Source organism: Denticeps clupeoides, chromosome 4 (genome assembly GCF_900700375.1).
Source record: "Denticeps clupeoides chromosome 4, fDenClu1.1, whole genome shotgun sequence".
Lineage (NCBI taxonomy): Eukaryota > Metazoa > Chordata > Actinopteri > Clupeiformes > Denticipitidae > Denticeps > Denticeps clupeoides.
The window spans coordinates 26,659,411-26,777,545 of NC_041710.1; the positions used below are offsets into that span (position 1 = coordinate 26,659,411).

Here is a 118,135-nt window from a genome sequence, read left to right on the forward strand (position 1 = left end):
CTTTGTATTATTAAAAAAAAAGAAAAGAATGTGTCATTTTGGTAGTTTCTGGCCAGAGGAACTGGGGACTGTAAAGCCGCCTCTTATCTTTCCATCAGTAGGTTGTGTGCTGACAAGTTTATTGGCCCGTCTCAACCTTGAATGCGCTAAAATCACCACTCAAGAAGCTCTGGACAAGGGGGGTAGCCATGAGGAGAGAGATGTGCGGGCACTCTAGTTGCACGGATAAAGCACAGAAGGGTGAAATGGAAGTGGGAGGTGGGGGGGACGAGGGTGCAGACATGGGATCTAAAGCTTTTGGCTGATTCAGGATGAAAACTTTCATTTTGGCAACATTTTGTGATACTCTAGCACTCTACTTGATTAAAATGGCAACCAGTGCACTCTAAGCTAAACTTTCTGGTAAGGAAACAGGAAGTGGAAAAATAATTCTGGATCCGAACAGTCTGAGGTGAGACACCATGAGACACCGGGGGGAGAGGAAGATGGGCTCGCGTCGTGCTGCAAAACACACCGACCCTGGTTACCCAGTCTGGTCACACCGCCCCGCAAATTACTGTGCTTATTATCCCTGGGTGCTCTACTGCAGCCCTAAATCACAGAGAATTATATGACCACGGCTTGCAGCCTTGGCTCTGATGCCCACCCCCCCACTCGCAGATACAGGGAGAACCTCGAATTAGTGCAAATAGTCTGGAAAGACATTAACTGATGAACCCAAATCTTTGTCAAATTCATATGGGAAAAACCACAAAAGGCAAGAGAAACACAATATTACAAATTACACCTATACATTTTACATTATACAGCATTTATCACACCTTACACCAACTGGTTCCTTAATCTGTCACCTATACAACAGAGAACAATCTACAGACTGTCTGTAATGTCGGGCATACTGAATCTATTTCAATGTCATGGTTGGACCTGGTGGGGTTCTCCGGATCCAGTTTGCTGTGAACCACCTTCCCCTGATTTCTAATTGTGTGCACCACTTCCCGCTTGTATATAACTGCCTAGTTTGTATCACGTCCTTGTCAAGCCATTGTATGTGGTGCGTCTTGTCCTCTTTTACTCTGGAGGGGGTGCTCCAGTTTCACAATTCAGACCGGAGTTTTGTGTTGTCTGTAGAATTCCTCATCACCCGGATTGTGTGCAACTGTTTTGAATGTATAAATGTTTGCCTTTTGTACCACGTTCTTGTCGGGTCCTTAACCTGTATGCTCTTGTTCTTTGTAAAATCTCGTTTGTGAAAGTCCAAAAATATGCTGCTAAAAATATTGATTTAAATTCATGGGTGTCACGTTGGCGCCATCGTGACAATGGGTGATTGTGGTATGTTTTGTGTCCCTGGGAGAAACAATTTGTATAAGATGAAAAATTTAATCATTGGATATTTTATGTTAAAATATGGTAAAGCTGACATGTTTGTAATAAATATACTAAACTTTGTTTATAATAAAATTTGTTTCATATGCTTGCAGTTCTTCCTTTGTTGTTTGACTTGCAGCTCTGATGCTGAGAGATTTAATATGTCCTTAGTTAAAATGTTTAATATTCACTTTTATTTTCCTAGTCTGCAGTTTCTATGGCTGCTCATTTTGATTGATTGAAATTCTCTCTGCCCAGTGTCTCAGCACGTGTTGAGCGCACACAATTATTCTGCAGTGAGCAAACGCCACCACCTTGCCCTTCATTTTAGAGAGAGCTGATGGAAGAGCTACTGATATGAATCTCTGCAGAACCGTAGGCTACTCCACAACACCGACACTGTGCACATTAATTGATTTGAAAGGATTACACTGGTGTGCTGGCAGAAAGACAGAAACGGTGTTTTTCTGACTTTGCTCATCATGCATGGTCTGTATTAGCTGTAGGCTAAGTAGGTAGAACAATGAGTGACTTTAGAGAAAACAATGGCATCTTTTTAAAAAGAGAGAGGGATTATTAAAACTGACAGTCCAAGATAACAATGCTCGTGAATGCAGTTATGGAAGAATACCACAAAGAAATGGTTTAGCATCATGACCAAGAGAAACAGATCTGTAACATACCGATTATGCACCCAATTGTGTGTGTAAAAATGCATGTGCACACACACACACACACACACATACAGATTGTTCACAGTAGACAGCTCCACAAGATTCTAAATCTCCACAAATTTTACAGACACCAGTTACGGCAAATAATAATTAGTGTGAAAATGCATTTCAATCAGAACCCTTTTTGTCAACAAACCATTGAGCCAAGGAGTCCTAGGGCACACTTCAACACATCTGAGAGTGGCGCAAAGACACTGCTCCTCAAATTAATGAAGGAAGCCTGCAGGTAAAAAAAAAAAAAGAGCTCTCCTACACATTTTGGATCTCGTGTGTGGAGTGCAGCAGGAGCGTTGGAGCCCCAGAAAGGGGTGTTCAGCTGGTGTATAACTCTAGACCCACAGATAGAGCAAAGGTTTTCTGGGAGAAATCACTGTCTTCAGGGGTTTGTTTCAAATGGGAATTACAAAAACATAACACTGGTTTAAACTGTGCATTTCAGTGTGATCCATCATACAATTCTTCAAATTGCAATTTTCATTGGATTTCAATAGGTACTGTAACCACAAATGGGGGCAGTGTTCATAGACAACAAAGTACAGACCAAGCCAGACAGTTTTCCTAACAGGGACACACTTGACAAGGCTATAAATAGGACCCACAGGGAATTAGATGTTTTTGCCCCTAAGCAGGTCAAATCCATACTCCAGGCTGGGACCTGTGGCCTTGCCTTGATCCAGCCATCGTGATTCATGCGAGCTGCTGCTAACAAGTGGGTTATCAGGCGCAGCAATATCGGCCTCAACTAGGCCACAGCACCAAGTATCAAGGCCATGGAAAAGTTGTAACAGACTCTGTATAGACTACATTGGGTCTTAGCAGCAGATCCACTTTGACGCTAATCATTGATTCCATGCCAGTCACAGTCTGATGTTCTGACTAAAAACAGCTCTACTTTCACACTGGAGGACAACTGTGGCCCAAATTGGTGGCAGTGGTGGACTAGAGGGTAAGGAATTGGACTCAATTAACAAACCACTAATGTGTCACTAAGGTCCCCTTGAGCAATGTACCGTCCCCGAGTGCTTTTCATGGCTGCCCACTGTTCACCAAGGGTGATGGGTCAAATGCATGTCACATGTCACAATGACAAAACCAACAAAACAATGAGATTTTTGGTTCATATGTAACTTCATGACAGTGTGAACAGCGCAAGTCACAGGGAATCCATTTTTACAAAAATCTATTTCGATTTAGGCCACTTCAGGAAAAACAGGATTGATCAGGTACGAACCAGAATTGATCTCTGCATCTGTGTGCCAAACATAGCGGAGCTTGTCACAATATTGTGTTCTTGTCTGCTTTAGTCTACCAAGGCTACCACATGTAAAACTCAGTGCCGGTGTTTCATCACTGTATGTGCACACATGTGCAGGATGGGTTCGGCAGACGGAACAGACCAGGTATGAACAGAAGTTAATTTACACTGATAAAAAGTCTGAGCACATGAATACACACTTCTGCCTCCATGTATCAATAAGGTGATGTATTTGTACTTTTGTTGAGCCCTTTGAGCAGGAGGTGGTTTTATTATTAGATTTTACAAACACAGAGAGCCAGTGCAGTTTCCAGCCAATCCATATCTGCACAATTTGCCTGTGTGGGAGAAGAATGGACGTCCTTGGTGGAGATTTTCTCAAGCATTCACTCAGACTTTCAGCTTAATTTATTTTTAAATGTACCAAAAAAAAAACAACAAAAAAAAAAAAACTGGCAATCGTTCTGTGAAGTGTGATTATTAGTGTGTAAAACTTTACAAATCCATTCTACATTCCAGTCTTGTCAGGCTACAGAATTTTTTTTGTTTTTTTTTGTATCTATAAAAATAAAGAAGAACGTCTGAGTGAATGCTGGAGAAAATCTTCACCAAGGACGTCCGTTCTTCTCCCACACAGGCAAGAGGGGTAGAAATTGTGCAGATATTGATTGGCTGGACGCTCCTCACCGCACTGGTTCTGTGGGCTACACCACAGAGCACTGGGCATGCAGCTCAGTGCCTGAGTGCTGGGCGAGGGATTCGGTGTGTGTCTGTGTGTAGACCTGGCATACATTCAGGGAGGGAATCCTGCAGCAGCGACCTCCCGCCATGTCTTTGTTTTAAAAAGAGCAGCAGACGGGAGAAACTGGAACAGAATGGACAGCAGCTGAGGACATAAAAAATGAAATTTTATTTTGGGATGTGGCTGCAACAAAGGTGCTTTAAAACAACGGGATTGAGATTGAAGAGCAAGCGAGGGAAATGTTTCATCCCTTGTATTTCTCAGCTGGAGAAAAAAAAGACTGTCACAGTTTTTCATGTTGTGTACAATAAGAAAGAATATCTTTGTAGCCACGGAACAAGCTTTAAAGATCAGTGTGTGCATTTATATGGAGGTGTGTACTTTTTAGTTACCTGGGCATGGAGTAATGAATTGTTGTGTGTGTGTGTGTGTGTGTGCAAGTCTGAGGTTCCCACGTGGCAATGAAGCCGAGATCATTTCCATTCTGTGCCAGCAGTGATAGGAAGAGGGGAGGTCAGCAGCATTGGGTTTCTGCCTTCCCTGATGGCTGCAGTATTCTTCTCATGATTCCCCATGATTCCTTAGTGGGAACACTTGAGTGGGTTGGAGCTATATTTGTTTTTTAAATTTACATTTAGAGCATTTATCAGACACCCTTATCCAGAACGACTTACAATCAGTAGTTACAGGGACAGTCCCACCCTGGAGCAACTTAGGGTTAAGTGTCTTGCTCAGGGACACAATGGTAGTAAGTGGGGTTTGAACCTGGGTCTTCTGGTTCATAGTCGAGTGTGTTACCCACTAGGCTACTACCACTCTTTTTGGCGGCCTGTCTTTATTTTAGTTTTAGTCTAGTCTTTGTCAACTATTCTAATCAGTCGACTAAAACACTGAACATTTTAGTCTTATTTTAGTCACTGAAAATGAGTAATTTTTAGTAAATTTTTAGTAAAATTAATAAATTTTAGTAATGCAATTCTATTTAACCCAGTCAATATAGTACAAGTGGCTAGTAGAACAGACAAAAACAGACAAACCCACTTCATAATAATAAAAAAGGTAATCTTTTTATTATATTATTGTTACCTTATAGACTCAACAATGCACTACATCCATTCCAGACCTGGAAGACGCTGTGATTTGTTCTTCAACCACACATTCTGCTTTCTTTTCCACTTCTTTGTAAAACACTACAAATCAAATTAATTCCACGATTGCATATAATGGCATCTATTCGACCAGATGGAGATACAGGAAACAGAAATACTGCATAAAAAAAGCTACGCAATTACACAAGAGGGAATAATGTTAGGAGACATTTTAGCCTAGTTTTTACGTTGTAAACCATATTCAGTGTTTTTGTATTCACTTGTTTTATTCATCAACAATAATAAATGAAATATTTTGTTATAGTTATTGACCAGCATTTATGTTACGTCTCATCTCATTTCAGTCATGTCAAAAAGGTTCATTGACGAAGATATAAATTTTGTTGATGAAAACACCAGTTGGAGCTGGACAGCAACTGGAACAACAGTAACTGGTTTCGTGGGGAATGATCTTGGGTGGAAACCTGTTTGGAGAACTCAAGCTACCCTAATACTAGTGCCCACAGTTCAACACACCCACTGCAGATGCACTGCCAAGCCTACACTGGGCACTTATTACTATTGTGGAAAGAAAATAAAATCGCATTGATCAAAAGAAAGAAAGTGGTCTTTCAGGGAAATAAGAGCTCTGTGTCAAATGGGATCATCAAGATGGGCAGAAGGGGGTGTTTTTATCCATGGAAGAAATAAAAAAAAAATGAATGCATGGAATCTGTAGAAATACAGCACTATTGTTGTTGACGGAGCTGCAATTGTTGGTTGCACAAAGTGGAAATTAATTTGGGCTTTCAGTGCTAGTCAGGGCTCAAACCAAAAATGTGTTGTGAGCGATATTGGGTGTCTGTGGCTCACTAAAAGGAGCTAGAGCAAGCGGAGGAGCGTGATTCTGGGCCTGGGAAGAATGGGCTCCATGGAGAGATGCCGTGCGCCCTGGGAGAAAGACAGTTCCACCTGGAGCAGGCGTACTGGAATAAGGCTGGTTGGAGAATTTGGCGGCGGGTCACTGGTTGATGTATTCTGGTTGATGTACCCAGTATGTAAGACAGGGTGAAGTGGAACCGGGTGAAGAACAATTGTGGCTGGCACGGATTTAAGCGTCGTGCCTCCTGCAAACAGGCCAGTTTGTTGTGGTCGGTCTGTACAAGTAACGGGTGAGCCACACCCTCGAGCAAGTGTTGCCACTCCTCCAGTGCCAGCTTAAAGGCTAGTAGCTCCTAGTTGCCATCGGGAGAAGAAGGCACATGGGTGGAGTTTACTGTCTGTGGGGGACCTCTGTGAAAGAACTGCTCCGACGCTGGAGGCATTGACTTCCACTGTACAGGGCAGCTGTGGATCAGGGTGTGTGAGAACAGGTACAGAGGTGAACAGGTAATTTAGTTTGTAATGGCCTGTTGGGCCTAGGAGGTCCAGACGAGGTGCGAGACTTTTGAGGAGGGCAGTCAGAGGATGGCTGTAGTTGTGAATGAAATGACGGTAGAAATTGGTGAAGCTGAAGAATTGTTGGAGCTGGCAGATGGTGGTAGATAAAGGCCAGTCGGTCACGGCTGAGACCTTGGTTGCCTTGAGGGTTGAGGAGGAATCCTGAGGAGTAAGTTGTGAAAAGGTGTGGGCGGTGCTTTTCTCTAGCTTGACAAAGAGCTGGTTTTGCAGGAGAAGATGGAGGATGGTGAGGACATGAGTTACGTGGGTTTGTAAATCTGGGGAAAAGATCCGGATGTCAGGTAGACAAAAACAAAGTGGACCAGGAGGACCATCTTAGGATGTCGTTTGCCAGGGCCTGGAATGCTGCGGGACTGTTGGGGAGGCCGAATGGCATAATCACCCATAGGTTCCATATGTGGATGAGGTTGTATGCATTACGCAGATCAAGTTTGGTGAAGATTGCGGCCGAGTTTGGCTCGAAGGCTGAGTTGAGTAACAGGAGGGGGTACCGTTTTTTTTTTATGAGGCCGTTGAAGCACTAGTAGTCAATGCAGGGTCTCAGACCCTGACGTTTCTTCCCCACAAAGGAAAAGCCATTTTCGTGGCAGTGCAGCTGATGTGTCCCTGGGAGCGGAGGGAAGCTACAGCAAGTGAAGGAGCGGCAATGCTTGGCCTGGGTGGAGTGGTCTCTGTGGCGAGACGCCATGCGCCCTGGGAGGCAGGCGAGACCAAAGTCACCGTGGAGTCACCGCAGGCGTACTGCAATATGGCTAGTTAGAGAATTCAGGAGCGGCATGGGTCGTTCACCTCAGCGGATTGCATGTCAGAGGGCAGGATGTTCTCATGGTCGGCAACATTTGAGGCTGAGAAGGCAGACGTGTGTAATCCGGGAAGAAGAGTTGTGGGTGATGCGGATGAAGAATCAAGGGCAAGGTAGGTAGTTATGAAGGCTAGCAGCACTGTTGGGAACCAAACAATGAGCAGGAGCCATGGGGCCGGGGTTGGCTCATGTCTGGGTTGGCTCATCCCCTGGGTTGGCTGTGTGCTCTCTGGTGGTTGAGCAGAACGCTGTCAGCCATGACAAATCCCCAACAGTAACGTTGTTCCTGGATGAACAGCAGCACATTCTTTTCAGACCATCATTTAAGGATAATATAATTCTAAATGATAATATATGCTTGAAACGGGTATAAGGAGAATTTTTTTTTGCAGTGTATATGTACGACCTTGTTGGGTGAGTTTGGTTAGTATATACATGTTGATGCTTTATGAGAGATTAATAGTGTGCAATTCCTGTGCAATCCAGAGAAATGTACACACTTTACAGTATTTCCATGCTTCCATGAATAACACACACAGACAACAGTTGCAAACAGAATGGCAGATCAAGCTTTTAAAAGTTAATTTTTTCTACTAGAGTTTAGAAGCTTTTGATTTTTCTCAGTTAGTAATTCTGTGTTCAAGTTTCCTTTCGAACATCAACGGTTCCTTCACAGACACTGATTACTTTTGTGTATTGTACTGAAGCATATAAAAAATGGAGCAGACTGAAAAAGCAGATTTTTTGGCTAGTGACAGAAGGTGGACGGTAAAAACAAACTATTGAGGCCCAAGTAAAGACAGCAATGAGCACAATGAGACAAAAGTACTTTGGAGTTATTCAATGGGCAGGGGCAACTCAGTATGCTGTTTTTGTGAAAATTATTTTTCGGAAAAATGGCAAAAAAGTGTGAAAGGCTTCCAAGTAAAACAAGAAAGAAAGAGCAAAAAGGACTCTGGGGGTAGAATAACCCCTGTTGAGCCATTGAATGCTAAATGAAAATAGAGCAAGAAAATAAAGCTTAATTGAACCAGGGCAGTTTCATTACCTACTGTCAATTACTCCCGCAAAATGTAAAGTCCATTATGGACTCGGGATATAAAAGCTTGGACACAAAATGTAGCTTTTAGCCAGTAAGTCTTTATACATAGGGACAATCATTATGGAGGATACTTTTCTTTTTATTCCGCTAATTTGCATCTTGTAGGGTGAATACTAATATGTAGTGTTTACATATGTAATCATATGTAGTATGTTTTCCCAAGAGCAATTAAAAACTGACTATTAACATGACATTCAGCAACACTTCTATTTAGTGAGCATCAAAAGACTACATCACAGCGAGGAATGGAAAAATTTAATATGTTTTTAAATGATTGCTTTTAGGGCTTTATATTATTTTTTAGCACTCAATTATTTGCTTCAATATATCTTTGAACATACTTCTTATTTCAGTACAGAATTTTGAATGGGCTACACGTATTCAGGCACCTCTGTTTGAACAGGATATTAGGCTTCTGTGCCATTTTGTTGTAAAAGGTCGGAATGAACTCACCCTGCTGGTCAATTGATTGATCTTTTAATGGCCTGCTAAAAGCCCAGAGTGGACATTGGTTGCAAAATTGGTATGAAAACCTGACATTTATTTCATTTAAGAATTTTCATTTTGGTCACATACCCAATTCAAAGACAATTTGTGAAAGTGCATTTTCAAGGCATGTGAAGTTGTGCATTTTCAATAGAAAAAAAAAAATGCGGCGGCGGATTTCTGATTTTGCTTAATTAAATAATAACATAAAATATAGAGTGCCATCTGAGGTATGAATGCTATGATCTAATGGTATAGTAACCTATAGGGTACCTTGTACACATCAATTAAATTTCCTTGTTCTTCTTGTATAAAACTACTTCCCCTTATTCTAAACCACCTTAAAAAAAGGTAAAAATGGATGAGCCATGTATATATCTGTGGACAGTGTTAATTAAGTTCTCTGGGCACTTACATGCATAAAGTGAAAGTGTGTGAGTGTGACATTTGAAATGTGAATTTGAAAAATGAGCACTTCACTGACCTTTCAGACTCTAAAATGGCGCCTTCTACAAACAGCTTGTGTCTGAGTAGAAGCCCACGGCTGATGGAGCAAATAACCAGTTTTTAAAGATCAGACAGCATGTACATTGCAGTTTCCTTTCCAATCAGAGAGGAAGTGTGGTGGTGGTAGCAGGGCTGGAGGTTGGAGGGGAAGTGGAAACACCCTTCTCTGGCACCTGTGGTGACCTGCTCAATGAGGCCTTCACATAATTTGTGTCTCTTTGTGTTTCCATTTTGCTTTCAATCTGAGCTCCGTCAAGGCAAACGTTTGGAAATCGGCCCATGTTGCTCCGGAGAGGATAGCAGTGGAGAGAACAAGAACAAGAATCCAATCTCAGAGAGTGACCTGAGGGCAGGCTGGGGAGGAGAGAGACTTGGCAGTGAAACAGCGCTGCATAAGTCGGGCGTTGTAGAGCAACGCTGGTGTAATGGCAGGAGCTCTGATTGGCCCCATCCTACGTGAAGAAGAATTTCTGATCCAGACAAGGAGGATGTAAGTGCCCTCACACTCATGTCCCTAAGGAGGAGACTCACTGAACACACACACACACACACACTGTATTTAAATATTGGTAGCAACAGGTAACAATGGCAGAGTAATGGCAGAATAAAATTCATAATGGCAGAATAAAATCACCATGCAAACTAATGAATATGGACCACTGTATCGGACTGGGAAGTGTAATAGATGGTGGAGAGCTTGATAGACAGGAGCGCTGTGCTGATTGAGCTCGGAAATGTCGGCTTACCTCTCTTAGGAGCCAAGCAACTCAGAACCTCCCAACAAGGCTGCAGAGTTCAGGTTTGAACCTCATGGTGAGGTTCTCTGTGGCCTGCAGATGGATGTTTTCTGTGGGAGTTTGTTTAGACTGGAGGTCAGTTCATGCACAAATTACTAAAGTGTATCTGGATGTTACAATTTTGTAATGATGAATAATAATAATATCCTGGAATGGGGATGACAATATTGTACAAAAGACAAACGCATTGTGTAGCATTATAACAAATTGTATGTGTGACTTGCCCATTAGGGTCCAGATTCCACAATCACAATATTTCAGAAGAGAAAGCCAATCTTGACAATTTAACAGTGATGCCAGTACTGCAAAGCATGGGTGACTCTGCCGAGATCTGAAACAACCGTTTCCAAAAAGAAATTTCCAACGCAACCAAAGGGCATTTTTGCATATTTAATTAGTTTTCTGATTTAAAAGATTTCTGCATGTGTCTCATTGCAAAATCCCATTCATATGCAGACAGTGTTCAGTTCGCTCTCTGCATCTGTTTTGTCCGTATTTGTGCACAGGTCCACTGGAAACTGTGAGCCATTGAAAGGGAACTGTGTGGGTTTATTTTTGTAATTGAGGTAAATTTAATGGTGGTGAGTGCATGATGTTCTAATTGCTAATGGGTGTGACTCAACTCTAGCGGAAGGTTATGACAAAAGACATGAGAAAGAATATTTATAATCATTTAGGAAATACTTATTTTTCTTGAATCTGATTAACATACACATTCAAATCACAGTTCAATATTGTCATTAATATGGGAAGCGGGTTTCCATAAGCCTCTGATAACGTTCACGGGAGCCCTCCACAACACTTTCATTCATTCAGCTCTCACACATCCTGCATATATCTTTTATTCTGTGGCATCTCATTCAGGGTAAAGGAGGGCGTAGTGTTTTTGTTCTCTCTAATCAGAGACAGCCTTTTGGAGTGACAGTATCCATGGCACCAGGAGGAGCGCAGAGGGCACGGAGGTAGCTGTGGGTGGGGTGGGGACGGTTTTGGTGTATAGGCGGGAGTGTGTAGTTGGAGGGACTCGAAAACAAGGGCTTGTATGAGTCTGGTGCTCTTTCTGTGCTCATAATGAAAGGACGCTCCTGTCACCACCCCTCCTCTTCAAGATGGACTCGTTGGATGTGTGCAGAAAGCGGTGGGAACGCCGGAATGTGAATAGGGGGCCTTCGTCTTCGGTCGCACCCCTGTGTGGAGAAGGCTGCCAAAAAAACGGCTTTGGCCCCTGTCCATGCCTCCCTAATAGGGGAGAAACGAGCCGCAGGACAAGAGGGGAGAGCCATCAGCGGAGGCCCCGGGGGTAATTAGTTACCTCTTTACCTGGCAGGCCCATCCACAGCAGTGTGGAGGAGAATCCCACAATAGCTTCCCTTTCCCGCTCGCTCTTCTCCCCTCCAACGGGGCGAGGGTGGGGGTTCTGGTTCCCAAATGGAACAGTGGGACGGGCCAGCCAAATGCTTTCTCAAGACTGAATGGAGTCCTAATAGAGCAGGATTTATCTGCTCTGTGAACCATCTGCCAGGCCCCCATATGAGTAAGCTCTACCCCTGCAGCACTAGGCCACTGTTCTGCCACATTACGGGTGGGTTTAGTGAATCCCAGACCAACTTTTCTTGTTTTGCTAATGGTGGTTAAGGCCACTTGCAGGTCAGGAGAGCAGCCAGGGCTCATGATCTGGTGCGGTTGTAGAATTGCGCCCTCTATTGGAGGGACATGACTTTACAAGGGAGAAATAGAAATGGGAAATGGTGCTTCGCATTTTGCAGAATTGGTGTAGTTAGCCCAATTCACCCATGTGCTGCAACAGTGATGAAAAACTGATGATCCATGGTGATGGGCATGCAGGGACCTTTGGCCCCAAGTACCAAAGATTGGCATGCAAAGCAGCGGTTGCAGTTTTTTTGTCTGCAGAGTCAAATGATGTGATAATTTGTGCAGAGGAAATGTAATAGAAATGTGAAAGATCTGTGATGGAACATTTTTAGCCTCAGAATATTTGGTGCTGTCAGAACTTCAAGATGGATAATTATCAAAAAACGCCTCTTCAATCATATGCGCTTAATGTGCCAAATGAGAGACTAATTAATAAGAGAGGGTATGCTTCATGTCACCAGATTCACACTCAGAGATGATCAGAGAAGTGAGGTGGCTAAAACAGCATTACATTGCTGTTTGATCTCATTTCACAACCCTTACATCACAACTCTCCGCCCTTGATGCCCAAGGTTGTCTGGCATGAGGTCGGCCAGCACAAGGATGGTGCTTTTCCTCTAGTTTGCTTAACCATTTTGCTCACTGCACCATATTGCACTATGAAATCACAGTGACTGATGGTCTGCCGCCTTTTATGTTGTTTTTTCCCTGCTGCATAACGTCATGCATAACGTCGGTTTTCACTTTGGCATGTGAAGCACCTGCAGGGTCCAGGGTGAAACGCCTATTTTTTCTTATTGACCTCATAATACTAGTTTCAATATAATTTGTTGTTTTTTTGCTTGTGAATTATTAAATTATGTAGACATTTATGAACAGTTATAATGACCCCACAGTATTTCACTAATGTCTGTATGTCTTTTAGACAAATAATCCATTTTATCATGTTGTTGTGATTTGTTCTGCATAAGTAAAATAGTAAATTATAGTAAAACCGCATACATTACAGCACTTCAACCTGCAGGGTTTACTTGGGTAATTGAAATGCTGCATAAGAATGAAGAATAATAAAATGCATCAGCCCAGTCACAAGGCCCATCATTTCCCTGTGTGTTTGCAGTCTGCTGAACCCAATCTCAGTGCATGTTTTGCGTATAACAGCGAATAATTGTCAGGACCCTCGCTTACAATCATTGTTAAGAGATATTCCATTAAAATTATTCACCTGAATTAGAACATTATTTTAGAAACCAGACTGCATTCTTACTCTTTAGCACTCTATGCTGGACACCATTATTTGACGCAACCAACATGTCTTCTGGCAAAACTTCCCCAGATTTTATTAATTCATCAAAGAGCCTGTGCTGCTAAAGAAAAAAAAAACTCACCTGTAAATCTCACCTACAGTCAATTCCCCAAACTGCCTGGTACATCTCCGTTGTATTTACAGCCACCAAAAATGGCTCTAAGGCTTAATGATTAAAATAACAGCAACTCAGAGGTAGGACATGCAAACAGAGCTACTAGCTCTGCTGATATGGAAGATGAAAAAAATGTGCTCCAGATTAAGCAATGTTTGCTAAGCCAAAGGACTGAGACTGGCATCACCTGCATCTGCTGGTTTAGACATTATATTTGGACATAAAACGGCTGATTTAATCTGACTTTTCAACATAACACACCAAAAGAGAGTGCACCCTTGTGGCCCCAATAAAGAGGTTTTTGGGTTGAACTGATTCACGTCCAGCAGAGAATACGAGAGGGTACCAGGTCAGGAGGAGGATGAGCAATGGCTTGTCAGACTGGACCAATCATGCAGGGTATGATGTGATATGAAAGAAAAAGGTGCGCTGATGAGTGTGACTCCTGCAGATAGAGACAAGGATCAGCAGGCTATCTCTGGCTCATAACCGTGAACTTTTAGATATGAGTTCTTGACCGGTAGGGTATATGAATGGTGTCCCAGGTAAAGATACTGATGGCAGACTGCTGATTAGCAGATATTTCAGACATAGTGAAAGTCATGTCATGTACCACATTGCTCAAATCAGTCAAGTGTTAATAAGGAAGGTTGCACATAAAATACCAGGCCCTGTACATAGCACACATGAGGAGATACACAATGGCAACCTTTTTGGGAAGCCATTTTGACACTAGTATGTGGAATACTGTTTTGTAACAGCTAAACAGCCTTAATACTATGTAAACATATTGTGTGTGTGCATATACACATATACCAGTATATCAAATCCTTGTTTTTTCATCCCGTGTATGCTGTTGTGTATATATATATATATCACACCATCAAACAGTAAAATGTGTGCTCTTCTGCATCCAGAATATTTCACATCCCAAACTTCATTTAGTTCTCTCTCTTCACTTTGAATAGCGTTTGAAAAGGAGGTTTAAACCACAAGCACCTGAAACCATGAGCTGAATAAGTCATCAGAAAAACTGATCACTTGCTGTATAATGAAAGTTCTGGGTGGTGCTCGTCTCATTGTACATAAGGGAGTTTATGATACCTCATTACCAAAACAGATACATAGACTCCTGCAGGACCCAAGGGTGGTGTTGCATGAGTTTTAGACTTTCCAAATGCAAATGAATTAGCAGAACCAATTAAGAGATAAGGTGTAACACATACTGTCACACAATATACTGTGATTGTGTAAGCAGGCTTTTACCAGCTGTACTGTTTACTTAGTAATGTTTAATTTCCCATATGAATACAAAAAGCGTGTAATCGTATGTCTAAATCTAATTGGATGGGGGAATAGGCTCATGTTATCGCAGATTTGTTATTTCTGTTTGGAAATATATAAGCATTCGATAACCCTTGTTGTATGTTATTTTTAGGAAGGGGAAATAGCCTTTTCTATATAGGAATACAATATACATTTTTTCTGATTAACTGTTTATTAGTAGACACTTAAAATAATCTATTTAATTGGAAATGGGCATATCGGTGTACAGAAGCCCTTCACATACAACACTATGCAAACTCATAGCAGCTCAAAGAGGAATTATGGATGGTTTTGATAGAATAATATTCAATTTAATGAATTATTTACAGTCTAAATAACAAGCAAGGAAAAAGAAGGTTCTTGCTTCAACTATACCACTAAGAAGGAGCTGAGCTGGGTTCTTAAATACTGTATTCAGTATCAAATACTCTGCCTTGAAGAGTAAGGTGCAAACTTGCGAGCATCTAATCATAGAAATGCAATTTGCAATATGGCTAATCAATCGCCAAGGCCAGAGAGGTAGGGCTCCCTCTAGTGGCCCTTGGCCACAACAGTGCCCAAGAGAGCGGTGGCTACTCAAGTGAAGGACATCAGAGCCTCCATAGCAACAGTCCTACATGGCAACAAGTTCTTTGAATGCAAGGCTGCTGTTGCGCTGAATAAATGATACATCACTGCGGTGTACGTAAGAGCGAGGCCACAAAGGAAGGAAAAAACTGTTCTGAAATGTTTAGAAGTGGATTACAGTTGCGAATATTGCTCAGGCAGTGATGCATTAGCAAACACTGCAACGCTGCAATAACAGAAGTGTTGGTAGCTAATGAACAATCAAAGATGATATATGCAATTGTTTTGTTACTGTATAATTGGTATACATTAAGTGCAGCGTAATATTGTGATATTTGGAGTCTAACCACCCGAGCATTAACATTGCAGTCAAGCTCCCAGTTTCGGCAAAATCCACTTCCGCAAAATGGGAAATAGCTCAGGCAGAATAAGCGGCGAGGCAGAGGGGGAGGAAAAGCCCCACCAGCTGTGAAGGTCCAATTTCGGTCCAACAATGAGGCCTGTCTGCTTGATTTAGCCTGTCTGCACGTAGCCACGCCCCGCGTGCCGCGGGCATCAAAGTTTCTAGAGAGCAGAATGAGCTTGCGACTGAGCGATGTCAGGGGAAGCACCCCGGGGGCAAACGTCCCTGTCCTCAGTCTCTTCACGTTGATGGACAGGGGTCCGGCGTGCATTATCCAAGTCATTTGCTGAGGCAAGGTGAAAGAAACAAAACCGGGGTGTCACTCCCGCTGCGCCGCGACTGTGTGATAGGATTTTCGGGCACAGAGGTCCCGGATTCAGAAATCACTCTCACGATGATTGACACTTCTCACAGGGGACACACAACTGTATTCAGATGATTGGCATTTTGTGAGGAAAACAATCATTTGTGACTTTGTTTACCGGTCATGTGATACCACATTCTGCTCCGAGACGCAGCTTTTCACGTATTTATGTTACTGTTCTCCATTTCTGAAATGATAGTTTAACACCATGGTGGTTAGCGGCGTGGCCTCACACCTCCAAGTTTGTGTCGGACCATGTGTGTAGAGTCTGCATGCGCTCCCCGTTTTGGTTTCCTCTGGGTTCTTCGGTTTCCTCTCTTCACCCGAGGAATACACACTGGGTGGATTGGCGACTGAACTATTCATAAGTAAGTGTGTGTGTGTGTGTGTGTGTGTGTGTGTGTGTGTGATTCCCCATTGTCCAGACCTTTTTTGTTGGGGGTGCCAGGCAGGGGCAGAGTTTATAAGGGTTGTCCGGGAGGTGGAGGGTCGGTCTGAACGCTGCCACGACGTCGTTTTATTAAGATGCGTGTATCTTACTTATCCACTTATAAGTCAACATATGGAAGTCATTCAACACTACATATAGCTGACGACTGTTTACTCACCCCAAAAGGCTTCAGATTTTGAATCATTACTCTAACGGAACAAACTGACAACCAGTAACCCCTGTGGCCACACCCCTGCCAGTGTCCCGGGATGGGCTCTTCCATCAGTGGTTATGGAAAGTGAGTGAGATTTCTAAAAAGTCGTACCAACTTACGGTACCATTTGAACTGTGACAACCGTGGCTCTGTTGGAGAGAGCAGCATATCTGGATCTCCTTGAGTCAATTATCATGATGAAAAAGGTAGTAGCCTAGTGGGTAACACACTCGCCTACGAACCAGAAGACCCAGGTTCAAATCCCGCTTACTACCTTTGTGTCCCTGAGCAAGACACTTAACCCTGAGTGTCTCCAGGGGGGACTGTCCCTGTAACTACTGGTTGTAAGTAACTCTGGATACGGCCGTCTTATCAATGGAAGAAATGTAAATATGAGCAGCCCTTGAACAAACATAGCAATCCAGATAGGAGGAAAACAATTCAGCAGCAGCATGAATAATACAGTCGCTCGAGCACTAACACAAGTCAAAGGAAAAAAACTAACTATACTGCAGAATTAATTATGCTGCCATGTTCATTTATGGGCAACGGGCATACTGACAAAAAAAAGGCAATTTCAGCTCAAGGCTGGATGTAGGGATTTTGTGCACATAAAAAAAGAAGATATTAAGTGAAGTGATTGTCATTGTGAAACACTGCAGCACAGCACACGATGACACAACAAAATGTGTCCTCTGTTTTTGACCATCACTATTGTTGAGCAGTGGGCAGCCATGACAGGCTTTGCTTTTAATCTTTTATCATTCTGCTGAAGCAGCCTCTGTGCGGAGAGATGTTCACAAAAAAAAAAAATCAAATAATAAAATACAAGCTTATATAATATTTTCTTATGCCAAGTGTCAATCAACGACTCAAAGGAGCACACTGAGGAATGGACCGCTATGGTGGTGAAGGCATCACAGCGACCGAAGGTGTCTCCTGCCACTCAGCATAGCTATGAGGGAAAATGGGGGTGCAGCATCGTTTTCCCATCAGCAGCAGCTCGGCCCTCACAAGACCCCGTCTGCACTGCCGCCATGAAAACGCGGATTGAGATCAGTAGGGTGCTTGCACCCCACGCTGGGACATGCATATTGTGCACACGGAGCATCTGAAAGCGACATCCATGGGGAGCAAAGAAGACCTTTTCCACACATCAAAAATCAAACAAAAGTCTTAATGATTTAAAAGGTGGCACCAACGCAAAAAAAATAAAATAAAATAAATTGCACCACTTCTGCAAAAGGGAACATGACCCACTTTCCAACAAACCAGAATCAACAACAAACAGTCTAGCAGAAGCAGGAGAATTTTACCAAACTGTTTTTCTGGTGTGTGTGTGTATATATGCGACTTGTGATCGGTACGTTAAATCGCGTTCTGCACATGTATCCACATGTGAGATATGAGACGGGTCCGCGCTGGCGTCTCCCAGGAATAATAGAGATGTTGCACATCATAATGCATGCACATCATCTCAGATTCACGCCACCAAATAAAAATTCAACTGTCCTGTGTATAAATCAGTGCAGGCCCCAGTAATAGTTACTTCATCAAAGCATATCAGTACACTGGAAAATGCACAAGTGTGATCCTCACAGCTCACGATTCTCACTAAGCAGGTATTAAGAAGGGAAAATATGAACAGGCTGGAAATTTTATGAGTGGATGAAAACTGGACCCCCAACACACACACACACACACACACACACACGTCACATCGCTTCAGTTACTTGCTAGGTCGTGTTGGACCAAGTTCAAGTATAAAACTTAAAGAACGGCTGCTTTTAGGTTGGAAGGGTCGGCCATGAAGAAAAACGAAAACAGGAAGTCAGTTTAAAGTCTCTTATACTTTTATGGGGTAAGTCGCCAAAAAAAAAAAAAAAAAAAAGCATCCCAGCAGCATTTAACAAACGAGACTCGAGGCGAAGATAACCCCCCATTACACCCAATAAACACTAAAATACAGATTCAAACTAAGAACTAGAGGTAGCAGAATGTCCTTTTTTAAAACATATATAAAAAGTCCCGGATCAGGGCGGCATCTTCGCGGGTCCTAGTCTTCATACTCCGTGTACTTCTTGGCGGATCCCTGCACCCTGCTGGCCGGGTACTTCTGCCGGTTCAGGGCCATCTTGCGCAGGACCGCTTGCGGCAGGTCGACGCGGCATTTCTCCGCCAGCTCGACCAGGTAGATGAGGACGTCGCTCAGCTCCTGGGCGAGATGCTCCCTCTCGGCCTCGGTCCAGTCCGGCAGGCCCTCGGCGACGTCGCCGCGCCACTGGAACAGCTCGGACACCTCGCCGACCTCACCCACCATGGCCAGCAGCAGATTGCGGGGCTGGTGGAACTGGTTCCAGTCCCGCTCGTCGGTGAACTCGGCCTGCATCCGCCTGATGTCCTCGATGGTGGGCTGGGCACTGAACGCGAACCGCTGGCTCTCCGGGAGGCCGTTCTGACCAGCGGCTGAAGCGGGACTAGTAGGGGACGATGCGGCGACATTACCGTTCATCTTAGACACATCGCCATTGTGCATTGCCATCGTCTCTCTTTATCACAACTCGCAGAGAAAGACACGCGTGAAACTCCCGCCACGGCTCACTCATCAGGAAGTCCTGGATGACGACAGAAAACTCGACGGAAATGTACGCGTCTTGTGCTTTGCATTCTGGGACTTGTAGTTTTTTTTAACTGAAAACGGCGCTATTGTCAGATCGCCGTGAGTTTTGAAAACTACATTTCCCAGAAGACCATGGGTAGCCTTAATCATGGCTGCCGCCTCTGCAGGTTTTATCTGTAATGTCAATGTCCCCAAACCCGTAGTTATTAAACTGTTTTCTTTAAACCATGTAATCAAAAGAAGGCTTTCAACCTCAGTGACCCGCTGTCAGAGTCAGCCGCAAGTGAAAAAGAGAAGGTGAGTCGCAAATTCATGCAGCGTGTCGCATTCTGGCAGGTGTGACCCTGAATATGACAGGAGGCAGCGTTACTGTTAGAATTTACATTTTACATTTACAGAATTTATAAGACGCCCTTATTCAGAGCGACTTACAGTCAGTAGTTACAGGGACAGTCCCCCCTGGAGACACTCGGTGTTAAGTGTCTTGCTCAGGGACACAGTGGTAGTAAGTGGGATTTGAACCTGGGTCTTCAGGTTCATAGGCGATTGTTTTACCCACTAGGCTACTACCACACTGACAGAGAACATCAGACAAAACAGAATGACATCTTAGGGATACTTATGAAGTTGTTATTTCACGTAAGCACATATAACAAACTCAACTACATAGGATATGTAGTTGTACATAGGATAACTACATAGGATATGTAGTTGTACATAGGATAACTACATAGGATATGTAGTTGTACATAGGATAACTACATAGGATATGTAGTTGAGGATGGTAGTAGCCTAGTGGGTAACACACTCGCCTATGAACCAGAAGACTATCTTACTATCATTGTGTCCCTGAGCAAGACACTTAACCCTAAATTGCTCCAGGGGGGGACTGTAAATGGATACGATGAGATTATTAATACACATGAAAAGCAGCTGTTGTCCCTTTTGAATGCAGTTGCCCTCAGATGGTCGGAGTGGTCGGCCTGGAGGTTCATGCACAGATCAACTCGACATCGAAGCTGTTCTCCGGATCTCAAGTGAGCTTCTCGTCGCCACCCAATTCGCGCGTGTCATATTTCGATGCCTCTCTCCCTGGCACGTTACCGGTGGGTATTTTTTTCAATCACTTTCGCATGTCAACAAGACTTTCCGATCATGTCTGATCATTTTTTGTCCATGTCCTGTATTTTCATTTTCATTTACATTTGTAGCGTTTATCAGGCGCCCTTATCCAGGGCGACATACAATCAGTATTTACAGGGACAGTCCCCCCCTGGAGACACTTAGGGTTAAGTGTCTTGCTCAGGGACACAATGGTAGTAAGTGGGATTTGAACCTGGGCTTCTGGTTCATAGGGGAGTGTCTTACCCAATAGGTTACTATCACCCTCATCTTGTGTACAAGATGTATATAATGCATACATAGATCCTTAATTTAAGGGTGTTAGTAGCCTAGTGGGTAACACACTTGCCTATTAACCCGAAGACTACTACCATTGTGTCCCTGAGCAAGACACTTAACCCAGAGTGTCTCCAGGGGGGGGACTGTCCCTGTAAATACTGATTGTAAGTCACTCTGGATAAGGGCATCTGATAAATGCTGTAAATGTAAATGTTTTTCAACGTTTAAACTGTTAGTTGGAGCACACCGGCAAATCACTTCCATGTCGTCAGGTGCTGAACAGAAGATGTGTGGAGGCAGCGGTCATGACAGGCCTTGCCCTGAACTGCACTATTAACATGAAGTCACTGTTCGACAGGAAACACTACTTTTATGCTGACATGCCGGTAAGTTTTGCTGTTTGCAGCATATATGGCTTTCCCCCTTCGAGTGATTCCCTCACTCTTCGCTAAATTACATCAGTGTCTGCAGGCAATAATAAAATAGCAGTGACTTATTCTGCTGAACTGCCATAAATGTGACCGACTGCAGGCTGTCGATAACACAGGCATGGAAGGTTGGAGTTTATGAAAAAGCGCCAGGTATTAACTTGATTACTTAACATTAGAATGACAAGGCTGAGTTTAAATAATACACTGCACCTGCCTTATAAGTAATATATGTCTTTTCTTGCAATTATAAGCTGTTGGCTTGCAGCAACATAATAATTTACTTGGGCCTACTAAGCATTGCTTAATATTACAGTTTTAAATGTCTAAATGTACAATGAGCTACTTTATTATGAGCTCAGGCTTTTATTTGTATGGCTGGACCTCAGTTGTGGGACATAACTGGGGTAATGTGTGGGTCTTGAGGTTTTGAGTACTAGTCAGGTCAGTCAGGGTTGACACCCTTTGCATAACCCCTTACTCTTCTACAATCCCACATGGAAAAATATAACAGATAAATCACAGGTTTGTCAGCACGGCTCAGTGGAACGCTTCTGCTCCGTTATGGATGGATAAAAACATTCTTTTTCTTCGGAAGTGTGTGTGTGAGAGAGAGAAATCCCATCCGAGAGCTGAGGGATTACCTGGATGGACACTCCGTCCCCGCTGTGGATCTGCCGCGCGTGTTGCCCAGGATTGCATCACTAGTCAGCGGGGAGGCTGAGTTTAAGATGAGGGTTGAGTTGTACTACGGATAAGTGTTGCTGTGAGTGTATTGAATTAATAGAAACCGAGCGGTAGAAAGACTGTTTATTTCACTTCTTTTAAAAATGTAGATCTGGCACAAACAAACTAAGTGGACTCGAGTGTTTCCTGGAGCAGCCTGCGTTTTATCTGCAATTTAATCTGCTATTTTATCTGCAATTTTAAGGCATTTGGAGGAATGAAATATTTCATGTTATTGAACCACAGGTTGCATGCATTATTCACGTGTTCCGTCGTTCATGATTTAATTTTGCTCTCGTGTGCTCTGAATGATTTATATAGTCGCCTGACTTGCGTTTTCTTTACGTTTGAAACAATGTTCACATTTATAACATTGTAACAATCCATGTCATACGAGCACGACTCGAATAGAACCTACTAGGACAGCCTTGCGCTTACACTTTACGAAAGATATTAAATGGCGGTGGTGTGGGAGCGTACTTTGTGAGATTTTAAATGTCTTTGTCGGGAGTTGTTGAAGGGCTTGGATTTGAGAACAGAAGAACAAAGCCAGACTCCAGTCACTGACTGGAAGAGAGATTTTTTGGGGGAAATAAACTAGCGGGGTAGATTTGCAGGGGGAGGGCACACTATTTCCCAGATATCTGGGAGCTAAAGAAAGAAAGAAAGAGATCCAATGCTACTGACACTGAACCCTGCTTCGCGCTGGGGTCTGTTTTTGGGACCTAGACAACTCGGCACAGGCCTCAACATGGGCCCTGTGCTTCTGTATTGTAATGCTGGTCCTAACGGAGGCGAAGAATTTCTGAGTCCCCATTAGTACACCACACGCCCACGTAAGGTGCGGCGCGCCACCACATCCCGCATTCTGCATTGCAGTGGGTGAAGTACTGAACGGAACATGAGTGAACACCCCGCACGCGCCACGCCTTGAAGAACCCAGATAGTATGGCCCGTGATGACCTACCCATAGGGTTCATGGCCATATGCATCACAGCTGCTGACTGAAGGTACGCAAGGTGCACCTAAGGTGCTCTGTTCTCCCGGGGAGAACACTGTGTTGGGTGCATTTTTTACGATGTCATGGCCAGAGATCAGATTCGTTTTCTGCATCACATTTCTTGGTCAGGTACGACACACAGATGGTTAGTGCTAATTGTGTGTTTTTCCTTCCTTTTGTCCTTTTTCCCCCTCATTATTTTACCTCTTTGACATGCCAATAACCATGATTAATGTTTGGTCTCGTCTGCTTTCGGTTGCTACGGCAACACAGCGTGGCACTCACACCACTGGCCTCGGCTCCTCGCTGTTCTCCGGCTGAAGGGGATGAAATATTTATCTCGGCGCTTGCGCCACGTTGAACTCATTGCACGTAGAACCACGGTAGTCCAGACTGCGTGTTAATTATGACATGACCCCAGCTCCTTACAACATCTCCAGCAGGTAATTGGTTATTTCCTACCGCATCAATTATTTGTGACAGACCGGTATTTATTTCCTTCAGTCTGGGAGCTGTTGGATATTGAGGTTAGTGCAGGGTTAAGAATCACTGGGGTTTTTTTATTCAGAATTTAGGCCCAAGCCTAAGCATCCCATATGAATCCATATATATTTATATATTATATTATAGTTAATTTATATTCTATATTCAAAGGCTGGATACCAGATCACCCAGCAGAGGCTGCCCATTGCGGTGAGCGGCCTGCTGATCTATAGTCACCTGGGTGGCCCTAAGAGGAACCAGGTCATATCAAAGAGCATCCGCATTAAACAGATCCAGCTGGAGCAGGACAGCGGGAAGAGTCTCCACGACGAGCACCAGAGTCAGACACTTATAGACCTCAACCGAGCAGGTAGAGCCACTTTTTCATTTTTACATGCAGGCTTTATGTATGTGTGTGTCTCCAGGTTTTTATTATTCCCCTGCGTGAGTGTGTACCCTGTCTGGTTCATTTTTTGTGTTTGTGTGTGTGTGTGTGTGTGTGTGTGTAGGCGTGGGTCTGATGGAGCTGGTAATGGAGCCTGATATGAGCTGTGGAGAGGAGGCGGCTGCAGCTGTCAGGGAGCTGCAGCTCATCTTGCAGGCTCTGGGCACATGTCAGGGCAACATGTCGGGTAGGAGAATCCAGATCTTTCTCTCTCTTGTTCTGTTCCCTCCCTTCCTCCACCCATGCCGCCCACTGTCTGAATTTCTCCCCACGCTGTTCTCAGTCCCATTTCCTGCCTGAGCTGCTGGTAATGCCGGCTTTAGTGTTATAATGGAATAGGATTCAGACACGATTCAGAATATTTCCATTATTCTTACGTCCTCTACACATTCCCTTAGTAAACATTTTAATGTGGGCGATTTTCACTTTCTATGTAAGAGTTTGTTGTAGATATAGACCATGGGTTCTACGGGGGTTCTACTTCTATGGATTTATCAGATTAGGATTGTTGAATTGTTGATTGGAGTCCTGGGTGGGTTCGAGCTTTGGAAAGAATGAAGGACCTGGTTTATGAGCTGGAAAGTTAATGAGGGAGGAGGAAGAGGAGTTAAATGTGTGTTGAAGATCTGCATCTTTAGGAATTAATTCAGTTCTGCTTCTCAGTAAAATGTACAGCGGAAAATCCAAAAAGCTCTAGCTGGTCCACTCAAGGAAATTCACGGAGTTGTCATGAAGACAATTGATCTTTGAAATCTGGGCTGTGTGCTTAGGGTCGTTGTTCTCCTAAAAGAACTGTCGCTCCAGAGCGCTCTTGAGGAGGTTTTCTTCCAGGACGTCTCTGTACTTTGCTGAAGTCATCATTCCCTCTATCCTGACTAGTCTCCCAGTTCCCACATCATTTACATTCACGGCATTTAGCAGACACTGCTTAACCAGAATCAGTAGTTACAGGGACAGTCCCTCCGAGTGTCTTGCTCATGGACACAATGGTAGTAAGTGGGGTTTGAACCTGGGTCTTCTAGTTCATAGTCAAGTTTGTTGCCCACTCGGCTACTACCACCCGCTGCCACCACCGTGCTTCAAAGCAGAAGAAATGTTTCTGTAACCTTCCTCAGATTTTCGCCTTGAGACAAACCTGTCTCGGACAATTCCAGACAATTCCTTTGACCTCATGCTTGATTTGTCCTCTGATATGAACTGTCAACTCTGGGACCGTATATAGACAGGCGTGTGCTTTTCCAAACCAGGTCCAATCTACTGTTTATCTCACAGCCGTATTCCAATTTAGGTGCAGAAACATCTCGAGGATGCTCAGAAAAAACTGGAGGCACCTGAGCTCAGTTTTGAGCTTTTTTCTTTTTTTTTTTTTTAATACATTTGCCAGAACAACAATTAAACATTTTTCTCATTATCATTATGTGGTGGTGTGTGTAGGGAAACTGTGAGGGGAAAAAATGAATTCAATCCATTTTGGAATAAGGCTGTAACATAACAAAATGAATGCAGCTCAGGGTGCACTGTTGCTGTTTCACTGTTGTCACCCATGTCCACCTGAGGACAATTTGCATTTAAACAACTCCTCTGTTTTTAATCAGCCTCGTTCCACCTTAGAACCCTCTCAGGTTTCCTCATTGTTCTGGCCTGGTTTGACATTTTTCCCTTTTCCTGTCTTTCTTTTTCGTGTTTGTTCCCACAGAGGGCCAGTTGCGGGTGGATGCTAACGTGTCCGTGCACCGCCCTGGGGAGCCGCTGGGCGTGAGGACTGAAGTGAAGAACATCAACAGCATCCGTCATTTAGCCAGGGCTATAGGTGAGAGCGCCCTCCAGTGGTGAACGCCTGTAACTGTCATGGGCCAGATCTCCATATTGTCATTCCGACACACGCATGCACGTTTATCAAGAGGTGACGAACGCGCTGGAGCGGAGAGTCCTAATCCACAGGAATTTGGGAATTTTTGTTGTGTGTTCACCGTGAAAAGCGGAAATGACTTTTTTTTCACACCTGGATAACTGTTGTTGTTGGGATGTGTAGGAACAAACAGCGAGACTGAGGGCAAAACAAGTCCCAAATGCTTCTGTAACTTCCACACGTTCTAACTTTATTACAAAAAAATATGTAGGAACATTGGACATTGGCCTCCACATGCCTGCTGAGAATTTCAATGACTGAAGTGTAAATATGCGTGTGTAGATAGGAAAACTCTAGAACATACCCCTGAAAATTCAAATGCATGCTAGTGCCATATGGATTATTCAAAAGGAACATTCAAAAGTGTAGTGTCATTTAGAAATGTCCCTAAGTTCTGATAGAAAACAATCATTTTTTCCATTAAAATAACTTGAAATAACACTCCTGTCCACACACTGGCCATGTTGTAATGGTGGTAATGAATGGAATATCTGCATAAATGTAGAGCAACAATTAGTCTTGAGTTACAATCGAATGCTGTGGTCACTAATTCAAGTGTGTCACTTTGAAAGGTTGGTTTTGCAGCTCAAACCTGTTCATTTAGTTTTATTTCTTTCTCCTTCATAAAAATACAAGGACTAAATGACCCTGAACTTGAATGGTAGTGTATTATGGAACCTCTTTGTTTCTTAGTACCGCCCCTCCAGCTACATGCACAGCATTTAACTTTATTTAGCAGGATTAAGGGAACTTCTGGTTGCGGTAGAGGTGGTGGGTGACCAATGCACTGCTAATAGGGCAGTGATATAAGGCTTAGTGAAAAGTAAGTCTTTTTGCCCTAACTGCACCGCAAGTTGACCCGCAACACAGTCTCACACACACACACACACACACTCATTGTCTCTTTTGCTATCTACCATGGTCTCCCAGCTCTGTCATTAAGCTGCTCTGCTCATCACGTTGAGATGGCTGCCTGCTGGAGCAGGGCCCGTGGCTGCTGTAATTGTACATGCGCTGCCAGTCACGCTGGGAGACGCAGATAAGAGACGCCACACAATGAGGCATCCCCAGCACTATCTGTCTCTTCCTGTTTTAATATTCTGACAGAGATACGTGCGAGGGAGAGGAGTAGCCTGAAGATGCTTCTACTTTTTTTTCGCATACAAACACACACACACACACACACACTCATGTATAGTCCCTGAAGGTAAACTTAACTTTCTGTGCCTTTCAACTCTAAAAGGGCAGACTTTCCCACAGTGCTGCAGCTTTTTGAGTGGGCACTGAGGGAGTCTGTTCAGAAGAGACGACTGTCATCTGACATAAGCCCTAAGAACCGCCGGAGGAGCCGCAGATCTCTTCTAAATTCGCTCCGCGGCGTCTGCTACATCCCGGCTTCCTTGATGAACTTTCGAGGTCGATAACTTTCAGGGCCGTGATTAGTGCAGTTCTCCGTGTCCTCGCGTTGCATGAACGGGAAAAGTTCCCGTACAGCAGTAGTAGTAATTGTGAGCCGCTGTCGGAGTGTCGAATGGAGCCCCTTAAAACTAAATCAAGGGTATATGAGGATAATAAAGGGGTTATTGAAGACAGATCTGCTTGATCGATTGTACATAAGGTCTTTTCTGTGCTGTCCCTGTTCTAAAAGCACTGGTTAAAAATAGATGAGATATTTCCCATTAATAAAATATTCCATTTTGGAAACGTTTCAGCTTCATAAGTAGTGCCGCATCTTGCAGCGCATATTCAAATATTAATGATCAGTCAAAAAGTAAAACCATTTCCAAAGCCTTTGGCTGAGATGTGAGCACCATGCTAGGCACATGGAGATGTGTGCTGTTCCTTGGGAAGGAGCAGACGCTGGTTGGTTTTCAGGAAGTGAATATCAGTTGTGTGTGTGTGTGTGTGTTTTTCTACCTCTGTGTGTGCGAGCTCTGACGCATGTACTCTGCTGATTAGACCATGAGATCCAGCGACAGATGGAGCTGCTGGAGCAGGGTGGAGTCGTGCAGAATGAGACCAGAGCTTTCGATCAGAAAACTGGGTAAGGAAGCCCCAGAGGCATCCGGGAGATGCTGCGTTACACCGAAACACAAACACAAGTTGAGTTGCGTGTTTAATCCCTGTCTACACTACCTGCAGCCCCTGTCATTTCATCTTTTAAAGGAATTTTAAATATGCACTGGTGGGGTGGGGGTTGGATGAACATGACATGAAAAGCTGAGAGCAGATATCTGGTAGCAACATAACGGTTACGATATATTTACATTTACATTTTTACGCCATTTATCAAGACACCTTTTATCCAGAGCGACTTACAATCCGCCTGGAGACACTCAGGGTTAAGTGTCTTGCTCAGGGACACAATGGTAGTAAGTGGGATTTGAACCTGTGACATTGTTGTATTTTGGTTCGGTTTTAGGCTGATACCTCCACATCTTCACACCTCTGCTCACCTTGAAAACTGGATGGTTTGATATGAAATGTCTTGCATTTGATGTTGTTAACTCACACTGGATATAAAAATGTGTTGTTTTTCCCACTTTTTATGTGAATTGTAACCCTGACTGATACGGGTAAACAGCGAGATCCCTTTGATGCTTTATAGGCTCTCTGTAAACCGTGGGTTTTGCTGCAGCAAGTAACTGAGTAAACGTGAGGAAAATCCTACTAGGACAGCTGAACTTTAGTTGGGGTTCATCAGAGTCTCTTTAGCTGATGGCAGGTGTGAAGCCAAAAGTTCAGCATTAAGTAATAGTTTTAGGGTGTACACACTTATGAAAACAGCTTACATGAATATTTTTTTAATATTTTTCCCCAAAAATAGGTTATAGTTTACAACAAAGTTTTGAAATGATTCAATGTCTAATTTTAACAGGGATCTGTACACTTTTTATATCCACTGTATCTAATTGTAACAAAACTGTAGCCTCTGATCTCTCTTTTCATGTTCATCTTTTGATATTTATGCACAAATTAGATTGTTTAAAATACAGCAAAATAGGAATTAATTGGCCTTGTGGTTCTGTAGCAAGTAAGGGATTGTTGGTTTTTTTCATCAGGTGATTAATTGGGCTGTTTGGACCTGGCTGACACACACACACACACACACACACACACACACACACAAATAAAAGGACACACAGATAGACACACCAACCATTTGAAGGATGGCAGTTGCAGGTCCATGAAAGGAACTTCTCCTCACACATCTGTGTCCACCTACACATACACACACAGGCACAGAGAGACACATGTACTAATGCAGACAGCGTTAAAACTTTACATCTTCCGCAGTCTGAAGACAGTCAGAGGGTCTCAGAGCTTGAGACCATTGACCAAGCCATTATTACTCTGAATTGATCAAGGAGGTGTTCTCGTTTTTCTTAAATTAAAATTCCCTGACCATCAGTCACTATTGGTTTCTAATTTGAGGCCATGCCGCTTTATTGATCTGTGAATCTACTTCTTCCTGCAAATAGAAACTGCAGACAAAGTGCAAACAAAATGAAATGTTCTGAAATGTTAATTTACATTTTTACATTTACGGCATTTATCAGACGCTCTTATCCAGAGCAACTTACAATCAGTAGTTCCAGTCCCCCTGGAGCAACTTAGGGTTAAGTGTCTTGCTCATGGACACAATGGAATTAAGTGGGGTTTGAACCTGTGACTCTGTAGTCTTCTGGTTCATAGGCAAGTGTGTTACCCACTAGGCTACTGAATTGGGAACACTTGCATATTATTCCTGTTCGTATTAATACATCAATTTCTGTAGTCCCACAATTATTTTTGATATAAAAGTCTTTCCCTACTGGAGGCATAGGGATCTATAAGGTCTTACATTGTTTGTGAACCTTGATCTCATGATGGAGGCTTTTGTTTTGCCATCTTCAGCAGTTCAGACCAACACATAGTGCTTAGAGATCAGGTTGTAGTGAGGTGAGTTCTGCTCTTATCCTCCCACAGATGCGCATTTACTGACTCTGATCTCTCTTCTGTTCTTTTATCTAAAAAGCCCAGGCTTTTAGTTTTTTTGTGCACTATTGAACAAATGAAAAAACACAAATGTTCTTGCATGAACATAAAACGACAACAGCTAGCTCTATTAACTGACCAGGCTTTCAGATGAAGCAAATGTGCAATTTTAACATTAGTTTGTTTGCATACACTGGGTATGATGGATGACCAATTATGAACGTTTGCGCTGTGTGCATTTGTGTCATGGTCCTGTTAAGATTGTTAGATAGCATCGCCATCCCTGCACACCGAGCAATCTCAGTGTAGGACATTCTCATCTGTGTCTATTCTTGTCCACGAGAGAAGCTTGTTCATTCTCTTTTAGAAAGTGTTTATAACCATTAAAATCCATGCAGCAATTATGACACTTTGGGAAAAGGCCACAAGTTGAACATGATGTAATATTATAGTTTGAGTGGTGGGTGTGAAGAGCCCTATTTGATTAAGCTTGCACTACAATTTAACATTTTGTGTGGTTTTCCTCAGCCTTACCATCCCAATGAGGGACAAGGAGGGCCTGCAAGACTACAGGTGAGTCCAAGGTGTGGGGACCCCACCCTGCCCTCCCTCCTGACATCTTCATTTGTACTATTTTTAGAAACATTTGATACTTCTCCCGCTCGTCAAGAATGAGTGATAGTGTCTATTTTGTTATTGGAGTTGGGACATGAAGGTCAAACCCTAACAGATCACTGAGGGAAATTCATTTGTCCTAAAAGCATGCTTAAAGCAGCAAGAGAAAATAAGAACAGAACAGTAGTAATAGTACAAATAAAAATAGAATCTCAAAGAAAAAAGTGACCATAGATCAAGTGATTTGAAAAAGTGACGGTGCTGTGCCATGGAGAGAGAGGTAGCAGCATGTTGCGATGGATGAAAAACCAACATTCAGTAGCATACAGGAAGGTATAATGACCTACGGAATGAGGAAGAGTTGTACAGTCCTGTTGCCACGGGTAAGAAAGACTTCCTGTGGTGCTCAGTACTACATTTGAAGGCGATGAGTCTGCGTGTGCTCTGATGGAGGCGTGCATGGGGTGAGAGGGGTTGTCCATAATGCTCAGAAGCTTTTTTTTTTTTTTTTTTTTTTAAGCATTTTCCTCTCACACACCTCCACCAGGCTCTCCTGTCTGACACCCAGGACAGAACCAGCCTTTTTGATCAGCTTGTTCAGCCTGTCGTCATCAGATGTCTTCACCGTTCTGATGGTTTGTGACATCACCTCTCGCCTTCCAGATTCATGCCAGAGCCCAACCTGCCCCCTCTGCTGCTGTACGTGAGTGGCCGAGTCCCCGCCGGCCTGGACCCGTCTCAGGTGGTGTTGGTGGATCGCGTGAAGGCGTTGCTACCGGAGCTGCCCGGCGTCAGGAGGGAGAGGCTGGTGGAGGAGTACGGTATTCTGCCCGAGCACAGCTACACCCTGGTGGTAATAACTTTTTAAATATACGTCTGATTTCAGGTCTCCACCACTGCTACTGCAGCAATTAATTCAACTCAGTGAAATGTGGCTTCCAAAAATGATTTTTGCTTCTGTAGCCCAAAGAGAAGACTTATCAAAAAGATAAAAACAGCATTAAAACACACCAAGTCATAATCCACATCCCCTGTGCTGTCAGTGTGAAGAAAGAAATTTGTATTTGATTGGTCTTTAATTCTTAATTGCCTCACAAGAACCAAGCGTGCCTCGTGATTCTGGGTGGGACTGCAGATTTCTGCAGCGTATCATTGCGTCCCCTCAACCAGCAAATACTTGGCCTCCTGGGCCAGTTCCTGCTCAGCGAGCTAATCACCCCAAATCAGTCACTTTAGTGTGTTAAGTGTTCCACCGAAAGCATGCATAATAACATAGTCTGGTTTTAAAGAAATCCGGTAGGGGCAGTAAAGCTTGTGCTGGTAGCCAGCTGGCCTCCTTGCTTTTGCATGGGTTTTGTTCATAATGCCAATTAAAAAAATCAGATGAATCACAGATCACAAGTGAAGGTAGATCTCAAAGAGGCTCTTCAGCCATCGTCTTCAAGCTTGCAGTATATGCAGAATGTAATGCATGCTGTTGAGTTTCTTTATCCATTTAAAAAGAGTCACTTTTTCCATAGAATGAGGATGGGCTGGCAGACTACTTTGAGACCGTCGTCAAGGCAACCAAAGCCGAGCCGCGGAAAGTGATTGGCTGGGTGGTGAAGGAGCTGCTGAGCAATCTCAACCAACAGAATCTAAAAGTGAACCAGAGGTGAGAGGCTTCCAGTAGTTGCGGAGGTTCTGGACACCCAGGGACACCCGGTGGGAATAAATCACAAGGAACGGGTTGGAAAAGAACAGTGTTGGACTAACCAGGGCACACCGCACTGGTACCGGGTACTAGCAGAAAATCCAGCCCGTATGGTTAAAAACAAATTGTGTTGTGCTGCATCAACATTGTTACTGCCAACATCCAACTGTAGGAACAGTTTTTTTAAGCATCATTTTGTAAAATAATAAAAATAATAGGAATGGATTCTTAAAAAAAGCCTCTGGACATTTGTCTCACTGAATGTCACTGAAGATTAGAGGAAATCTTCTTTCAATGCTTACCATGCCCTTCTCATTTTGATTTTGTCCTTGTCCAGAGCCCATTGTATCTGCATTTGTTCTCCAAGGCCGCAGCGATGGTATCAGAGTAGTGAATGCATGTACTATCTCGGCTAGACCCTACTTTGGAAAAAATAAACCCCAGTGGGACTCAGAGGGGCAGCACGGTTTCTGAATGTGGAAGCAAGTGATATGCTGGGAATGGAAAGTGGGAACAAGGTTGCTGGCAGTGTAGGAAAGTGCTATCTGGTGGTAGTTCTATGATTTCTGTTTTTCAGCTTACATAATATCAAGTAAAATCTTGTGTATATGTAGATGTGAGTGAGAGAGAATCCTATTTTTTTCCTTTTATTTTCCAGATTTATATTGTAGTTCAAGTTAAGGGAGAGTTTTGTGTGTGCTTATATACATGTTATATACACTGAGAGACTGGACCAAATAAACAGAACAGCAGGACTTCTTGAATGGGGGATTGTGGGTTATGTAGTCCCTTTATGCCTCTGCTCAGTCTTGTTGCTGCTCGTGCCTTGGCTGAGCTGCTGGATTTGTTGGAGACTGGCCATGTTTCCTCCACAGCAGCCAAAGTGGTGAGATGTTTTTTTATTGTTTTTTTTTACTCTATTAAATGGTTGAGGTTTTGATGTTCTGGTTTTGAATAAATGAAACCGATTCCCTGTTTTCATCTGACAGGTTTTCCAGGAGCTGTGGAAGAATCCTGAGAAGGGTGCTGAGAAGATCATCCAGGAACAGAACCTGGGGCTTATGTCAGATGCAGCCACACTTCAGATAATCTGTCAGAAGGTGGTGGAGTCACACCCAGAAGAGGTGAGATATAGTCCTGTCAGATAGGATATTACAGGCTCATTTATTTGCTGTCCACTTCATCAGAGGCAATATATTCACAAGGTAGATATTCCTAAAAATGTGATTGTATTAGTGTATTTAACCAAAAGTCTTCCTTCTCATTGCGGTGTTTAGGTAAAGGCCATTCAAAATGGGAACCACAAGGTCCTGAACAAACTTATGGGCCAGGTTCAAAAAGAGACCAAAGGCAGAGCTGATCCAGTCCAGGTCCGGGCCATCCTGCAGGAATTGACCTCATCATGAGTACAAGGTCAAAGGTCAATCTAGAACACTGTTTCTAAAAATAAAAAAAAATTAAAAAAATGGACAAACATCTCCAAACATCTTTCATGTTTCAATCAGCTCTGTGCTTATCCTTGTGGGCTAATCCACTAGGTAAGCGCTTGTATCAACAGCCGTGTAAATAAATGGTATTTATTTTTCTGATTTATCGGCTCCCTCTTTGATATGAGCGTTGGTGTTGCCCTGAGGAAATTACAGGGCTGAAACTGATAACAAATATTTACTGAGTGTTAATACGGCTGTCCTGCTGCGAGCTTCACATATTAGCGCAAGGAGCCGTTAACATCTCAACACCCCACAACACACACAACACACACACCCTGTTGTCCCGATTTATTGGGGGGGGGTTAAGAGTAGCCTAGTGGCTAATGAGTGTCTCCAGGGGGACTGTCCCTGTAACTACTGATTGTAAGTCGTACTGGATAAGGGTGTATGATAAATGCAGTAAATATAAATGAGTTTGAGCCTGTTTCTGGAGTTGGGACAAGGACTCAAGATTCTGGACAACTTTGCCATTCCACCATTGGTTGCAAAACTATGAAGTATAAAATCTCTTTTAGTATGCAAACATCCTCTCACTCACTATCCAAAATAGTTTAATCCAGGGTCATGAATGCTGAAGTCTACCCTGGAACATTGGGTGCCGGGCAGGGACTCTCCCACTCACTTAGTTTTCTTTTTTTGAGAACCACCAAAATCATGACATTGTCATAATGTTTCTCATCCTTTGTTTTATTAATATTATCATTATTAATATTATTATATTGTTACTTTAAATATGGTGAAATTATTTTTTTTTTTATTATATTGTTATTTTAAATATGGCACCAAGTGCCCATGCCTATGGGCAGGGGGAAGACAATTGGAGAACCCATAGGAAACCAACACAGGGAGAGCATGCAAACTCCACACACACACACAAAGCCAGGACCTGGAATCGAACCCACGACTTTGAACGTGTGAGTCCATAGCACTACTCGCTGTACAGTTGAAAGAGGTAGGTCTTTAGGAGAATTTACTTCTACCACCCAGGAGCCAAAGAATCTACCCAAAATAATCAAAGCATTAAAATCCCTCCCAGAAGTTTTAGTTTTCTTAGGAAATTTAGAAAGCTCAATCCATCTTTACCTTTCATGTCTCTTCATGCTGGGAACTCAAAAATCATTGTTCTCATTAAAAGTAGGTGGTGAACGCTCTCTTGTGGTCAGAAGTGGTATACATCTCATCTCAAGCTAAAGGAAGAATGTGAGACAGGCTGATGTTTATTAACTATATTTGGTCAACTTATTTGCATTAAACCTGAAAAAAATCTTTTTTCTCTTCTACTCAGACACGGAAAGTCAGAAATGGATAAAGAAAAAGGGGGTTTTGGATTAGAGGACAAATGTCATAACCAAAGCACTGAGGAAACCCACTTTCCAAGGCATTGCTCTGGATGAAAAGAGCTCTTCTGCGCCAGGCCTTGTTTAGCCTGATATCTGACAGAATCGATCATAAGTCTGCATTACAGCCATTCTTCTAAATGGGCCAGTGCATAGTCCAATCTGGCTGTTCTTAATAACATTTCATTAACAGCAAGTGGGTCTACCTTTTTGCTACTCCACACTAGCTCAGGTGGTAGTAGCCTAGTGGGTAACACGCTCGCCTATGAACCAGAAGACCCAGGTTCGAACCCCACTTACTACCATTGTGTCCCTGAGCAAGACACTTAACCCTAAGTTGCTCCAGGGGGGGATTGTCCCTGTCACTACTGATTGTAAGTCGCTCTGGATAAGAGCGTCTGGTAAATGCTGCAAATGTAAATGTAGCCAGTGCGATGCATGAACTTCTATGGATTTCTAATGTCTCCTTATGCAGACCTACGTCTTCAAAACACAGTGAATTCCATGTAATAAGTGCCCTAGCTTTAATTTTGATCATTCAAATGCAAATATAATGAGGCCATTTGACAAGAGTTGTCTTTATTAAAGGGCCATGTGCTTTTTACAAAGAGGGGGAAAGCCTGATATTAAATAAAAAACAAAACTGAAATCCAGTGTTTAGTGCCGCCTCTATACTAGCAGTGTACATACTATAATCTCACCAGACATTTCACTTAAAATCAACATTTGAAGGATGATTTTCTGTGCATTAGTCAGACATGTCGAGGCATCTGAGACTTTTATACGTGCATAAATATCTTTGGAGGAAGTCCTAAACCAGCTATACTGCAGTCCAGTCATTACTTGTGCATTTTGATAAAACTGAAAGAAAAAAAACTATCAACGTATGATCAATCATAAAGGAAAGATACAGGAACTCTTTGTCTTTTAAAGAATTTCCACATTCAGCATTTGTCCTTCCCCTATAAAAGCAATGACTGCAAATGGGATGAACTTTAGATGCTTACACACAGCATTTTTCTTAGGTCCCCTCATTGTTGAATTCACCAGCAGACAAAAAGGTCAAAAAAGTCAAGTAGAAAAATATAAATGATTCTCCCATGAAATGAAGGCAGCATATTAGTTAGTAAAGGGCACTTTAGCATCTGACTGCCCCTTGACCCCACAGTTCATGCACATAATCATGCAGATGACATGCTTCAAAAAAAAAAGAAAAAAGGAAAGGTATGAGACAATTGTCTCCATTAAAAGCAAAATAAAATATGCTGCATATTATTAGGTAAAAGATTTCTGCTGGTTGTATTGAAATTAACATGAAATACACTGATAACCAGTACACAGTAAGGCATAGTTAACCATGACACAGTGGGTGTGTGTCATCTGATATGTATATTTTTCATGAGCAATTAAGTGGAGATTGACAAATAATGGCATCTCTTTGACATAAATCATTTCCCATTGGCAAGAAACAAACTTGAGTCAACAGATGCAATGCACACTGGGTATAATTTGACACTCATGTCTTTTGAAAAATGATAGAAAACACATAAAGAGCACAACTTTCTTTGTACCTCACCAATGTACCGTTTCACATGAGGCCCTCTCACTTGTGCCATAATTGGACATTCACAATGCCTGCTGTATGAGGAAAACCTGATTGTCATAAAAGCACACTAAATGTGTGTGTGTGCATGTGTATATATAAATATATAGATAGATTTTTTTCATTCACTAAGAGACTAATGACACTAAAATGCAGCTATAAAATCTCTCAATATGAGACACTGAACCTGGTGGAGCCAACAACATTAATATTGGCCCACATTAAAGTAAAGGGGGAGAGGGGTTAAAGTTGTATAAAAGTGCCCAACTCCAAAATGTATTATGTGTAATGTTTTAATTGCTAAAAGCCCCACCGAAGCAAACAGGCACCACTGTAAAATTAAGGCCACATCTTGAAATTGAACTGCAGTTTGAACCCTCCGAACTTGCATGTCTGTCCCAGGGTGGCAGTAAAAGAGACCTCAGCTCGGTGGCCGAATCCCTCAGCCTTGGTGTCTTTGGTCGTCTTGTGTGAAGCTCAGGTTTCAGTGCCGTTGACAGGTGCAGAGTCTCTATTGTTGGGGGGTGGAGCTCTACACCAATGTAGGTCAACTTCCGTGTAGAGACAGGCCAGGTGACTGCTGGCCCGAGGGGAAAACATTTTGCATAGGAGAGCTAAGCCACAGTGGGTGCAGCCTGGATGTTCCACAACAAAAGAAGGACAGTTCAGTGCAGAAATTTGGAAAGAGACAAATTCCAAGAGGTATCTTCTCATGATCTTGAGTTGTAACTGACTTTTTTCATCAACAAATGTCTTTGAAATAAAAAAATTATTCTAAAAGGACTACATGGCTACTCCTCCATGGTTATATGTGACAGGATGGAGTGTTCTTGTGCGATGGCGGCCAGCTCTTTCAGGAACTCTATGAAAACTACGGTGGCATAGACCTCTGTGTGTTTTGTAGGCAGGACGGTTCTGGGCTGGTTCTTTGTGGTCTTTCCTCCATTGCTGGCCAAGAAGCGAAGTCCAAACTCTGTTGGCTCTGAGCATATGAACAGAAGCAGGACAAATGACAGGAAGGAATTTTAACAGATAACGGATAAAATCTTACAAATATAACCAATTTAAACACAGAGACAAAGCTTTTTTATTTTTAAAAGATCAACTCACAGGCTCTATAATCTTCAAAAGCCATGCATTAGCAAAAAAGCATATCAATCAGGTTTTTTGTTTTAAACCTCTGTAGGTCTAAACTAGTATCCTTAAATGATACACAGTTACTAAATTATGCATCAAATAATCATTAAAGACCACATGTACACATTCCGTGCCCGACATTAGTGAAGCACTAATATCTCTGTATCAAATGCCACATGCACCACACCAAATCACATTCATACAGATGCCCATATCTGGAAGACAAGAAATTTCAAAAGTCAGCCCACTGTTTCCAGAACCTGCATACAGTCATACATGCCAGGTTATGACCCAGCAAAAGATTTGAACTCCTAGCAGCTGCAGAACACACGCGTAAACCAAGTCAACTGCAGAAGCCTACATAACAACTCACTGTTTTTCTAGTCAAAACTGATCAACCGGAATATATTCAGTCCATCAGAGAGCATGTGTACTTAAAAACAAACTGAACCTCCCACTAGCCCTGGCTATTTCCTTCTTTTAAGAACCAGACTGTGCCACATAGTTCTTTGCAATTGCTGCTCCTCCATGAGCAACATGAATATTACATGTAGCTCCTCTTGAGAAATGATGAATGAGATTCATAAATGCAGCAACTGCTCTTCACAAGGTCTTCAGAATGTATGTGGAACATGGGACTGCAGCCCAGGCTTATTATTTATTATGTGTATGACAGAGGAGGCATTTTAATGCTGCTGATGGTACACTGTGTTTATGTGACACAGGGTACAAACATCTTGTTACTGCTATGGGACATAGAGGCTAAAAGACTCACCTTGACCTCGCAGGGTGCTCTCTCTAGCTAGCAGACAGTGTTGAGCAGCAGTCAGGAGCTCTGGAAAGTCTTTCTGTGTTGCTGCAAGATGTTCAATCTGATTCTTCAGGGAGGCAAGAACCTGGTGATCAAAGCAATAGCTATGACTTTCAGCATACACCTTCAGACAGGTTCTATTTCATAAGCCAACCCTAATGTGAGGGATGAGCAACATAAGGATTTCACAAAATATGAATATATTAATGTCTGTATAAATTGGTTTACATGCAAATATGTTAATAAGACACCTAATACATGCTCGTTGTAGCTTATTTTATTGGCCTTTCTTTTATTTCAGAATGGATTAAAAACTATTATAGACCACAAGGGGGCGATATACACTCTATAGGATTCACTTGAACACATGGCATCTTATTTCAATGTCATATACATCTATGTACTACATGATACGTACTTGATACAAATGAATAATCCTTGATCGTTCTGAGCCCAAGTTAAAGAGAAATAACCCTTAATACTGCTATTGTAATAATAATAGCACCAAAAAATATCTTGCATTCAGATGTTAATGGTGATCAAGTGTAATAAAGTGAGAAATGTAACAGAATCTATTACAAAAATGTAATAGATTTTCACATAATTCATCACAGTTAGAAATGTCTACTAGATGTCATGTTTTAACAGATGACTATTTTGCTGACAACCTTGGTTGGACTGTGGTTCTGTATCAAACTACCACCACTTCATTACTAGTTTAGTCAATTGTTTTTAACCTTAGGCGCTAAATACATTGCACTATTAAAGGATAATGTTTAAAGACTCCTGCTGGTTCTCCATCAAAACAGGCAGCTTTGCACAATTTGATTTACTTGTTTACATAACATTTTTAAATTATTCATAAGCCAGCAAGCAATGCACGCCCCCGTAATGTCTCATTTGAAAGCAGCTCAGTAGAGATGTACAGCTCAGTTTAATTCAACTTGATTTTTCTGGGATAGACATGTTGGTGACAGACGGCCCCCACATCCGAGGAATTAATTGCTCTGATTGTTTGACGAGTCTCTGTGGGAGTGAAACTGCTTTGAGCAAAATAATGTATAAATAATAGATAGAAAAAAAAAAAGTTTTCTTCTATCCTTTCTGCTTGTTGGATACTCTTGAGGCTATGCACATTTTTCTCACTCACTCACTATATAAAAGTGTTTAGTCCTAATCAGGGTTGCTGCTGCTGGAGCACATCCCATGAAACCTGCCCAATATGAGTGTATGAGAGAATCTCACACCATTCACTCACACTTCACTCATATGTAGGAACAATTTAGAGTCACCAGTTCACCTTTGTCTTTGGACAGCAGGATGAAACCCGTGCAAACATGCCGAGAACATGCAAACTTTCAACCTTGTCACTAACCGCTGCACATGCACAGTCTGGGTGGTAGTAGCCTAGCGGTGAACACAGTTGCCTATGAACCAGAAGACCCAGGTTCAAATCCCACATACTACCATCGTGTCCCTGAGCAAGACACAGGGGGGGGCTGTCCCTGTAACTACTGATTGTAAGTTGCTATGGATAAGGCCGTCTGATAAATGCTGTAAATGTAAAGAGAAAGGAGTCGGTACCTGGTAGAGGGATCGCACGCTGGGCTGCAGCACGATGTTGGTGTTGAGCAGGAAGGAGCGCAGTAGAGGTTGAGGATAGGCTGCCAGCTGAGCCAGGATGCCCGTCAGGAGCAGGTTCACGTGGAGGGAATTTTCCAGCATGTTCTCAAGACGGGAGAGTAGCACACTCATAAACGGCCCTGAGACAGAAGCCAAACAAATTCAATTTTATATCCCTGCACACAACCTGACACAGTACAACAAGCAGCAAAAATGCTCAGTGAGGGCAGTGGTAGCCTAGCGGGTAAGGAAATGGACTCATAACAGAAGGGATGCGGGTTCAAAACCCAACCCTCCAAGGCGTCACTGAGGTCCCCTTGATGAAGGTACCGTCCCCAGACATTGCTCCCTGGGCACCTGTCATGGCTGCCCACTGCCCACTGCTGCCCACTGCTCACGACAGGTGATGGTTAAAGTTTTTTTATGAAAATTTCACTTTGTGAGGTTATTTAACAGCAATACAAGTTCCATTAGCCTGTCTATGGTCCTGCAGTGGCTAGAAATGGTGATATGTATAAAGCGTGTTTGGCCATTCTGCTTCACTGCTTCCCGTCTGTACCAAACACTGTGGTTGTGGAATGGTGTTCAAAGCAAGACACCGAAATGACACATCGTGGGTATATCTCATTGTGGGACTGGCTAAAAGTGGCTGAAATTCTTCACCAAGGCTCAATTTCGGAAAGAGACTTCAGATACAGTATTAGGGGACAACTAAGACTGATATAAAAGCAAAAAAAACCCAAATCATAATAGGGGACCTTTAAAGGCAGAGGACACATTTCGTTGTGTGCAATCACTTACATTTACATTTACAGCATTTATCAGACGCCCTTATCCAGAGCGACTTACAATCAGTAGTTACAGGGACAGTCTCCCTGGAGCAATTTAGGGTTAAGTGTCTTGCTCAGGGACACAATGGTAGTAAGTGGGATTCGAACCCGGTGAGGTTCATAGGCGAGTGTGTTACCCACTAGGCTACTACCACTTTCACTTTCAGTAAGATCTTTCCCCCACCTGTAAAAGGTACTCCCTGGCTTCTGCTCCCACTGCGTGCTTTATTCCCGAAAGGCGATGGCATTTTCTCCGCCTCTGGGGTCTCTGAAGAGAAGCAGCTGAAGTCTACATCCTCCTCTTCCTGCTCCATTGGAGAGACTGGCCGTCTGAACTCTAGGTCTGTTCTGATGGGGCTCCCTGCCTCGACCCCGAGAGTCCGAATCAGCTCCTCATACTGGGACATGAGGTCCTCTCCGTCCAGGCCGTGCTCTCCCAGTGAGCTCTTCCTTTCGTGCTCCACGGTTATGGCGGGCTGGAGAGCGAGGCATAGGCCATTGCTGATAGGTCCACCGCTATGCCGATGGGTGAGCTCTGACATGTGAGCGTCTCTCTCTGATTCCTGTGATGTAGACATTTCAGTGATGTCATTGGTGTCTTTTTGAGCCACCAGATCATACACCATCACATCATTCTGGAAGTCTGACTCTTCAACATAGGAGCCCTTGATGAGCATAATGGCGCTCTTCCTCAGCTCCTGGATGTGTTTTGGGGGCTCAGCTGGGAGAGGCTTGGGGACCTCCTCCTCTGGAGTTGGCTGTGTGGGACCTGCATCATAGCTATCGTCCCATTCCAGCTCGAGGACACTGATGGCAGATGCAGGATCTGGACGCGTCTGGGGCAGTCGGTGAGGCTGGGAGTTGGACGTTGTCCTCCTGGTTAGGGCAGAAGGGCGCATCCTGGCTGTTTCTTCGAGGGTGCTGGGCAGGTACTGGTCAGGTGGGGGGTTCTCACCATCGTAAGGTGCTGACCACACAATGCATGCTCGGATGCATTTACTGATTCTGCAGCGAGCATCATGCAGGTATTGCAGGTAGCTGGCGTCCATGTAAACCTCAGAGCCAATGGTGCAAGAGTGGCCTGAGCTGTCTTCCTCTGAGTGGTCATTCAACTCAGCTTAATATAGGAAAGATAAAACGGAAATTTAACTCTAATCAGCAATAAACTAGCACCTTACAGGGTGTATACAGGAATGTGTCATAGTGCCCACTTTACATATTAAAATATATTAAAATAAGTAAAGTGTGTTTAACAGTGTGCTAAAAAGAATGAAAAGAACCAAGAATAGAATGTGAGAATAGAACCAAGATCACAATATTGAGGACACAGCTCAGCTGTCTAGGTAGTGACCCAAAAAACAGAATTCGTTTTCTAACGCATTGACACTGTTGCAACTCAAGCGCTCTCAATGGAACGCGAATAGAGTGAACACCTCTAACAGGATATAACTGAAGAATTGTTTCTGCTTCACTGCAAATCACTTTAAAAAGACTTGAACCCTGAAATATTTCACAGAATTAATGAAAAAAAAAAAAAAAACAGGAACAAAGCCACATTCAACATCACCAGAATGAAAAGAGATTAACTGTTTGATAATTTCACTGTTTTGTAACATCAGAAACATTCTTCTAACGTAATATGTAATGTAATCTGTGGAACATAAGAACAGAAGCATAAAATGTACTGTTTCTGTTCGGAACAAACCTTCAAAAGAATGCTAGTTAGATCGTACTCCCAGGTTGAGCAATGTGTGTCAGCGCGGGCCGTACTCCCTACCCATAGTTCCTGAATGTGGGCTGTCACCGCCCTTTGACCACACAACTTCATCCAGCTGTCGCAGGGGAGGGGGGATAATCTCAGGAGAGCAGCAGGACGGAGTGAGAGACAGTATCTTAGCAGCCGAGACGGAGTAGCAGTCCCTCTCTTTCAGCACCTGTCGCTGGCTCAGCATCATGTGGTTACATGGGATCAGGTACCTGCACAGATGTGGGAGGGCTGTTCGAATTTAGAGGGTCTTCAGCTATTAGCTAAACATCAGCAGGGCAGACACAAGACAATCCTGATACTGACCACATAATCAAATACAGTCAACATAAAGCATACCTTAGTATGAGTTGTAGAATGACATCTTCGCAGTACAAGCAAATCAGAGTGCGAAATAAAGCCAATGACACCGTGCCCAGCTGGAAAATAGCAATTCAACAGATTTGGATTTTTCAATATTTTATTTAAGAAATATTTAAGAAAAAGTAAACCTGGACCATAATATTGGTCAAATTGCCATATTATATTACAGTCTCATCCATAACAAATGTGCTTGCTGCACATGTGCTTGCTGCACGTTGTTCCTATGGCAGCAGTAAAAGTATTATCTATACCATGAAGATATTTCCAAATCCCAAATGCAAACTATAGTTTCATCATACTATCAAGTTGAGGTTTTATCCAACTGTTTATATCAGCAGACATCAGATACTGGAACCCCTTTGATTTTTTTTGACATCCTTATGACAATAAGTAGTGAAAGAAAAATATTAGCTTCATGGTTTATGCAGTAAGAAGAATTCTTACATGGAAAGGTACGTTGATCCGGCTTACTAGGGTATCCAGGATATGGACGTTGTCATGGCGATGGAGAAGGATAAAGCTCAGAAAGGTCTGCAAGAGGGCCGGCTCTGACACACTCCTCAGGAAAAGGTCCAAGTAGGCTGTGGTTGTCATCACTTCCTCGAGAGTCAGCTGCAGCATGAAGCACATTTCCGTGTTTAAACAACAATTCACAGGAGGAACAGGCCATGAGATAAAGTCCAAAAGGTCAGAAGACCATCATAGTTCTGCCACTATTTTACGGTATAGCACAACCTCACATCTGTTGTTGTGCTTTTTTAGATTTATCATCTGCAATGAAATTGTTCCATATCTGATCCAGGCAGCAACTTATCACATGGCACTGCATCAACAAACAATGTAATAAGGTATGGAATGATATTGAAAACAGGTGTTTCATTATGAGGCCATTATTGTGTGACACTGTCACTGCCAGGATTTGACTGGCCAAACAAAACGTATAATGTAATGTGGCATTATCACATTTGACACTTGAAAGAGAAAATACGTCCAACAGAAAAGTCTGAAGTTAGATAAAGTTAATAAGCATTGAACTAGATGAACTATATAAACTCTGCATTATTTGACATAAAAAAATATATTAATAAAACCCTGTGAAACACATGCAAGCAATATCTGACTTACAATCAGTAGTTACAGAGACAGTCTCCCTGGAGACACTCAGACATCCAAGTGTCTTGGACACAAAGTGGGGTTTGAACCTGGGACCTTGTGGTCTTCTGGTACCCACTACCACCCAAAAATCTAAGATGAAATGCTGCACACTTACCTTGTGTAGAGCGGGTGCAAGCACTGGAACAAGAAAGCCCTTGTAGATGTAACCCACCAGTTGGTCTCTGATGGAAGTATGTGCTACCTGGCAAAAGTGACAGAGAGGTGAGAGAACTCGATCAAGGCGGCCACGCTGTGCAAATGTGACACTTGAAGATTACTGGAACTGACCTGGATGACAGCATTGCAGAACTCAAGGGAGTTGAGGAACTGAACGAGAGCGGGAACCTGCTGCCAGTCCTCCCTGTGCAGACAGTGCCACTCTTCATTGTGCACCTCTAGCTTCGTGGGGAGAGAGGAGTACAGGCCACTAAGACCTGTGGCCAGGACCTGAGAGACAAAAAATTCTTAATTCAGATCTTAATTCAAGGACTACAGAGGATTATGGAGTTTCAGAAAAACCCTGAAGGTAACACGAAGAACTTGTATATGTGTCAGGATTGCCTGCAGCTGGGCTCCACACCGGAACCCAATCCTGACGCCCCATAAATGCCGGAAGTTTCTGCCCGTTCGGGGTTGCTGGCATTTTCGTGAACTCGCTGCACGAACTTGACCTAGTTTTGTTTTATGTGTTTTGAGTTCTGGCAATCGCCACACGCCTACGGGTTTGTTTCAGTTCGTGATTTATGTTAAACTGTTTTCGGCCACCGCGCCCATCTTTATTTGTGTTTATTGTTTATTTAATAATAAAAACCCCTTCCCAGAATGTCAGACCTCTGCGCTTCCTTCCCCCGTAAGTCCGTAGACGTGACAATATGTAAAATACAATCTTCAGGTCATTACATTGACTTAATATTAATTATTATTACCACGTTACCAAGAATTTTTACAGTACATATAAAAAAAACCCTGTTAAAAGTGGCAGGTTTTTTGTGATACTTTAAAAAAATGCTTTGTGATAATATGTAACTTCACTTCTAACTCTAACTCTAGCTATGAAGATCAGATATGGACAACATAGCACTGACGTTAGTCACTTAATCCCATTTATTTGCTTCATTTATTTGCTTCAATAAAAAGGTACAAGTTATAGATCACATTAAAGGTGGTGGATTTTTTCAATGGTTTATTGTGCCCTTCCTTTTTTCACAAACCAAGACTGGAGTGTGTGCTTATTTTCTACCCAGCAAATTCAAAATGTACATAAAAATACAGCGAGTCCCAGCATTACCTTTCCCCAGGCAGTCTGGTGTTTACGGACCTGCTCTTTCTCCTTATCATCTGGTCTCAGGTATGGTCAGATACAACACCTGCCTGCAGCAGCATCACACTGCATGGGTAATCACTTAATATGGATCAGCTCAATCCCTTCCTGGACTCTTCCACCAAATGCTGTTATGTAAACTCTAATCACCTCTGGGGCGAGGCATGTGCTGAAGCCACCCAACTGATAATGTCCACTGATGCAGCGTGCCAAAGTGACTCATCAATAATTAATGCAACTGATAATCCTCACGGAGATGCACTACAACTTCCCTTTGGATTTGTATAGTCCTGATGGTTATCTTGCCTGCGCACTCTCATTTACATTTAACGCAAAAAGGCTGTGTACCGCAGATCCTTACAGGATCTCTGTTTTGTTTTGCCCATGAGGGCATATTTCCCATAGTGCCTACAAGTATTTGTGAGCTGTATGCAAATGATGACACCCACTGCACAGCTGAAAAGGGACAAACATTCCCTGTTTATACATGAGGAGACTGAAGCTGGCCCAACTTTCTTCACTGATTGATTTAGTAAGTACACTACTCAAAAAAATAAAGGGATCACTTAAACAACGCAATGAAACTCCAAGTCAATCACACTTCTGTGAAATCAAACTGTCCAATTAGGAAGTCAATTGATTGTCAACACTGATTGACAATCAATTTCACATGATGTTATGCAAATGGGGGAGACAACAGGTGACATCACCAATAAAGGCGTGGTCCTGCAGGTGGTGACCACAGACCAGGTCTCAGCTCCTATGCTTTCTGGCTAATGTTTTGAATGCTGCCGCTGCTTTCAGTCGTGTGGATGGTGTGAGTCTACAACCCACACAAGTGGCTCAGGTAGTGCAGCTCATCCAGGATGCACATCAGTGCGAGCTGTGGTAAGAAGGTTTGCTGTGTCTGTCAGTGTAGTGTCCAGAGCTACCAGGAGACCGGCCAGAACATCAAGAGACGTGGAGGAGGCCGTAGGAGAGCAACATTGAGTGTGACTCCAAATCCAGACCTCCATGGGTTGATAAATTTGATGTCCATCATTATGTTTTGTGTGATTTTGTTGTTAGCACAACTATGTAAAGAGTTTTAAGAATAAAAATAAGAATATTTCATTTGTTCAGATCTAGGATGTCTTATTTTTGTGTTCCCTTTTTTGAGCAGTGTATATCACAGTATTATTATATTATTGAGACATATGAGACATATGTGCATGTGTATATAATTTTTATAATTTTCATTTGTTTTTAATGAATGCTAAAGGCAATTCATTTGATCAGAACATTGGAAAGAGAGATTTTAGCTGCAGTAGCCATACCGGGCAGAAGTATGTGTTCTCGGTGATGTGCTTGGCCACCATATTGTTCTCCGCACTCAGAGCCATGATGAGCAGCAGTGCGTCCCGGGCCTGCTGCCCCACCGCACCCTCCTGGTGGATGAAGGGGATCAACAGGGAGAAGATGAGGAAGTTGGCGGCGCCCTGATCCTCGCTGGTGTGGAAGAACAGCTCAAGCACGGATGGTTCTTTGGCGAGGACGCAGCACAGCTGGTGCAGCAGGAGCATCAGCTCAGCCTCCACGGCTAGGGAAGAAGGGCCCACCGCAGAGCCGGAGCAGGAAGACAGCAGCATCATGAGCGGCCTCAGTATGGGCTTGTGGTGCAGCAGAGGCTGCCTGGCCTGGCTCACCAGCATCTCGTACATTTTCAGCTGCTCCAGCTTCATGTCGTCGGTGAACTCTCGGCGCAGGCTCCAGAGGAACAGGCGCTCCATGACATTCTCCAGCACCACAAACTCCAGTATGGGGCCCATGGCACCCGCCTGTCCGCACTCCTCCTCTATGAGCAGGAAGAGCATGTGCTCCACGTAGTTCTGCACCGCACTCGCCTCGTCGCTGGGGATTGGCCCGAACCTCATGCCAGTTGTCCCGCCACTAACTCCCAGGCCACCCCCACTACTGCTGCTGCGCAGAGGGTCATGCTTCTCCAGGATCTTCACCACCTGGAAAGACAATAGGAAATGGTGACTAATATGTTCACTACTGTCATATTTACTTGTTTGCCAATCAGGATGCTTGAATTAAAGTGCTGATAGTCTGCAGTAATCATGAAGATTATAACAGTGATCATGTTTATGAGGCCCAACAAATGTTCTATACTTAATATTTCTTAGCCAGTCTCGCAGTAGAATAAGGAGAAAACTAAAGATTGGCATTTCAGAGTAAATTTCCACCAGACTCTCTAGACTTCCTCTAATGGAGTTCTTGCTTAGACTCATTATCTGTGATGAAACAAATACCCTATTAAAAGTCAGAGAGGTGACGGTAAATGGGTTGTCTCGGGACATTTAGTTACCATAGGGATATTAGATACAGTAATGATGATGATGGATTGTTTATTAATGGAATGGAGATTTGTTATAGTCTGTGGTGACTATATTTTGATATTTTTAAAAAAGTGAAGTCACATGTGATACACAGCAGCACAGCACACAGTGCACACAGTGAAATTTGTCCTCTGCATTTAACCCATCACCCTGAGTGAGCAGTGGGCAGCCATGACAGGCGCCCGGGGAGCAGTGTGTGGGGACGGCGCTTTGCTCAGTGACACCTCAGTGGCACCTTGGTAGATTGGGATTCGAACCAGCAACCTTCTGATTACAGGGCCGCTTCCTTAACCGCTAGGCCACCACTGCCCCCAGGTTATTTGGTTATTAATGAAAATATTGTTCCGCTGAATTACATCATGATTGGATTTCATTACTGTCTGAACACAAAACAGCCATTTGGTGTTAGCTGCAACAAAAAAAGAAAAATAGTCTGTGTCGCAGCCAATTGCTACCATGGAGATGGGACCATGGATGTCAACAAGTAGGCAAAGACTCCCAGACAAGCTCCATATCTAACCACAAACATTACATCAGAGGGGAGGATGTTTCCTCCTACTCCCAGGCATTTCTGACAAACTAAGAGAACACCCAGAGAGTATTTATATCCAAGAGGAACCATTACACAATAGAAGATGGAGTCTGGCGGTCGTGAGGGTCTTTAGGTGGGAGTGGTACCGAGAAAAGTGCGAAATCTGAATGTAGAGTGTGCGCTTCTCGGTCTGAGGCAGCAAGTGGTTATGTAACGGGCATGCATGACCTACCAGAGTACAGTGCGGAGGCTGAAGCCGGTCTAGTAACGTTAGGGTAGATCAAGCTCTGAGCAGTTCTCATGCCCAACTGGGACTGCTGTTAGTGTTGTGAATAATTAATGGACTATAATTAACATAAAAATAATTGATTTATGATTCATATTGTTTGTTTTTTTTTCAAAAACAACGTTGTGCTGGTAAAGTGAACAGCCCCTCGTACTGCAGAGTCAGGGTGAATTTGTTAACAATTGGCTACGCTACGCACAGCTCAGGGGTCTAATTTCATTCTTGGCGGCCCGAGCCCTGCTCTTCTGTACACAGACAAAGCCTGTTGTGTTCAGGGGCATTCGGCAACCAGAGGTACTCAGAAAGGGCCGTCAAATAGGCCCTGTGTTCCCTGGCTTCACTGCATCTGACGGGGAAAACACATGCTTGCCAACTTTCAGAGAATGGAGGACAGATGGAGAAAATGAGCCTGGAGTTTTAACCCAATTTAACCCCCTTTTGGCAAACGCAGCAAAGATGAGTTAACTGGATGACAGCCCCAAAACGGCATATGGCTGAATATCCAGGATTTTCCATGAAATCACATTTCAATCCCATTTTTCTAAACACTTAGCTGTATTTGCATTTAATTACCATCATCCTAAATGAATTGACACATTCAATAACAGTGCATCCAGAAAGTATTCACATCACATCACTTTTTCTACATTTTGTTACGTTACAGACTAATTCTAAAATTTACATTTACAGCATTTATCAGACGCCCTTATCCAGAGCGACTTACAGTAGTTACAGGGACAGTCACCCTGGAGCAAATTAGGGTTAAGTGTCTTGCTCAGGGACACAATGGTAGTAAGTGGGATTTGAACATGGGTCTTCTGGTTCACAGGCGAGTGCGTTACCCACTAGGCTACTACCACCAGGATGAATTTTTGTTCCTCAGAATTGAGGTTTTGGCAAATTTATTAAAAATAAAAAACTGAGAAAGCATAATTGCTTAAGTATTCATAGCCTTTGCCTTGGAAAGGTACACACCATCTATATACGGTCCCACAGTTGACGGTTCATGTCAGAGCCCAAAGCAAGCAAGAGGTCAAAGGAATTTTCAGTAGACCTCCAAGAAAGGATTGTCTTGAGGCACAATTCTGGGGAAGGTTACAGAAGAATTTCTGCTGCTTCGAAGGTCCCAGTGAGCACAGTGGCCTCCCTCATCCGTAAGTGGAAGAAGTTCAAAACCACAAGGACTCTTCCTAGAGCTGGCCGGCCACCTGAGTAAGAATGATCTTACTCAGAGAGGTGACCAAGAACCCAATGGTCACTCTCTCAGAGTTCCAGAGCTCAGAGCCTTCTAGAAGAACAACTATCTCTGCAGCAATCCACCAATCAGGCCTGTATGGTAGTGGCCAGATGGAAGAATTGAAGGACTCTCAGACCATAAGAAACAAAACTCTGAGACTGAAGTGTGAATGCCAGGCATCATGCCTTCAGAACAACTCTGTGAATGTCCTCGAGTGATCCAGCCAGAGCCCAGACTTGAATCCAATTGAACATTTCTGGAGAGATATTAAACTGGCTGTACACCGACTAGATGGAGCTTGATAGGTGCTGCAAAGAGGAATGGGCCAAACTGGCCAAGGATAGATGTACATGTACCAAGCCTGTGGCATCATATTCAAAATGATCTGAGGCTGTAATGGTGCCAAAGGTGCAGATAAAGTATTGAATGAAGTCTGTGAATATTTATGTACCTATGATTTCTTAGTTCTATTTTTATTAAATTTGCCAAAACCTCTAACTTTTATTCACATTGTCATTATGGGGTGTGGTGTGTAGAATTCTGAGGAAAAAAATGAATTTAATCAATTTTCTAAAAAGACTAACATAAAATGTAGAAAAAGTGATGCACTGTATGTAGAGCAGTATTTGGCAGAAATGTGCAGCGTTCTGAATAAAGAACACTGAAATTATTAATTTTAGTTTACTATAAACAATAAACTAAATACAGATCCTTTTTTTGAGCTCTACTGGCACTAATAAGTTGTAATAGGATGGGCGTTGTGAACATAACGCAGTAAATCCTTTCAGTTGATATTAACCATGCATGGTTAACCATTTAAAACACAAAAAAAATGAACAATTGCTCACCTGTGCCCAGTGGTTCTTGAAGACGATCATGCATGTTTCCGGGTCCACCCCTTTCAGGACCAAGGACTGGCTCCCCCGGTTCCCGTTGGCGACTACAGAGGCTATCATGGTCAGTGTGCCATGTGGAGTTTAACCATAATGAAGGTGGCTGGGCAGATCGTCACTGTGGGATGGGAGTCATGGCAACCACTTGCATGTTGGCAAGTCTTGTTCTAAAAAAATGTAAGATAAATGAAGAAAATAAGGAATGTGACAACATCAATTGTGAAGTGAAGTGATTGTCCCATGTGATACACAAAAGCACAGCGCACAGTGCACACAGTGAAATGACCTCAAAATTTACGTCTCTTGTGAAAACACCAGGCATTTCACGTCGCAGCAATCCTCTGATCTGGCTGACCCCCCCGACTCCCGGAGAGGAGCAGCTCTCTCCCAGCCCTTCTCCACAACCTCACAGCAGCTATGACAGGCATGCGAGCAGAAAAAAAATGACCACACACAACCAAAGCAGACCCCTCCTCTAGCCAGAGAGGAAAGGGCTGGTCCTCCGCAGGCCGTCAGTGTGGGTCTCGGAATGTCTGTCTGCTCTCTGGAATGTTTCAGCAAGGCTGAGGCCATTCCAGCTTCTTCTGTGGAGACTGCAGGATCTGATGAGACTTAGCACAATCAAAAAAAGTGGACCAGGATAAGTAAAGCAATGTTTCCAGCATATAATTTAATAATCCCCATTTTACATATATATTTAAACAACTTCATTGTATTGGTTTATCATAAAATATTATGCAGTCCATCTCAGACCATTTTGCAAATGTACAAATGTATGAGGAGTAGAAAGATGGCCTTTCCATTACAGTAGAACTACATTTAATTGCACATCTCCTGTCAGGATACCACCCATGTAGGAATACCCAAGGGTTATGTTCAGTAAACACAGGCGACTGGGCAAAATGACCCCCTTATCTGTCAGAACAGTCTACAGGAGACACAGCTACATTAAAATTCATTTACAGTCAGTACCAAACATTTTTTTCCATCCACTGGTCTGTTCCTGTTTACATTGTCATGTTGGATCTTTGTCCTCAGCGATTCCGTATTCACCTTTCTTTGTGCATGACCAAGTAGTGCGTGTGATGGGACCTCCATGGAAAAAAGGATATAAATGTCTTCCTACTTGCATCATATATGTAAAAATGTCTTACTATTTGCCAAATAGTAATTATAGTCATCACATATTGCTGCCGATGTGAGGTGCCGCTCTTTCCCTATAACTGGCTCACAACTGTGGGAGTGTCTTTAAAAGCCTGACCTCTATACAACTGCATCCTACACAGCAGGGGGGTCAACTGACGCCTGTTATTTAGGCTCAACACAATTCAGTCAGTCTCGCCCACAAGCATGAGCCATTCAAGCCTTGATTTGTTCAAAAAGTATTTTCATGTCGTCCAACTTCTAACAAAAAAACTTCAACAATAATTTTGGAAAAAAAGTGAGAGAATTTGTCTGAATCTCACGCTAAATCCCATCTGCTTTTACTTAAAGCTCTCCAAGTGCTCGTTTCAGAGGAATGTAGAGGGTTTGAGTTTCCTCCTACCGCTGCCTCCACTCTGGAATGGGTAATTCCTAAAGCAGGAATCGGTAGGACATCCCGGAAAGATCAGCAACGTTCCTACGAGGGAAGACAGTCCTGGAGATCTCAGCTGCAATGTGCAGCCTTGTGGAGTGAAGCCGATCTGACCACATTGAGTGAGAGGAGGAGGAGGAGGAGAGAGTGTGTGTGTGTGTGTGTGTGTGTGTAGTGTGAGGAAATGACTGGACAGAGTGTGAGTAAGAAGTTCTGAATGTCAGACTGGAGGAAAACAGTAAGGAACCAAGAAAAGTGAGAGTAAGAACAATCAACCAATTCCCAACTAAACACTTGATCACTATCGGTGAATTAGCAACATATTTGCAATATGTTTACATGTATGGCACAATGCAATATATGTCAATGAGGAAAATTAGTTAACGTCTCAATTCTCTATTTGAGAAAATTAAATGATAGGATAAGTACCATGATATAGATGCAATGCATGTACAGGGTACATCATGTACAATGACCACACAATCAAGTTAGACTGAAGTGTGTTGACTTGCAGCATGCACTGCAGCATTCATTAATTTCCACGCCAACCGATCAATAGAATATGTACTTACAGTTAAAGCCACGGTTCCTTCATATGTACTAAGCCCATTCAGAGCTGCCACCTTTAAGAGGCATTAATGACTGCAGGCTTCCCCTGGACGGCCTGAACAATGGGCCAGCCACGCGCACCAGTTCCAGCTGCTTCAGTACACCCATCACGGGGAGGGGTTGGGGCTCCACCATACTGCCATGGCAATGGCATTTATGTAATCTAGGGTCTATGTATATGAACAGAGAGCACATTACTGATAAAGCTGTCATATTTTTTTGCATAATCTCCTCATGAATGAATACGCAGATTTCCAGATGGTGGGTGGCACAAGTGCCTCAAACGTGGCCCTCCGCACTATTCAAGCCTTGAAATTTCACGTTGACCCAGATTTGCGGGAGAAACGGATCTCGGCCGAGCCATCAGCGGCTAGGCTGTTCCTTAACTGGCAGGGTAATCTGGCTCTTTTGAGGTCCGGCAGACAGATTTCTGCTGCAGGCCAACAGCGCTTATGGGGTCACCCACACAATGGCGCAAAAGATTACTGCCTTGCATCAGCCCCAATTAAGTACACTGAATAACTCTGCAGCCCAGTAACAATGAATAGCTGGGCATCTGTCTTTCACAATCACTAAACAAAATAGGCCTGGTTATATTCGGTTATATTTGATATAAAAGATAGTGATCAAGAGGGAGGGTCAATAAACTTGCCCCTGTGGCACATGACAAATTAGAAGAAAATAAATGAAAGTGAAAGTGAAGTGATTGTCGTTGTGAAACACTGCAGCACAGCACATGGTGCACACAGTGAAATGTGTCCTCTGCTTTTAACCATCACCCTTGGTGAGCAGTGGGCTGCCATGACAGGCACCCGGGGAGCAGTGTGTGGGGACGGTGCTTTGCCTAAGACTTATGTAACACAGAATTTCCATCATTATATCTTATGTCCACCTTTACAGTATGCCTTTGACTACATTTCAGACTACATGACTTTGAAAGGCATTGCATCACTGCACAATTCACCGGTTACTGTACTGATCAGGCTGTAATTACACTAAATTGTGTTTTGGCCCAACTGGTCTGCTGGGTCTCTGACAACATTCTTGTGACACAGGAAGCCTGCAAAACAAGATTTTTCAAAATAGGCCATTGATTTATAAGTTGTAAGAAAGCAACAAACATTTCAATAATATTATTTGCAGATCAAAAACAAACAGATTTATCATATATGGAAAGTCATACAGGCGAATGCAGCACGCGAATGATGCACTCGGTTAAGCAGGATCACTATGAGCTGAGTGCTAAAGCACCTCGTGAAAAATGACCCAAATTAAACGCACAATCATCGTGTGCTGGGACACGGCTGGAGGGCTGAAGGAGAACCCCTGAAGACGGGCTGAGGCAGCAAAGAGATGCTCCACATACTCAAAATAGAGCCTCAGAGAACCCGGCGTTGTCCAAAGTAGGGCGTCTGCTCTGTGGAGGCCGCCTCTGAAAGGAAGCTGATGGACAAAGATTCTCAGAAACGTCCCGCAACTGTCTGCATAAGTGTGTGCCGGTAACTATATCTATCTAGGGGGGGTCTTCCTTGAGGACGATGTCCTGTTTGTGATGTTTGCAAAGTCTTTTTAAGTATATGTCACACACATATACTACATTTATGTTATATATTTATTATCATAGGTCTTCACAAAGCTATACAAACAAATGCTTGTGTGTATTTAGAAGAACATGATAATCAGTGATTTCCACCCAAAGGAAATCTCAGACCTGCCATTTACCTCAGTTGGACTGCAATTATCCAATTATGCAATTATGCAAATTACGCAATTATTGCTTCCCAGACTGCCGAGCTGGAGACAGATACATTTGATATTCAAAGTAAACAGAAATATAAAAGTTCTTCCTTCAGAAGGTCGAGCTGAGGGACAAAGCCCCCTGGTGCGTGCACACACACACACACACACACACACACAATCACACATACACACACACCCCACAAAAGCTGCATGGTGCACAAGTTAAGCTGTAAACAAGAACACGAGACAGGGAGCCTGACGGAGCCATTGATCTCCAGAGTGTTTTTAATGCAGCAGAAGAAAACAAGATCTTGAAGTTGTCTGAGGAAAACAAAATCAATCTGCTCCCCACTCGAGCCGAGACCGCGTGGTGGGAGCCCTTTCATCCGCAGACCTTCATCACCAAGCGGCAAAATGGGCCTAATGAGTACAGGAAAACATGCACGCAACACACACACACACACACACACATGCTGTAGGAACTCGCAGCGCAAGGGTACAAGAGCCGACAAAAAACGGTGCCATTGATACAAAAATCCTTTCAAAGCAGAGAATCCCACTAACATGTCTAATATAATCGAAGCTCAGGCAGTGCCGGTGCAGGTCATTTTTTATCCTCACCACACACAGGGAGCGCCGGTGAGTCATGTGTGGAGGGGGTGGCGCTGCAGGAAGGGTCCAGGTTGGCACGGAGCTGGAGTACACATCCCCCCGACTGGACTAATCCTCACCGGATTAGAGGAAAAGTGATGAGAACGTCGCCCATGGAGACAACAGGAGACCCGCTGCTGATTAACACTGCCTATTTGTTCACGTAATTGATAAAAACAATCATGAAATGATACCATATGTTTAAAATCTAGGGCATGCCTTAAGCGATGAGAGTAAAAATAGTGATTTAATGAAATACAACCAAACTTTTCACACCTCTGTTTTAATGGAACCAGAAAGATGGTGGCGGGAAAAAGCTAGTCAGATAAATCCAAATACAATATGTTATCTATAATGGTGATTATAATCTATAATGGGGATGCAAACTGCCTATTTGGGTCACATGAATGTATAAAATGCCTTCATTTAATTACTAAGAAGATTCTATATAAACTGCAATGAATAGTCACCTGGTCAGATTCAACGTCAAACCTCCATTTTAAACTCTTGCTGTCAGTGAGCATGAATCTTGTTAAGCACAGAGGTAACAATGGAAGAGATCGAGATCTGTCACTCCCTAATTCCTTTGAGGACCATGAAAACAGGTTCTTCCTCCCCCGGTGTGATGGTGAAACTGGGGCCATGGGAGAGGAGATAATATTATCAGCCCCAGAGAACACAGAACGTACAACAACGGCGCCGCAGTCGACTCACTGGAGGAGGAGCGCTTGTTACAAAGGGCGATGCAAATTACAAAGAGAGCGAGCAGGCTGTTTGTCTAAGTGTGTGTGTGTGTGTGTGTGTGTGTTTTATGTGTTTGTCTCCAGGCTGCTTTACTTTCAGCACTATGTAAAGCCAAGGGCGTCTCCCGGCAGTTCTCTTGGACCGCCACACCCAGTCGAACGGGGGTCTGTCGTAACTCGCACCGCTGGCCAGTCTGTGTTTGGCGGCCCTGGCACCAGCTGAGCACATTCAGCAAGTACTTGGAGAACTTCGCGGGCCGAGCCCCAGGCCTGCCCACAGCTCAGGGTTCTTCTGGCTTTTTACGGGGGAAGTAATCCTGGCCAAGATGGTGAGGGCGCATTCGCACGCAGAAGGAGGATTTTGTTGACGCATGGTAACACCGGACGAGACGCACCGCATAAAATGACCCGGCGGGGATGTGATACAAACTATATATAGAAGCGACAAGCGGTGCACACAATTAGAAATCGGGGCAAGCGGGTCCAGGTCCAACCATGACGGTACCCGCCCCTAGAAATGTGAACAACACGATCCTTAAATGGCAATTATTACCCTGTGAAAAAATAAAATAAAAGATGGGAAAAACTAAAAAATTTAAGGCTGCGAAGCATTTTAAAAAGTTTTCATGCCCATGTAGTTGAAAGAACTTAAAAGAACACATTTTTTTACAGCGTACTGAAGCTTTGTGTAATTGGAACAATGTTTAAGTAAATTTTTTTTTTATTCAGCCCTCCAGGAAGGAGTATTCCTTCCTTGAGGAACTACAGGCCCCTTTGTGTGAGTCTAGGAATGTAGGAAGTAGCAAGGAAATACCACACTCACACCCAGATACCTCCTCACAAGCTCACGCGCCCGCGACGCCGGGAGACTTGCAGCACCCGCGGTGGCCGGGTGAAATGTTTACCGTCGGAGTGGGACAGACTGCTATTTACAGCAGGTCCGAACGCAGAACACCGGCGAAAAGAGGAACGGCCACTCACTTCAAATTGTGGGACTTCAAATATTAGGTATTAACGCCCTTTTTACCAGGTATTTAGAAATTCGTGTTCGTTAATTCGTTGCGTGTTCAATATGCTAACGCATTTCTCAACCCCATTTACAGTAAACAAGAGCAGCATTTTCCAAATGGCCTCTAGCCTGAACCCGTGTTTTCCATTTTCCCACTAAATAGTCAACGATAAGATAAGACAAAATGACCCTTTATTAGTCCCACAAGTGGGAAATTTACAATGATACAGAACAGGAAGTGGGTTACCCTGACGTTACCCTGATCTAATCGCGTTATTATTCTGGTTCCCTGAGCCAGCAGGTTGGGTTTTGAAGGTGAGCGTGCGGCTTCATCATGGAAGGAAGCTACAACCTCCAGGGAGCGTGAGACTGGTAACCGAGCACCTGCAAACAAGGCCAAGACACAAGGGACCGCGCGACGTGCGCACACGGACACGCCCGGCAAAGATGCTGCCTCACACTTCATACAGCATCAGTAGGTCAAGCAGAAAGCTGCTTCCAGAGCAGGAGGGTCCTGTCATAAATCAGAGAGCCATTACGCCACTGTGCAAAGAGCCTGGCCAGTAAGTGTGTGTGTGTGTGTGTGTGTGTGTGTGTGTGTGTGTGTGTGTGTGTGATTCGTCTCTGGAGCTGCCGGGCTCAGATAAGAGTAGTTTATGCCGGAGGAGGCATACAGACAGATGTGTAGATAGCATTCAGGTGCTGCTGAGACGAACCACCATAGGGGGTGAAGGGGTGCCTGGCCTTGATCTCAGACTTAACAACACAACACAAAATACAAATGCAGAGGACATTGAAAGGATGCTAGGCACTTTACACAGTGATGTCACCCGGGCAGAACCGATGGCGGAGGGTGAGATCTGAGCCGCCGTTGCTCCAGTTGCTTGTTTGTATGCACCGAAAAAAACAAGATAAAATGGTCTTTTATGGCCTTGTGTCACCGTGAAAACTGCCAGAGGAGGTTCTGAAGCACGCAGCAAAAGCAATATTTACCCCACTATGAAAATTGTAGTTAGAAAGCAGGCTTTTAAAAAAAAAAAGAAGAATAGAGCATCATTAGGCTTCATTATGTCACATAACAATTATACACCAACCATGTTAGTAAATGAGGTGTATTTCCCATTTCCAACTAAATGAGCACGGGTCCAACCATAATCCCTCGTAAATCTGCAGTGAAATATTATTTAATAGACATTGATTACCATTTATATCAGAAACTCAGTATCCAGCTTGTACCAACACCAGATTCAGACTCTGATACTGAAATCATTCCAGCGCAGCTGTCCCGAGAAAATGCCGTCCCGCCATCTGTCTGCCGAGCAGCTCGTCTGGTGTCCTGCGCAAACTCGGAGACTTTCGAAGAGGCGCCCGGTCCAGCGCCATGTGAAAGACTCCGAACCCGATCCCAGAGCACCGCCACGCCGTGTAAATAAGTGATACCTAACCCTAGCTTTACATTGCCGGAGGACAGGGACGCTTTGGTTTCATGTAAAGTGAGACGGAGCAGTGGGACGGCGGCACATGTACGCGGCAAAATGCCTCGATCTGCCCTGAAATAGTTCAGTCCAATGGACTTCCTGACATCGATTTAGCTGAAACGTAGAGAAAGTGTGCCGCAAAACCATTCAAATTGTATGAAACCGGTATGGCTCACATGAAAGGCCGTATCTGCCACTCACTCACAGTATCAGTTACGTAAACAAAGGCGGTTTCCGGCCTCCTGAACCTGCCTGCCATGCGTCCGCCGCGAAGGAGGAGCCGGACCGGGAAATTCGCCTCCGGCCACAAGCCTCGCACCTTCTCACGGGGGGACGAGACGCCGCGATTCCACGCTGGGACGGCACAGAACGTGAAGGAGGACACGCATGGTGACTGTGGAACTGTGACGGGTCTCCACGACGGAAGGGGGGCGGATGGGTTGCGGTCCTGGTTTGTAATGCCCTCGCAGGCCGATGGCAACAGGCTGCAGGCACAACAGCACGAATATTTTACTCTGACACCAACAACGTGTTATTACTGCTTAATAACAACACACGACAATAACAACACATTCCCTTGCGCGAAGAGCCCAGTGCGTCCAGCGTCAAGGTCGCAGGTTCGAACCCCGCTGTGGAGAAACGTGTAAAAAAAAAACCCAGCGCGGGTTCACCTTACCCCGCTCCACGGCTAAAGTTAGACCGGCAGGGAGCAGCCGTCAGCTTTAACTCCGGAGTGAACAGAACGCCAAACAGCCGCGTTACCGTCCGACATTTACCACAGAAAATGACGGTCCGTGTCGAGGTCTGCGTCGTGTAATAAGCGGGCAGAAAGTCTCTCACCCCCGGCGCTCCCCGGCGTAGGAAGATGCTGGCCACGCAGAAATGAAGGCGTAATCCGGGTTATCCGAGGAGCTGCCGCTGGCGGCGGACGGCGGCGCTTGACACCGGGGCGACGGGAACCTGAACGGCGCGGCGGGGAAAGGTGAGGTCGGTGGGCGGGCACTCGGCGCCGAGGCTCCGCCCACTTCTCTGTTTTTCCCCGCGTAGCCATCGGCTGCCAGTGACGTCGGCACTTACCTGAGCAATGTATTAAGCACAATACTTCAAATACTTAAAACTGAATAGCCTTTGATTTTACAAAAGGATTTTCAAGTAGATAAATATTTATTATTGTTATTATTTATTTTTCGGTTTATTTAAATTATTATCGAATCTGTTTAAAAAATTGTTAATATTCACGTCTTGTTAATACACATCTCATGTTTTTTCTTTCAATGTCTCCACCTGCTGGACAATATCAGACGTCACCAGCCCTGGTTCTGGGGGGCAGCGCTCATCCTGCACGTTTTTGGGGTAACACACCTGATGTAGCCTCTCTGCCTGATCTTGAGTTGGCTCATGGGAACATGGAAAGAGATGACCTGAGGAGGGCTGCTGGCCTACAGGACAAGGGATTGGAATTGATCCTTTGGGATGTCCCCCCCACCCCCAAGGATGTTTCCTTGGGGGAAGGAAACATCCTGCTCTAATATATATAGGAATAGATATTAGAATAGACATTAGGAATAGATCTTAGAGCAGAAAAAAACAACAACAAAACTAGCAACCATCACAAAAAGCAACCCAAACGAAATAAATAAACTAAAAATAAATACATAGTTTAAGTAATAGTTAAATATTTATTGCACCCAAAATCTGAGGTATTTCTAGGTGTGGACCACCTCCACCTTGGGCAGTGATGACCTAGCGGGTAAGGAATTCCATAATTGGAATTGCGGGGTCAACTGGGCAAGTTACCGTCCCCACACACTGCTCCCTAGGCGCCTGTCATGACTGCCCACTGCTCACAAAGGGTGATGGTTTCACAATGACAATCGCTTCACTTTCACCTCCTCTCCCTTGATCTGAATTGATCATGGACTTGGTCTGGATCTCCTACAAATCCATAACCAGTTGGTCTTTGAGGTGTTGAGCTGCAGATGGTTTGTATGGCACCAGACCACAAGTTTGTCACCAGAATCCAGTTCTCCCTTTCCTGGTTATCTCTGATACACGTCCCACATTGGTCATGTGCAGATTGAAGAGGGACAGTTCCCTTCGGTGGTCCTGTGCTGCTGACCACAGCACCAGATGTGATGTTCTTCAGCTTGATATGTTGTGGTCCGTCGGTAAGATAGATCCAGGCAACCAGACTGGGGATCACCTGCATCCTGGACATTTTTTGTGTGGAGCAGACAGGACCGGATGGAGTTGAAGTCCCTGGAGAACTGACCGGATTCTGACCGGACCTTTTCTCTTGTCCAGGTTGGAGTGGGTACGGTGAGGACAGGATAGCAGGTGAACCTAGTAGGTGAACCGTAAAGGGCCCTTGGTATGCTGTACCCGGGGCCTGAGGAGGTGACACCCGATGTTGAATAAATCCATTGCAATTTAAGTAGTGACATGTTTGTTTGAATAAACCTTTATAAAAATGACTTGGTGATTAGATTAATAAAACTCTGATTTGTTGTAAAGATGCTCTAACAATTTTTTTATGTACAGTACAGGCCAAAAGTTTGGAGACACCTCATTCAATGTGTTTTCTTTATTTTCATGACCATTTACATTGGTAGATTCTCACTGAAGGCATCAAAACTATGAATGAACACATGTGGAGTTATGTACTTAACAAAAAGTGGAGATCTGGCCTCCACAGTCACCGGACCTGAACCCAATCCAGATGGTTTGGGGTGAGCTGGATCGCAGAGTGAAGAAAAAGGGGCCAACAAGTGCTAAACACCTCTGGGAACTCCTTCAAGACTGTTGGAGAACCATTTCAGGCGACGACCTCTTGAAGCTCATCAAGAGAATGCCAAGAGTGCAAAGCAGTAATCAGAGCAAAGAAACTAGAATATAAAACATGTTTTCAGTTATTTCACCTTTTTGGCCTGTACTGTATATTTTAAACAGGTTTGATTGGTATGAACCAGAAGACCAAAAAGTCACAATCCCACTTACTACCATTGTGTCCCTGAGCAAGACACTTAACCCTGAGTGTCTCCAGGGGGGGGACTGTCCCTGTCACTACTGGATCGCGTGATTCCGCCCCGGTCCGGCAGGGGTCAGTAATGCGTCTCCGGGCTCCAGCGCTTTAAAGCTGCGAGGCGAAGGAGCGCGATGGAACAATCGGAAGGTGGGAAGTGTGCGTTGTGCAGGGCGCCTGTCGGCGTGAGCAGGACCGTTCGGCGTCTCGGTAGCCCGCGGTCGGAAGACACATGCGACTGGAACCGCCCGCCCAGGACTAGCCCGACTGTTTCTCTCGGCGAGGGAGCGCACGGCGGGACAAACGAAGGTAACGGGCGGCCTTTAAAGCGGGCGCGGAAACTCCCAACTTTCTGACGCTCGGTTAGCATTGGCCGCTAATAAAAGAGCGCCAGTGGCCCGGAGAAGAGCCCGCTCTGCGCCGCTCCGGCGAGGTATATGTTGGGCCGGAACATGACGCGCTGAGCGCCGCGTTTCGGTTTTAATAAGCGGCATATCGTGACCGAGACGCATTAGCTGTCCCTCAAGTTGACAGCTAGCGACGCTGACTTTAGGAATGGGAGACCTCATGAGTGCTTGTTTCCCCTCATGGAAAGGTTAAGTATAAGCACCACTACGCTGAGCTTTAGTGATGTTCGTGACGTTTGAAATGAACTTGCGCCGCGTTGTCTGGCGTGTCATGTTGATCAGGAACAGCACTTCCACCGGCTGGCCCTTCCGTTGAATTCTGGTTCATTAGGTGGTGGTGAAGAATGCTCTTCTCGGTGCTGAATACGCTCTGTAAGTTCTGCAAGTTTTGCTATCTGTGCCTTCGTTTGCAGGATGGATCCGGCCTTGATTCGAGAGCGGGAGCTCTTCAAAAAAAGAGCCCTCAGCACCCCTGCGGTTGAGAAGAGGTCCGCGCCAGCCGAATCTTCCTCTTCCAAGAAGAAGAAGTCCAAGCCAGACAAAGAAGGCGCGGCGGCATCCAAGCAGGGTCAGTGATTTCTTCCTTTGATCGCTGTGTAGTTGCAGATGACGTGGTTGCCATTCATTTGTGTGTGGTGTACCCACAAATGCTGGTGGCCTAGAGGGTAAGGAAACGGACCTGTGATCAGGAGGTTGCCGGTTCGAATCTAAACCTCTTAAAACCTTTAAGGGCCTTCATTTTCTTAAAGATTAAATAATGGGTGGGACACTCGCCTATGAAGCACTTATTATTGTGTGTCTCTGGAGGGGACTGTGCCTCTAACTACTGGTTTGTAAATGCCAAAAAATAGTTTGTACAAAATGACCCATAAACGTGCTCTTCAGTCATCTCTCATACACGCAGACGCACAGACACGTTTTTCTTTGTTTTTATTGTCAGTGATTTTCAGAGTGACATTTAAAGGCAAATGAAAGAAATCAGTCTTTCTTTTTTTATTTTTTTTTTTAAACACCATTTCACTTCATAACTGTTCACAATACAAATGGAGCTTAGTGAGTTTTTTTTTTTTTTGTTAAGCTTTAAGAAATCATGTGTTCGTCTGCTGGGCATTGTACATCAGTCCGTGAGACGAATGAAGGAGCCCCATAAAAGAGGATAAGGCCCTCCCAACCCACCATTCCTGACCCTTGATGTGACCGTGGTGCTCTGATCAAGAAACAAGACGTGTGACTCTTTGTTCACGCTCTCAATCACCGTACAGCCTCAGTCAATATGCCTGGCGCTTATTTTCTCCTCCGACTCCTCACTGCACCCCGGGCCTACGCCACTTCCGTTAGGCTGGTGCCGCTCACTCGCTCCATCACGCCGTGGAGGGTCCCACGCTCTTGCCGCTTGTCGCCGACCGTCTTCCCCTTGGCGAAGCAGCCACAGTCCAGCAGCTCGTAGAGGAAGGCCAGCACGGCGAGCGAGAGCACGGTGAGGATGAAGAGCAGCAGGATGACGAAGCAGGCCACGTTCCAGCCGTCATGGAACGGGTACACCTCCTGCACTTGCAGGGCCACGTTCTGGAGCTGTGCCTCGGATCGCCACGGCAACCCTGTCTCCGAAACATTCATCTCTGGTTTGAGGGAAGAAAAGAGACGAAACATCATGAGAACCAGCAGTAATACGCAGAGCAGAGCTTCTCTTTATCCTCTTGGCCTCAGCAGATGCTTGAACTTGATGTCCACGCCATGTGCGTGTCTCTTGATTGCCGCCGCGATGATGTTGATGTAGCAGTTGAAAGGCGCCCTGTGTGTAACTCGAACCCGAGGATAGCCAGGCCCCAACCAGGTCGGGTGCGTAATTCAATCCCCGTTTAATGGATGGCAGGATTGCTCCTCGGCCCCGTAGCCCGAGGAACTGCTTAACTGTACAAACATGTAATCATCAAAAACGACGCGATATCGCCGTGTCACCAAGAGAAACCTCTGGACTGAATCATCCAGGTTCAGACGTCAGAGGATCATATCGGCCAGTTCCATTACTGACCATGAGGGTGTTTTTTTTTTTTTTTTTTTTTTTTTTTTTTTTTTCTCCCTCTCTCCTCTTCTGGCATCTTTTCCTCTGAACGATTCTCAGTTTTGGCAGTCTGGCCACCTCAACCCCCACTGCCTACTGCTGTCCAAATATTTCATTATCTTATTGTCCCTGTGGCACCATCCACTTCCTGCACTCTTTCCCTCCCTCCTTCCTTCCTTCCCTCCCTCCCCCTCTCTCCTGTCCACATTTTGCCGTTCCAGACAGACGGATGAAGCACGTCCAGGGCAGCAGACCAGCCCTCGTTTTCAGGGCACACTCATTTATTCATGTTTGTGCCGCTCTGTGTGAAACCCACTCGTTCCCTCCCTGGCCTGAATAGAAGCCTTGAAAATGTGTATGCACAGCGAGCAAGCAAACACGGGTTCCCTCGGCCAGTGTGTACAGGATAAAAATGGATTAAATGCACGCAGCAGTTCCTACAGAATCGTTGTAATCGTTGCATGTTTTCCTATTTTTTGTGTGTGTGTGTGTGTGTGTGTGTGTGTGTGTGAGAGAGAGAGCGTGCCCTTAAAGAAGAGCACATTGGAAACATACCTGTGTGCCTGGAGCGGTGTGATGGGCTGAAACAGGCTGAGCTTTGGCGCGCTCGGTCTCTTTCGCCTCCTCTCTCACTCAGTCGCGCCTTGCTGCCCCGGACGGCTCGATGCTGCGCAGCGCAGGCTGTTTGGGGGATGACGTGCTCGTGCACCAAAGAGAGAGCCCAGCCTTCCTGGCTGATTTAGCATGAGCGACAGCGGGTCCCGCCCACGCCATGAATCATTCATGACTCAGGGCCCGAGGTCTGCTCTGATTGGCTGTTATCCAGCCGTGCCAGTTCTAGCCTGGGGCAAAGCTGAGGCTGCAGCGAAGGAAGTGATTTCTGTTTAGTCCAGACGCTGTATGGCCGCCTGCATTAAAGCACACCTATAGAACGATCATACCGTAGCCAAATTCAGTATGTCATTGACAATGTAGGGATATGAAGACCACATGGTAGATTTTTGGTTTGAATGCACAGCATCGGGTAACAGTGGTCTGTATCGTGCTAAACACATTTGCCTGCACAGCTTTCACGTAATTATATATCGTTAAAAATAGACATTTTATGCATCTCTAGTCAGTATTGGATAACACTCTTATTAATTTGTTCCCTTAATGAATCCAGACTGTCTCAGTCCTGAGTGCGTGAGTTTTTTTTTTATTTGTGTTTTGGGTTTTTTTTTTTTTTTTGTGGCACTTAGCATCATGTTAGCAGTCTGCCTGTTCATGCCTGTTCGAATATATCACTGATTCAGCATACAGATGGCTCCACATCACACATGAATCTTTTTGGCCCTTCTGCCCTTAGACTCGACCAATGGCTCCTTTAACTTGAAAGCCCTGTCTGGTAGCTCTGGCTACAAGTTTGGAGTTCTGGCCAAGATTGTGAACTACATGAAGGTAAGCAGCTATGGTATGACCGATTTAAACAAATCAGCTTTCTGTGATGGGCACTTTTTTTTTTTTTTTTTTTCTTTTGAGTCCTGTTTTAATAAACTTCATGAATAAAAATTGATTGCTTAATGTTCCCTTGGAAGCCGAATTTGAAGTAGTGTTTTTTTTCGCCCATTATTTCCCCGCTCCTAATCTTTCTTTTTGGAGTAAACATCTTGTTTTTCAGCAACTGCTAACCCTACTGGAGCTTCAAGTATATGTCTGTCACACCAAAGTGTGACTCATTCAGATTTGCATAATGTCTGCCATTTTGAATGAGTTTTTCAGCAAGCCCACACTAATCAAAATTGCAGAGGCAACATCCTTATTATAGAGCAATCAGGGGGCATAGTGATTGATTACAGCTATTCTGGGCCAGCACGCCCTCGCGGATACATGACCGTGCTTTTTACCAAACTTTCTTTTCTTGACTTGTGTGTGACTCTCAACAACTATTGCAATCTGAGCTGGTATGCCGCTGGTATATATTGCGGTATACAATTTGATCTGTAAATTTTACCATAATGAGCGTAGCAACGGCATTGCAGCAGGACGTTGTACATTAACTGTAAACACATTTCAGAGTAGTTGTGAACATAGAATAGTTATTGTGCAAATGAAGCACTATTACTAATTACCAAATCAACCTAATGTTTGTTGCCAGAAATCTGTTTTCACCTTGCCATGCAATTTTGGCACTTCGATTTTGTTAAAGTAAGCGCAGCCACATACCAGGGATCAAGGACTTCCATCATGGCTTTAAAGCTGCACTTCTCTCCACAGTTTGAAAAAGCCGCATGTCTTTGAATAGGAATACGGTGTATGAGCCATAATGCCTGGCTTATGGTTGATGTCTGCATAACACAACAAATGCTATAATTGCATTTATTGTATACATCTCCATTTTTCACCACCAGAAGAAAATGCATCTTTTTTTTTTTTTTTTTTTTTTTTTACACGAAAGACCCTGTGCAATCCAAAATGTTCTGTTCTATGGGAATGTTATCTATGGAAATGTCTGTAAAAATGTTTTCTCAGTTTATGTGTGACCTTAATGCAAGCTGTTTCTCTCTTGTTGCTCTCAGACAAGGCATCAGAGAGGCGACACGCACCACCTGACACTAGATGAGATTCTGGATGAGACCAAACTTCTGGATATTGGCATGAAACAGAAACAGTGGCTCATGAGTGAGGTGGGTGTTTCAGATCAACAGCGTTCCACAATGCTGAAGAAAATCAATTCAGCCAACAAATCTCTTCATTGCTGTGCAGAATTAACTGTGTAAATTCTCTAAAGCAATTTTGAATTTTTCATCTTACGGTGAAGGAAAATTATTTGATACCCTGCTGGTAAGTTATCATTTATGATCATTTCTTTGTTAATGGGCAATTTTGCTAAATGGGCAGGAAGGGTTCAAATAATTTTCCACCAATGTATGTACATTATATTGCCAAAAATATTGGGACACCTGTCCTTACACACACATTAACTTAATGACATCCCATTTTCAATGCAGGGCACTGATACACAGTCATAACGGAACAGGAGCACTTGGCACCATGCTATTGTCAGACAGGGCAGCACGATTTGTCACTCCAGAGAACTCTCCTAGGCTTGAATGGTGTTGCTCTTCCAATGAAATCCATCCATGAAACACTGGACACTGTTCTTTTGGAGTTTGTAGCTCTGTAGTTGTTGGTGACTATTGTTTTGTATGGCTCACCACTTTGTGGCCCAGTTGCTGCTGTTTCGAATGTTGCTAAGACCAGTCTTCATGCTGCTTTCCTAATATTTCCAACTTTCCGAATATCAAACAAACACTACATTGAAATGTAAAATAAGTAGGATGGAAATTTGATAACATACGATTTTGCTTACATCTCGCTCTTTTTCATTTTCATTCTGGCCCATGTTACTTTAATTATACGTGAGGATTTGATTCGACTTCTGGCGCAGTTCTCTCATCTGGGCGGGGGCTTCGGCTCATTGGCCAGCAGGTATTTAAGTGACTGCTACATTCCCCGGAACTAGTGATGTGAAGTTCGGCTCTTATGGCATCTGCAGCCTCATATTTTAGCCTTACTTGTCAAATATGAATGCTTTGTGTGTTGATAAATAATAATGGCCAAGTAAGGATATCAGGTGCTCTGAACAGAGCCGAACTTCCTGTCACATCACTGTCTGATGCGCGCTCAGCAGAAACAGCCATTTGCGATCAACTGCACGATTAACCATTTGTAAGTATTAATTCAATGCGCTGATTATGATGCAATCCTTATGTGATTGCTGCTCTGCATGCTCTAGAAGCCCACGTAACTCGCGGTGGTAGCATTCTGCGGAACAGAGCTGTCACTCAAATACCTGCTGGCCAATGAGGCAAAGCCCTGCCCACACGATACAACTGTGTATTAAGTCCAACAGAGTTCTCAGGCAAGTTAACGTAAGCGTAAACGAAAAAGTGGTATGTAAGCAAAAGCTTATGTTGTCAAAATTCCAACCTTTTATTTTACATTTTAATGTCCTACTTTTGTTTGATATTAGGACAGTTTTATTTGAAACTTTGGCAAATTTGATTCCATATATATTCTGGATCACTAAACAAACCCCACATGTACATTTAAGTATGCATGAACAGTAGTTGGAAGCTACTACAGTGTCTTATTTCAGATGAACCTAGGCTGGAATTTTTATTTATTTATTTTTTTGTATGATTAATCTGTAGCACCTAAATATTAATGTAATGTTTTGAAGCTGGAGATTGGAAAATTGTGTAAAACTTTAAAAGAATACTCTATTAACATATATACCTCTTCAAGTTGACCCAGAGTCTTGGTTTTAAAAGAGCCATTTCTCATTTTAATGAAAGGGTGAAAGTGTAAGCATCACTGGGAATTAGACATTTTCTAAGCAATTTAATAAGTGACTGGAGTGAATTTTGTCTTCCATGAAATTATCTTGTCACTTTAATGTGAGCTGACAAACCTTCATTCTTTTGAAGTGGGGGGAAGAATAGAAGGTGTCCGGGTCTCGTGCACAAACGCTCATTTGCTGCTCTTGTATTGTAAGGGGTTGTTTGGCAGCTGAGTGTTTTTTCCGCACTTGATGTTGTCCAACATGTCATGTTTAAGAAAGTAAAATAACTATCCTGCAGTGACTTGTCTCTTTCGACTTTGACAACTTTAGATCTTCGTCTGAGAAGCATGAAAATATGAAGACGCCTATAAGTTAGAATCAATCATATTTTTAGCTTCCCAGAGTAAAATGGTTCTCTATTGGATAAATGATTATGGAAAATAAATATAAATATGATCTAACCGGTGTTGTACCATTTGCGGTTTCAGGCACCAGCCACAGAGGGCGATAAAAGTGCTTTAGACAGTAGGTGTAGCTGATTCAACAACAGGGGGAGCTCTTGTCATGCTTATTTCAAAAATGTTCTCGCCTTCCTTACTCCATCTGGCAAGTTTTTTTTTTTGCGCATCACACACATATTCCAAACATGGATCTGTTGTGTTCTTTTCCTCACAGAGACCGTTCGTGAAGGGCCGAGTGACCAGTATTAAAGATTTTCAATTAAATAATATGATAACTTGATAAGTCTCGTTTTTTATTTAAATGTGAATGTTTTGTATGGACTAACTACTGTTTGTGTTGACAAGTTCACAATGGCGGCGTTGACCCCAGGTTTGCTCAGGTTTACTAAATCACTTCAGGCTAATCAGTATACAGAGGAGAGAAAGTCTGTGTGGTTGGAGCTCCAGTTCCCTTGTGGATCATGTAGACTGTAGCATTCACTGTTATGGACATTCAAAACCAAAGACTGTCCATACATCAGTATTATTGAGCATCTGTTTGCTTCTTTTGTCTCCACATAAGCTCATATGACTTATTATTGTTTTATTCAGGCTCTGGCCAATAACCCAAAAATCGAGGTGCGGGATGGGAAGTATGCATTTAAGCCAAAGTACAATCTGAAGGATAAGAAGGCTCTGCTGCGGCTGCTGGACAAACATGACCAGCTGGGGCTTGGAGGGGTTCTGCTTGATGATGTGGAGGAAGGACTGCCCAACGCAGCCAAAGCGATCAAAGTACAAACACAATTTCATTTCTCTTTTCTGTGTAGCTGCACCATTCTCCGTGTTGCTGATCTATTCAAAATGCACAATACTTATATCAAATTCCACCTTTTTTTTTGTTTGTTTCCCTCCTTTTGCTAGTAGATATAATAAAAAAACATCTGGCTCAGAATGGCAGTTCAGTGTAGAACTCTTCATTTCATTTTAAATCATAATTATTCTCCTGCTGAACGTTAACTGATTGTTTCAAGAAATAATTATGAATACTTCTTGTTAATCGTCGCTTTGTATCACAAAACCCTTTTATTCCTATCTGACCTGAGGTCTTCATTTGCAGGCTTTAGGAGATCAGATCATCTTTGTTACCAGGCCAGACAAGAAAAAGATTCTTTTCTACAATGACAAGCACTGCCAGTTTATTGTGGATGAAGGTACGTGCTGTTGGTCGGGAGATCAGGACATGTCCTGTCAGTGAAGAGAAAGGGTGATGATCTTTCTGCCATTCTCTCAGAGTTCCAGAAGTTGTGGCGCAGTATCCCAGTTGATTCCATGGATGAAGAAAAGATTGAGGAGTACTTGAAGAAACAGGGTATCTCATCTATGCAGGAAACCGGCCCCAAGAAAATGGTACGTTTGCAGGAATAAGTGTTTAAAAATATTGCTCCCCCCCCCCCCAACAGGGCACCATCAGAGATCTTCAATCTTTTTTTTTTTTTTTTTTTTAAGGTGGCCTATACTTTATTTTCCCTGATTTACCTCTCTCTAACATTGACAGGCACCAGTCCAGAAGAGGAAGAAACCAGGCAGCCAAAAGGGGCGCAGGTTCAAGACCCACAACCACCACATGGCCGGAGTTCTGGAAGACTACTCGGACGGAGTCCCCGCCAAGAAGTGACTTCATACATACGGATGAAAACAACTGGGGCTCTGTTGCCACCTTACAGTGGACCGTGTCTAGAAGTTTCTGCAGGATCATTGCAGTTTGGCCAAAAGGGTAAAGCCAGTAGACTGCCATTCCTGTTATATATTGTAGCGCAGAGCTAGATGATGATACGGATGTTAACTTCTGTAAATATTTCCTTTATTGTTTTACGTTTGATTTCTTTGCGGCAACATTCGGCAGATAATGACTGACCTTGTCTTTTTAATAATAGTGATTAAATGCCCAAGACTGATTATTTGTGTTCTGAACATCCGTTCATGGACTCTTCGCATGAACACTGGTTTTCTTGAATGGAATTCACTTCATAAGCCCTTTATAGCCCAGACATAATGTCTCAGATTCTTGTCTCAGTTTCTGGTTCGAAAAGAAGTCCTAATCTTTGATGCTCACATGGCCTCAGGGACCTGTCACCATGCTGGTACCCTCAGCTGTCTACGTGGGACTAAGGGCCGTTGTGGGGCTCAACTCAACGCTGGAGACAAAGCGAAGGAAGCTTAGTGAACCTTGGGTGACGAGCGCACAGCAGCAATCCTTTGATTGTAACCCATGGTGTCAATTTAATTGTTCTGTTTCTTACACACACACACACACACACACACACTTCATGTAGATCAAATGACATTGCAAGAATTCTTTATTCACGCTAGTATATGGTTTTACATTAGAACAGAGCAAACATTTCTGCAGAATAATTAGCATACAGAGTTTCCTTTTTTAGGATTAATGGGTTCCTTGACAAACGCAAGTGTAAGAAATCACTTTTATCTCTTTCCCTGTCTTCGTTACAAATACGTTATTGAGATTAGACGTGTACCACTTCTTTTGATTCTGGAGTTGGGCTTGAAAAGTTGAAGTTGAGTTTGGTGGCTTGAGTTCAGCCTTTGTGGCTGAACTTGATTCCGATTGAATGCCGAGACTTCATCTTCTCTGAGGAGTCGAGTCATTTTCCTAAAATACACTTTAGAGGTACTATTTTAGGATTCGAAACTCTCTACGGACATGAGATTAAACACTCAAAGAAAAAAAAAAAAAAAAGCTTCAAGCATCAAACCTTTCCTAAAGCCACCTGACACACCAGACACGTGACCTAGTTTAATCCTTTAATGTACTTGTGCATGATCACACTAATAATTACTGACATACCCCGGCAAAGGCTATTTAAAAATGGATGTTCACTATACATTTTTTTCCAATGCCTGAAGTAAAAAAAATTTCTAGTATAGCTTTGCAACGTCTCAAATATGATCTCAATTTTACACACAGATGACACGTCAACAATTAATGTAATTTTAAGGTTAAGAAAGCAACATTTTTATACATTTAATTAAAAAAAGAAAGGTCTAGGCAGTACAAAAACAGGACAGGTGTTCTGGGGAGAGCCGTCTGATGTTCAGGAGGTGTGTTGTCTTTTACGTGTCCATGGAGATTGTGAGTGGCCGCAGTCATGTGACATTACCATGGCAACTGAGCTTGGGCCCCACGTCCTCAGATCAGCATGGTAAGCCTCCACAAAACGGTGAGCGGCACATTCTGCAAAATATTCAGTGCTTTTGGTAATTACCCAAGTCGTGTCACGAAAGAGAGACGTTTCTTTCAGCAATACTTTAATCACACGTTTCGATTGTTTAAAAATGTAATATTGACCCTGTGCAGAATACCGTAGCAAGATGTGAGTGGAGCGACTCACCCATGGCCACGGAACATTCCACTTGATCAGGAAATCTCCCATTTTCAATTTTAAAACTGTCAGCGGGAACTGCACTCACTGCCTGCACAGAGACAATCATCATGATCAAGCAAGGCGCTTAACCTTTACATGTGTCAATAGAACAGATTATAAAATGTTTACTTGCATGAAGTGCTCCTACCTTACATGACCATTTCTTCACACTTTTATTCAAGCAATATTAATAATTCAATATCCTGACATTCTCATTTCTATTTTGATTACACTACAATTTTGCTTTTTGCCTCAACGGTGTGCACATAGTTCCAATCATGTTTCATCACAATCCTGAACAAATGCACTGACTAATGTAGTAAAAAGCATAATTAAATATGGTACTGTGAAGTTAATTGTTAATTAATTGCACATTGATATTGTTTGTTGCTTTTAAATAGGTGTTATTGGTCCCCTTATACTGTATCTGACGTCTCTTTCTGAAATTCAGCTGTGGTGCAGAATTACAGCCACTTATATCCAGCCTAAGGATGCGACATGTCGGTGTCTGTAGCTTTAAATGCTAATGAGAAGGAGAGGGGCCAATAGAAGTAAGCGGGCATTCAGGGGAAAAGATGACTTTGCATGCATGCAATACCTTGCATGTTTTCAAGCCATGATGGTTGGTGGAGCTACTTTTTTAGGGGAGGGGTGGGAACCTTTCCCCTTATGACTACATAAGGGGTGAGATTCCAGATATGACCGTCTGAGCTGCCCCTCTCTGAACGGTGAAGCAGAATGGCCAAAGCACGCTTTACACCTATCGCCATTTGTAGCCACTGCACGACCATAGACAGGCCAGGGGAACTAGTATTAATGTTAAATAATCTCACAAGATGAAATGTTCATAATAGAGGACCTTTAAAGGGAATATATGATCTAGGGTTAACTGGCTGTGTTATGACAAATCTAAGTGATGTTGTCTCAGGTGTGGTTACAATACCATAGCAAATCTTATAAATAATAAAAGTTTATCTTGTCACAAAGGATAAGTATTTAGAATAAAGCTATGCACAGCATCACATATAATTGTAACTTTCACAGTGAAATCCTCTGGGCTCAAATATTTCTGCCATGTTGAGCATGGGGCCATGAGCTGTCTTTTCAGCTGATCTAAAGTAATTGCTCAGAACTGTCCATGTCATCAGGGTGCTAGTAGCCTTTGTGGGTAAGATATTTGCCTATGAACCAGAAGAGTCCCAGGTTCAAACCCAACTTATTACCATTGTGTCCCTGAACAAGACACTTAACCCTCTAGGTTAAGTTGCTCCAAGGGGGACTGTCCCTGCCACTACTGATCGCTCTGGATAAGGGCGTGTGATACATGCCATAAATGTAAATGCTCACAATAAGTGTCACAGACATTATATGTACAAATTGCTTTACTTTTTAACTGGGCAAATTCCAGTTGTGAATTATCGTACAGAGCGGGGCAGTGGTGGCCTAGCGGTTAAGGAAGCGGCCCTGTAATCAGTAGGTTGCCGGTTTGATTCCCGATCTGCCAAGGTGCCACTGAGGTGCCACTGAGCAAAGCACTGTCCCCACACACTGCTCCCCGGGCGCCTGTCATGGCTGTCCACTGCTCACTCAGGGTGATGGGTTAAATGCAGAGGACAAATTTCACTGTGTGCATCGTGTGCTGTGCTGCTGTGTATCACATGTGACGATCACTTTACTTTAGGTTTAGGAAGAGCACAAGGGTACGTGATACGGGACACTAGAGAAGTGTAGTTCTCATTGCAAAATCTGCAGTAGCCTTTGGTCACACCAATTAACTGCTCTCCCTCAGGTCTTCTTGCCCTGGTGATCTGCAACAGGCCCTTTTCACACCAGCTATCACACATATGCAGATATGGGAGTTAAAATTTTGTCTGCATATTCAAACTGAAGCCTGGGAGTGGTAGTAGCCTAGTGGGTAAGCCATTTGTGTATGAACCAGAAGGACCACAAGTCACAGGTTCAAACCCCACTTAGTACCAGCAAGACACATCAACCATGTAATACTCTTGGTTTATTTGGCTTATGATGCACCAGAAATAATAAGAAAGTGATAAATAAAATATGTAAATTCTGAAATATCAGAGAACAATCTGAACAAATCCCTCTCCAGGGTATTTTAGACGGTTTTGTCGGCTCGCAAGTCACAGGAAATTCAGGAGGGCATACTGCCATCTGTATGTGTACAAATGTGTGCCGTGTGCCTACCCTGCTCTCAGCAGAACTGCCTAGTCTTCCAACCTTGGTGGGAATCCACAGGAGGGAGCCAACGGATCTGTGCTCACACACACACACACACAAACAGATGAGCACACATTAGGACCAAGAGCATTGTGCCCCCGGGAACATAGCAAATATGCTTGTCGTTGTGTTGTCTGTAGTGGGAGGGAGGCAGATGAATGCAAGAAACCCGTGTACGTGTGTGCTGCAGTAAATATAATTTGGCACAAGGTTAGGCTTATAAAAGTCTCAGTACATAGTAGATACGGCTTTTACATGCTGTGCATATACACAATCTGCCTGCAAAATAAAATCTTTGTGTCTCAGTTTTGCATATATATATATGTGTGTGTGTGTGTGTGAAATACCTGTGTGTGTAGTGTTGATGGGTAGCTGAACGCTGGCAGAGCTGGGCCGAGATCAGGAGGGTAGAGGGAGTATGGAGCCCAGGCCTCAGGAGCTGCTGTGTAGAGAGCAGGAACTGACACCTCATCTGAGAAAAGGCCGAAAGAATGAGAGACAAAGCAGAAAATAGAGGAGAGGAGAGGAGAAATTGAGGCCTCGAGCACTGGAGCCCCAAAAGTTCCAAAAGCTTGCAGCAACATGGATTAAAGACATTTTAACACTTTGTTATGCCAGTTGAAAAAAAATTTAAGACCAGCATTACAAAAAAATTAAATAAATTGCCAAGTCTTTGTCTTTAAATGGACCAACTGGAGTGGAGTGATAACCTGCAGGGCTGATTTTGCAGAATCGACCCCCCTAGTTTACTGTGCCTCAAACACATTCCCCACGCTGCCCAATCTTTTCTCAAAAGACAATTCCTCTTTAAATTTCCCATATTATCAATGTGAGTAACGTCTACCTAGTTAAAAGTGAGTTTATTTTTACATTTTATTTCTAATTGCAATGACAGACAAAAGCATGAATAAACCTCCCGTGTCTTCATAGATTTTGAATTTTTTTTTAAACACAAACGAAGCTCCCCCTAGTCAGCAGCGCGCCTGAAAGCTCAGAGAACTTCATACGTCTGTCAGTCATGCGTCAGCTCAAAACTAAAGGCAAACGTAAAGTCAGTAGCCGGCCTCGTGGGAAAACAGCGCGCCAAATCGCAGCTGTGCAGTCGCGCGGCCATCAAAGACGTGCGTTCGTGTAAATAAATGATGCAGTGCTGCCCAGTTTATAACATTCTTCTCGCAAGAAACCATTTCTCCACTAAGGAAATGTGGCGACGCAAATGCTTCCGTACGAGCGGGAAGGCTGTTAAGAGGAATATTGACATACTAAACATACACCAATGGGCAGGTTTATTTTGTAGTCGACTGCAATGGCCATTTGACGGAGAACTCGATTGTCTGAAGGCCAGTGCGATTTCATTCCGTTTTTATTTCCTTTTACGCAAGCGCCGGGGCTGGAACCTGCTGACAGAGTGCATGCTGTTGTTTTTCTGTGCACATCAAAAATCATCTCGTCTCACTGCGGTCATACTGAGACGTTTCTTGTTCCCAGAGCAAGCAGGAATAGTGACACCACCACCGGTATTACAGAACAGTAAAACAAATTATCCCCAAGACTTCTGTCTATTTATGAGTTATGAGCATTCATAACTGTCTGAGGCCATTTAATCTGGCTTCAATATTAAAGCTCCAGGAGGTGGCTGAAATTTTTTTTTTCTCGGTGGAACAACTATTCGTATTGGGGGCACGTTGTTAATTAAAGTATTTCGTCAAGAGCCTCTTATGGTTTATCGTTTTAATAAAATGCACGTAATAACCATATATGTAGATGGGGCACCCTGTGTGCAGGTACTGGTAATGCTGGGCACTCACAGGCGTCCCTGGTGATGAGCTGCAGGCCCGGGCTGTGATGGGGGAGCGGTGGGTTGGGGGTGCCCACCAGCTTACTCTTGGCCACCTTGGTGTTGGTTTTGGCGAATTCGAGTCTCAGAGTCTGGGGAATCTCTGGGTCAAAGCGGACACCCTGTTCGGAAATACACACACACACACACACACACACACACACACACACACCACAGTACATCAAACTGAATGGAGTTTTAACATTTCACATTTGAAGGACCTGATTTCTTGGTGCTGTCCACCAGACACCAGGGGGGCTTCGCTAAATAACAAATATGGCAGTATGGCAGGCGGGGGTCCAATCTTTTCCTCAAAGGGGCATGCAGGTTTTTTGGGAACCTTCAGCAAACCAGCTCCCAATGAATGGGTCAGAATGAACATGCCTGCTTTATAAAATGCAATGATCCGAAGTAGCCGAAATGGCTCAGCTGGGAGAGCGTTAGCCTGTAGAGCTAAAGGTCCCTGGTTCAATCCCTGGTTTCGGCAAAGCTTGTTGGACTGCGTACATGCAAATTTGAGTGGGGGCAGTGTTGGCCTAGCGGTTAAGGAAGCGGCCCCGTAATCAGAAGGTTGTCGGTTCGAATCCTGATCTGCCAAGGTGCCACTGAGGTGCCACTGAGCAAAGCACCGTCCCCACACACTGCTCCTCGGGCGCCTGTCATGGCTGCCCACTGCTCACTCAGGGTGATGGGTTAAATGCAGAGGACAAATTTCACTGCGTGCACCGTGTGCTGTGCTGCTGTGTATCACATGTGACAATCACTTCACTTTTTTGTTTTTTTGTTTTCCGCTTTTCTCTGGAAGATAAACACCAATTATGGGTGTGAGTATACATTAGAGTGAATACGCAGCCTCTTAAAATGGAGGACGGGTGTAAAAAAAATTGCCCACTGACTACCTGACTGCCTGCATCTTGCACCAGCTCAGGAACAATGCGGCATTGTCACACAAACAACTCCGAGCGCCAGATCGAGCGTGTTTAAAAGTAGGCTATTTTTCTACCCCCCTCCGCTCTCCAGAGGCGCGTCTCGCTTTCCTAAGCGGTGCCACTCAGGTCCTTTCTTCTCACTACAAATCTGAAACACGGCGAGAGATCAAAGCACGCGTCACTCCAGCCGGCCGCGCGGAAGAGAGAGCGGCGGCAGGTAAGGCGCCCGCCGCCGTCGGGGGCTGGAGGTGGGAGGGTGGGTGAGGACCGGGTCAGGGAAGGCTGGAACTCCAACTCACGTTCAGAGCGTTCTTTGCTGCCTCGGCCTCTGATCTGCTGTCGAAACTGACAAAACCTACAGGCTGGGAAACCGAGAGAGAGAGAGAGAGAGAGAGAGAGTTGGGAGGGGCCGGCGGAGACAAAGGTAAAGGGAGATGGAGATGGTGCTGCATGGAGTATGTTAATGATTTGCAGCCAGGCAGAATTTGAGGAGTTTGCTGTGAGTGTGTGTCTGGATATAGACTAATTGTGGTCTGAATGAAAAGCTATGCAGAAAGGGCCATCTCTGTGTGGAAGTTTGGAAAACCTCCAGTTTCTGGTGAGTTTGCGTCACACCAGCACACCTACCTGCTTAGACGTCAGTTTGATTAATGAGCCTTCATAACCCTTGAAGAAAACAAAGCAACAAAAAATACACACAAATGAATTCATAAAATTGGCTATAATACTGATTTAAAGTCATAATAAGGATTTATGAAAAAAAAACAACCTTTTTGTAATTGTCAGTCTTAGAGAACCAAAGTCCCTGTTCCTCAAATGAATTATGCTGAACTGGACGTTTGTCCTCCCACGTGCATTGTGCGTGTATGAATGTGCATTTTCCCCAAACAATTCCCCGTGCCCCGTGACCCGAGAAGTTAGAATTTGACAGTAATGGACGAATGGTTCACCAATTAACACACCGTGACACCGAAGCGCACAAACTCTCAGGCTGTCGACGCGAGCGCCAAGGCCAGCACCTGCCCGTCACCGAATTCGGTGACCCTGCGGCTTACTCGGCGTATAGTGAGCTATACGGCCCCTTACCTTGAACGGTCTGAAGAGGAGGTAAAGCTCCCGTGGTTTAATGTCGAGGGGAAGCCCGCTGACGAATAAGGTTCTTACCTGCATAAAGGACATATTAAACTCCGTTACCTTCAGACTAGTTCAACCAAACATTACAATTAAACGGTCACCAATATAGTAGTGGGGTGCAGTGGTGGGTCACATGTACTGCACTTTTCTTTTCTTTTTTATGAAAACAGACACAGACCACAGGTTAAAGGTCACTGACCACAAGCTATAATAAAATCACAACGAAGAACGACGAGATTTTAGTAAAACGATATGCAAAACCTAAGTTGTTTTATTTGGTTTGGTGAGAAGCGAGTAAAGAATACAAAAAAAAAGAGAATTAGATACTCTGTGGAAGATACATCGCCGTATTTTGCAAATGTTGCATAAAAATAAGGGATCATAGTCGAACCGCCGGTACTTTGCAGACTGTCCCTTACGTCGTGCAGCAGTGGTAGACGCGCTTTATCGCTTCTTTTCTAGAAACGACATCGATTAATAAGCGACTTCGGCGTCCCTTTTGTCTTCGCGACCGAGAGTAAGAAAACTTTCACTATTTCTGCGCACGTACCTCCTCGTCGCTGCCCGGGAAGTCGCTGCTGTCGTTGTCCTTTTCCAGGGACATGCTGGCGTCCCGTCCTGCGGGGGTCGGGTGGGAGACGCAGGTACGCGGCGGGAGGAGCTCAACTTGAAGTCGTCATGATTCAGATGCCCGTAGAACTTCAGAAGTAAAAGAATAATAATACCAGTAGTAAAAAAGGAAGAGAAAGCGGCGCAGAAGTCTGGCGTCGAGGAGAAGTATGTCCCTCCTGTTATCTGACTGATCGCATCTTCACGTCTGGCAGCTTGTCTGTCCGGCAGCTCCAGTGCGCTTCCACTGGGGACTCGGAGGAGGCAGGGAGGGGCGGAGATGGCCTGATGTCACCAGCTGAGCCTGGACATGGGGACCCTGGACGGTGGTGGGGTTTTATTTCGGGGTGACCATCAACAGCCAGAGATCAGTCCATTTGCTGACCACCACACCACCATGGCTGCTGAGCTCGTATTTAAGCTGGAGAACCTCTCTCAGAGTCAGATTGGTTTATGTTTATGGACATAATCATAACAGGGCCGCATAACAGGGCGTTTCTGCCGGTGGACGGTTCCGCGCCGGCATTCGGTCGAACGGGGTGAACACGCTTGGCAACACCCTGACTTATCAGACGCACAGATTAGATGCCCCCCCCCATCACAAACATAGCTTGCATGTGAGCTGGACAAATCCCCCGGAGCGTAACTGACCCAAGCCCTTCCTCCCACCGTCCCTCTCGCTGTCCTCTCCGGAGACAGGGAGTGTGAGGAGAGGAGAGGTCACAGCTGCTTCTGACAGTGAGCCATTCTGGTTTGTGTGTGCGTGTGTGTGTGTGTGTGTGTGTGTGTATGTACCCATGTCCAGACCCAGAGAGGATTTCCTATAAACACTGAGCTTGTTCGCACACATCCACCAGTTATCTCCCGCTACCGCGCCTGCTAACACAGCAACGCTCCAGAGACCCTTAAAATAGCAGAAAGCCTCCACTGGAAAGTGCTGGAAAGGCACGGATCTTCCGGTTGTTTCCACCACGGGATTGGTTTTTCAAAGAGAACAGGCCATAACGTTCTATAACCACCTCAGTCACGAAAAAAAGGTGCTTCAAGTACGTCTCCGGAACTTTTTACCATGTCAACCAATTACAAAATGTCTTTTTTGCATAGGCCGTCCGTATGGAAACGAGAGGTTAGAAGAAGGGAAAACGGGATGGGCTTTCTGTCTCGACACCGTGCATGTCTGTAGGATGAGATTAAGACATGAGACGAAGGAATCGGGAAGGTATTTAGCGGTGGAGCCTCCAGCGTTCCCCACCCTCGCGCGCCTGACACCATCACGTCTAGCCATTTTCGCAGGCAGCGTCCCCGGGGACTCGCGGGGAGAAAGTGTGTGCTTAACCTCCGAGACAAGATGGAGTCGCCTGGCGCGCCGAGTTCTGACTTTGACAGGCCGTCGTCTCTGATTCTGCACTTTCCCCGCCGGCCGCGCCTGTAACGGCTCCTGCCGAAGTCCCTGCCGCCGCGTTGACAGCGGCGGGCCAGGGTTCGAGCGTCTGCCGTGTTTCCCCCCCATGCCTCAGCAGACGGGGATATGATGAACAGAGGAGAGCGAGATGGATGGGGACGGAGAGACGGGGTGGAGCGTGAAGGCCTGTGCAGCGTTGTACAGAGGGCAGGCTTATCCGCCGCATTCTCGGCAGAATTCCACTGGAGCCGTGCATGTTGATAATGGTTAATAATTCTATATCGGAATCCAGCTGACACAATTCAGCCTGTCAGTCGGAGGCGTTCATGGCACACAAAGTGCAAAATTCTCTCCGTCCCCGCGCCTGCAATGTCAACCGTAGACCAGACTTAAGCGACAAGTTAAACAATTAACCAAATCCAGCATTTTTCTTTCAGGGTTATACAGAGGTCAGATGGGGAGATAACTTTTTATACTCCTACGCTGTATTTTCCATCTTTGTAGGTACAGTAAAACATTGAATAGATGACCAGAGAAACATATTATTGGGGGAATCCATCACCGTAGAGCAAAGGGATTATGGGTTTTCTGGGTAAAAGTCTTTATTCTATGATTATATGTGTCATTCACAGATCTCAAACCAATTGATTTTGAACTAATGTCTGTAAGAGTCATTAATAGACGTAGAGCTTTGAACACAGCATATCAATATCTTCAGGACTTACAGAAATTAGTGGATACAAAGAAGAAAGGTCGATCTGAGAGGAGGAACTAACTACCCATGCAGTCCTTTTTGCTAGAGTGTCATTATTTCCATCAGCCAGAAGATGAACTTGCATAATTTAAACCTGCTCCTGTCAATATGCTGCATGTACATGTCTACCTAAAATCCTCCAAAACGCGCCCAAAGCTGAAGACACTGTCTCATAAGAAACCGTGTGACGCTGCGGCTGCCCTGGCTTAGCCAGGGGCCACCAGTCCAAATGGTTGCCGGGTCCTGTTCACCCCAAGCCATACATCTCCTTCACTGCCAACTGCCAATAAATTATGTGGTTGGGATAAGTATATAAAAATATTCAAATACAAATTCCGCAGTACCCTTTCTAAACAAGCAATTTTTAAATTTCTAATTAAAAAAGAGCCAATGTGCCAGTAAATGCATTTCCATTCATTTTATTTGCTTGTGCCATCCCTGCTTCTCAACATAATGCACAATGGATGACAAACACGATATGGGCTGCAACAACGAATCGATTCGTTGTGTCACGCGACACAGAGACATTTGATTATAAAAACACATGCTCAATACAACCATGCATAACGTGTGCTTAGTTTGTACACTATACACTAAAACAGACCACACGATACCAGGCGTCACGAGTAGACAAGTTGAGTGGTGCTGGGCTAGCAGGTAAGGAGACGGACCCGAGCCACCAAGGTGCCACTGAGCAAAGCACCGTCCCCGCACTCCGCTCCCACTGCTCACCAAGGGTGATGTGTTAAATACAGAAGACACTTTTCATTGTGTCACTGTGTGCTGTGCTGTGTTTCACAATGACAGTCACTTCACTTCTTACCTCTGCATCCCTGCCACATCAATACCATCTGAGCGGCTGTTTTCTGCAGCAGGCAACATGGCCTCAAAGACGACCCTGAGCCAGGAGCATCTGGACATGCTCACATTTTTGCATCGCAATGCAAAGTGTCTGAACAAAAATAGTGAGAAAGTGTGTGTGTGTGTGTGTCACAAATCATGATTTGCATTGTAAAATAATTTTAAAAATAAATTATTTATTGTTCTGGCGGCTTTTTATTTAAAATAATTCAATATATTTTGTAAAGCATACATATGTGTGTTTGTAGTGTTAGTTTATTTTTATTTTCTTTCCTTACTATTATAACAGCTCAATGCACTTTCTAAAGATTTCAGTTCTGTTTTTAAATAAAGGGTTGGAAATGAATGCCCTCCAAAAATTCACCTAGCATTTACATTTACAGCATTTATCAGACGCCCTTATCCAGAGCGACTTACAATCAGCAGTTACAGGGACAGTCCCCCCTGGAGACACTTGGGGTTAAGTGTCTTGCTCAGGGACACAATGGTAGTAAGTGGGATTCCAACCTGGGTCTTCTGGTTCACAGGCGAGTGTGTTACCCACTAGGCTACTACCACCTAGCATGTATTCCTTTGGACAGGGGGAGGAAACTGGAGCATCCAGTGAAGTCCACTCATATGAAGTCAAGACCTGGTTTCGAACCATTTCACCATGGTGGCCTCATAGGAAAGTTGGTGGGGCAGTGGTGGCCTAGCGGTTAAGGAAGCGGCCCCGTAATCAGAAGGTTGCTGGTTCGAATCCCGATCCGCCAAGGTGCCACTGACGTGCCACTGAGCAAAGCACCGTCCCCACACACTGCTCCCGAGCGCCTGTCATGGCTGCCCACTGCTCACTCAGGGTGATGGGTTAAATGCAAAGGACAAATTTCACTTTGTGTGCACCGTGTGCTGTGCTGCTGTGTATCACATGTGACAATTGCTTTACTTTAGTTATGTAACATTTGTATTGTTACTACGACTACTTAATAGGCTTTTCTAAGCCGGTAAATGTATGTGGGCTAAGACACATTCAAACCAACTAGGGGCAGTAGTGGCCTAGTGGGTAAACAAGCGGACCCGTCATTGGAAGGTTGTGGGTTCAAATCTTGAACCATCAGGGTGCCACTGAGCAAAGCACCATCCCCACACACTGTCATGGCTGTCCACTGCTCCCTCAGGGCATGGGTTAAATGCAGAGGACACATTTCATTGTGTGCACTAGGCGCTGGGCTGTAGTGTGTTACATGTGACAACAGTGGAATGTTACACTTTTTTCTTTATTTGTTGTGCTCCCTGGATGACACATTTCCCTGTATTGCCTAAGACACAGCCCCACCCTTCCCCTAATCCACTGGCGTCTTCACCAGGAACAGGATCTTTTGGAAGAATCTTTCCAGTACACAGTACAATAACCAACAACACCGAATCCCAGTTTTCCTGCTGTCACGCATGTATAGCATCTGAAGGTGCACTGTTCCCAGTGCGTGGTGACGGCCGTGTTCTCATGACGGAAGTGACATTTATATTAGAGAGCAGAGAGTCCCTGCAGGGCTTTTACTTGCTGCTAATAACTCCAAACACTGCAAATACTTTCTGGAAGACATGCTGGGGTGCATTATTACACAAGCGCATACATAAATCCTTCTCGGTTAACAAGTGCAGGATGTGTGCATGTTAACCATTATACAAATATCCCAGCGAACAGTCAGCATAGCAGTAACATCTGTCTATATAAGGCGTGGTATTCCAGACCCGTAGCGTTTCGCCGTGATGTAGAATAATGTTTATGGCAGTTCACCGCGCTCACCACCCCTCCCTCACTCCCTCACCGCTTGTCTCAGGTCATTTAAATTATTTTCCCGTCCTCCAGCGCTGGCCGCACTGCCAGTATTAACAGCGGCCTTGATGTTATCTGACACATTTATAATGCAGATCAGAACGCAGCCAAAGCTCGGCCGCTCGGCGCTTCCGGGATTAAACCGTCAGAATGTTCTCAGTCCTGCTTGTGTGAGAGATTAGCGCCATCCAAAGTGAGAAGCAATAGCTACCTCAAGAATGTCTTGGCTTTTCACACTCCACGGTTTCTGCCTCACATCTCCGTCGTTCCTCTGCCGCCTCGGCCCCTCTCATCCCCCAGCGGTGCTCTGAGACTGAAGATGCCCCTGGTGAGTAGGATGGTGGCAGTGGAGGATAATCTATAGGTCACCTTTCAGGGACCCACAGGATGTAAAGGCCAGCTGTCAGAACCACTTTATCAGAGGCCATTTTCTCCTCCCTATCACAGCACATTCAGCAGACATGCTGCTCCCCCTATTAAAAAGGACAGCCTGCTAGTTATGCATATCTTGTTGAGGAGGAACTAACTAACTCATAACTAAAACTGTAAATATTTCTGGATCCCAGAACGATGTTTTTATGAATGGAAGTTTAAAATGAGAGGAACCCGGAGGCATGACTGACAGCTCCAACAATAGTTTCTTATTCTGCACAATGCCAACCCACTCCTGTCAATACATCACACACAAGTGTAGGACGAGCGGTGCTGTCAGGTATCACAAATTCACCAAAAACACACAGAATCTGCCAAAACGATCTGTTCCTTTGGGAGAAAGAGCCACTCCCTCCTGCTTCGTTCCCCTCCATTCTTTGTTTGTAATCCCACCTCTTGTCTTATTTAGTCGTTTTAGGACCATGTCTACCATCCAACCTGAGATGCAGATTGATTATAAATGTTTTAAGAGACCAATGAATATGACATTCACGAACACACCCAATCTTATATTGCAACATGAAAACATACGCACCTTTAGAGCCAGATTACAGGGTTTTCTCTGAAATAATGTACCAAAAAGAATTATAATAATAATGTACATGCAATGTACTATGTACTATGTGCATAATGTACTATACACTGTTAAAATACAATATTTATGGCAGCATAGAGTTGAACACAAATGCTTTGAACAGGATCCAAAAATATCTGAGGGACATTCAGTTGAGCTCAGTGTGCCGCGACAAGGATATCCTTGGTATAAACAGTAGAAAAATGTCATTGTGCAGCAGATCAAGCGAGATTTGAGACATAATGAGATTGGGCCTGTTTAAATTCAATTATAAATAGCATACCCTTCGCCATCATTGAAATAATAATGATAATAAAAAAGCTCAGAGCCCTCACCTGAACCTCTCATACATTTCCCAGGAGCCTAAAATACAAAATGCTCGAGAAAACGCAGAAAAAAAAACGACAATGGGGTGCTCTGGATTTTTTATTTACAGATCCTCTGCCAGATGTGTTGAACGCATTCATTTGCTGTGCCTCAGGTTTTTATATATATAATTTGAAGGTAATATTTAGAATAGAAATACAACATTTTAAATATAAAATTCAAAGCAAACGTCCGTGCACCCATGATTAAAAAACTGCTTGTATTAATGGAGTCTGTTTCAGTGCAGCCAAGAATAAATACCAGTCAAAGCACCAGTATATTGCACGGTAAAGAAACGTTTTTAATGTGCGTCTGAGAAGTTCAGTCCCGGTGCGGTTTTGTGTTGGTTGCTACCTGTCCACCAACCACATTGTCGGGCAATCAGAGTGAACATGTTGAGAGTAGCCATGCTAAAAGTGTGAAACAGCACGGCGGTTCATTTATAAAACAGCATTCGTCACAGTTTCATCACAAGTATAATAATGAAGGAAAAAAGCTACAGTACTAGACTGGAAGTCCTGTGAACTCTCTTCTCATCAGGAATACTGAATCCTATAACCATCTCATTATTTGGCTTTCCCAAGGGCTTCTGTTAGAATGGAGCTGTTCTGATAGTCAGAAGAAATAAGCAAAAGATAATCATTTTTCAACCAGTTGGAGTTCTTCATTTATAATGAAAACCAGGCACTTTTGAGGCCCCATAGCTTGCAGTGTCATTTCATTTCATAAAACAACATATATCATTGTGCTAAACACATGCCTGCATCTTTATAAAATGTTGTCTTGTTGTCAAACTATACAAAAAAGTCCCATTCTTGGAAAGCAACACAGTCGAGTTGTAAAAACATATCATCCATTTATTTATCATACATGTTTTGTGCTGAGGACAGTGCACATGGTGTGAGGCTAACAGCGTTCCATTTTCATTGTTGTTTAAGCAAATACGTAATGAATATATTGAGGGTGTAATGGGTTTGGTTCTGTGTGTAGTGGACGAAACTCTGGTGAAGCCTGCAGAAAAAGGAGGCCTTTGTCTTTTTTGGTTTTTATCACCTCCTACAGTTGTATTCATTCTGTGCTTTTCCAATCATCTTTTCTTTTGTGTATTGTCAAGGCTCTAGATCAAGATGTGATCAGACCACATTTATTTATGTGTAAGCATCCGACATTGATTTTGTTTTATCCACACACATCATTTATATAAATGATACAGTTGATTTACAGGTTTTCTCTCATATTGACTTCTCAGACAACCAGAACCTGCATTATTACTCATCAATTCAATAATTCCCCATGTGCCAAGCCACATACAGCATACACCTCTCTAAAATATGAAACAGGAATTTAACGCCCCCCACTGGAAGAATGCAGCTGGTACAACAAGAAGACCCACAAACTACTGGGTGCATCATTGAAATGACAAATATTTGTGTTTAAACCCGCGTTGGGGAGAGAATTGAACATTTTGACCCCTCACCCCTCTTGCTCCAGGCTGTGACGTCCATTGATCGCCCTGAAACAGACTTTTCTTTAGTGCCAGTTCTTTTTTATAAATTGGGTGTGTGGGCGATGGCTGTTTTTTTTCCCAGTTTCATGTCGAACACACTCTGTGAACACATTCCTCATTTCCCTCTCGCCTGACGAGACACGGGCTCTCACGTTCACCAGGAGCAGCAGCGAAGCAGCATGAGACTTCTGCACAGTCCTCCAGGGTTACTTTCTCATTACATCACAGTATGTTTCATAGCGCTCGTGTGATCTTTACATTCGCCATTTTATCTTCCTCCACATTAAATTCTAGTTAAAAAATGACTTGAATTAAGCGTCTTCTGTTTTCTGTGTGTGTGTAAATGGCACCAGTCTTTTCACTTCATTTAATTTATTTTACGACAATGTCTCAGTCAAACCCTTTCCTCTATTATATACCCTTTTCTCCCTATAATATACTCTATTAAAATGTACTTTACAACCTCTGCCTTTCCCTTCAACATTCAACATTCAAACAGCCTCCAAATTGTCCTTCTAACCAACTGAGGCAAGTAGGCCGTGGTAACATGAAAATACATGACATTCACCAATGTCATATTAAATCTGCTCATGTCATATCATGAGGCAAGCAGAAAAGCAGGAATACAACTCACTAACAGAATTTGCTTGGATGCAAATTTCCCACTTGTGGGACTAATAGAGGATTATCTTGTCATATTTTCAGTGATGCGGTAGGGGAATGTAGTTTCCAACTACAACTTATTATCTTAATATAACAATCACCCATTGTAAAGGATAAATAACTTTGAACGTTTTGGATTCTGCTCTGACAACGATGCCAGCAGCACACACACACACACACACACACACACACACACACATCATGAGGCATCACAGTGCTCTTATTAAGGCCTCTGCCGTGTTTCCTATGGCCAGAATATCAGGCGAGATACATTGCGAGCAGCGCCGGACTCAGTCTGGGACTTCTACTCCTTAATTAGCCGGCGGTGACTCAGAGCGCGCCGCGGTAATTACTGCAGCTCCGGAATGAGGATTGTGCCTCGGCTCGTCGGGCCTGACCGGCGACTGAGTTCAGCTGTCGCCCGAGTCTCATGGGGGAGGTCGCCGCTTGACGACAGTCCCGCCGCCCTCCGAAATGCAGCTGGGCCGTGGCACCCAATCCGCCAGTAATCACCACGGCAACGCCGGCAGCATAGCAATGCAGATGCGACACCCCCTTTGCATGCTTAAGATGTCATTGAGTGCGTGCCGTGAGCTCTTAAAACACTGCTGCTCCCTTAGTCACCTGGGCCGAGAGAATCAGCGTGCAAGGCCGCGAAAAGCCCGGTTACCTGGGAGACGCCACATTCTGAACGCCTGGTGTTAGACCGCGGTCGCCCTGGCACCATGTATAGCATCGATTTACCATATTTTCTCCCTTAATGAAGACAATCTCAAATCAAATGGGTTCACCAGGTCCTAGGTCTATAATTAAGGGGAACATTTTGAATTTTCCGTTCTTCTTTGTACCAAAACCTCTGATATATGGTTTTTTTTTTTACGTTTTCAAATGTCCAAACACAGTTTTTTTTCTAAATTATTTATCGTGCCAGTACAAGGGGAGTTAACATGAATATTTAATAAACTTCTAACCTAATTTAAGCTGAATAAATAACGATCAGACATCAGTCGAAAATGGAGAGACGGTGCCAGTCTGGGAGTGGGAACGGACGAGGGGAAAAAAAGATGCGCACAAGGAGAGGGAAATCATAAATAATTCTTTTTAAATGGCCAGATCTGCATCGGTGACACAATCAGGGCAGGGCTCTCCTTCTGCCAGGCACCTCCGTGTGCCGGGGCATCTCGCCCGGTCCTGACATCCCCCCTCGTCTGCAGCAGTTCTGCGCTCCCCGGCGCCCCGAGACGCAGCGTGACAAATGTGGGTCAGCGCCGGCCGGTATCTGGGCCGACTGGCGGTTCAGCGGACCTGCCCACTGAGCAGTCTTGTGTATTCCTGATCACATGAGCCTTTTTTAGGCTAGGTTTGGTGAGTGGATTGTTCTAGAACATCTATACTACTGAGGTGACAGTGTTTTGCTGGATTAGTGGGAACTTTTTACGACTAAGAGGTTTGGCTGAGGTTGAAGTGAGGCTCGTCTGTCAATGACAAATGCACAGTAAATGCTGGATTGGGCTTTGGTGAGGCTTGTGGGTATTTTGTGTGTGTGTGTGTGTGTGTGGTGAGTGTGTGTGGTTTCTGAAATGACTTCAGTCATTGTCTCTGACAGGCCGGCAGGATGGGAAATGCTTTGCTGTCACTGCCTTAGGCAGCACGCTGCACCAGTTGGAACAAGGTTAGACATGCACCCACTAACAAATGTACTCAGACGCAGTAAACACTGCACACGCAGGCCACGACGTAAATACACACAGGATGCGCACAACACACACACACACACCTGTCACACTCTTCGTTGTAAATCAATACAGGGTTTTTTTGTGAGACGAAGGTCACTTTGCTGGTCTCCAAGGAGCAGGTGCATCCTATCGCATAGTGCTGCTGACCGGTTCCACAAAGCCCTTCTGAGAAGGCAGGAAGTGGTTAATACTGTAGGTGCATACAACTACTTCCTGCTGTAGTCCAGTCTACAGTCACGGCTGTTTATATTTCTGAGGCTGCACTTCATCATTCTCACATTTCCTTTATTGACTGATAGGAAACAATGGACATTGTTAAGGTCATAATGAATTCCCAATGTGATCTGCACCTGTGTGAAAGGTCAACTGCAGGCTGACGAAAAACAGACCAAATTATTAAAGATCATTAAAGCCAAAGTTCCATTTGAGAATCTGAGCAGCAGCTGTGGCCTGCAGTTGTTCTTCTGGCCACCAGGGAGCAGTAACAACACACCCAGCGCACCGGAAATGGAGCCTTGGCCAGCGTTAAGTAGCCACAGTCTCAAGATGGGCGCTAACCTTTATGAAATGATAAGTTTACAACAACCGCTTTAAGTGCTAATAAGAATCAAATGGCACAGCTTGAGTGCTAAAATGAAGTCAGCGAGGCACTTGTTTTAAATTCAGCTGGCAAAGGTCTCCTTGGCAGAATGTCCAGTTAATGCCGGGCATGGAGAGTGGCAGGCCGAACGACCCATTAAAACGTGTCTGGTCGGAAATAAAGCCAGCGGGCCAACGGGGAGTTACGACCGGGTCAGCATAGCAGTTCGCGCCGAGCCGAGCCAGACCCATGGCTGGAGTTGGAGGAGCTCCTCGCTTCTACCCGGCAACCCGGGGACCGGAGCAGTCAAAACAAATCTGCAGAGCCGGGAGGGACCACGAGATGTAATCAACAAGTCCGCAACGTCACAGAGCGCATTCGTGCATTCGCACGACATAAAACACAGACGAGTCTGGGCTGAATGAAATATTAAAATCGATAGGTCTTTTTAAGCATCGCTCTTTTCGCTCTCTCTCTCTCGGCGTCATCTGATTTCTCCTCGCCGCTCCCAGCGGCTCGGCATCTCTTTTCTCCCCGGCGCCTGACAGATGGCCTTGTAATGCTGACCCGCGCCACCCGTGCACACATGCAACTTGAGCGGCCGTGTTTTGTCTGCGTCGGAGGAAACGTTGTCGCGGGGACCCTCGCGCCCACGGACCTCCGTGCCCTCTGGACTTGAAAGGGCCTGACGGCGGGTGTGGGAGAGGGCCCGGCGTTGTTTCAGGTCAGTGGGAGAGGGCCCGATCCCGCCTAATCCTGCTTTGTCATGGAGATGGCTCTATCGACGCGCCCGGCGAGGGGCCCGGCGGCGTGCTTTGGTGGCCACTTGCTGCCCTCTCGATGCGGTGCCCTTTGGAAATGCCAGGGAGAGGATGCCCTCCTGGTGTGAGACACACTTTCTGACCTCCGGCAGCCCTGCTGGGATTATGTGATTGTGTGTGTGCCAATAGTGTGTGTGTAGCCAGAAACAAATTAAAGAGGCCGGTCTGGCACTATTGGTAAAAGCTACCCACAATGCTATTCAGACAACGTTCCCAGAAATCTGAGGAAAAGTGAAATTCAGACAAAAGGCTTAAGAATTGTTTTTCAGGATAAAATGTGAGGCTAGTCTGTGTTCATCTTGGCTCCTACGTGTGAAGTGAGAACCGTGTCATGGTCAGCCTGAGCTATGATGGAAATAGATGGCAGAAATGATTACCATTAAGTGAAGTGATTGTCACTTGTGATACACAGCAGTACAGCACACAGAGTGAAATGTGTCCTCTGCATTTAACCCATCACCCTGAGTGAGCAGTGAGCAGCCATGACAGGCGCCCGAGGAGCAGTGTGTGGGGACGGTGCTTTGCTCAGTGGCACCTCAGTGGCACCTTGGCGGATCGCGATTGGAACCTTCGGCAACCTTCTGATTACGGGGCCGGTTCCTTAACCGCTAGGCCACCACTGCTTCTTAGATGAGCATAAACAGTGGTAAACATACCACTCTGTCCATTACAGCTAGGTCTTGCCGTCTTGGCCGTGGCCACATGCTGATATTTTCGACTGACATGACCAGGCTTCTATCGCAACGAATAGGAAGAGAATTTTAGGTCTCTAAGCCTTACAGTATTAGTACATTTAGAAATGTTTTCCATGAGTAAAATGAGTGAAAAAGCATAGAACAAGGCATTTTCATAGACAAAGTTAACAATAATGATAATGTTTTCATATGATCAATGAATGTTTTAAAGCCACAGCACTATTGAACACAGCATTCCACTGGAAGCTAATTGTTGCTCGTAATGGACCCCTCTTCATTTATGTAGATATTCCATTCATTAATGGTCATTTCCAGCTACCAGGGTCGTCCTGGACAGGATTTTGGATCAATCTGATGTTGTTTAAATAGAAAAAACAAATGTTTTTTTTAATCAAATGCCAGGATATTTCTAAGTGACCGTTGGCAGGAGTCATGAGCAATTTGGACACTCAATAGAAAGTAAATTGTCATGATCCGGTCCGGCAGGGGTGACTCCGGTTTCCAGAGTTCGGACCGGAGTTTCATGTTCGTCTTGTGTAATGTTCCCTGATCGTGTTCACCTAGTGTATATTTATATAATTGTATAAATCTATCCTGTTCGTGTCTGTTCGCCATCAGGTCATTGTGTTTGGTGATATTCCCCTGTCGTGTGCATTCTGTATTAAACCCGTCTCCTGTGACGTCGTCGCAGAGATGAATGTTTGTGAGTTTCCAGTAGGAGCTGAAATACTTGACGTTTGTCAGGTACATTGAAGCAGGACAATCAAGTCACTGGAAATTCGAAATGGGGCGCACTTATGTGGACTGTGGGTTCAAACCCACCAAGGTGCCAACTTGTACGTGCTGTGTGTCACAAAGACAAAAACAATCACTTTCACTTCGTGCTCTTAATGAGGAGAAATTAACTCGTGAGATCACTTCTTACCTTCTTAGCCGGATCACACCAAACAGAACGTGTCATGAAAAAGTAAAAAAAAAAAACCCACGTGTGACACCGTGATTGAAAGGTCACCCCCGATACGCTGTACCCACCGTGAGCAGCCGATGATTTCCCAAAGCCGGAGCCATCATTGAACCTGGCAGAATCGTTTACAGGCCGAGCGGAGCAACCACAAGCTGGAGCAGGACTCCATAAGCCGAGGTTGCGCTTTATAATTACCGAACGTGTTCAATACCAGCCAGCGCTTCACTTAATTAACTCCGCTTAAAAAAAAAAAAAACGAGTCGCAGCCGCACTTAAATGGCATTTTATCATCAAAGCTGGCGATAGATTAGGAGGAGAGAACGGAAGAGGGGAGAGCTGGACTGGAGTGTGGGATATTTATAACGTTAATCAGCAGACGTCTGGGAGGACCTGGCTGTGATTAGACGAGGATTGTTCGGTTCGGCGGTGTACGTGTGGACTGCCGTTTGGTGTGTGTGTGTGTGTGTGTGAATGTGCTCGGCTAAACAGATGTCGCTCGAACACCAGGGGGTCACAGCTCTCCTGGCACAGATGTTTCCAGATGTATCCATATTGTCTTCTTTCACTTTGGCCTCAATTCCTCCTGACGTCCAGCGGTTCCCTCTCCTCCCCATTGCTCCAGGCTAGAGTTTATTTGGACGGAGAACCGGCGAGGGCTGCCGATCTGTTCTGCTGTGGGCTGTTTGTCGGTGTGGAGCGGGGGGGGGTGATGCTTTCCATGATCATCTCTTAATGGGCCTCTTTAAAGAATGAAACGAACCTAGTCCCAGGTCATTTGGTAAGAGACAAGAATCCTGGGAGAATCTTGAGAGATGTGAGTGGACTTGAGAGAACGGCACAAGTGGAGGAAGCAGCTGCTTCAAGAAGAGGGCCTTTTAAAAATAGCTAGAATGGGACTTTTTTTTTTTCCTGCAGCACAGCTCAGTACTTAACACCACCTGCTTGGCTTTCACGGAGACGAAAAGACTGGAGGACAGTACAGCGTGTTGGGAAATTCGATGCATTCGTGTAATCTACTGCCGGAAAATACATAATAACGGCTGGTACTAAGCCTCCATCTTAGCTGGGATAACAGGGAGTAGACTGGGGGTATGATTGGTACAGAGGATGCGAAGGACACAGAAACACAGAGAGCTAACCTGAGGCTGGGGTTTCCATTTCAAACAAACTCACAACATGAGTTTGTTCCTGAGAGCATGGAAACAGAGCGCACGCACTTTGCATTGATTTGCTATGCAGCGCTTTTCATTGCCATACAACTGCACCAGTGCCAAAACCTTGTTACATTGCAAGCTGCATGGAAAATAGGTATTACAAAGATAGAGTTACAAAGATCCTACAGACAAAAACAAGGCCAAGACATCAAGCTGTGTAGTGGCCTAGCGGTTCAGGAAGTGACCCCGTAATCAGAAGGTTGCCGGTTCGAATCCCGCTCCACCAAGGTGCCACTGAGGGTGCCTGTCATGGCTGCCCACTGCTCACTAAGGGTGATGGTTAAAAGCAGAGGACGCGTTTTGTTGTGTGCTGTGCTGCAGTGTTTTACAATGACAATCACTTCACTTTCACTTTCACTTCATAGTTGTCTTACAGCTCATAAACAGGATCCTTATGGGATTTACTGCATTAATCATTTATGTGGCAGTGGTGGCCTAGCGGTTAAGGAAACAGCCCTGCTACTGAGCAAAGCACCGTCCCCACACACTGCTCGCTGGGTGCTTTTCCTGGCTGCCCACTCAGGGTGAGGCAGAGGACACATTTCATTGTATGCACGGTGTGCTGTGTTTCACAATGACAATCACTTCGCTTTCACTTATCACATTTCCTCTTCCAGAGCAACTTACAATCAGTAGTTACAGGGACAGTCCCCCCCTGGAGACACTCAGGGTTAAGTGTCTTGCTCAGGGACACAATGGTAGTAAGTGGGATTTGAACCTGTGACTTTGTAGTCATCTGGATCATAGGCGAGTGGGTTTACCTGCTGGGATACTGCCACCCCCCGATGGTATTTTGCTTTGCTCAGTAGCAGGGCTGTTTCCTTACCCGCTGTAATTACACAAAATACTATTGTGACAATATTATACTATCCTGACAACAATGCAGAATTCATTCTAGCCAGAGACAAGAAAGATGGACAGATTTCTGGGCAGATTCAGGTGATGCACATTTACATTATTTTCAAATGGAGACTCAAGGCTGCCAAGGGGCTCCAACACACGAGTGTGTGGTGTGTACATATGTGCCAGAGTGTGGAGATCAGATATGGCGAGATGAAAGTATAAAAAATTTTATTTAGAAAAAGACAAAAATATCTCCCCATCTGAGCCTCTTTTCCACACCTGTTTCACTTTTAAATGTGCATCATAGGAATCTTTGTTTTTAAGAATTAATCATGATTATTTGCAATGAATCACTATTAATTCACTGTGTATTTAATTTGTTACTATTCTAAAGGCTATTCTTTTGTGCCATGTAGCTCAAAATGTACATTCAATCCAGAAAGCATCTGATCTTTAGTCAGCATGACATTGATTATGTTGACACAGAACGACAAGAGCAGACTGTGGTTTAGATCACAGGACAGCAATATTTGAGCATTGATGACACTGTCAGGAACTAATGTGTAGTAGGAGCAAACGTAGGTTTCTGAGAATGCGGTGCGTATGTGACAGGAACCAGTCACGCAATATCATTCGTACTGTCTTCCATGCGGAGGTATTTTATCTATACACTTTATGAACTGGCTTCTACAGGAAGCCTGAAGTCTAAGCCAACAGTCTTTGAGTTTGAGTATAACACACACACACTAGGGTCAATTCAGCCACACCATCTTTCCGGACCTGGGACCTTCCACATGCAGGAAGCTGACTTGGGAGTCCTTGTTATTGCTCCATAGTTTCACCCCACAAAACAAAAGAAAATTCCTGTTGAAATATTCCATATTAAATATGACGGCCCAACAGCATGGTTAAAATAAAAAGCCTCAGAAACACTATATTTATTGTAAAATGCAAAAGAGCATTTTCTCTCCATTGGGAGCAGTAAAATGTCCCCACGAAGTGTTGTTGTCTCATTACTAAACTTGATGGGACTCTGTTTCCCCACAAGTACAGTAACACACACGACGGCAGCTCTTTCCCTCACAAAGACACCTGGTCGCAAGTTCATTAGGTGGCCATGGCAGCTGGTTTGGCGCAGTCCTCCAGATGTCCCACAGCCCCCAGTTTCAGGAAACCTGCAACAATAAACTCAAGACCAGAGACATTATTACTCCCTCTGAGCGCACCGCAGCCGGGACCAGACTCTGCACTAATGCCCCAACGCGTCCACATGGCCCTTCCTGCATGGACACATGCACTCTTGCACACCTATCTCAATTATGTGTGACATTTGGCTCTTTTGCTCTGCGAGTATCCATTCAATTCCACTAAAACAGCATCAGTTTAATCCTGCTCATTCCACAGCCAGCCAGTTGCAGATGCAGAGCCGCTTGCTTGAATCTCTTTTTATGAATTTAGCAACAATCACGGCAGTCCTATTAGCTGCGAGAGGTTCTCTCCGTAATTAAATATTTGGTTTTTGTTTTTTTTAATAAAACCTTTCATAAAAGGATCAGCACACCAGCGGTTTTCACACAATAACGCACAGCTTTTGGGCCACATATTGTTTTATTATGAACCTCCATTGAAAAACTATTTTGTGCTTATAGTGAAGACATTTTTAGATATGTAAATACAGGTTAGCGGCAGTTTTGAAAAACTAGCATAAGTATATAAAATTCTCTGATCTTACAATTGTGAAGTCCAGAGCAGAGACCTGTCTAAGAACACACACACACACACACACACACACACACACACACACACACAAACAAAGCTGGACCCCAGATTTAAACAAGTGTGAGGCCACAATGCTAACCGTGCGGCCCTGAACGAAACTGGCTGTCCTAAATGATCTTTTAGAACCGATTTTCACATTTCACTCTTGATTTGGAGACGTAGCCTCTGATACTTTTTGCAATTATACTCAGTAATCAGTTTGTAATATTTACTTGAATAAACGGGGAAAAAAAACCAGAGAGAGGGGGATAGCGAGAGACAGAGACACGGGGGTTGGTACAGCCAGGCCTGTGCACTAAAAGCATATGAGAGAAAGTGAAGGCGATAAATGAACAGTGACAGGTCAGTCTCCATAAAACCATAAACAAAGTTCTCACTATGAATGCATTGAAACAGGGACCGCCGACGCACTAAATGCTGCGCGTGGTGATACATCCTGTGCTAAACGTGAACGTGGCCCGAGAGACAATACGATATCCAATCTCAAATGTTCCCAAACAATACAGAGAGAAGAGCAGTTCAACTTTCACAGAATGGGACACATTGCTTAATATAACCATGAAACTGGGCCTTTAGTGACAGGATGGTGGAGATCTAATAAAAGCTTTAAATGCCCAAAATTCGCCAGCATCGGATCACTCGTATCGAGTAACAGCAATATGTGTGTTGAATTTAATGTCTGTGTAACTTCTTCTGGATGTTGAATATCAAACATCACCTTGAATATCTGGCAATATTTGTATGGCTGCTTCATTACAGCTGCATACAGAAATATTCCAAATTTGATCCTGTTTATTATATTATATAATATATAAGTTATGAAATATGTTATTATTAATATAGCATAAATAATAATAATATAGCAGCCATACAAATAGTATTGATTGTAGTAATCTAACAACAAAAACAAATCCTGAGTAGGAATAAGCGATTATGGAAAGTGATTATTATTATAAATATAAGGACTATTATTCACAATTGGCATTATTATTATTGTTGCTGTTAATATTTACTTATGTGGCTGTAAGAGGTTCTTAATGCTGAAACGTACATGCTTATATTTAACAGTTGGCTTCACAGAAAATCCGGTCTTGAGTGCATCTGTGTTTTTTAATCAACACTGTTGCCGCACGCTGTCATGTAATTTAATCAAATGTTTTCATTTGTGATTGGAGGATTTCATTATGTTGTACAGTGATTGCTGCGAGTGTGCATGTTGTATTCTATTGTAGTAGATCGTATTGGATTGAAGTGCTGCACTCGTGTCATCAAGAAGAGCTGATGCAAACGGCACGCAGGTTCAAGCCCCCAATATTCCCTACGCCCCCAATTATCAAGAGTCACAATGCCACCTCCTGCAAATGAGAAGGAGATTGTATCATAATGGCCGGCATTTGAATAGGAAAATAACCAAAACCAAATTGTGTCATAAAAAAGCGAATAGATAACAGATGTAGAGTAGGAGAAATGGAGGGAGGTGGTGAGTGAGATGTGGAGACAGAGTGGGAAGGAGAACTGAATTCTCTCTGATCCTCTGAATGTGGAACACGATTGATCTGTAGTTTATTTACTGTGCTACTTGACAGACAGAGAAGGAGCAGAAAAGAATGACAGAAATTATAACAAAGAAAGATAATGTGAAAAGATTATCATATAGTCTATAGACGGCTTTGTATAAATACCATGGAAACTCGGTTTCATCACCGGAATTGGAGCAAAGCGTTTCCCCTTACATATTAAGCTTTACAAAATGGTAAAGCATGGATTTTCATTATTATAAAAATAAGTGAAAACACAGAATTTTACTCCACACATCCCTTTCTCTGTATGTGCAGAACATTTTCACCTACACTAAAATAACACTGCCATTCAAAACCTGTTCTTTTAACATATTGAGGGGTGACAAGCATATTTAAAAAAGTGACATTTGGGGGCAAAATTGGGATGCACATATCAATTGAAAGCTTATTAAACAAAATGACAAATGAACACACAGAAGCAGTTAAATAAGTAGAAAAATAAATGTTTTTGTATATTATGTATATTGTCATTCATGTATATGAAAAACTTCTCACCCATCAATATAGGCATACATACAAGTCTCATTCACCAAAGCAGCCCAAAATTCTGACTGAGCTCCGAACGAAAGAGACATGAAAACAAGGTAATGTGGGAAAGAGAGACCCCTCTGCCCTCCTTGAGGATATTAAGTGTGATGCCATACTGGTCACTTTAACCTGAACCCGAACTAGAAGCCTAACCTTTAACCCAATCTGCATACTATTAAAAACAGGTCATTCTCGTGGGCCTGATGACATCACAACATCATATCTTTGCGATGCAATGCTCCACCAACGGCACACCTCCTTGTTTGCAAAATGTGTGATGCATTTCAAGGGGTGCACCTCCAATGAGTAAAATTAGGAGAAATTGGCAAAAAAAATGTAATCCAATGGGCAATGGATTTGGGACACTTTATAGTCGTCTGTGTATTTTAACAGAATTCAATAAAATAGCAATGCTCCTAACAAGGCCTGCAGATTAGTTCACCATGCATGCACCATATCTTTCCATGCATTTTTTTCCTCCCTGCTCTTCAAACAGAATATGAGAGTGAAAGCTGGACAACTGGCGAGAGAAGCAGAATATATGAGAACATTTTGTGTGATTGTGTATTCTCATTTGTGTATGTGTGTCATCCTAACCTCCTTTGGTACAAAGTGTGAGTGTCAGCGCACTCTCTCTGAACCCAGCGAAAGAAAGTGTTCGGGGCGAGCGAGGGAGACGTTTCTGAGCTGCTGCAGTCACGCTGGCGGACGGTCCGTGCAGGTTACTTGTAATATGAACTTGGCCTGTCCGCCGTGGTTACGGGCACTTTAGTGTGGCACTTTAGCCCCAGTGTGCAGATCAGACAGATAGCATTGATTTCTCTCCATTACTGCTAAACGGGGCCACGCTACCATTCCCTGCTCCGGGTCAGATGGGGCCTCGGCCTCTCATTGGAGCCATATGGAAATCTGGAAATCTACTTGATTCTCCATGCTAATATGCCTTGATATTTTCCAGATTGTTGGATTAATATACTTTAATATCGAGGATGAGATGCTGGAAATATGTAGCTGTAGTCCCTGTGCAATTTAAACAGACTTCAAGGCAATAAAACCCTGTTCCAAGCTTGAGCTTTTGTTGCTGAAGAGCTCCTATTTAATTCAGTATCTGGATTCTGCGAATGGCCTCTGGCTTCATCATGGGACACTAGATGCTTTCCAGAAAACCAAAGTTCTGACGTAAGCATACGACTCTGTTTTATATGTTGTAAGGGTGTGTAAAGCAGTAAAATCCCACCCAAAAAGAAATGTTATCAATCATTCAGACATTATTTGCATTATTAAGTACGTAAAATCTGGTTTATAAAATCCGTTTTCAGGTCCAGAGAACATTGGTCTGTCTGGCAATCAACCTCAATCTTCTCAATGTGCAACATTACTGACAAGCATAACCGAGCCGGAGATAGGTAGCTAACAAGCTGCCTAAGCGGTGTAAAAAAAGCCATTCATTCTAATATGATCTAGCTTTCATAGGGATAAAGTGGTAGCTGTGTGGTCATGCTAAGCAGCCTTTTCAGTACATTTTCAAGCCACGATTTATGTCAAAAAGGGAGAAAACATGTTCTAAACCATTATCTTCTTTAATGTGATTTTGTGCCACCTGGTGGGCGTGGTCCTTTGCTACTTCTGCTGCTTACTCTAGAATGATAGCTAGTCTGCGACATAACAGACACAATTAGACAATTCACTACAACATTCTAAAGAAACAACTTTTTTCCTCCTAGTGCGTGAATCTGCACCACACACAGACCCTTTTTAATTATTCAGGAACTTCATGCCATTAATACAGTAACTACATATTATAAGCACATGAAATGGGAGTGAGGCTGTGATTTGTTAGGATTAAGAGCTCATTTTCTTGCACCAGTGCAATGCATTTTGGACGATTCCAGTTACATTTACATGAATATGAATCCTTTTTTTGGCTCAGAATGGATATTGTGCACAAATTCACGCTCTCACAACACACCGTACATTTAACCAGATTCAGTGTGTATCCCTCTGACATCTGTAGGGACTTTTATTTTTAAAGATGCGGTTGCTTTGCATTATTAACTGCTCCGTTTCTCCGCGCTTGTTTGTTTTAGTTTTTTCCGTGTTTCTGTTTCCTCGCGCAGATCCTGGCTGCACTCTGCTTGGCTCTCCCTCTGATTCATCCCTTCCCTCCCCCTGTTGTCTGCAGTAACCAGGGAAGAGTTCCCTGGGGTGTGCTGCCAACTCTCCAGCCATGCCAAATCTGTCTGCCAGGTCCCAGCAGTGCAGCGCATGACCCCGGGGAGCACACACACACACACACACACTCACACACACTCACACACAGACCTAAAAACATACTGTAGAGATTCACTCTCTCTCTGTTTCCTACATACATACACACACACTAAGGCATAGACACATGAACATACATTCATGCACATGTACATTCAAGGTTTAAAAACATAAACACAACTTTCTATCCTTATGCACACACACACAAACACACACACACAAGCTCCTCTCCTGCTCCTTGGGAACCTGAGGACCAGTGTAGTCTAGTGGGGACATGATTTTTCCAGTACAAACAAACGGCCACTTTATCTTGTAATCAGAGCCAGGGTGATATGGAGCACCATGTGAAAATGGCCCTGTTATGACCACAGGCGAAGTGGTGTCGAAGAATTAGAAGTATTTTATTTATTCAAATACCATACATGCAGCAGCCCATGATGCATTTCCATCTTTAAAGTGTCTTGCTCTCCCTTTGTCTCTCTGTGTATGTTAGTGTGTGAAAATGCCTACACAGCAGAAAATTGTCTTGTTTTATTTATATATTTTTGTCTTCTCATAGAAAGCCATTAATCAGCATGGCCGCCTGTAGCATCTCTCACCTCTGAGTCCATATGTTAAACAGCACGGCCGTCCGCTAACACACAGCATCGTCAAATCAGCAGTCACGCTCACGTACATACCAACTGTCTCTCATTCTTAAGACACACACACACACACACACACACACACACTCATTACGTTGATGTTCACGCTCTCATATAGCAAATGTTCGTATATATTCACAGTTCTATGTCTTGCATATACATAAAATTGAATATAGTCCAATTCACATCAACCTCACACACTCACACAACTATAACTATGTAATACATTTATTACAAATGTTTATCTATCTATAATACTCCAACTTTGTTGGCTCTTAGACATCTGATGACCAAACCTTTGACCGAATATCAGGTTTCTGTAAACAACTGGTCCCCATTGAGCTATAAATACATACGGTCACACTCTCACATACAGGGAGTGCAGAATTATTAGGCAAGTTGTATTTTTGAGGAATAATTTTATCATTGAACAACAACCATGTTCTCAATGAACCCAAAAAACTCATTAATATCAAAGCTGAATGTTTTTTGAAGTAGGTTTTAGTTTGTTTTTATTTTTAGCTATTTTAGGGGGATATCTGTGTGTGCAGGTGACTATTACTGTGCATAATTATTAGGCAACTTAACAAAAAACAAATATATACCCACTTCAATTATTTATTTTTACCAGTGAAACCAATATAACATCGCCACATTCACAAATATACATTTCTGACATTCAAAAACAAAAAAACAAATCAGCGACCAATATAGCCACCTTTCTTTGCAAGGACACTCAAAAGCCTGCCATCCATGGATTCTGTCAATGTTTTGATCTGTTCACCATCAACATTGCATGCAGCAGCAACCACAGCCTCCCAGACACTGTTCAGAGAGGTGTACTGTTTTCCCTCCTTGTAAATCTCACATTTGATAATGGACCACAGGTTCTCAATGGGGTTCAGATCAGGTGAACAAGGAGGCCATGTCATTCGTTTTTCTTCTTTTATACCCTTTCTTGCCAGCCACGCTGTGGAGTACTTGGACGCGTGTGATGGAGCATTGTCCTGCATGAAAATCATGTTTTTCTTGAAGGATGCAGACTTCTTCCTGTACCACTGCTTGAAGAAGGTGTCTTCCAGAAACTGGCAGTAGGACTGGGAGTTGAGCTTGACTCCATCCTCAACCCGAAAAGGCCCCACAAGCTCATCTTTGATGATACCAGCCCAAACCAGTACTCCACCTCCTCCTTGCTGGCGTCTGAGTTGGACTGGAGCTCTCTGCCCTTTACCAATCCAGCCACGGGCCCATCCATCTGGCCCATCAAGACTCACTCTCATTTCATCAGTCCATAAAACCTTAGAAAATCAGTCTTGAGATATTTCTTGGCCCAGTCTTGACGTTTTAGCTTGTGTTCAGCCTTTCTTACCTTGGCCATGTCTCTGAGTATTGCACACCTTGTGCTTTTGGGCACTCCAGTGATGTTGCAGCTCTGAAATATGGCCAAACTGGTGGCAAGTGGCATCTTGGCAGCTGCACGCTTGACTTTTCTCAGTTCATGGGCAGTTATTTTGCACCTTGGTTTTTCCACACGCTTCTTGTGACCCTGTTGACTATTTTGAATGAAACGCTTGATTGTTTGATGATCACGCTTCAGAAGCTTTGCAATTTTAAGAGTGCTGCATCCCTCTGCAAGATATCTCACTATTTTTTACTTTTCTGAGCCTGTCAAGTCCTTCTTTTGACCCATTTTGCCAAAGGAAAGGAAGTTGCCTAATAATTATGCACACCTGATATAGGGTGTTGATGTCATTAGACCACACCCCTTCTCATTACAGAGATGCACATCACCTAATATGCTTAATTGGTAGTAGGCTTTCGAGCCTATACAGCTTGGAGTAAGACAACATGCATGAAGAGGATGATGTGGACAAAATACTCATTTGCTTAATAATTCTGCACTCCCTGTACATATTCTCTCACACACACAAACACACTTTTCTTTGGTTTACTCTTTCTGTCATAAAACAGAACAGAATCACCCACACAGGGCATAAAACCACCTCAACGCTCTGCAAAACGGACCTTCCAATCCCTCTCCCCTTCTCTCACCTACTCACTTGCTTTCTTTTTACCCTTCAATGTGCTTCTCCTCCATTCCCTCTCACTCTCACACTGTCGTTACACACTTCTGTTCTCTCCCACCTTGGCCCGCCCCACCCCCTCTCCTCTCTCACCAACTGATAAAAGGACTCCAGCTATCCCACAATCCCCCCTTGGGCCTGCGGAGGGCCGGTAGGTCAGCGAGTTGCTCTGAATGCTGAATTGGGAGCAGCGGGTTCACCTGTGTAAATATTATCAGGGCTCCCCCACCAACACGCCACGCACCCCCACATTAAAACTCATTTCAGTGGCATCAAAACGGGGGTGAGGATGCAGTTTATAATAACACCATCCGCATCCTACTGGGAATTCATCTTGGCATTTTTATCAAAAAATTATTCTTTTTTTCGAATTGTATTTTTGTTTTGTATATGAAAATCTGCATCTCAATCAGGTATCTCTGTATTCTGTGGTAACATATTTGTTTAATGTTCCTCAGCGTCCTCTCCGGGCACACTTTCATTTCTCAGCGCCGTGGGCCGTTTATGAAGAGTCAAGGTGATTGAAAAATAGATATAATTTTCCAAGGCTGTTGGATAGCAGATGAACGGGCGTTTTGTGTGTGTGTGTGTGTGTGTGTGTGTGTGTGTGTGTGTGCCTGAATATTCCTTCATAAGACTGAAGGTCAGCCTTGTGAGAATGTCAGAGCGATTTTACATCGAGCAGCAAAAATGTAAATGAACAAACACAAAGTCGCCTCCTGACACACACCTCCCCTCTGCCAAGATAATTCTTCCGCAGCCGCTTGGCCTCTTCTGAGCATACTACCTGTGCGTGTGTGTGTGTGGAGGTGGGTGCATGCTGTAGTGTGTAGTAATAGTTCGTGCGCATATCATCAGTGCTTTTGTTCTGCTGGACATTGTGAGGCGCTCTGTGTGTGTGTGTGTGTGTGTGTGTGTGTGGTCGTTTGTCAGTGTGGTTGGGCTGCTGTACCTGTAACAGCTGCTGTGGGGTCTCTGAGGCCAGGACTGCTTGTCTGGTTCATTTGGCTACACTGCAGCTGACCAGGTGACCACCAGCAACACAAAAATTTAGTCAAAGATGAACAAGACAATACATACTGTGACCACTCCCCCCCCCCCTTCCCCCCCCATCACACAATAGAAATCATAAAATATTTTTCATATTGGGGAATTAAACAGTCCCTTTCAAAACTAAGAATATAATACACAGTAATATGATATAATATGTAATTTTATCATTTGGCTATACTAATGTACATTAATATTATATATTGAAATGGCTATGGATGACATCAGCAGATTACCATCTGCCCACCATCTGCATCTTGTAGCACTTTCAAAGCGATCAGAGGTTCTACAATGCAGCATGAGACGAACGTAGGACTTCCCCTTTTGCCTTAGGCTACCTTAACTTAGACAAGAAGCTGTTTCCCTGCTGATGGACCTCATACAGAGACAGATAAATGTGGCTTCCATCTGCTGTCTTCTGTTTTCCTTCATTCCCTTTATTTGATGTCAGTACACAAGCACGTACACGCTGCGAAGTGTTCTTTGTGATATATAAATAAAGAGTGCATGGTAGTTCTACTTTTGCCATAACTTTGCATGTGTACGTGTGTGTATGTGTTTTTGTTGGCAGTCAGTGGGGGGTGCAGTAAAAGCTCTGAGAACATCTGCTATACAATGTTTTACACCTAATGCTGCGTGTGTGTGTGTGTGTGTGTGGGGGGGGGGGGGGTCAGGTGAACTAAAACAGACACCTGCTCGGCATGCGAGGAAAAAGCTTTCCTGACGTCAGTAGCCCGGCTGCAGGTGAATAATCACACGGCTGCGTGAAGATGAAAAAAAAAACCCAACTTTTCAACGAGAGCACTGTGCATCGCCGCCATTCAGCTCCGGCCATCGCCACAGCACCTAATTTCACTAATGGGCTCACTTCCCAAACAAAGGAAGCAGCCTAATTAGCGAAATGAGATGTTTATGTGCAGGGCGGCACTGGAAGCCCGGAGAAGCTGGAGCCCCGAGCGGGCCGCGGTGGGGACGTCGGCGAGGGGCCGCGGTGGCTCCGGCTCACAGACACGACATGTATGAAAATGAGGAGATGGCGCCGTCAATATTAATCGGAGAGAAACGGCCTCAGGGCTGCAGCGGCATTTATGGGGAATGTAAACGTGTGGCAGCCCGAAGGGAAAAAAAAAAATCAATGAACATTCATGAACGTGACCTGCTGGACCTGCTGTTTACACTCGAGCTTCATACAGCAGATGACTGGAGTCTGCGGCTCAAGAGCTGAATGAATATGTGGCTCCGTTTTTATTTATTTCACTTATGGCCGGAAACTCTAAAGGACCATTATCGTGGGTCAAAAACCCTTAACCTTCACATCAAGGAAGGTTTGACTCATTACAAATGCCTACCTGGCTTAGAAAAAGAGCGTGAATATGTGCACTCGCTGGGGCACTACTTTACAAGTATGCTGCGCGCTAACGCCGGGCCTTGTTTGCTGCTGTGAGGTCAAAGTGTCACCTCAGGATTTACATAAATAAATAGATAGAATGAGAAGCAACCGCTTGGTAATTATCTCGATCTTGAAGATGAGAAACTAATCATCCAGAATGAGGAAGAGACTGTGTTAGAAGTGTCAATCATTGCCGAGGGGTCCCTCCCATTTTAATCTCGGTTAATTGAACACCAAAAAAAAAAGCAGTTTATTAGAAACACATTTTGGGATATGGCGTGGGCCACATACTGCAGTGGACCAGTAACTGATCATGGAACATCGGTCCCAGGCGGCATTATTTCTATTTTATTGACCATCAACGTCTGCAGAGTGTTTCCTTTTGAAAAACGACCAGATAATCTTCTCGTCAATCTCTGTCTGAACCTCTTCCCCACACATTTCTCTGTTGTGACACAAGCTTTATTTTAGCTCATGTGATGGCTAAATTGTCCAATGTTCAAGGAACAAAGAACCAACCAATGTGCTAGTGTGAGTGAGTGACTGAGTGAGTGAGAGAGAGAGTGTAATTGACCAATGATGTAAGTGGATGGAAGGAGCAAGAAGGTACAGAGGTCACCTGGGGGAGGCGTTTACAACATGGTCCCTTGCTCCTAATGTGCAGCTTTTGACTGTTTGGCTTCATAAGCCTTTTATTACTTCTCTGTTGTAATGATCCCAATTGAGATTAGTTGCAGAGTTCCAGAGCTTCAGATGTAGCTGGCAATAAATCCCACATCCCATGGAAATATATTAAAATGAAGAAATAGGATTTTTTTTTTTGCCAGATTGTGGAGTGTTGTACTAGGACCGAGAAGCTTGAATGTTTCTTCTTTCAAATGAAATGAAATGCACTGAGATCTTTTCTTACTTCTGTGCATTCTGTGTGTGTGTGTGTGTGTGTGTGTGTGCTCTGCGTGGGCAGCTTTATATTCAGGGCAGGTGTGTTCAGAAGAGCAGCATCGTGTTGACTGGTGAGTCAACTTTCAGCGGGAACGCGGTTCTGAGCGCTGTGGTTTCATCAAGGTGTGCCGAGCCGCTTCTCCCACCACTTCATCAGTCTGAGGGGAGGAAAAAACTTCAAGAACATTCTTTTTCTTCGGACATTTGAGTGTGTGTCGGTGTGTGTTCGCTGTGCATTACTATTTACCATCACCTGCTGAAACCACTGGTCTATGCCTCTAAATACATTGAATTCATTTAGAAAAACTCTAAACACCCAGACTACATATATCACTTCACCTGGCAACCACAGTAAGCATACTTATTATTAATCATATTGTTTATTCATTAAATGTACAGCATTTCAAATATAACAAAAACAATTATTATTTATCGAATTCTAATATGAAGCTCATATGATATGATCATACGAACTGGTCCTGGCACTCCGGGCTCGGTTTTCCTGTCGTTTTTTTTGTGTTATGGCCTGTCGTATTGGTATAAATGTTTCCTGCATTAGCCCTGTCACCCAGCGAGTGATCCCTGTGGTGTTCCTGTGTTGTCATTAAATCCCTGTTTTGTATCTGGAATCGGCGTTTGTGTCCTCCCTGCCCTGCGCGCCGTGACATTCCTCTCTACTGTGCACAGGTGACTTTTTTTTTTTTTTGCATTATGTCTATTCAGAACACTCAATCGGATTAAAATAATGATAAAATGCAAGTGTTTCTGCATTCACATGTTGCATTACAGACAAATATGAATGAATTAATTTTAGTTTTTCTTCACACTTTTTGCAAACAATTTCCCATCCACATGAAGTTAATCCTTGTGTACCTTGTCCAACTGCAGAAATGACAAGGTTCTACATTCATCTTGTTAAATGAGATGTTCTGAGGTGTAACTCCAGCAGCTCCAGCAGTCACGAAGCACCACTCCTTACAATTCTACCAGGACACATTAAAACCTGTTTCAATGGAGCATAAAATAATAATGTCCTTCTGCCGTTCACACTCGGCTAATGTTGCCATTTCTTGCAACAGTCACGTTCAGAAAAAAGTGCAAGGAATTATGGGATATGTCCAGCCACAAAAGATGCATCCAATGATTCTAAGCTAACTAAAAAAAACAGACATGTTTGTGGGTTGGAGGAATTTGGACCACCATGAAGTCCTTAGAAGGATGCAGACCCCCAGAGTTCCCATTCCCGAATCAAGTACTTCCTATCCGCTGGTGTACTTCTGTGTCGCCACTAGTTATTGTTCATCAATGTTGTTCATCATCCATCCTACAAACACCGTAGATAGTTCGGGATCGAGCCTCAGCACTCAGCCGCCCCAAATGAAGAGAACAGGGCCGCGGCGCGCCGCAAGATGAACAGCCATTGTTCTGCTGGAGGCCGGCGCCTAATCACCCTCCGGCTGGAGGCTAACAAGCCACCGCGGGTCTCGGCTAATCAGACGCGGAGCGGCGGTCCGGGGAGGTGTTCCGAATAAACAGGAGCATTTCTGCCGCTCCCCCGCGCTCTCATTTGCCGGAGCCGTTTAAGCGCTCATTTGTAATGCGGAGCCGTGTTTCATGATACAACTGTCAAAAGGAATTTGTTGGGAAAACAAAACGGATTTGATTTCATTTTCTCCGGCGTTCCGTGTCTCTGCGAGGGAAGGGTGAAAAAATGAAAAGAATTATTTAAAGAAATCGGAAAATCTGGGCGGTGTGCAATCAGGCCCGCAACCCACGAGTTATGCTAATCCCCATCTCGCGTTCTGCTACTCAGCCATGCAAATGGAGCCCCTGATTGCTGCAAAATCTGATGCGAAGCGCCGCAGATGACACAGGAACCGCTGCGAATCAGCGAGTCCGGGAAGAATGAAGGAGGGACAAGCACTCGCAGCTGCGGCGGGAAGAGGCCCGTCCTTGCAGTCACCTTCACGAGGCGGCGGGCCGCTTTCATCCCCTAAACGGATGATGCGGTCGCAGCTCACGCGGCGAGAGCTGAGATGAAAATGATCCTAATAAAAAAAATTACAGCAGCATGAAGACATCAAATCCCTGGACCAGTGAACATGGTTGGGTGGAGTGTGGTAGTGAAGTTACATAATTAGTTATGTAACTGGTATCTGACTATGCATTTAATAATGAGCATGCAATTTTTGTGTTATGTAATCAGATTAGTAATTAAGTAATACAACGAGGTTCTTCAAATATGAAGTAGCCTGTAACTGTTTCAGAAAAACGTTTTTAGAATAGGAATGATCACGATACGATTCAATTATTTGTCACTTTTTTGACTGCTTTGTTGGTCGTGGGTTTACAACAAAAAAGAAAATCCTCATGAAATCTAGCCGGTTTACACTTTACAAGCAAGTGTAGTTCATCAGAAATTGTGGCTTACAAGAACAAAATGACAGTTCATTTTTGATGTTAATACATTTGAAATAATTTTTAGAAAGTTAAGTAACTAATGGAAGTATTCAGCATATTAACATTGGCACAAATGGAAATTACTTAAGAAGCGAATAATTAAGTATTAATGTGCTATTTGCTTGCTAACCGTTAATTACAGTGTTTCTTTAGTTCCTTGAAGGTTGTGATGTCACAGGGCAGAAGAGTAAATGGAGAACCCAAATGCAGAACGGAAGACACAATTATCTTCTCTTTTCCAAAAAAAGTCCACCTCTCACATGTAACTAAGGCCAGACACTCACTGACTGGAGCGTCATCATCTGTACTCGGATGAGGCGAGTTACGTGGGTGGCGTTTGTGATCTACTGTACCTGATGTAATTCCCTGATGTATACTGATGCCTCTGTTCCTAAGCAACATCATCCAGGTAGGAGTTGGTCATGTGACATGGATGTGAACGTTTAAAGAATGGCGTTTAAAGAAATTCATCAGGATTACTTTCAGGCAATTAAAATACAGGTTGGATTCATCTATTGTGTAAGCCATTGCAGGCAGGTAAGGTTAATATAATTTAATTACAATTAGTAGTAAGTAATCAGGAGCAGTAATTACACATTACCTGCCCTAACTCCAGAATGTTCACAGATGAGAACGTTCGGAAGGTTCTTTGAAGTCTCCTGAAGGTAAATCGCAGCGGGGGCTGCAGGGGAACAGTTCAGAATTATAAACGGGAAATAAAACCTCACCAGTATTTAGAGACGCTGTCAGGAGTGACGGCGAAAACAAAATGGCTTTCTCCCAAACCTGCTCGCTTCATTTTGCCAACAAAGTCTTTCTCAGGCTGGGATGCTCCTGCCTGAGGGCACATAAATACTTAAAAAGGCAATTTTCATTTTAAGATACTGCAGTCTGTTGATGTGGCTTTTTTTCTTCCTCTCTTCTCAGCTCAAACTCAGGCATTTGTCCTTGACAGGATTTTAATGAAGTTAACGTTGGTGTATGTGCAGGTCGCCAGGATTTATTTTTTACTCCCTGATTAACTTTCTGTGTCTCTCCAAGGTCTAACATGCCGTCTTTGTTTCTCTTGTGATCTCCTTAAATATCAGTGTCATTATCACCTTTCCCCTCCACGGCTACCACGTGGCCAGATCTTCACGAGCAGGTTAATAGAATCCGCAGCCTGGGAATAGAATCCGCCCCAGGAAATCACACGCACACACGAAAAAGAATCTTTACGTTCCGTGCATGTGGCGATGCGAGTCTTCACCTCCGAACATGTGCGTGTTTTTTTTCCCTCGGTGTGTTCATTACTGTGACCAGGAGGTGAACAGTTTATGCTGCGCTCTGACTTTTGTCTAAGCAGAAAAGGTAGAATCTGCACTGCAGGGTTATTTAATCTGATCATTAATCAGCGAGTGCTTACGACCAGGGACAAAGCGTTATAGAGCTGTGTGTGTGTGTGTGTGTGTGTGTGTGTGTGTGTGTGTGTGTGTGTGTGTAGCTGTGTGTCCACCATCTGTGCAGTGAAAGGTGCTCTTGTGAGGATCCATCTTGGGCAGTTAACTATGATGAGTGAGTTTATGCAGAATCTGGATCTGTGGTCTACGATGGCCTGTCAGTGTGAGTGTGTTTGTGTGTGTGTGTGTGTGTGGGCATGTGTGTGTGTGTGTGTGTGCCTCTGGGACCAGAGTGCAATATCCTCCTGTAGATTATTGCATCTCTGGTGCTGTTGCTGGCAGACAGCCATAATAAAAGCCAAGTATTGAAATAAAATAAAAAATGTTATATGTAAGAAATAAATTGTAAGGGCTCCTGCAAGAGGACCGTCGCTGTTTGCAGATTAGTCACACTGACCTTCAGATCATTTTCGGTAAGATATTGACTGCCGCGACAGTGACAGGAAGCGCTGCACAGACCGCGTCTGTGTTTTACATCGTGTTAAATAATTAATTAGGGCATACAGTATATCGCAATGTCCTTATAATTAACTTTATAATGATGACATTGAAACAGGGTAATTAAAACAAATCACTATGGAGCATTTCATACTACGAGGTGACACGCCCAAATCCATTTGCCTATTCACCAGAGATTTTAATCTAAAAATAAATAAATACGAAATGATTTAAAAAATAGATTTGGATGCTGAGTGACAGGCTCCCACTTGCTTTTTTTTCGTTTTCGGAAACAGGTGCAATTATTTCCCCTGTCAGACAAGAACATCATTTTGAACCACCATCAAAACGACAGAGGACTCTCTCCTTTTTCACCTTCTGACATAATGGTGGCCATTTCAGGCCTCGGGTCACCTGGCAACGGACAGGCTGATGCGTGTGTCCCAGGAGATAAGACGGCGCAGGAGCATTATCTGTATCTGCCGCTTACCGCGGCACGTCACTCACCTCTCAATAAGTCAAAGGGCTGCTGCTCCACTCTGCGGGACACCCTTAAACGTGGTGTTGTCACATTTAGGTGGGGAATGTCACACTTAAAAGTGCCCTGTATGATGTGTGGGCTACCGGGGGGGAAGTGCGGGCGGATCAATCAAGTCCCTCAAAGTGATGATTTCAAAAAAGCGGAAGAGGGTTCCAGAAAAGGCATTAGGGCCTGAGATCAGAGCGCAGGGCGCTCAGCTGACCTGTTGCGCTGTAAAAATTCGAGTGTGTGATGTTATGTCAGCGCGTTGCGGTTGGTCTGCAGTCCAGTCCAAAAAAAGAAGGAAAAAAAAAACGCAGATTTCTTTCGGTTCTGAGAGGATTAAGCTTTTTCCTCCATCACCTGCCAGTGGAACCAACTGGCCTATAATCCAGACCCAGGTTCAAATCCCACTTACTACCATACAATGAAATGTTATATTCCTCAAAAGAAGCGTTTCTTTCATTGCCACGGATTTAGGGGATGTTGTTAGTTGACATTTCAGGTACAATATGGCTTTTTAAAAATTCTGCAGAGGAGGTATTGTATAAGATCACAGGGATCACAGGGGCGGTCACTGCAAATAGGGGGCTTTGTTCGTGATGCTGAGGAACACCCTGAGGTGAAGTGCTAATAACATCTCCCTTAGGAGCCCACACTGCTGGCCAACAAGGTGAAAAACTTCAACCAGCCAGAAGAAAAGAAAAGGATGACAATCTTTTCAAAACATACACATTTGACAATTGCAATTAGAATTGAGAACATAATCACTTTTGAAATTCATACTAATTTGTATGATTACTGCTTTGCACACTCTTGGCATTCTCTCAATGAGCTTCAAGAGGTCGTCACCTGAAATGGTCTTGAAGGAGTTCCCAGAGGTGTTTAGCACTTGTTGGCCCCTTTGCCTTCACTCTGCGGTCCAGCTCACCCCAAACTATCTCGATTGGGTTCAGGTCCGGTGACTGTGGAGACCAGGTCTCCATAACTCCACATGTGTTAATTCATAGTTTTGATGCCTTCAGTGAGAATCTACCAATGTAAATGGTCATGAAAATGAAGAAAACACATGATATATATATATATATATATATATATATGGGGTTTGAACCTGTGACTTTGTGGTCTTCTGTTTCATAGGCGAGTGAAGGCTACGAATATGAGCATCCTCAGGACACTTGGCCCGTGCCAGGAATTATCCAGACATTATGATATGGACTTATAGACTATATCATAGACTAGATATAGACTTATAGAAGGTTGCCGGTTCGAAGGGCACCGTCCCCACACGCTGCTCCCCAGGCGCCTGTCATGGCTGCCCACTGCTCACCAAGGGTGATGGTTAAAAGCAGAGGACACATTTCGTTGTGTCACCGTGTGCTATGCTGTAATGTTTCACAATGACTTCCACTTTATGTGCTTGTAATGAATGCATTCTCTGAAATGAGAGGTGCATAATAACACTCGCTGTTTCAGTCGTTTTATTTAAAGAACGCTGACTTCTGCCCCTTCACCGTCAGACAGGGTCTTTCAGGCAGATGCAGACTGATGAAGTTGAGTGGATTCAAGGACACCCTGCACTCCATTCAATAATCCATTCAATCTTTTAACATTAAGGCATTTCAAAGTAATATTTTGTGTCCATTGTGATCGCTCTGATGTTGAAACTCAAAAAAAAGGTAAGGCTTTTTGTTTCTAATCAATAATGATTCTGTTCAATTTATATGTGGAGTTTGTGAACAGATGGAACATAAATAAAAGGTACTCACGTCTTATTCATGTCTTTCAGAAACTGAAAACTTGTCTTTCATCCACGATTGAAATGATGTTGCATGGACCTGTAATTTCTAGGTTATTTCAGGTAAAATTCTAGGTTGTGTAAGCCTTGTGGGAACATTGTAGCAAATAATTAAAAGAGTTGACTTATTTTGCACAATATATCTGTAATTTATTTTGTAATATATCTGTAATAATAGAAACTGTATTAAAGGCACAATGCATAAACATAAAATGTGAGAATTATTATGATTCATTCTGCAGTTTAAGCTACTATTAGTTCATGTTTACACCGAAAGCATGCACATTCATTTACAATAATAGACATAATCATTACCAGAGAACAAAAGAATATTTTTCAAGACAGAGATTCGTTATGCAGGTGGCGGTAATGTCCGGCGTTGCCATAGATACCTTTTCTTTTTTTAAACAAAGATCCATTCTTCTCTGTGGCACAAGCGCTGCCCAGGGTTTTCTCAGGAAAAAGACACATTGGCGTGCAAAGCTGTCGGAGCACCAAGCGTCCCCCTGAGCCCCCGTGCCACGGCGTGACCTTGAGGACTGAAGTTTCCTTCAAAGACGCTCCGAGCCCAGAATGTACCACACGCCCGCCCCGCGGGTGGGCCATCGCTACAGCAACGAAACAGCGGCCGCTGCATTAATATGATGCATTAGCAGCACTGACGAACTTGAAGGCACGGCAAGGAGGCTTGATTTGTCTCGTTTTAAGGATCCCTCCTCACCTTTCCCTCCGCCTCTGCCGCTTCTCTCCCACCCTCCCGCCTCCCTGCCAGTATGTCACCAGAGCATTTCTAAATTCTTAATGAGTCAAGATACAGCTTTTACATGTCAATGGACCTTAAATTACATTTTAAATTCAGATGAGGCCTTTTCAGAAAACCTGACAAATGTGTCTGGGTATTTACTTACTGAGCATGTGGCTGCGTGAAGCAGCACTTTTCTTTCTGTCTTTCTTTCTTTTTGTCTCCCTGTCATGTTCCAGCATCACTGCCACTCGAACCCCGCCCTCCACACACACACACACACACACAAAAACGATCACGCGCTTCATCGCCAAAACTACTACGGTGTCCTTCAAACACAAACCCTCACTGTGACTCCCCCCCTACCGCAGCTTTAACGTTTCCCCATGACCCCCTCGTGACCTTTATAACCCACCCCAGGCAAACCAATGCCCTTTTCTTCACTGGACAACACTCAGCCGAGTCTCCTGAGGCTCAGGGGGACTGTTGTGATTCTGCCCGCGATATAATACCTCACCGACATCCTCTGTTGTCATGGAGACTCTGTTTAATAAATCCGAAAAAAGAGAATGAAAAATGAGAGGGATGGGCAGAAAGATAAGGTTTCATAAATCAGAGGGGGGCAGAGATATTCGGCAGGGTGGGTAATGAAGGTACTTGAACACACATCTCAGGCGATGTAAACAGGCAAGGTGAGGCAAGTTCTCTATGAATGAGGAGACACTCAAAATTTTCTCTGTCATTCACGCATTTTCCATGTCAAGCCGCAATATTTCTGAAGCAGACGGACCGAGACACTCTAATCCGCTGATACGCTCCTCTCCCGCATGAGAAAAAAGAGAAAAAAAAAATCCTATACAAGAGATTTATTAAGTATGCAGCGGTGAGGCCTGACCTCAAAAAACACTCAGCGCCCACTTGCACCGGCCTCCGTCCCGCCGGCCAATTACAGTGAATAATTTAAACCACCTTGTGTACCTGTTAAGTGTTTTCCCGCGATGAGCGCTCTTACAGAAAATTACGGTGGGTCGACCAGGAGCCCAACACGCCGGGGGTCGGGATGCAGTCACCCGGCTCCTGAATTAACTTTCTAGGTCGGCGGAGCCACGTGGCTGGAGATGTTCATGCAGTGAGGAAACTTCTAATTGCCTCATTCACAGATCTGTCATAGTTTAACAATTAAGTTATCATGGGGGTTTGGAATTACCTCAATATAGTTTTGTTAATTGGAACTCATTTAAACGATTTCACTTCGTTGAAGCTTCTGCTTGTACAGCTTTGAAAACACCCCAAGATGCTCATGATTATGTGGGCAACCAAAATAGCTTCGTAAAATTATCCATTGATTATGGGATGCACAGTGACCTCACACCTCCAAGGCTAAATACCGGCATGGGCCTTGTGTGTGTGTGCCGCTTGCCTGCTCTCCTCGTTGTGGGTCTCCTTGGGGTTCTCCGGTTTCCTCCCACCCCCCAAAGTCTTCAAGCCTAGGTGGACTGGTGAAGGTGTGAGTGAACAGTATGTGTGTGTGTGCGCACCCTGCGGTGGGCTGGCCTGACCCGGAGTGACCGGATTATGCAGCGCACTGAAACATTAGAAGATCTGGCCAGGTTTCGGCTGCAGTTGAGTGGCGTGGTGGTTTATGAAACTCCACATACTGGGTGAAAGCTTTACATTTCAGAGTTATGAAAAGCAATCAAAAACTATAAACGCCAAAAAATGTTATTCAAAATGACATCCTATTGTACAGGGAGTGCAGAATTATTAGGCAAATGAGTATTTTGTCCACATCATCCTCTTCATGCATGTTGTCTTACTCCAAGCTGTATAGGCTCGAAAGCCTACTACCAATTAAGCATATTAGGTGATGTGCATATCTGTAATGAGAAGGGGTGTGGTCTAATGACATCAACACCCTATATCAGGTGGCATAATTATTAGGCAACTTCCTTTCCTTTGGCAAAAGAAGGACTTGACAGGCTCAGAAAAGTCAAAAATAGTGAGATATCTTGCAGAGGGATGCAGCACTCTTAAAATTGCCAAGCTTCTGAAGCGTGATCATCGAACAATCAAGCGTTTCATTCAAAATAGTCAACAGGGTCGCAAGAAGCGTGTGGAAAAACCAAGGCGCAAAATAACTGCCCATGAACTGAGAAAAGTCAAGCGTGCAGCTGCCAAGATGCCACTTGCCACCGGTTTGGCCATATTTCAGAGCTGCAACATCACTGGAGTGCCCAAAAGCACAAGGTGTGCAATATTCAGAGACATGGCCATGGTAAGAAAGGCTGAAAGATGACCACCACTGAACAAGACACACAAGCACACAAACATCAAGACTGGGCCAAGAAATATCTCAAGACTGATTTTTCTAAGGTTTTATGGACTGATGAAATGAGAGTGAGTCTTGATGGGCCAGATGAATGGGCCCGTGGCTGGATTGGTAAAGGGCAGAGAGCTCCAGTCCGACTCAGACGCCAGCAAGGTGGAGGTGGAATATTGGTTTGGGCTTGTGGGGCCTTTTCGGGTTGAGGATGGAGTCAAGCTCAATTCCCAGTCCTACTGCCAGTTTCTGGAAGACACCTTCTTCAAGCAGTGGTACAGGAAGAAGTCTGCATCCTTCAAGAAAAACATGATTTTCATGCAGGACAATGCTCCATCACACGCGTCCAAGTACTCCACAGCGTGGCTGGCAAGAAAGGGTATAAAATAAGAAAAACTAATGACATGGCCTCCTTGTTCACCTGATCTGAACCCCATTGAGAACCTGTGGTCCATCAAATGTGAGATTTACAAGGAGGGAAAACAGTACACCTCTCTTAACAGTGTCTGGGAGGCTGTGGTTGCTGCTGCACGCAGAATGTTGCTGCATGTCAGAAATGTATATTTGTGAATGTGGAGATGTTATATTGGTTTCACTGGTAAAAATATATAATTGTTTTTTGCTAAGTTGCCTAATAATTATGCACAGTAATAGTCACCTGCACACACAGATATCCCCCTAAAATAGCTAAAAATAAAAACAAACTAAAAACTACTTCCAAAAACATTCAGCTATGATATTAAAGAGTTTTTTGGGTTCATTGAGAACATGGTTGTTGTTCAATAATAAAATTATTCCTCAAAAATACAACTTGCCTAATAATTCTGCACTCCCTGTAGTTATCAAAACCTAGAGAGCAGCACTGATCCTTAATCAATAATCAATTTACCTTTCATAGACCCGGGACCCTCCTGGCCAGCAGAAATGGCTTTTGCCGTCAAATGATACCCCCCCATCTAATTTATTAATTTATTTTTAAGGGTCTTTTAAGGGACCTGCGTGACGCTCAGCCTCCAGCCACGAACTGACCCAAATAGCCCAGCGGCGCTTAATGAACCTGCTAGCGAGTCGCAGGAAAATGGGACACAGGATTCTCCCCGCACGTCGCGAATCAGGCCACAGGCTGAGCGCGTTCACACTTGCGTCACACAGAAAGTCCCGCCGTAGTCATGCTTCAGGTTTACTCAGAGCAGCACAGAGGGACTACTCTGACACACAGTAATTTACACATACAAATCGATATGCAATATAGACAATTTAACCATATTAGACATACAGTACAGGCCAAAAAGCGTTTTCTTTATTTTCATTACCATTTACGTTGGTAGATTCTCACTGAAGGCATCAAAACTATGAATGAACACATGTGGAGTTATGTACTTAACAAAAAAAGGTGAAATAACTGAAAGCGTGTTTTATATTCTAGTTTCTTTGCTCTGATTACTGCTTTGTACACTCTTGGCATTCTCTCGATGAGCTTCAAGAGGTCGTCACCTGAAATGGTTTTCCAACAGTCTTGAAGGAGTTCCCAGAGGTGTTTAGCACTTGTTGGCCCCTTTACCTTCACTCTGCGGTCCAGTTCACCCCAAACCATCTCGATTGGGTTCAGGTCCGGTGACTGTGGAGGCCAGGTCTCCACTTTTTGTTAAGTACATAACTGTACTGTAAGAAATAAGAATCAACCAATTCTAGCCAATAACCTTCAACCACACTTACTACCATTGTGTCCCTAAGCAAGACACTTAACCCTGAGTGTCTCTTGGGAGGACTGTCCTCGTAAATGCTGAATGTAAGTCGATAAATGCTGAAGATGTAAATGAAAGTGTCAGTCAGAAAGATCAGAATTTTTTTTAGTACCGGATCTGTCCTGAACTATGATGACC

At 43.9% G+C, this 118,135-nt stretch overlaps 6 protein-coding genes and 1 non-coding gene across 15 annotated transcripts; 3 read left to right on the forward strand and 4 right to left on the reverse strand.

Moving 5' to 3' along the window:
• Positions 1 to 18,622: 18,622 nt before the first annotated feature.
• dctpp1 (dCTP pyrophosphatase 1) lies at positions 18,623 to 19,361 on the reverse strand. Its single transcript, XM_028975431.1, has one exon. It carries the CDS (start codon positions 19,263 to 19,265, stop codon positions 18,780 to 18,782), a length of 486 nt encoding a protein of 161 aa, XP_028831264.1. The 5' UTR covers positions 19,266 to 19,361; the 3' UTR covers positions 18,623 to 18,779.
• gatb (glutamyl-tRNA(Gln) amidotransferase, subunit B) lies at positions 19,016 to 34,948 on the forward strand. Of its 3 annotated transcripts, none has more exons than XM_028975430.1 (15): positions 19,016 to 19,640; positions 20,299 to 20,449; positions 21,017 to 21,130; positions 23,553 to 23,751; positions 23,891 to 24,013; positions 25,523 to 25,636; positions 27,695 to 27,779; positions 30,242 to 30,286; positions 30,992 to 31,181; positions 31,849 to 31,982; positions 32,829 to 32,907; positions 33,011 to 33,145; positions 33,299 to 34,463; positions 34,647 to 34,711; positions 34,797 to 34,948. In XM_028975430.1, the coding sequence occupies exons 1-13, from the start codon at positions 19,492 to 19,494 to the stop codon at positions 33,425 to 33,427; spliced, it is 1,647 nt and encodes a 548-aa protein (XP_028831263.1). In that variant the 5' UTR covers positions 19,016 to 19,491; the 3' UTR covers positions 33,428 to 34,463; positions 34,647 to 34,711; positions 34,797 to 34,948. The 3 variants fall into 3 exon arrangements, with proteins under 3 accessions (XP_028831263.1, XP_028831262.1, XP_028831261.1); XM_028975429.1 differs by having other exon boundaries at positions 33,299 to 34,425; XM_028975428.1 differs by having other exon boundaries at positions 33,299 to 34,425; positions 34,650 to 34,711.
• A 451-nt stretch (positions 34,949 to 35,399) lies between these two features.
• Positions 35,400 to 59,579, reverse strand: fhip1aa (FHF complex subunit HOOK interacting protein 1Aa). Of its 7 annotated transcripts, none has more exons than XM_028975427.1 (12): positions 59,432 to 59,579; positions 50,741 to 50,952; positions 46,773 to 47,453; positions 44,424 to 44,582; positions 44,251 to 44,337; positions 43,452 to 43,592; positions 42,957 to 43,036; positions 42,630 to 42,829; positions 41,037 to 41,969; positions 39,984 to 40,162; positions 38,364 to 38,484; positions 35,400 to 37,433 (listed from the first exon to the last, which is right to left on the reverse strand). In XM_028975427.1, exons 2-12 carry the CDS (start codon positions 50,846 to 50,848, stop codon positions 37,243 to 37,245), a joined length of 2,880 nt encoding a protein of 959 aa, XP_028831260.1. In that variant the 5' UTR covers positions 50,849 to 50,952; positions 59,432 to 59,579; the 3' UTR covers positions 35,400 to 37,242. The 7 variants fall into 7 exon arrangements, with proteins under 7 accessions (XP_028831260.1, XP_028831254.1, XP_028831256.1 ...); XM_028975421.1 differs by having other exon boundaries at positions 43,425 to 43,592; XM_028975423.1 differs by having other exon boundaries at positions 43,425 to 43,592; positions 59,368 to 59,562.
• Positions 59,580 to 61,660: 2,081 nt separating this feature from the next.
• Positions 61,661 to 70,808, forward strand: gtf2e2 (general transcription factor IIE, polypeptide 2, beta). Its single transcript, XM_028976852.1, has 8 exons — positions 61,661 to 61,922; positions 62,434 to 62,588; positions 65,431 to 65,522; positions 66,641 to 66,748; positions 69,462 to 69,644; positions 69,970 to 70,063; positions 70,144 to 70,259; positions 70,408 to 70,808. The coding sequence occupies exons 2-8, from the start codon at positions 62,435 to 62,437 to the stop codon at positions 70,525 to 70,527; spliced, it is 867 nt and encodes a 288-aa protein (XP_028832685.1). The 5' UTR covers positions 61,661 to 61,922; position 62,434; the 3' UTR covers positions 70,528 to 70,808.
• Positions 62,934 to 64,822, reverse strand: smim18 (small integral membrane protein 18). Its single transcript, XM_028976854.1, has 2 exons — positions 64,638 to 64,822; positions 62,934 to 63,639 (listed from the first exon to the last, which is right to left on the reverse strand). Exon 2 carries the CDS (start codon positions 63,635 to 63,637, stop codon positions 63,341 to 63,343), a length of 297 nt encoding a protein of 98 aa, XP_028832687.1. The 5' UTR covers positions 63,638 to 63,639; positions 64,638 to 64,822; the 3' UTR covers positions 62,934 to 63,340.
• A 383-nt stretch (positions 70,809 to 71,191) lies between the features above and the next one.
• On the reverse strand, positions 71,192 to 79,555 carry LOC114788358 (RNA-binding protein with multiple splicing-like). The gene is made up of 9 exons (XM_028976853.1): positions 78,984 to 79,555; positions 78,386 to 78,463; positions 77,927 to 77,965; positions 77,599 to 77,661; positions 76,342 to 76,492; positions 74,881 to 75,005; positions 74,501 to 74,567; positions 72,263 to 72,344; positions 71,192 to 72,105 (listed from the first exon to the last, which is right to left on the reverse strand). The coding sequence occupies exons 1-7, from the start codon at positions 79,035 to 79,037 to the stop codon at positions 74,508 to 74,510; spliced, it is 570 nt and encodes a 189-aa protein (XP_028832686.1). The 5' UTR covers positions 79,038 to 79,555; the 3' UTR covers positions 71,192 to 72,105; positions 72,263 to 72,344; positions 74,501 to 74,507.
• On the forward strand, positions 76,785 to 76,857 carry trnay-gua (transfer RNA tyrosine (anticodon GUA)). Its single transcript has one exon. It is a non-coding gene; the product is annotated as a tRNA-Tyr (tRNA).
• Positions 79,556 to 118,135: the final 38,580 nt, after the last annotated feature.

Bases quoted from the DNA above. Each gene is read 5' to 3' on its own strand.
- dctpp1 (XM_028975431.1), bottom strand. From the start codon at position 19,265: ATGGCAATGCACAATGGCGATGTGTCTAAGATGAACGGTAATGTCGCC.
- gatb (XM_028975430.1), top strand. From the start codon at position 19,492: ATGGCTGCCGCCTCTGCAGGTTTTATCTGTAATGTCAATGTCCCCAAA. The intron at 20,450-21,016 runs GTGGGTATTTTT...CCATGTCGTCAG, and splicing joins CTCTCCCTGGCACGTTACCG to GTGCTGAACAGAAGATGTGT. The intron at 21,131-23,552 runs GTAAGTTTTGCT...CTATATTCAAAG, and splicing joins ACTTTTATGCTGACATGCCG to GCTGGATACCAGATCACCCA.
- fhip1aa (XM_028975421.1), bottom strand. From the start codon at position 50,848: ATGATAGCCTCTGTAGTCGCCAACGGGAACCGGGGGAGCCAGTCCTTG. The intron at 41,970-42,629 runs GTAGGGAGTACG...TCCTATATTAAG, and splicing joins CCCACATTCAGGAACTATGG to CTGAGTTGAATGACCACTCA. The intron at 38,485-39,983 runs GTACCGACTCCT...TTTGATCACCAG, and splicing joins GCGTGCGATCCCTCTACCAG to GTTCTTGCCTCCCTGAAGAA.
- gtf2e2 (XM_028976852.1), top strand. From the start codon at position 62,435: ATGGATCCGGCCTTGATTCGAGAGCGGGAGCTCTTCAAAAAAAGAGCC. The intron at 69,645-69,969 runs GTACAAACACAA...CTTCATTTGCAG, and splicing joins ACGCAGCCAAAGCGATCAAA to GCTTTAGGAGATCAGATCAT. The intron at 70,260-70,407 runs GTACGTTTGCAG...TAACATTGACAG, and splicing joins AAACCGGCCCCAAGAAAATG to GCACCAGTCCAGAAGAGGAA.
- smim18 (XM_028976854.1), bottom strand. From the start codon at position 63,637: ATGAATGTTTCGGAGACAGGGTTGCCGTGGCGATCCGAGGCACAGCTC.
- LOC114788358 (XM_028976853.1), bottom strand. From the start codon at position 79,037: ATGTCCCTGGAAAAGGACAACGACAGCAGCGACTTCCCGGGCAGCGAC. The intron at 77,966-78,385 runs GTAAGGGGCCGT...GTTTTCTTCAAG, and splicing joins TCCTCTTCAGACCGTTCAAG to GGTTATGAAGGCTCATTAAT. The intron at 74,568-74,880 runs GTATTTCACACA...GTGTGAGCACAG, and splicing joins CATCAACACTACACACACAG to ATCCGTTGGCTCCCTCCTGT.